Genomic DNA, 114,442 nt, shown 5'->3' with positions numbered 1-114,442 from the left:
ATTTGTTGTAATTTACTTTTCTCTAATCAAAAGTGATTTAGAGATTTCTATATGATTATATAATGCAAAGGTTTGCTTTCTTCTTCTGAAAAGTATATATTCATATCCTTTGACTTTTATCAATTGGGGAATGACTTGTATTCTCATAAATTTGACTCAGTTCTCTACATATTTGAGAAATGAGGCATTTATCAGAGCTACTTCTATTAAAATTTCCCTGCTTCTTTTAACGTAATTTTTTTCATTTAATGCAATAAAAATTATCTATTTTATATCCTGCAGTACTTGCTATCTCTTATTTGGTTCTGCATTCTTTTCTCACCTATATATCTGAAAGAAAAACTATTCCATGCTTCCCTAATCTGTTAATGATATCACCTTTATAGATATCTTCTCAGTTTCTAATTCTTTGCCACCAGAAACAGAACTGCCATAAATATTCTTTAAAATATAATATATTTATTTTTCAGTTCTAAACATTCACTTCCACAAGAATATGAATTCTAAATTTTCTCCCCATCTCTCCCTACCCCCCACCCCAGGACAGCATGTACCCTGTCCACCACTTCCTCCAGTCTGTCTTCCCTTCTATTACCCACCCTTCTTCCATTTCCCTTCCCCTCTATTTTTCTCTAAGGCAAAAGAGATTTCTGTACTCCATTGCTTGTATAGCTTGATTTCCTGTTGCATGCTAAAACAATTTTTAACATTCAATCTTAAAGCTTTGAGTTCCATGTTTTCTCCTTCCCTCCATACACACCTTCATTGAGAAAACAAGCAATTCAATATGTCATACATGTGTAACAATGCAAAACACTTCCATAAGAGTTAAATTGTAAAAGACTAACGACATTGCCCTCTGTCCTATCCTGCCTTTCATTTATTCCATTCCCTTCCTTGACCTGTTCTCCCACAATAGTGTTTGGTTCTGATTATCCCTTTTCCCAATTTGCTGTCCCTTCTATTTTCTCCCCTTTCCTATATCTTTCCTCCTTGCCTTCCTGCAGGGTAAAGTACATTTCCATATCCAGTTGAGTGTGTGTTATTACCTCGTTAATACAAATCCCATGAAAGTATGGTTCAATTATTTCCTTTCACCTCTCCCCTCTTCTGCTCCATTGTAAAACACCTTTCATTGCTTTTTTAGGTGATGATTTCCTACAGTCTACCTCTCCCTTTCTCTTACTCCTAGTGCATTCCATTCAACAGTACATTTTATTTTTTTTAGATATTGTCCCTTCATATTCAGTTCACCCTGTGGCCTCTCTCTCTCTCTCTCTCTCTCTCTGTCTCTCTCTCTCTCTCTCTGTCTGTCTGTCTGTCTGTCTCTCTCTCTCTCTCTCTCTCTCTCTCTATATATATATATATATATATGTACACACACATAAATACATATGCATACATCCATGTTCATATACATACCTACACATATAGCATACACATACATACATGCCCATGCACACCTTCATATATATACATACATATATATAGATGTGTATATATACATGTATGTATGTACGTACATATGCATGTGTATATATATATTTTTTTTTCCTCTAACTACCCTAACACTAAAAAGGTCTAATGAGTTACAAATAAAATCTTTCCATGTAGGAATGTAAACAATTCAACTTTAATGCTTTCCTTAAGACCTCTCTTTCCTGTATACTTTTTCATGCTTCTCTTGCTTCTTGTATTTGAAAGTCAAATTGTCTATTCAGCTCTGGTCTTCTCAACAAGAATACTTGGAAGTTCACTATTTCATTGAAATTCCATTTTTCACCTGAAGTATTATACTCAACTTTGCTGGGTAGGTGATTGCTGGTTTTAATCCCTGTTCCTTTGGCCTCTGGAATATCATATTCTAAACCCTTCAATTCCTTAGTGCAGAAGCTGCTAAATCCTGTATTATCTTGATTGTATTTCCACAATACTTGAAGTATTTCTTTCTGGCTGCTTCTAATATTTTCTCCTTGACCTGGGATCTCTGGCATTTGACTACAATATTCCTGGGAGTTTTCCTTTTGGGATCTCTTTCAGGAGGTTATTGGTGAATTATTTCCATTTCTCTTTTACCCTTTGAATCTAGAATATCAGGGCAGTTTTCCTTTATAATTTTTTGGAAGATGAAGTCTAGGCTCTTTTTTTGATGATAATTTTCAGGTAGACTAATAATTTTTAAATTATCACTCCTGAATCTATTTTCCTGCTCAGTTGTTTTTCCAATGAGATATTTCACATAATCTATTTTTTTTTAATTCTTTGATTTTCTTTTGTAATATCTTGGCTTCTCATAAAGTCATTAGCTTCCATCTGCTGCATTCTAATTTATAAAGAGCTATTTTCTTCAGTGAGTTTTGGAACCTCTTTTTCCATTTGGTTAATTCTGCTTTTTAAAGCATTCTTCTCCTCATTGGTTTTTTGGACCTCTGTTGCCAATTGAGTTAGCCTATTTTTAAAGGTGTTATTTTCTTCAGCATTTTTTAGGTCTCTCTTAGCAAACTGTTGACTCGTTTTTCATGATTTTCTTGCATCACTCTCATTTCTTTTTCCAATTTTTCCTCCACCTCTCTAACTTTATTTTCAAAATTCTTTTTGAGCTCTTCCATGATCTGAGGCCATTGCATAATTTTTGGAGGTTTTGGATGTAGAAGTCTTGACTTTGATATCTTTCTCTGATGGTGTGCTTTTTTCTTCCTCCTCCAAAAGGATGGAAGAAAATACCTCTTCACCAAGAAAGTAACCCCTAATAGTCCTATTTTTTCCCTTCTTTGGGCATTTTCCTAGCCAGTTACTTGACTTTGAGTCCTTTGTCAAATGGAGGGTATATTCTAGGGACCTGTAAGTTCTCAGTTCCTCCAAAGTGACACAATGAAGGGAGAGAAGTTTCTCCTCTCCTGGTCTGTGTTCTGTCCTGTGAGCAACCACAAACATTCTTATATGCCCAGGATCTGTGAGTAGGATTCCCTCTCCACTTCCACCACCAGTTCTACTATACCAGTGCTCTTCCTCACCCCAGGACTGCCACTTAGAACTGAGACCCAGATCAGCAGCTCGATTCTCCCAGGGTCTTTAGGTCAGGGCTCCAAAAGTTGATGCTGCTGCCACAGTGGTTGCCACTGCCCTGGAGTCGGGGCTGGGGTAAGACCATGCTCGCCTCTCACCCAGGTGAAAGAGCTTTCTTACTGACCTTTGAAGCTGTTTATGGCATTTGGAGGTTGAGAAATCTGGGAACTGCAGCTGCTATCTGTGATTCTGTGCTCTGAAGTCTGCTATAGTCCTGTGTGTGCCATGCAGCATGGCCAAACCTGGGTTGTGCTGCGCTCTGAGCCTGGTGTGATAGACCTTTCCCATTGGCCTTCCAGGCTGCCTTGGGTTGGAAATCTCTTTCACTCTGTCATTTTGTGGCTTCTACTGCTCTAGAATTTGTTTAGAGTCATCTTTTATAGATATTTTATGGTCTATGGGGGGAGATCTTCTAAGGGTCCATCCTTCTACTCCATCATCTTGGCTCCACTCCCTCCCCCAGGAGGAAATGCCATAAAATTTTTTGTACAAATAGTTATTTTCCTTTTTTTAATTCTTTGGAATACAGACCTAGTAATTTTATTATTGGATCAAAGGGCATGCACAGTCGGAATGCACTTTGGACAGAGTTGGATCAGTTCAGAACTCCACCAAGAGTAATTTGTGACCCTATTTTCCCATATCCCTTCCAATATTTATCATTTTCCTTTTTCTGTAATAATAGCCAATCTGATAGATGTGAGGTAGTACCTTAAGGATGTTCTAATTTATGTTTTTCTAATTAAGAATATGTTTTCATATGACTACAGAAAGCTTTGATATCTTCTTCTGTAAACTGTTCATATCCTTTGACCATTTATCAGTTGGCTAATGATTTGAATTCCTCTGAATTTGACTCAGTTCTCTATATATTTGAGAAATGAGACCTTCTTCAGAGACAGTTGTTGCCAAAATTGTTTCTTAGTGTTCTAATTTCCTTCTAATCTTGATTGCATTGCTTTTGTTTGTGCACAGCCTTTTAACGTAATCAAAACTATCCATTTAACATTTGATAAGAATCTCTGCCTCTTGTTTGTTCCTAAGTTCCTCCTTTCCAAATAGATGTGACAGGGAAACTATTCCTTGCTCTCCTGCTTTGCTCACCCTTTATGTCTAAATCATGTATCCATTTTGTCCTTTTCTTAGCATATCTTTAAGTTATTGTTCTATACTTAGTTTCTGCTATATTGCTTTCAGGTTTTCCCAGGAGTTTTGTCAAATATTGAGTTTTTGTCCCCAAAGTTGTTTTTGGAATTTTTCTTTCTACCTCTTGCTACTGGAAAATAGTTAATTTCTCAATGCCAAAAGTCTTCAAAATAATCTTGAAGACCAAAACTTGAAGATATTATAGGAGGAATTTCTGTTCATTTTTTGAGTATACTAGATGCTCCTTGAAGTCCATTCCAGTAGTGAAATCCTACCCATGTTTCATTCCACGGTTTCAAATCATTTGCCATCCAGGTCAATTACTCCTTTTTTATTATATTGGATTGGCTTACCCATAAGCAATTAGTATGTTTTCAATTATTTCGATCAGACTTTGTGTGAGAAGTGTTTTGCAACTGTGTTTATATGGTTCCTGGGTTTGTCTTGGTAGGCTGACTCTCAAGTATTTTATATTGTCTATATTTATTTGAAATGAAACCTCTCTATCTCTTGCTGATATACTTTGTTGGTGAAATATAGAAATACAATACAATACAATACAATAAGGGGGTGAAACAATTTTCCAGTACAAGACAACTTAGAAAGATGGCAGGAAGGATCAGTATCATTAGAGAGGTAGTGAAGTACAGTGTAGCCCAGGCTGCAGCAGCATAGGGCAAACCAACAAGAAAGTAGCAGGCCTTGTGTTTGAAAGTCAAATTTTCTTTTCAGCTCTGGTCTGTCTTCCCTCCCTTCTAATCACCCTCTCTATTGTCTTTTCCCTTACCCCTTCTACTGCCTGTAGTGACAGTTAGATTTCTGTACTTCACTGAATATATTATTCCCTCCTTGAACCAAATCTGATGAAAGTGAAGTTCAAACAATGCTCATCTCCCTCCCTTCTTTCCATCAACTATATGTTTTTGCCCCTCTTCCTGTGATGTAATTTACCGTTTTATGTCTCTTCCTTTCCTGTTTTCCCTTTACAGCACTTAATTAGCATTTTTATTGTCACATTAGTTAATTTATAGCATTCTTGATGAAAAGACCAGAGCTGAAAAGAAAATTTGACTTTCAAATACAAGAATGAAGAGAAGCATGAAAAGGTAAACAGCAAAGAGAAGTCATAAGGGACTTACTAAAGTTGAATTGTTTACATTCCTACATGCAAAGACAATATTTGTAACTCTTGAAACTTTTCAGTATCTGGGTAGTTGGTGGGATTACACACACACACACGCACACGCACACAGATAGAGGCAGAGTGCACAGAGTGAATTGAAGAGGATGGGACCACAGATTCTGGGATAAGAACTCACTGTTTGACAAAAATTGCTGGGAAAACTGAAAAACAACGTAGCAGAAACTGGCCATAAACCAATGTCTGACAAAGTACATGAGAATAAAATCCAAATGGGTACATGATCCAAGTATAAAGCTTGATACTATAACCAAAATAGAGGAGTAAGGAATAGTGCATATGTATGATTTATGGAGAATGGAGAAATTTTTGACTAAACAAGGGATATAAAACATTATGAAGTATAAAATGGATAATTTTGATTACATTAAATTGAAAAGTTTTTGCATAAACAAACCCAATGCAACTAAGATAAGAAGAGAAGCAGAAAACTGTGAAAGAATTTGTGTAACTAGTACATGTGATAAATTCCACATTTCTAACATATATACAGAATTGAATCAAATGTACAAAAATACAAGTAGTGCCCAAATTAATTAATGATAAAAAGATATGAACAGCCAGTTTTCAGAGGAAGAAATTAAAGCTATCTATAGTCACATGAAAAAATACTCTAAATCACTATTGATTAGAGAAATGCAAATTAAAGTAACTCTGAGGTACCACATCACACATATCAGTTTGGCTTACATGACAAAGCAGGAAGATAATAAATGTTGGAGAAGATGTGGCAGTTGGAAGACTAATTCATTGTTGACGGAGCTTTGAGTTGATCCAACCATTCAGGAGAGTAATTTGAAACTATATTCAAAGGGCTACAAAAAATGTGTATATCTCTTAACCCAGCAATATTGCTTGTAGGATTGTATTTCAAAGAGATCATAAAAGTGGAAAAGGGTCTCACATGTACAAAAATATTTATAGCAGCTCTCTTTGTGTTGGTCAAAAACTGGAAATCAAGGGGATGCCCATCATTAGGGGAATGGCTGAATAAGTTGTGGTATATGAATGTAATGGTATACTATTGTGCTATACGAAATGATTAACAGGAAGACTTCAGTTAGGCCTGGAAAGACTTACGTGAATTGAGGCTGAGTGAAAGGAATAGAACCAAGAGAACTCTGAATACAGTAACAACCAAAGAGTGTAATGAATTGTTCTGGTAGACTTAGTCCTTCATAGCAATGCAAGGACCTAAAAAATTCCCACTGGACTTTTAAGGCAAAACGCCTTCCACATCCAGAGAAAGAACTATGGAATTGGATCAAAGAATGAAGTAGATCATTTTCTTTTGTGTTATGTTTTGTTTTGTTTTATGGTTTCTCCCATTTATTTTAATTCTTCTATTCAACATGACTATGGTGAAATTGTATTTAATAGGAATGTATGTGTAGAACCAAAAAAAAATGAGTGCTAGAGGTCATTTTCACATACAGCTAGGACATAAGATATATAAACAATGGGGTATAGAAATCTATCTTAACCTACAGGAAAATGGAAGGGAAGATAATGGAGGGATAGAAGGGAGGGCAGATTTGGGAAAAGGGCAATTGGAATACATGCAGTTCTGGGGTAGGGGTAGGGAAGAGGAGAGAAAATTTGAAATTCAAAATTTTGTGGAAGTAAATATTAAAAATTGAAAATAAATTTATAAAATACAAAAATAATAAAAAATATATATGACTTGATCTTTGATTCAGACTCCATCTATTCTTTCCATAGAGATAGATAGTATTTTCATGTAGATAGTATCTTTCATCATAACTTCTTTAGTGTGGTCTTAGATCACTCTGTTGCTGGGAATAGCTAAGTCATTCACAGTTGATTGTCATACAATATTGCTATTACTATGCACAATGTTCTCCTGATTCTGCTCATTTCTCTTTGCATCAGCTGGTCTAAACCCAGGTTTTTCTGAAAGCATATTGCTCATCATTTCTTATAGCACAATAGTATTTCATCCTAATCATATACCACAACTTGTTCAGCCATTCCCCAGCTGATGGGCATCCTTTCAATTTCCAATTCTTTGCCACCATAAAAAGACCTACTACAAATATTTTTATACATATAAGTCCTTTTCCTTTTTGTTTTTTATCTCTTTGTGATATAGGCATAGTAGTGGTATTGCTAGGTCAAAGGGTCTGCATGGTTTTATACCCCTTTGGGCATAGATCCAAATTCCATGCCTGAATAATAAATATTACACACTGAATACATTGTTACTCCCTCCATTAGGGGATATCCTCAGCATGTGACAAAATGTAAGCTTTAAGTAATTTTTCTCATGGCATTGAAGTAGGGACTGAATGAACTGAAATATCTGAGAAAATGGAACCTAACTCTTGTCATTAGAGCCCAGTCTAGAATAGTTGGGTTGGTCCAGAAGAGTGGAGCCAATGTAATAAAGAGGAGGAGGGAGAGAATTGAGGAAGAAGATGAAGATTGCCTCAGTACCCTTAGACAAATCAAATGCTTTTATCATTAAAGAAGTATTGGCAAGATCATTGTCATGTCTTGTATGTATGTCCCCAGAAGACAGCAGATGACTGATTTATTTCAGATCAGTATATAAAACTTTTACTATTCCTCTTCAAGGAGTTCCCAACCACTGTTGCTGGTCTTTTTTCCCTCTTACCATTATGGGATGACCTCTCTCCTGATCATACCTGTGGATTGAAATCATCATTCCTTGGAATTTTAAATGAAGAAATTGCTCATTACAGAGGTATTTCAACTTGCCTCACTATTGAAATTGGTATGCCTATTAATTAGCTTTAAATATCATGTGGCCATTTTTTTCCTTCTTTATCACATTCTTTCTGACATAGAAGCTTGGGAAGTTCAGTATTTCTTTATTTCTTCTTGGTTTTATCTTTGAATAATATTCTTTTATTCTTTACAATTACTTTATTCTTCCTGATAATCTGAGAAGCAGAGATATGTGCCTTTAAAATTTTTGCTTTTCAATGATGAATACCTACTTGAGTTTTCTCCTTATATAGTTGATGATAGAAGAAACACATAATATAGAACACTTTCAGTAGATCACTGTACATTTCCCTTTGTCCTATATACTGGAATGAAAAAAAAAAACTGCTTTCTGTCCTTGTTGTTCATATTACTTTCTCTTATGCCTAAATATAGTAATTAAAAGTTCATGGATGGAATAGAATTAACATCAGGAGCTTTGCCATGAAGCTCTTTCTTTATGCAGATAATTTGCCCATTCTATCTCTTCCTTCCTCCTTCTCCCACTGGATCCCTTTTTCTCACCCCTTAATTTTATTTTTTTAGATATCATCTCATCATAATAAACTCACACTCGTGTCCTCTGTATGAACTGCTTTTAATTGCCTTAATAATGAGAAAGTTCTTAGGAAGTACAAGCATCATCTTCCCAGGTATGAATATGAAGAGTTTAACTTTATTTAGCCTCTATGATTTCTCTTTCCTTTTAACCTTTTGATGCTTCTCTTGAATATTGTATAGCAAAGTCAAATTATTGATTTAATTCTGATATTATCATCAGGGATGCTTGAAATTTTTCTGTTTCACTAAATATCCATTTATCCCCTAATACATTATATTCAGGTTTTCTGTGTAGGTGATTCTTGGTTGTAATTCTAACTCCTTTGCTTTCCAGAATATCATATCCCAAGTCCTCAAGTCCTTTACTGTAGAAGCTGTTAAATCTTGCTTAATTCTGACTGAGACAAAATATTTGAATTGCTTCTTTTTGGCTGCTCACAATATTTTCTACTTGATCTGAAAGTTCTAGACTTTGGCTATAATATTCCCAGGAGTTTTCATTTTGGGATCTCTATCAGGGGGTGTATGGTGAATATTTTCAATTTCTGTTTTACCCTCTGATTCTAGAAAATTGGGGCAATTTTACTTGATATTTTCTTGAAAAAAAAAATATGTCCGGGCTTTTTGGTTTTTTTTAAATCAAGTCTTTCAGGTAGTACAATAATTCTCAAATTATCTCCCCTGGCTCTATTTTCCAAGTCAGTTGTTTTGCCAAAGAAATATTTCACATTTTCTTCTATTTTTCTGTTTAAAAATTGTTTCATTGTTCCTTGATATTTCATGGAATCATTGGCTTCCACTTGCCCAACTGAAATTTTTAAAGAATTTTTTTTTCTTCACTGAGCTTTTGGACCTCCTTTTCCATTTGGTAAATTCTACTCTTTAAGAAGTTCTGTTTATCTTTTTTTTATATAAACTTAAATGTTAAAACTTAAAAACACAGTAAGAAAAGGGGGCAAGCATTGCCATGAGCACAACAGAATGTAAGAGAGGATTCAAAATATACAACAAAAGATTTCCATTTCAAGAAACCTTTACAATAAATATTACCCACTGTGGTAAGAGCTGTCCATCTTTTCTTTGCTTCTTTGTAAGGTTTTTTTTTTTTGCTCTCCATTGTGCACTTTCTTCACTTAATAATATTTTACTTTTTTTCCAATTACTTGTGAAGATAGTTTTCAGTATTCATTTTTTAACTCCCCCAAAGAAAGCTGCAGTTAAACACAGAAATATATGTATATACATACATACATACTTACATACGTATTTATATACACATATACAAAGGTGTATGAATATGCATACAGACATACATACACTTATATACATGTACATATATTTAGATATCTATAATCATACTCATTTATAAACATATATATTCATATGTATCTACGTAAGACCATATTATACTTACTTGTCCTGTTTCTCTGAGAGTGAATAACTTCTTCCTTCATATGTCTGTCTATGTTTTTCCAAGTTCACCAACTCTTCATTTCCTACACCACAACAATATTCCAATCATAGACTGTTTAGTTATTAAATAATCCAAAACAATATTGATGAATATGTCTGACGCACACTGTAGTTTCCTTTTTGCTCTTTTGATTAAATCTATTTTAGCCTTAACTTTGTCCAATATCATGAATACCACCCCTGTTCTATTTTCCCTAACAAATTCTACTCCTTATCTTTATTTTATGTTTGTGCATATCTCTTATTTTCTGTCCTTCATGACTCCTCTACTTTACTTCTACCCACTAGCTGGCTCTCCCATAACTTAACTTGCCTCTTTCAAGGATACCTCCTTTGACCTCCCATTCCCATTAATCTAAATACCATTCTTTAATACCCCTTACCCTATTCCCTGACTCTCCCCTCTAAAAATCTCTGCTTATCCTCTCACCCTTCCCTATCCTGTGAGCCTTTAATTTCTTTCTGAATTTAAAAGACCCTTATACCCTTCTAGATATAAATATATTGTTCCCTCTTAAACTCATTCCCAGTGAAAGTAGGGTTCCAGACTGATATTAAGAGGAGTTGTTGTTAAAGGCTTCCTATAGAAGATGGGATTTTAGCAGGGACTTGGAGAAAGCCAAGGAAACCAGGAGGCAGAGAGGAGGAGTGGGAGCACTCCCAGCATGAGAAACAGCCAGAAAAAAAATACATGGTACTGAGAACTCACAACTCAGAAATAATTTAAAGCTACTCTTGGGTAAAAGGAATCATTATTCAATAAAAGAAACAAAGATTCATCTTAATTTCCTGGGAATGGTGAAGTCTACTGTGCTGGAGATGAAAAGAACCTCAAAGGCCACTAAGTCCAACCCTCTAATTTTACAGAGGAGGAATCAAGGTTTAAGAACATTTCCTTTCTCAAGTCTGGAGGGAGGCAATCGTGACAAAAATCTGCCTTTGGGGGGCCAGGAGACTATGTGTGGATCTGCAACTACAAGAACTCATCCAGTCTCCAGCGCTCAGAATGGACCTCTCCAGATCCTGCTGAACAGTTACACTGCCGTCAAACTTGATGAGAAGATGACCTAGCTGCATCACTCCCGTGCAAAACCTGCCATGACTGACCTCTGCCTAGTAGTGGAAACAATCCTTGATTGACCCTGAGAAAGGACCCAAATACTAATCAGTGGTCTTTGGATGCTTGTTTATTTGACCTTGATAATTAGGAATAAATCCCTCACAAGTTATTTAAAAAAAAAAAAATAGGGTTCCAGAACTTCCAGCCCTTTTCCCCCATCTAATTCCTCTGTGTCAGTTCTTCCTCTTGCTTCTCATTTGTATAAGATAATTACTCTTTTTACCTGTTCCTAAACAGTTTTACTTTTTCAAATCATATCATATTTAGGTCTACACAAAGCTTTCTTATAGACTTCCCAATTACTAATGACAATCTTTGACATACATTTTACATTTCTTTATATAAAAGGTAAACAGTATGTCCTTATTGAGTCCCTTGTAATTAGTCTTTGGAATCTACCTTATATATCTCTTGGCTCTTGTGTGCTGAATCTTCTTTTAAGTTCAAGTTGTTTGTGTTTTTTTAACAAAATTCTGAAAGACTAACCATTCATTAAATGTCTATTTTCTTTCCATTCAGGATTATACCTAATTTTGCTAGGGATGATGTTTTCCCATATAACCCCAGTTCTTTTGCTCTTCAATAACTTGTGTTCCAAGACCTGTGGTTCTTTAGATTCTTTGTTGCTATGTTTTGTGTGATCCTACTTGTAGCACCATCATATTTAAAATGTTTTTATTCCTGTTGCTCACAATATTTTACCCTTGAGCTGGGTTTTCAGAATTTGGCTATGATATTCCTGTAGGTTTCCTCATTGGATATCTTTCAGGTGGTTCAGTGGATTTTTTTCTATTTCTACTTTTCTCTCTTGTTCCAATACTTCCATATAATTTTCTTTAATTATTTCTTGTATTGTTGTACTAAGATTCTTTTTTTATTATAGCTTTCATGTAGTCCAATTATTCTTATATTTTCTCTTCTTGATTCATTCTTCAGCTCAGTTTTTCTTCTTATGAGCTACTTCACATTCTCTTCTATTTGTTCATCCTTTATATCTTATTTTGTTATTTCTTGGTCTCTTATAATGTCACTGGTTTTGCCTTGCCCAAAATTTTCAAGGAGTCATTTTTTTTTTCTTAAGAGTCTGAATCTCCTTTTGTAATGGGCTGGCTTTCTTTCATAATCTCGTTTCTCTTGGATTATTCTTTTTAAAAAATTCCTCAGTCTCCTTCATTTGATTTCTAAAGTCTTTTATAAGTTCTATGAATTCTTTTGGGGCAGATGACCATTTGACATTACTCTTTGGGGGAGGAGAGGCTTTTTTTACATCAGTGTCCTCCTCTGAAGATCAACCCTGATTTTCTCTATTCCCATAGTACCTTTCTATGTTTGGATTCTTTCTCCTTTGACTTTCTAAAGGCATTCTTTCTACATTTGTAACAACTTATTTTTTGTTATCACCTCTAGTCCTGGGGTATGAGGGATGGCACATTTGGCCTCAGATCCTCCTTCAGTTCTCCCCTCTAGCCTGTAACTGAAAGCAAGCACTCCACCCTCTTGTAAGTGTCCACAACCAGCAATGTCCCTACCCCAGTTTCTGTACTCATGGGGTGTGTGCTAGTTCCTTCTTGTCCAGGGCTACATCTCACCAGCACAGCTTGGCCTGGTGTCCCTTATTAGCAGAGGTTCCCTCAATCTTCCGCTGCTCAAAAGCCTGACTCCCCACACTGGGAGGTGAAAGTTCCTGGGGCTGAGGCTAAGACTGCCTCCCAACCCAGCTAGCCCCCGGGCTTGCCGCTTTCTGTTTCAGCAGAACTAGTTGGAAGTATTTGCACTTCACAGAGACCAAATTTCAGTCTTGGAATATTTTTTCCATTCTCTTCTGATTGTCCTGGGAAGATGACTGTTTGCTTCCAATTCTTGTTTATTTTTACCACTTTTTGTTCACCCTGGGGTGTTATTTTTGTCTTTTTGTGGGGTAAATCTGGAGAGCTTGGAATTTTCCGACCTATTCCACTATTTTCCCAGAATTCTTCCCCAGGGATTCTGTTTTTCAGTGAAATTTCATACCACTTTTTCTATTTTGTCAATTCTGCTTTTTAATGTGTTCTCCTCGATGAATTTTGGTGTTTCTTTTATCATTTGGCCTAGTCTGTCTTTTCTGGTGTTTTTTTCAATATTTTTTGTATGTCTTCTTTACCAAGCTGTTAACTCTTTTTTCATGATGTTTTTGCATCACTCAATTTTTTTTTCAATTTTCACTCTACTTCTCTTATTTGATTTTTAAAATTCTTTTTGATCTCTTGCAAGATCTCTTGGTCTGAGACCAATGAACACTTTTCTTTGAGGCTTTGGCTATAGCAGTTTTGACTTTATTGTCTTCTTCTGAGTCTATGTTTTGATCTTCTTTACCACCATATTAACTTGCTATGGTCAGGGTTTTTGCTTGTTTGTTTGGTTTTTGTTTGTTTTGTTTTGTTTTACTCATTTTCCTGCCTATTTCATGACTTTTAACTTCATGTCAAAATTGTGCTCTGCTCACAGGGTGGAGGAGGCATTTTCCCAAGTTTCAGGTTTTTTATGCTGCTTTTTTTCAGAGCTAGTTCTGTGGGTCTGTAAGTTATCAGTTTTTCCAAGGTGATATGATCAAAGGAGAGGCTTAGTCACTGCTCTCCTGGCCTGTGCTCTGGTCTGTGGGCAACCGAAAATATTCTTCTCTCCAGAATCCTGGAACTATGACCAAGACTCTTGTACCACTGCAGCCACACACTAGAGCATACTAGTGTTTCTCCTCTTTGCTTTGGGAATGAAACCTCGAACTGCACATGGACAATGCAGAAGAGTCCTGTATCACATCCCAGCAAAGGGTTCCCTATAACCTTTTTTTCTGACCAGTTGTCTAATAGAGAGAGACAGAGACAGAGAGAGAAAGAGATAGCATCAAAGAGACAGAGAGAGACAGAGATGAGAGAGAGAGAGAGAGAGAGAGAGAGAGAGAGAGAGAGAGAGAGAGAGAGAGACAGAGAGAGAGTGTCTGTGGACAGAGAGCTCCAGAAATTATGGATGCTGATTTAGTCACCCCTCAGGCCCAGACCTTCCTCTGGCTTTCTGAGGTATGGCTTTCACTGGACTGCACTTTAATGTCACCCCAGTGAGACGGACCTTTCTTGCTGAAATTCCTAGTTGTCTTGATCTAGAAAAGTGTTTCATTCCATCTTTTTGTTGGTTCTGTTGCTCTCGAATTCATTTTGAGGTATTATTTTAAAGTTGTTTGAAGGGGAATTTAGGTGAACTCAGGTGAGTCCTTGACTGTACTCCATCATCTTGGCTCTACATCTCAGCTCAAGCAAATTGCCAAGCCATTCAGAGCCTCAGATTCTTATACATAAGAAGCTTATCATTGAGGTCCCTTATACACGAAATTTGTGATCTGTAAGCTCAATGAAACACACAGAAAACTCATGACTGGAAATGGTGTAAAGTAAGGCACTGTATCACCAAGGAAATATTCACAGCACTGGTGGTAACTGTGAATATAGTGTTGTAGTTCTCAATCGCAAAGTATAAAAGACTCTCCATATATACGACAGAAGAAAAACATTTATTTAGACACCAGAAAGTCAAATTCCAGAATGAGAAACTTTTCATGGTAGCCAAGAAATTAATAAACATGATCAAGGGACAAAAGTCATTCCCAAGCCTTCTCTCCTCTGCTGGGGACTTCTCACAAGAAAACACTCACAAGACTGTGGTTTATCATGTCTGCCTGTCAGCATCCTCTCTCCTCTGCCTTGATGGTGTTCACTCACTTCCTCCCACTTCTACTTCACCTTTCCTGTTCACATATTCATCAAGTTCCTCCCACTGGATGTGACTTAGGCTTCCAGGTGATTGAAGGGGGTCACATGGGCCTATTAATGAATGAAAAAGATCTTTCCATTTAAATTGCTATTACATTTGGCCTCAAGATCTTTCATATTCACTACATAGGTTGGTGGGACAATAGGTATCAACAGAATTGTAACAGGGATAACAGAAAATAAGCATAAAAAACAATATCTAAGGCAACTGGTGTCTATAGAGCTTTACAACAGTGTAATAGGAATCACACAAAATGAGCACATAGAACAATATCTTAAGGTGGGACTTGAACACAAACACTCCATCATTTCTCCCTTGGATGAATAAGGCCTAAAATCTTGGGGTAAGGGGTGAGGGTCTCTTCTTACATAGCTACTTCCTGATGAAATTAGATATAGAACTGTCCCTGCCCCAAGGGGTCCCATTTGAGAGATCAGTTCTTTAGCTGGCATACAGAGTTTGGCTGATTTCAGGTGCAAAGATGATACATCAAAGTCATGGATAGAGGGTGACATCTGGTTTAAGTGATCAGGCATCTGGACCAGGAGCCAAGATGGCAGAGTGATCAGTAATTGCTATCTCCCTCCCCTTGTTGACCTTGACAAGCCCAGAGAATATCTCCCTGGGAAAAACCCTGGAACAGGGGGAGCAGCAGAAGGGGTAAAGAGATTCTCAGTCTGTGAGGCTAGAAAGACCACTAAGGAGGGTTCCTCTTGTTGTGGCCAAAGGCAAACAGTGCAGGATCAGAGCTTTCCCAGACAGCCCCACCTCAACAAAGCAGGAGAAGATCCTGAACCTCAGGGGGGGTGAAGCCAGCAACTGCCAACACCAGCACCCCAGGTGTGCCTCAGCACCTCAGTGGAATCGGTAACTAGCGCAGACATCTGAGCTTGCTATGCTCTAGGTCAGCAGAGAAGTCTCTGGTATCTAGATAACCCCTCCTTCACACTTAAGGAGCTAGCTCCAGGGTAACTGAGGGGAAAACCCAAAAGCACCTCACCTGACCTTTGCTTTCAAACACCACTCAGCTCAGCATCAGGTAAGTTTCAGCATTTTAGTTTCTAGCTGAAAGAACCAGAGGCCACAACACACAAAGCCTCAAGTTTTAGGGACAAGAACTGTGGGACAGGGATCCCTGTGCCACAGATGCAGAGATCTACTTTAAAAGCCAGGAAAAGTGTTATTATCATGAGTAAGAAGCAAAGTAGACAAGAAAAGACCTAAAATCTTTCTATGGGGACAAGGAGCAAAACACAAATACCAAAGAGGTCAGCATTGCGACTGTACTCAAACCTGAAACTTCAGAACGGAATATGGACTGGTCTGAAGCACAAAGAGCCTTCTTGGAAGAGCTCTGGAAGGATTTTAAAATCCAAATTAGAGAAATAGAAGAAAAACTGGCCAATGATTTTAAAAATATGAAAAAAGAATTTGCTGCAGAGAATACCTCCTTAAAAAGGAAAATTGGACAAATAGAAGTACAAAACTCAACTGGTGAAAATTACTCTTTAAAAGGAACAATTAGACAGATGGAAAAAGAAATGTAAAAGTTAACTGAAGAAAACAATTTGATAAAAAAATAGAATCAGGCAAGTAGAAGTTAATGATGAGACATCAACAATCAGTCAAACAGAATCTAAAGAATGAAAATTATTTAATTGGAAAAAACAACTAACCTGGAAAATAAATCCAGGGGAGAAAAATTTAAGGATTATTGATCTACCAGGAATCCATGATGAGAAAAAGAGCCTGGAAAAGATCATTCAATAAATCATCAAGGAAAATTGCCCAGAAGTCCTAAAGCCAGAGGGCAAAATAGTCATAGAAAGAATCCACTGTTCACCTGCTGAAAGAGACCCCAAACTAAAAACACCAAGGAATATTTTGGCCAAATTCCAGAACTATCAAGTGAAGGAGAAAACACTGCAAGAAGCCAGAAAGAAACAATTCAAATATTGAGGAGCTACAGTCAGGATCACACAGGATCATGCAGCTTCTACATTGAAAGATCAAAGGAATTGGAATATAATATTCTGTAAGGCAAAGGAGCTGCAACTACAACCAAAGATTAATTACCCAGCAAAGTTGAGCATATTTCATGCAAAGAGATGGACCTTCAATGAAATAAGGGATTTCCAGACCTTCCTGATGAAAAGTCCAGAACTCAATATGAAATGTGATCATCAAATGCAGGTCTCAAGAGAGGCATAAGAAAGCAAACAGGAGGACAAAACATGTTACACAATATGGGCAAACTGTTTACATCTCTATAAGGGAAGATGATACTTGTTAATCTTGAGAACTGTATATTTGTTATGAAATGTAAAAGGAATATACATATATAGAGGAAGTTGGTATAAATTAAATGATGTGATGATAACAAATGTGATTTAAGGGTGAGAAAGGATTGTATGGAAGATGTGCAAAGGAGGAGGCAGAAAAAATAAATTCTATCACAGGAAGAGGCACAAAAATATATTACAGTAGAGGGAAAGAAGGGAGGGAGATGATCATTGTTTGAGAGGTACTCTCATCTGATTGAATTCAAGGAAGATACAACAAACTCAGTTATGTTTAGAAATACAATTATCTCTACAAGGCAGTAGGAGGGGAAGGGGGAAAGAAAAGGGAGGGGAGGCTAAAAGGGAGGGAAGAAGTAGTAAAGGAAAAGGTGATTAAAAGGGAGGTGGGCTGAAAGAAGGGAGGGAAGACGAAGGGAGGCTGTGGTCAAAAATTAAAACTCTTGTGGAGAGAAAAGGAGAAGGGAGAACTAAAAGCATAAACAAGGGGAAAAGAGATGGAAGGAAGGGAAAGAAACAGATAGTAAACATAACAGTGAATGTGAATTGGATGAACTCTCCCATAAAATGGAGAAAGATAGCAGAATGGATTAAAAAACATAATCCAAGAATATGTTGTTTATAAGAAATACATTTGAAATGGGGAAATACACATACAGTAAAGGTAAAAGGATGGACCAGAATATATTGTGCTTCAACTGATGTAAAAAAAAAAAAAAAAAAAACAGAGGCAGCAATTCTAATTTCAGACAAAGCAAAAGCTGAAATAGATCTAATCAAAAAACATAAGGAAGGAAACTATATCCTGCTAAAACACAACAGAAACAACGAAGCAATTTCATTACTAAAGTTATATTCTCCAAGTGGTATAGCATCCAAACTTTTAGAGAAGTTAAGGGATTACATGAAGAAACAGGAAGCAAAAATATACTAGTGGGAGACCTCAACCTCCTCCTCTTGGAACTTGACAAAACTAACCTCAAAATAAACAAGAAAGAAGTTAAGGAGGTGAATAGAACTCTGGATAAAGTACATATAATAGATCTCTGGAGAAAATTGAATGGGGATAGAAAGGAACGCACCTTTTTCTCAGTGATATATGGCACATATACCAAACTTGACCACATAGCAAGTTATAAAAACCTCACAATCCAGTGCAGAAAGACAGAGATAGTCTATGCATCCTTCTCATATAAAAATGCACTAAAACTCCTCTGTAATCAAAGACCATGGAAACATAAAGCAAAAACTAATTAAACAATCTAATCCTAAAAAATGAGTGGGTTAAACAACAAATTATAAAAACAATCCACAACGTCATTCAACGGAATAACAAAAATGAGACAACCTACCAAATTTTATGGGATACTGCAAAAGAAGTTCTTAGGGGAGGTTTTATATCTTTGAGTGACTATATGAATACAACAGAGAAAGGCTATCAATAAACTGGGTGTGCAGCTGAAAAAGATCGAAAAAGAACCAACTGAAAATCCTCAAGTAAATACCAAATTAGAAATACTGAAAACCAAAGGAGAGATTAATAAAATTGAAATTAAGAAAACTATTGAACTAATGAATAAAACTAGGACTTGATTTTATGAAAAAACAATAACATTGATAAACACTTGGTTAATATGATTTAAAAAAAGAAAGAAGAAAATCAAATTACCAACATCAAAAATGAAAAAGGTGAACTCACCTCCAATGAGGAGAAAATTAAAACAATAGTATGAAATTACTTTGCTCAACTGTATATCCATAAATTCAACAATCTAAATGAGATGGATGATTATTTTAAAAGATACAAATTGCCCAGACTAACAGAAGAGGAAGTTGAATACTTTAGTGACCCCTTCTCTGAAAAAGAAATTGAACAAGTCATCAATGACCTCCCTAGGAAAAAATCCCCAGGGCCAGATGGATTCACAAGTGAATTCTATCAGACATTTAAAGAACAGTTAGTTCCAATAATATATAGATTATTTGGGAAAATACAGGAAGAAGAAGTTCTCCCAAATTATTTTTATAACAGAAATATGGTTTTGCTACCTAAACCAGGAAGTGTCAAAACAGAGAAAGAAAATTATAGTCCAATTTCTCTACAGAATATAGATGCAGAAGTTTTAAATAAAATTTTAGCAAAAAAATACAACAACTAGTCACGAGAAAAATACATTATGATCGGGTAGGATTTATACCAGGAATTCAGGTCTAGTTGAATATTAGGAAAACTATGAACATTATTTATCATATCAACAACAAAACTAACAGAAACCAAGTGATAATCTCAATAGATGCAGAAAAAGCTTCTGACAAAATACAACACCCATTCCTATTGAAAACACTGGAGAACATGGGAATAAATGGAACTTTCCATAAAATAATAAGCAGCATCTACCTATAACCTTCAGCAAGCATTACATGCAATAGGGATAAGCTGGATGCATTTACAATAAGATCAGGGGTGATTCAAGGATGTCCTTTATCACCACTATTATTCAATATGGTACTAAAAATGTTAGCTGCAGGAATAAGAGAAGAAAAAGAAACTGAAGAAATTAGAATAGCAAAGAAGGAAGTAAGTTATCACTCTTTCCAGATGATATGATGATATACTTAGAGAATCAAGTAAAAAACTGCTTGAAATAATAAACAACTTTGACAAAGTTACAGGATACAAAATAAACCTACACGAACCTTCTGCATTTTTATATATTACTAACAAAGCCCAACAGCAAGAGATAGAAGGAGAAGTCCAATTTAAAGTTATAGTCAACACTATAAAATGTTTGGGAGTCTACCTGCCAAAACAAACCCAGGAACTATATGAACATATTTACAAAACACTTTTTGCCCAAAGTCAGATCTAAGTAAGTGGAAAAACATAGGTTGCTCACAGGTGGACTGAGCCAATATAATAAAAATGACAATTCTACTTTAATTAATTTACTTATTCAGTGACATACCAATCAAACTACAGGATAGTTATTTTGTAGAGCTAGAAAAAATAATATCAAAATTTATCTGAAAGAACAAAAGGTTCAGAATATCAAGGGAACTAATGAAAAGAAATGCTAGGGAAGGTGACCTAGGTCTACCAGATCTCAAATTGTACTGTAAAGCAGTAATTATCAAAACTACTTGGTACTGGCTAAGAAACAGAAGGGTAGACTCATGGAATATGTTAGGTACTCAAGACACCCATATTTTAGTTCACAATTTTATTGTTTCAGAAGGAATAACAATCACTTGAATTATTCTATCATTTTTACAAAACTGTTTGGGTTCATAACCTAAATTTTGGAATGTCACAATAATTTCTCCTTGAAAATCAGAATCTATTACTCCAGCCAATACATGTATTACTCAAGCTGCTAATCCTTATTTAGGTAACATCCATCCAAAATGATTCTTAGGGATTCTCAAAAGTCCTCTAAACAATGTAAATCATATCCTGCAGAACCAGGTTTCCCAAGATACAGTCCTGGGACATCTGACCTCACAGCCCAATACTCAGCATTTGGAATCTTACGTGTTAGTTGTTTTCTAATTTGCAGATGTGGAGTCGTCATTCTGGCTAGAGGTGTACTTATTCCCAATGGTTTGTTATTCAAATTACATAAAGCAGTGAACAAATTATCTTTCCAATGTGGATAAGAACTATTAGAACTTAACTTCCTTAATTGTTCTTTCAATTATTCATTCATTCTTTCAACTAGCCCAGAGGCTTGTAGGTAATATGGAATATGATATATCCATTCTATGTTTTTTAATACACAATATCTCTTTATTTCATTAGCTTTGAAATGTGACCCATTGTCACTCGGAATCTGCATTGTGGTTCCATAATATAGACTTATGATATCTAGAATTTTACAGATATTTTTCCAGGTTGCATTTATATATGGACAAACCACTAGTATGCCTGAATAGGTGCCAATGCAAGTTCATTAAAATGTGCATCCTCTGTCTTGGGATAGGGCTCTGATATAATCTATTTGCCAAATTTAGGCTGGTACTTTTCACTACCTGAGGAACAGTTTGTCCCTTTTCCAACAGACACATATAACATTCTTCTGACACTTGTTTTAAAAATCAATGAGAGAAACTAATACCTTGGTCTTGTGTCCACTTGTGTGTGCCCTGGACCCCTAAATGTCCAGCTATTTGAATGACCCATGTTGCTAGTATTGGATTACCAGTTGGTGTCAAAGTAGGGACAATATGTTGAGAAGCAATCTTTGCTATTCTATCAGCCTGTGAATTGATTTCACAATCTGGCATGGTGAGGGCCATGTGAGCATCTACACAAAAAACTGAAAAATTAGAAACCAAAGACATGTCCCATTCATCTGCCCATAATTCTTTGCCCCAGACTGGTTTGCCATGAATTTCCCAATTTTGATTTTTCCACATGGACATCCATATAGTTAACTCATTAGCTACCTCCCATGAATCAGCGAATACATGATACTGCCCTCCTTGTTCTGTTTTGAAAGCTTTGTGTACTGCCATAAGTTCAGCATATTGACTACTTCTACCTATCCCAGTACTTTCCAATATCTACCTAGTACATCGGTAACAGGCTATCTTTTTCCAATGTCTTTTGTGGACCAAATATTTTGCTGCCCCATCAGTAAACCATGCATGTCTCTTCTGTTCTTCAGTTAATCCATCTTATCCCTCATACCATTTTACCAAGAACTGCAACAACTGCTGCTTTGGATCAAAGAGTATATCATTTCCTTCAGTATCTATGTTTGCTGTAGATTCATGTAAAAGAGAAACTCCACTTTTGCCTGTTTTAGATCTATTTTGAATATTCCATTTAATTATGTTAGATTCCTACGCATGTCCAATTCTATGAGAAGCTGGGGTACTCTGTTCCCAGGTGAAAATTGGAATTCCAGGTCTTAAAATTACCTCACAGCCTAAAGTCAGTGGTTCAGTCTCTGTCAAAGCCCAACATGCAGCTAGCAACTGCTTTGCAAAAGGGGGTATATTGAGTTCCAGATGAAGGGAGTTTCCTAGGCAAAAATCCTAAGGGTACATTTCAACTTTGTTGTTTTTGCCATAAACTCCAGTTTGTATATTCATCTTGTACAGTCACTTGTAATTCCACTGGGCCACTTTGCATAGACCATAAATCTAGGGCCAACTGTATAGTGGTCTTTGCTTCTTCAAAAGCTTTATTCTGCTCAAGTCTACAATCAAATTCATATTTTTTCCTCTTTATTATTAGTGGGGATAGGGAAATCTTGAATCTTTTGTTGGGCTTGTGGAAGAATCTCTCATAGCCCCTGATTCCATTGTATACCCAAAAACTTTGCTGTTTGAGCTGGCCCTTGAATCTTTGCAGGGTTAATCTTCTACCCTTTGCTTTTCATACACTCAGTTAAAAGTGTCAAAGTCTTTTGCACTTCTTCTACATTTTTTCCCTGTATCATAATATCATCTATGTAGTGGGTAAGCTGTTCTGCACAATCCTATGACAAATAGTGGGGCCACACAGATATCCTTCTGGCAAGCATGTAAAAATAGGTTGTCCGCCCTGCCAGGTGAAAGCAAATTGGTCCCATTGTTTCAAATCTATTGGTATAGTAAAGAAAGCATTGGCCAAATCAATAACTGTGTCAGGTCCCATCATATTGCTTTTAAATTAATGTTATCTAGAAAAGCAGTATACAAGGGTGGAGTGTCCTAATTCAATTGTCTATGATTCACTGTCATCCTCCATGTCCCATCTGGCTTTCATACTGGCCAGACAGAATTATTCCATCGAGTGGTTTTAGGGACTAACAATCCTGCCTCAACATATTCCTTTATAGTATTGGTATGGGATGCACAGCCAAGATGGAGAACTACAAGCACAGACTCACCTAACCTCTACCACAAATTCTTTCAGATACCTCTAAAAAGGGAATCTGAACAAATTTTAGAGTGGCAGAATCCACTAGGAGACAGTAAATGGCAGATTGCAGCCCAGGACAGCCTGGAAGGTAAACAGGAAGGATCTGTTACATCGGGTTAGGGGAGTGTAGAGTACATAGGCTACACCAGCACGGACCCCAACACAGTACAGTGCTGGGGCAGACTGAAGCAAATGCAGCAGTGCAGATTCTCAAAGATATCAGCACAGGATGGGAGTCCAGCAGAACTGAGTGAGAGAGAAGCACAGGACCCCAGGTAACAGCAGCAGTTTCTGAGACTATCAGCCCACATATTAGATGTTTTAATTCACCTCCTTGAACTTCTGGGAGCCAAGATGGCAGAGTGATCATATTCTCCCGTTGCTGACCTTGAATAATCCAGAGAATATTTCTCCAGGAAAAATCTAGGAATAGTGCACTCAGTGGAAGGGGTAAACAATCTCTCAGCTCAAGAAGCTAAGAAAATCTCAAAGGGGGTCCCTCTTGCTGTGGCTGTAGAGGACCAGTGGAGGAACAGAGCTGTCCCAGACACACCAACTTCAGTAAATCAGGAGGAACTCCTGAGCCCCGGGGGTTGGGAGGGGGGGTTGTGGAGCCTGTAAGCACCAACACTAGGATCCCAGGCATGCCTTAGCATAGCCAGGGGAATTGGAAAGAGACTAGCCTAGATGGGGCTTAACCAACCATTGAGCCTGCCTGTACTGTAGCTCAGGAGAGGAAACCTCCCGCAGTCAGACCACTCCTCCCCCACACCTCACACAGCAAACTCTAGGGTAACTCCAGGGAAACTCAGTAAGACTTCACTTGATCTCTGAACCTGGAGCAAGCTCACCTTGCTCAGCACCAAGTAAACTGAAGCATTCTAGCTTCTAGCTGAAAGAACTAGAGGGCACAGTACACAAAGTCTCAAGTTCTCAGAGTAAGAATTGTGGAACAGAGCCCCCTGTGTCCCAGAAGCAGAGATTTCCTGACTTCAAAAGTCAGGAAAAAGGCAATCATCATAAGCAAGAAAAAAATCAGAAAAAAAGACCATAGAATCTTACTATGTGGACAAGAACCAAAATACGCACACATAAGAGGTCAGCTTTGAGAATGTACTCAAATATAAAAGATCAAAAGGGAATATGAACTGCTCTGAAGCCCAAAGAACATTCTTGGAAAAACATAAGAAGGATTTTAAAAGCAAAATTAGAAAAATAGAATAAAAAATTGGCCAGTGATTTTATACATATGAGAAAAGGATTCACAGAAGAATTTAAAAGGAAAATTGGGCAAATGGAAAAGGAGATAGAAAACCTATCTGAAACAACTGCACAAATGGAAAAGGAGATGTAAAAGTGAACTGAAGAAAACAATCTGTTAAAAATTAGAATTGGGCAAGTATAAGCTAATGATTCTATGAGACATCAAGAATTAATCAAACAGAATCTAAAGAATGAAAAAATAGAAGAAAATCTAAAATAGCTCATTGGAAAAACAACTGACCTGGAAAACATATCCATGAGACAAAACCTAAGAATTATTGGTTTACTGGAAAGTCATGATGAGAAAAGAGCCTGAACAATATCTTCCAAGAAGATATTGACAAGAAATCATCAAGGAAAATTGCCCTGAGGTCCTAGATGGAGAGGGCAAAATAGTCATGGAAAAAATCCATCCATCACCTCCTGGAAGAGATTGTTGCCAAATTCCAGAACTATCAAGTTAAGGAGAAATACTGCAAGCAGACAGAAAGAAACAATTCAAAAATCAAGAAACTACAGTTAGGATCTCTCCTATGAGATCCTTCTACATTAAAAGATCAGAGGTATTGGAATATGATATGCAATAAGGCAAAGGAGCTAGGACTACAACCAAGGATCAATCACCCAGCAAAATTGTGCATAATATTTCAGACAAGGAGATGGAAATTCAATGAAATAAGGAATTTCCAGACCTTCATGATGAAAAGACCAGAGCTCAAAACAAAAGTAGATCTTCAAATACAAGTCTCAAGAGAGGCATAAAAAAGTAAACAGGAAAAACAACTTTTTATTCAATATGAGTAAACTGCTTACATCCTTATAAAGGAAGATGATACTTATTAAACTTGATAATTGTGTATTTATTATCATATTTAAAAGGGATATGCATACATAGAAGGAGTGGGTATAAATTAACGGATGTGACAGTAAAAAAATGATAATTTAAGGGTACAAAAAGATAGTAACGAAGAGATTTTAAAAGGAGGAGGCAGACAAAGATAAATTACATCACAAAAAGAGACACAAAAACATATTTTAGTAGAAGGAAAGAGAGGAGAGAGATGAGCACAGTTTGAGATTTACTCTCATCTGATCTGGTTCAAGGAAGGAAGAACAAATTCAGTTAACTATAGAAATATAAATTGCCCTGTAGACAGTATGAGGGAAAAGGGGAAAGAAAAGGGAGGAGAAGTACTAAGGGAAAGGCTGATAGAAGGGAAAGAAGACTGAGCGGGGTGATGGCCAAAAATTAAAACTCTATTGTGGAGAGGAAGGCAAAAGGGACAACTAAAAGCATAAATGGGGGTGGGGGGAAGAGGATAGAAAGACACAGATAGTAATCATAACTGTGAATATTAATGGGATAAATTCTCCCATAAAAAAGAGGCAGATAGTAGAATGGATTAAAAAACATAATCCTACAATAGGTTGTTTACAAAAAACACATTTGAAACAGGGGGATAAACACAGAGTAAAGGTAATAGACTAGAGGAGAGTATATTATACTTCACCTGATGTAAAAAAGCAGGGGAAGCAATCTTATCTCAGACAAAGCAAAAGCTGAAATATATCTAATCAAAAGAGATAAGGAAGGAAACTATATCCTGCTAAAAGGCAACATGCACAATGAGGCAATATCATTACCAAACATATATGCACCAAGTGGTATAGCATCCAGATTCTTAGAGGAGAAGTTAAGAGAGTTACATGAAGAAATAGAAAGCAAAGTATAGTAGTGGGGAACCTCAACCTCCTCCACTTGGAACTTGATAAATCTAACCGCAAAATAAACAAAAAAGAAATTAAGGAGGTGAATAGAACTCTGGATAAGGCATATATGATAGATCTCTGGAGAAAACAGAATGGGGGTAGAAAGGAATATACCTTTTTCACAGTGGAACATGACACAAATACAAAAATTGACCACATACTAAGCAATCAAAACCTCACAGTCCAGTGCAGAAAGGCAGAGATAGTCTATGCATCCTTCTCAGATCATAATGGAATAAAAATTATATGTAATAAAAGGTCATGGGAAGATTGATGAAAAATTAATTGGAAATGTAATAATCTAAGCCTAAAGAATGAATGGATTAAACAACAAATCATAGAAATAATCAATAACTTCATTCAAGAAAGTGACAATGATGAGACAACCTACCAAAATATGGGATGCAGCAAAAGCAGTTCTTGGGGGAAGATTTATATCATTGAATGCCTACATGAGTAAAATAGAGAAAGAGGAGATCAATGAACTGGGTAACCAGCTGAAAAAGCTAGAAAAAAAACAAATTGAAAATTCCTAATTAAATACCAAATTATAAATACTGAAACCAACAGAGAGATTAATAAAATTGAAATTAAGAAAACTATTGAACTAATAAATAAAACTAAGAGTTGTTTTTATGAAAAATCAATAAAATTGATAAACTTTTGGTCAGTTTGATTTTAAAACAAGAAAAAAAGCAAATTACCAATATCAAAAATGAAAAGGGTGAACTCACCTCCAACGAGGAGGAAATGAAAACAATAATTAGAAATTACTTTACCCAACTGTATGCCCATACATTTGAGAATCTAAGTGAGATGAATGAATATTTTAAAAATATATAAATTGCCCAGATTAACAGAAGAGAAGTTTAAATACTTCAATAACCCCATTTTAGAAATAGAATTTGACTAAGTCATCAATGAACTCCTTAGGAAACAATCTACAGGGCCAGATGGATTTACAAGTGAATTCTATCAAACATTTAAAGAACACTAAATTCCAGAACTATATAGACTATTTGGGAAAACTGGCAAAAAAGGAGTTCTAACAAATGCTTCTGAAGATACAAATATGTTTCTGATAAATAAACCAGGAAGAGCCAAAACAGAGAAAGAAAATTATAGACCAATTTCTCTAATGAATATAGATGTAAAAAATATTAAAAAACAACATATTGGGCAAAAAGATTACAGCAACTTATCATAAAAATAAAACATTATTATCACATAGGATTTACACCAGGAATGCAGGACTGGTTGAATACTAGGACAACTTCAGCATTATTGATCATAACAACAAAACTAATACAAATCATATTATTATCTCAGTAGAGGCTGAAAGGGTTTTCAACAAAATACAACACCCATTGATACTGAAAACATGAGAGAACATAAGAATAAATGAAGAGCAGTATGCAGTAAGTAAGTATGTACCTTAAAATAGTAAGCAGTATGTACCTAAACCAATCAGCAAACATCATATGCAATGTGGATAAGCTAAATGAATTTCCAGTATGATCAGGGGTGAAACAAGAATGTCCATTATCACCACTGTTCCTCAATATGGTACTAAAAATGTTAGCTGTAGCAATAAGAGGAAAAAGAAATTGAAGGAATTAGAATAGGCAAAGAAGAAGCTAAGTGGTCACTTTGGCAGATGATATGACGATATATTTACAGAATCATAGAGAATCAAGTAACAAACTACTTGAAGTAACAAACAGCTTTCGCAAAGTTTCAGATTATAAAATAAATGCACATAAATCATCTGCATTTCTATATACTACCCACAAAGACCAACAGCAAGAGATAGAAATAGAAATCCCATTTAAAGTTATGGTAGAAACTATAAAATATCTAGGAGTCTACCTGCCAAAACAAATCCAGGGACTATATGAACATAATTTAAAAAACACTTATTGCACCAATAAATTCAGATCTAAATAATAAGAAAAACATCAGTTGCTCATGGGCATGCCGAGCTAATAGAATACAAATGACAATTCTACCTAAATTAATTTACTTATTCATTGCCATACCAATAAAACTACCAGAAAATTATTTTATAGACCTGGAAAACAAACAAACAAACAGTCCAGAATATCAAGGGAATTAATGAAAAGAAATACTAAGAAAGGTGACCTAACCCTACCAGTTCTCAAATAGCATTTATAAAGCAGTAATTATCAAAGCCACTTGGTACTAGCTAAGAAATAGAGGGGTAGATCAGTGGAATAAGTTAGGTACTCAAGACAAAGTAGTCAATGAACATAGCCATCTACTGAATGATGAACCCAAAGACTTCAGCTTCTGGGATAAGAACTCACTGTTTGACAAAAACTGCTGGGAAAACTGGATGATGGTGTGGCAGAAACCAGGCAAAGACCAATACCTAACACCATGCACAAGAATAAAGTCCAAATGGATATATGATCTAGCTATAAAGGCTGATACTATAAACAAAATGGGGAGCAAGGAATAGTGTATTTTTCATATTTATGGAGAATGGAGAAATTTATGACAAACAAGAGACAGAGAACATAATGAAGTACAAACTGGATAATTCTGATTACATTAAATTGAAAAGGTTTTACACAAAGTCCATGCAGTCAAGATTAGGAGGGAAGCAGAAAACTGGGAAAGAATTTTTGCAGCTAGTGTCTGGGATAAAGTCCTCATTTCTAAAATATATAGAAAATTGAGTCAAATGTATAATAATACAAGTCATTACCCAATTTGATAAATGATCAAACGATATCAACACACAGTTTTCAGAGGAAGAAATCAAAACTATCTATAATCATGTGAAAAAATGCTTTAAATCACTATTGATTACAGAGATGCAAATCAAAACAATTTTGAGATACCACATCACACCTATCATTGGCTAACATGACAAAACAAGATGACAAATGTTGGAGAAGATGTGGGAGAGTTGGAACACTAATTCATTGTTGATGGAGCTGTGAGGTGATCCAACCATTCTGGAGAGCGATTTGGAACTATGTTCAAAGGGCTACAAAATTGTGCATACCCCTTGACCCAGCAATATCTCTTCTAGTACTGTATTCCAAAGGGATCATAAAAATGGGGAAAGTCCCACATGTACAAAAATACTTATAGTGGCTCTTTTTGTGGTGTCCAAGAACTAGAAATAGAGAGTATGCCCATCAACTGGGGAATGGTTGAACAAGTTGTGGTATATGAATGTAATAGAATACTACTGTGTTATAAGAAATGAAGAACAGAAGGACTTCAGAGAGGCCTGGAAGGACTTATATGAACTGATGCTGAATGAAATGAGTAGAACCAGGAGAACACTGTACACAGTAGCAGCCACAGTGTGTGATGGCTGTTTCTGATAGACTTAGCCCTTCACAGCAATGCAAGGACATAAAACATTCCCAAAGGACACTTGAGGCAAAATGCCATTCACATCCAGAGAAAGAACTATGAAAGCAGAATGCAGGATGAAGCAGACTATTTTCTCTTGTGTTATGTTCTGTTTTGTTTTGGTTTTTCTCATGATTTCTCCCATTCATTTTAATTCTTCTATACAGAATGACTAATGTGAAAATGTGTTTAATAAGAATGTGTATGGAGAACCCATGTAAGATTGCATGCCATCTAAGGAAAAGAGGCTTGAGGAAGGGAAAGATAATTTAAGACTTATGGAAGTGGTTGTAGAAAACTGAAAACAAATTAATTAATTAAAAAATTTAAATAGTATTGGTAATTTCACCTTTCCCAGATGGCACATGAAATTGCTTTAAATTAATCATTCCAGAAGATTCAGGTATACTGAATTGGTCCATTTCTATTTTGCCCACTAAAACTATATTAATTCCAATCTTCCTTACTGCATATTGGCATCTCCCCTCAGGTAAATTTAAAGTCATACCTTCTCAATGTATCTATTCCAATGATGTATTCAGGAATGTGTAGAATTACCAAGATATATTCTTTCTTAGGCAATTGTCCAATTTCAATTATTAGGTTTACTTGTCTGGCTGATATTTTAGCCCCTCCCAGTACTGTGATGCTGATAGGAGTTCCATGTTTAAACTTATCAGGGTTTCCATATATAAGGGAGGCCTCCACCTGAGTATCTGTTAATGCCCTAGTTATAGAATTTTATCTATTTTTCCAATATATGACCAAATTGAGATGGAACCTCTAATCTCGTCTGTGTTTTTTAATCTGAGTTGGGGCTCAGCCAGCTTCCTATTCTCCCTGAAGGTGTGACAAACTTGGATACAAGAGTTCAGGAGGGGCAGTTTTTACTTCTCTATTTTTCTAATATCAAGTGCCTTTTCTCAGTACATTTTGAATAGCTCATTAGTTGGAATACCATCCATGCTTCCAAAATCTACCCCTACTCCCAATGCAGCAGTAAACAATTCTTTCCTTGTCAATATATTCTGATTTTGAATCTGCTGGATATTTACCCATCTCTGTTGAGGAATTTTGTCTTTTCCCCAGTCCCCTAAGTCACTTAACTATGAAATCCTGTCCAGCACCTCCAAAAGAGAGTACCCTATCTCCCCAATTATTGGAGTCAAAATTAAGTGCTTGTAAGTAGGAGGAGCTGTCTTCCCTATTATATTACTATGGGAAACGGCAAAGAGGTATCACAGTATACATCCGCACTTCGCATCATTATGGCAGTCTTCGTTACATTCTCCTTTAACTTTCTTGTTCAGTCCCTAAGTGAATATCAGGGTCTGTCTTCACTAGGCCACAGAGAGCCAGTAGGATACTGCCTAATGCATTCTTCTGCAGCCAAAGCTAACAGATTAGTTTTATTGTTACCACCTTGCATAATTTCCTCTCCAAAGGCTTGCTGCACAAAAGGATTCTAATAGTTATAAATTTCAAGCAATTCATGACATCTGCAGATGCTCCCGTGGCTCCTTCATCCCTGATTCTTACCATCCAAGATATTAACAATTCTCCCATCCTTTGGGTGAACCAACTCAAAATACCTGTGACTCCTGCTGAGTAAAATTCTCAATTATTTCCCTAAACATACTGTTATGTCCTTGGTTCACCTGTTTCTGCCTCACTAGTGGGCATGCTTCTGTCTGAGAAACTTTTCCATCTAACATTATTTCACTTAATTGCCCTGACTTATTTATGTTTTCCTCCCACGCCCTCTCCTAAAGTTGTCACTGAGACAACTAGGTAAAAAGGTCATATGCACATTTCTTTTGTCAGTCTTCAGCCTCTTCTGAGCTAAATGAACAGCCATTTCTTTCACCTGAGACCTCCCAGGCTGCTCTTTTAAAGGAGAACTGAAGGCTGAGATTTTCCATGCAAACTGACTAACTCTTTTTCCATCTGAATTTTTTCCTTAAGCAATTCATCTCTATTTTTACATATAATATGGTAACCTTTTAATAAAATCAAGCCTCTCCTACTTACCTCTGCCAGCTCCTTTCTTGGTCTAGTTGGAATTCCCTGCAAACATCTTTCCAAATCTCTAGGTTCCCCCTCCTGTAACCTCACTTCCTAGTTTTCACAGGGTCCAGAGTTTTGAGACAATTCCCTTGCTAGTGAAGAATACGTTAAATCACCCCAACCTCAGATATTAATTTCTTCCTCTAAATCCTTTCTGTCTCCAAATAGAGATTTAATGCCCTGTGATCCTGTTCTTGATGCCAACTGTATCACCAAAGCAATATTCACAGCACTGGTGGTGATTGCGAATATGCTGGCATAGTTCTCAATCATAAAGTATAAAAGACTCTCCATATGGTAGGCAGAAGAAAAACATTTATTTAGACACCAGAATGCCAAATTCCAGAACCCAGAAAGCTAAATCTGTCATGGTAGCCAAGAAGTTAATAAACATGATCACTGCCAGGGGCAAAGCCATTCCCAAGACTTCCTCCCTCTGCTGAGGCCTTCTCACAAGCAAACACTCATGAACCTGAGCCTTGCTGTGCCTACCTGCCTGCCTGTATCCTCTCTCTCTCTCTCTCTCTCTCTCTCTCTCTCTCTCTCTCTCTCTCTCTCTCTCTCTCTCTCTGTCTCTCTCTCTCTCTGACTTGTCCATGTTCACTCACTTCCTCCCAGCTTTACTCTACCCTTCCTGTTCCACCTATTCAGCAAGCTTCTTCCACCACATGTATCTTAGGCTTCCAGGTGATTTAAGCAGGTCATATGGGCCTATTAATGAATGAAAAAGATCTTCCTATTTAAATTGCTATTACAGGTATCAAGATAGAGATATCTAGAACCACAAGGAACCTAAGTGATACTTGTCTCTAAACTTCAGAAAAGTTAGAATTTATATTCCCTCAAGTTTTTGTCATAGCCAACCAAGACAGAGCAAGTATTCTTCCAATGTCCTCATTAAATACACAGTCAAGTCCTTGTGGCTGCCCTCAGAAGTGTGCCCTGAGGGTTGAGCTCTTATGAGGACTCATTGCTCTGGTTAGAGATAAGGGAAACCTTTTCTTCAGGGAGAGACAACCATAAGAAGCATCTACCAAGCCCTGGGCTAGTGGCCAGGAAGGCTGGGAGTTTGCTAAGATAAGACAATTAATCCCTTATGCCTGAGGGGAACAACAGGAAGAACATATAATGCCTCTTTGCTTCAGAAATTCAATTTACTCTGGATCACAAACACCTGACCTAGGTATAGCTCTCTAATCCTGAAAGGTACCTGGAATTTCTCCTTAAACCAGAAAATCAAGGACAACAGTTCCACCCTGTGAATCTTCCAGAAAGGTAGGATCATTCTTTCCATATCTTAATCCCATAATACTGCTTTGCAAAGGGATTATCACCACAGAGGATATGAATAAAAATTCTTCTCTCAAAAGATTTGAAGAATATTAACAATTACATGAGGGAATTTCTAAATTATAAATAAGAGAAATGCAAGTCAAAGCAACTCTGAGGTTTCACCTTACAAGTAAGTAAATTTGGAAACATGACAAAATGTCCAAATAGTCAACCCTAGAGGGGTGCTAGAAAGATGAGTATTCTGGTGGACTGTAGCTGAAATAATAGAGGCATTATTCTGTAAAGCAATTTGGAATTGTGTTAAGAAAATTATTAAAATGTCCATACTCTTTGATCTGAGATCCCACTGTTAGTCATATAACTGGTTCAAGGAGGTCAAAGGTATAATTGGGAAATGGCTAAATAAGTTGTGGCTCCTGAATATAAAATATAACTGCACTATAAGAAATAAATAATATAGAGGAACATAGGAAAATATACATGAACTGATGCCAAGTTAAATAAACAAAGATGCGCACATACATACACATACATATATATGCATGTATATGTGTGTATACATGCGCATATATATATACACATATTTACACACCTACATATACATGAGCAAATTTGCCTTAAACACTTAGTAAGAAAATATTCCTTCCTCCTTTGTAGAGATAAGGAACTATAAGTGTGAACCACTGAATATTATGGCAGATTTTTTTAATGTATTGGTTAGTTTTGTTGATCTGTTTTTTAAAATTTCTTTTTAAATAAGATTTCTCACCAAGTTGGGGAAAAGAAGAGATAACGTTTGGAAGTGATTAATATGAAAGCAAAATATAGTTTGAAATAATTTTTAAAGGGTAGGGAGGAAGTTATTAAAATTATGAAGAATGAAGCCACCAGGACCTAGACAAGTCTAGCATTGGCTATCAGAATAGTGAAAGGGGCTCAAATGTCAGAGACTGAATAAGAAAATCAACTAGACTCTGTGATTGGTTGGATACAGCAAGTGATGCGAAGAGAAAGTGATGCAAGTCCAGTAGAACTCAACATCAGTGAGCTTGGGGTTAGCTGATAAATGGTGGTATCTTTGAGAAAAAAAGAAAATACATTTATGTTTCCACATTTCATAATTCTGGACTTCTCTCTTCCTGTGCCCTCATCTCTCTGTCTGAACCCTTTCCCTCTTAGTCACTTCATCTCCTTTCTGAGTGCCTTTCCCACCACTACTTTCTTTCTAGTATTGTCCTCTACTGTAGACTTCTTTTTTCCCTAAATCTTCTATCCTCTCACTTTTCCTCACTCCTCTAAATCCCTCCACTTCTGATCCTCCTCACAATGGTATTATTATAGAATCAAAGATGGAGAACAAGAAAAGACAGAAAGGCCATTTACTCAAACCTCTTCCTTTCTCAGATGAGAAGCAAAGTCCAAAAGGGATAAGCTACTTGTCCAAGGTAGTGTGTGGGATGGCTCAGGTCCCTACATAAATCAATTACTCAGAGGCCTCTCAAAGTGATGACAGAAAAGAGATTTATTCGATTCTCGAGAAGCGGGGCTCACCTGTAGGAGTAGGAAAGCCGAAGACAAAGAAAAGGACAGTGATTTATATAGACCCTAACACAAGTCCCTCCTCCCCACACTGACCATTATCCTCATTAGCTGAGAATATGGTCTTACATTCTAGACACGAAATCTAACCAATCCCTTTTGAAATGAAGACATTGAGGAATTATGTAAGTTTTGTCTAATCATTGAGACCCTAATACGCTACACAGTTTTATATCCTTATATGAAACTATTCTGTTCTAAAAATATTGTAACCTTGAGCCTTTAGGCCTTACCTCACCCCTGGGAGAAAAATTACAATCTGAGGAGTCTTCACTAAGTCTATCCCACTCAGTAGTAACCACTAGAATAAGGATTTGAACACAGGCTACCTGCTTCCAAATCCAGTTCTCTTTGTTTCTTGAAACTTTGAAAAATCATGAGGCATTGTCCAAAGGCCCAGCCAGAGCCTTTGGCCCAGCATGAGTTATCTTAATGCCTCCTTACCTACCTGCCATCAGTCTAATCCACATCCTTGCCCATCCCACTTCAGTTAAAAGGGGAGGTTGTGACTGGGTGTGAGGATGCAGGAGTGACCACTCTCTGGGGTATGAGAGCTCTTTTACCTCTTCTTCCAATCCAGATGGGTCACTTTGGACCTGGGAATGGAGAGTGATGGGCTAGGCTCTCTCCTGCTCTAGGCTTTCCATAAAGCTAGCACTTCTAAATGTCTGTCATCAGAAAGGTAGGAGTAGGGTTTGGTTATTAGTACTAGGAAGATATGCCAGGATAGATCCTTATGGCAAACAGGATTTCAGGGGGAATGTGAAATTCTTAGATGGTGTAAAGTAAACAACAGAATCATCAACCTGACAACTTCTCAGCACATAAGTAAATAACGTATACTTTAGTGACCAGTGTCTGTTTAGTAAAGTCCAGCAGCAGTGTGGGACTTCTAAAATGAAGGAGCCTTAGGACAGTACACTAGAAAGAACTCTGGATTTGAAGTCAGAAGACTTGGGTTTGAATTCCAGCTCTGTTATTTATGTGAACTTGAGCAAGTCATATAATCAATCAAGACCTCAATTTGCTCATCTGTAATATGGGAGAATTTTGCCAGAGGATCTGTAAGGTCTTTTCCATTGGTCCCTTGGAGTCAAGGTGCTATCCTTCAATCAAAGCTTAGAGCTACAGACTTCTTCCTAGTCTGAGCCATGTTTCCACCAAGAATGAACTAAGATCCTTGTGTCTAGGCTGTGAAAGGTGAGGTTTAATCTCTGGAGGACATGGGTACCCATCTGCAAATTATGCTGCTTATTGCTGCACTTAGGATAAATTGACTAAGATCAGTTCCAAAGGTATCTAACATCAAGTTATAGGCCCAATGATCCCACTTGGTTTGGGCTTTTAGGGAGAAGCACATGCTTAGCTCATAAGCAAGACCCCTTCTTTCCTGAGAAAGGTGGGGGAGGGGCAATCTCCCAGATGGTGCTAGATGTTAAAGGATTAGGCCACTAACAACTCCTTTTGGTGGTCAAGAGGATGAAGATAAGTAGAAAGTTGTTGGAGAAACTAAGATACTAGTCCATTCATCCTTGACGAATCTGAATCTAACAAAAAAAATTACCAAAATGAAGTTTTCTATTTGTGAGTTTATGTTTGTTTTTCCTACAGAGAATCAGGAGCAGTTTGAAGAGATTAAATGGCATTTTTATCACCAACAACTAAGACTCTCTTGGGGCTCTTCATCTTCATTCTTTATGTATTCGCAGGTGAACAATGTTCTGGAGTCTCTGATCTAGGGTTTCAAAATAGAAATTTTTTAAAATATGGTGCCCTGAATTTATTATAAAATAGTAAATTATCTTACTGAGGTTCTGCATAGATTAGCAGCCATGAATTTTGTAGAAGGAAAGTGTTCTTTGTTCATAATGATGTGGAATGAGCCAGTGAAGGAGGAGTTTGTTTATAAGCAAGTTTCCTACATACACTAGATGGAAACTGCAGTGTTCTCTAAGTACCTTCTTTGAATTTGCATCCTTCTCAGTCCTTCCTAGGTTGCATTCTTCCCCTTCCCCCACTATCAGAAATACTCCTCCAGTTCCTACTAGGATCATAGACAATGAAAGGGCATTCTTTTATTCAGTCTTGGATAGTGTATCCTTGTGCTGTCCAGATCTCCCTTTCCAATTCAAAAATTTTAAGTAGTTCCCTATTGCTTCTAGGATAAAATATGAAGTCTTCAACCAGGCATTTAAAGACCTATACAGTCTGACTACAGCCTATCTTTCCAGATATTTCATGTTGCTCCCCTTTATACCACCAAAAATATGAAGTTCTCTTGTCCACAGTTCGAGAGAATTAAGTCTCTAGGATAACCTCCATAGGGAATGAGAATGATTGGAGTTTCAAGCAGAATTCCATACATGAGGTCCATTTGTGAACTAAACTCAACATGCTAGCTCCCCTGTTTATATGCTTTCGTAGAGTGTCCCTTATACTTGGAATGTACTTCTTCCTCCTTTTTACTGCTCAGAATCATGCCTTCAAAGTTCAACTTAGATGAAATCTAAATTTTGTGAAGCCTTTACTTTTTTATGTGAAGCTTTCTTTTGAAGACTTAGTTGCTAGTGTTCTCTCCCTTCTGAAATTACTATCTATGTACTTATCTGTGTACATGATAGATTCCCCCAAAAGAATATAAGCTCCTTGAGGCTAGAAAACATTTTTACACATCACAGGTGCTTGATAAATGTCTGTTGAATTGAAATGATGGATTAACTTATTAACTTTAGTTTTCTATATCTTGGTTGTAGGTGTTTTCAGTAAATTGAAAGAACACCCTACAAGCCCTACAGTAGATTTAAGGACTGAAAAGGTAAGATTACCTTTCTATAATGTAAATCTAATTTTAGCTCTAATTTTCATTCATGATCCAGAGGTTATATCCTCATGGTGATAGTTTCAAAGTAAAAGAAATTATACTGAAATGTTAGCAAGAAAAAAAATAGCTCTGGATCTAGGCATAAGCAAGAGGTTATGTGACTCAGTGGATAGAGAACTAGCATTGGAGTCAAGAAAACCTGGGATCAAGTCCCACATTTGACTCAGAGTGCCTGTGGGATCCTATGGGCAAGTCTTTTCAGATCTCAGGTTCCCAAGCAACTCTCTCAAATGATAAGTTATGGGGAAAAAATGTCAATCTTCATTCTCTGAGGAAGTTTCTCACCGGGAGCTTCCTACACCCAGGGGATAGCAGGTCTGGTCAATAAACAAAATATACATGTGTGCATATATACACAAGTTATGTGCATGTATGTTTCTTTCTGCTCCAATATAATAAGAAGTAAGATTTATGCATGAGTGAAGGATATAGAGAGATGCCTAACTAAGACTTTTTGTACCTTAGAAAAGCACTGCAAACCATGCCCTTAGCAAGTGGCACCAAAAACACCCTAAATTGTATGTTATGTGGAAGGGCAGGGTAGGTAGCACCCAGTGGGGAATACAAATACCCCAAAGATATCATGAAACTGATGGTGGAGAGATGATTATCACTCCTTCTTACCACCCGCACTCCACAGGGCCATTTGGTGGTTTCTTGTCTAACTTATTATTATTAATAACTGGGTAGTAAAGTTATTTGATTCCTCGCATTTGGCATCTTGACATTTACTAGAAGACAGAGAGAAAGGAGGAAGTTAGTAACCCTTAGAGCAAATGGTTCTTTAGGAGTGGTAGCTGAAAAATGACTTGAAGCAGGGGTGTGAGTGGAGCACTCCTGAAAGCCAGTTGTTAATTTTCCAGCATGAGCATTAATACCTCAGAAATCACAAATGCTATAAGCTAGGGCTTGTTTGTTTGTTTGTTTGTTTTTGCATTGTTGTTGTCAAGACTTAAGAAAATAATGGATAAAATGTCAATAGTACAAATTAAACTTAACAGTGTATCATACATACTTTTTTTTTTTTCTGGAGAGATGATAATTACCTGTATTCACACACACACACACACACACACACACACACACACACACACACACACACACTCCTCAAAGTATCAAGTGAGAGCTTAGAGTGAGCGGTATGAGTTTTAAAGAAGAAACTAAGGCCCCAGAAAATGTGAGTGAATTGCTCAAAGTGATAGAGGTAAGCCTATTTAGTAATTCCTGAAATGGAACCTGAATTTAGGTGGAATCAGATGAAGACCAAATTATTATCATTAAAGAGATAGCTCTCTGGGGAAGTCAGTGGGGAGAAACATATTTGGAAATTAAAGTGATTAAAAAAGCATCAATGATTACAATAAAAATGACTGAAAAGGCACATAGAGTAGACATGGACTTATTTCAAAGTTTTATTAGTCCAAATTTTCCCCAGTTAGAAGTTATGAAATACAAGCTTACAATTTACAGAACGGTGAAAATTATCACTTCTAAAAAGTGCAGGACTTCATTATAACAAAATAATATTCTACTCATCATTCATCTATCTCCCTCCATAAATGCTGGGGCACAGTGAAGAGAGCAGAATAAAAGCAGGGACTTAACTGAGTTCTCCCCCAAGTCCCTGCAAATACCTGTAGGAAATGACTCTAGACAAATTCTGGAGCAACAGAGGACACAAAATGACAGCGTGAAACAGATGTCCAGCCCAGGACAACCTGGAGGGTCAAGAAGAAAAGTCTGTTGAACTGTGCTTGAAGAGGAGTGCAGACCAACTCTGACTGCACCAGCACAGATATGGCCCTGTCAAACCTGGAGCAGACCTCTGAGAATGAATCACTGGCAGCTGTGGCAGTTTCCAGACTTCTCAACTCATGAATGCCAAGGACAACTTAGAAGCTCAGTAAGAAAGGTCTGTTGGACCTGGGTGAGAGAGAAGCATAGTCCAGCCCCAGTCCCAGGGTGGTGGCAGTGACAGCCTCTAGAGGTCTTGGCTCACAGACTGTGGAGGACTTGAGTAGCTAATCAGAGGGGAGTTGCATAGATCTCTGCTAGCACTGAGGCAGGATTCTCTTACTCTACCCATGATTGGATCTGGGTCACAGTCGTGAGTGGTGATCCTGGGACAAGGAAGAATGCTGGCATGGCAGAGTTTGTAGCAGCATGGAGAGGGAATCCTTGTCACAGTTTCAAGGCAGAAAAAAGTGCTTGTGCTCACTCACAGACCAGAGCACAAGCCATGAGAGGGGTAAACACCTCTTCTTTGACCATACCATCTTGGAAGACCTAAAAACATACAGGTCCCTAGAAGTATTTCTGAAAACAGCTGCAAAAAACCCGTGAAGCTTGAGACAGTACACCCTCCACACCAGAAGCAGAGTCCTATCTTAACAAAGAGTTAAAAGGTCAAGTAAATGGATAGGGAAATAAGCAAACAGTGGAAAAAATATCAGAGTATAGAATCTTACTTTGCTGACAAAGAAGATCAAAACATACACCCAGAAGACAACAAAGTCAAAGCTCCTATATCCAAAGCCTCCAAAAAAATATAAATATGTTGTAGGCCATGAAAAAGTTCAAAAAGGATTTTGAAAATGAAGTAATAGAAGTAGAGGAAAAAAATGGGAAGAGAAATGAGAGTGATGCAAAAAAATCATGAAGAGCATGTCAACAGCTTGCTAAAGGGGACTCCAAAAAAAAATAGTGAAGAAAATAACACCTTAAAAAATAGACTAACACAAATGGCAAAAGAGATCTAAAAAGTCAATAAGGTGAATGCCTTAAAAAGCAGAACTGAACATATGGAAAAGGAGGTACAAAAGCTCACTGATGAAAACAATCCCTTAAAAATTAGAATGGAGCAAATGAAAACTAATGACTTGATGAGAAACATATACATACATATGTGTGTGTGTGTGTATGTATATATATAACAAGACCAAAAGATAGAAAAAATAGAAGACTGTGAAATATTTCATCCAAGAAACAAGTGAATGGGAAAATAGACCCAGGAAAGAGAAGTTAAAAATTATTGGACTACCTGAAATACATTATCAAAAAAAGAGGTTAGACATTATCTTTTTTCTTTTCATGAAAACAGATGATCTTTATTTTACAAACAGCTAATAAATAACACTAACCATTACCTGAGGACCTAGAAGTTCAGGAATTATTAGAAAGAAATATGAAAAATCTTACAATTCTACCAACAGAGTACTATTCATGTGAATAGCAATTTTACATTTTTGTTTGATAATAAAAATAAACAATCAAATGCTAAAAAGTGCATATTGTCCCTGAGAAAATCCCCCTCAAATTTTTTGAATGCAACAAAAGCAATGAGATTTTTCCACTAAATATTCATCAAAAGGGTAGTTGAAATGATGTTGCGTACATCAATGAAAAGCTATGAGACAGATCTGTTTTTCAGAATTGGGGGACACTGAGGTTGTCACAATGCATAGTACTTCTATCAGACAAATACAGGTGCCTAGATTCAACAGAAATCAAATACTATTGACATCATTGGATAAAATGAGTTACGTTAAATTTCACAGGTAAAACAGTTACTTCTTACTTTGAATCTCATCATTCTCCCCCTGCTTAAATTCAATAGGTTTTCATCAAATTAAAATATTTCAAATGGAAGCTTTTAAATTTTTTATAAAGCTATAATCTGATATTTGCTAACATTTCTATTACCTCCCCAAAATACGTCTGTGTTCCATGAGTTACAAGGGCTAGTTTATTAAGAAGTCAATTTGCAATTAAACTCATTATAAAGAAATAAATTATCTATTTTTGTACACTATAGGATATTCTCTTACACAACCTGTTTCTTTTTAATAAGAAGTAAGATAGTAAATAAGATAGTAAACAGATACTCTATACTTTCACTAATAGGAAATAAAACCAAACTTTAGGAAAATGTAGGAAAAATTTCAGTTAAAAATATATTCCTTTGGTTAAAAGTCATTCTTTTATAGTCTATTATCACAGCATGCTTCACCAATCTAATTTAATCATCTAATTATATGCCAAACTTGTAGAATAAAAATGTTTGTTTAATATTTTATGGGTGGAAAGGGATGTGTCACTGGTTTTGTAGAAATAAAATATTTTGATTTTCTAAAAGAATAGCCTAGTGGCAATAAATTTATTTGCTTTTGTTCTAAAAATGATTCTTGTTATCATTACTTTAGAAACTGTAAGACATGTAATTTCCTTCAGACACGGTATATCCAGACTTTTTATGGAAACGAACTTTTTTGTGGAAGACATTCAGGGGTAATTTTGTAACAGTTCAGCTTTTTACTTAGCAGAGTAAGAGCTGACAGTAACAGTTTTCCCAGTTGTTTTCCTCTGCATTCATCACCCACAGCAACATCTTCTATTCTTCCTCTCTTTGCACATGAATGGATGAATTTATGTTCATTTATCAGAGTAGCTGTAGTAACAGTCTGCCCTATAGTGGCATCTTCTACAATTATAACATAATAATCCCCTGATCTCCTCTTTTGTTCAAATGATCTCATAAATTGCTCAGGATTGATCATTCCAGTTTCTGTCAGCTGACCAAGTACCTTAAAAAACCTGTTTAGATATGCGGTACAAAGAGGCCTCAAAACCAAACCATCTCCTGGGTATGTTGGGGAAATGACTGGAGAAAATGGTGCAGTATTCTGGCTCCAGTCCACCTCTTTCAATAGACTTGGGTCAAACATAGGTGTCTCATCAGGTTTCATGACTGCAGTGAGGACTGGTTGCAAGGCATCAAAACTCTAGACATCACCTTTCAAGAAATTATCAAGGAAAACTTTCCTGATAGTCTAGTACCAATGAGTAAGATAGGAATTGAAAGAATCCACCAAACACCTCCTGAAAGAGATCCAAAAGGAAAAGTCCTAGGAACACTGTAGACAAATTCTAGAGTTCCCTGATCAAGAAGAAAATAGTATAAGCAGCAAGAAAGAAACAATTCAAGTATTATGGAAACGCAATCAGAATAACATAAGATTTAGCAGCTTCTGAATTAAGGGATCAAAGGACTTGGATTAATGTTATTCTGGAGGTCAAAAAGGAGCAATAATTACAACCAAGAATCACCTACCCAGCAAAACTGAATATACTTCTTCAGGAGACAAAAATGGACATTCAAGAAAATAGAGAACTTTCAAGCACTCTTGATGAAAAGACCAGAGCTGACTAGAAAATATGACTTTCAAATACAAGATTCAAGAGAAGTGTGAAAAGGTAAACAAGAAAGAGAAATCATCAGGGACTTATTAAATTTGAACTGTTTACATTCCTACATGGAAAGATGATATTTGTAACTAATGAGATCTTTCTTAGTGTTAGGGTAGTTGGAGGGTGTATATGTACATACGTACATATAGAGAGAGAGAGACAGAGACAGAGACAGAGAGAGACAGAGAGAGAAACAGAAAGACAGAAAGACAGAGACAGAGGGCACAGGATGAATTGAATATGAAGGGATAACATCTAAAAGATAAAATTAAAGGGTGAGAGAGGAATGTATTGGAAGAAGGAGAAAGGGAGAAGTAGAATGGGGTAGATTATTTCACCTAAAAGAGACAAGAAAAGGCTTTTACAGTGGGGGGAAAGAAAGGGCAGGTAAGAGGGAATGAGCAAACCTTACTCTCATCAGATTTGGCTTAAGGAGGCAATAATACAAACTCAATTGAATATGAAAATCTATCTTACCCTACAGGAAATTAGGGAAGAAAGAGATAAGAGAGGTGGGTGAGGGGGTAATCAGAAGCAAATTCTTTTGGGGAGGGGCAGGATCAAAGGACAGAAAAGAATAAATGGCAGGGGGAGCATAGGATAGATGGAAATGGATTTAGTCTTTCACAACATGACTATTATGGAAAAATTTTGCGTGACTACACATGTATAACCTATACCGAATTGCTTGCTTTCTCAATGAGGGTAGGTGGGAAGGGAAGAGGGGAGAGAATTTGAAAATCAAAGTTTTAAAAATGAATTTTGAAACTTGTTTTTACATGCAACTGGGGAATAAGATATACAGGCAAGGGAGTATAGAAATCTATCTTGCTCTACAGTAAAATAAGAGGGAAGGTGATAAGAGAAGGGGGTGGGGTGATAGAAAGGAGGGCAAATTGCAGGAAGTGGTAATCAAAATGCATACTGTCTTCGTGTGAGGGAAGGGAGAGATGGGGAGAAAATTTTGAACTCAAAACCTTGTGGAAGTGAATGTTAAAAACTAAAAATAAATTAGTTCATAAAGCTCAAAAAAGTGCCATTGAAATAAGGGTCCCAGATGTCCTACCTTGGTTGTTTCTCACCTTTACTTTGTAATCATTGCCATAGACTGACATTATCCCTCACATGCCCAATCTTACCTCTATTGAGGAGATGCCTCTGGCATCCTAGCAATTATCAGGCTGCACTTGTGAGTCAGGGGTCATCAGGTTATCCTGTTAAGTCCTTGATAGTTGGCATTCTTGTGCAGGGATATCTTCCCACCCTTATCCACCCCCAGCTATTTTCTGATGTCTAGAAAAGTTTGTGTGGGTTTTGATTCCAAGGATTATTTCTTGTCAGCCTTTTCTTGAGGCTAGGGTTAGGGTAGGAGAAGGGTAATAATAAGTCTAGACAATACTAAAAATGAGCCACACTAACTAAAGTTAAGTGAAAAAATATGGGTTTGACTTCTGGTAGAGTATTGCTCAGCTACTCCCTACCCTCTCCTTCCTATCATTTGCCAGTTGTTATTTTTAACACTATTGGTTACTGTAACAGAGAGCTACAGATATTCAGAATCAGGGAAGATCAGTAATGGCTGAGTGGCTGGAGTGTTTTCTAAGAAGGCTTCACAGAATTAGTCTTTTATTGATGGGTAGAATGTGAAGCCAGAAACAGTAACTTCTCTTCTAGAAGTAATCTTAGGGTCTAGGACATAATAAACTAACTCATGTTTGGTAGATAGAGAGAATGGAGAGGGGGAAGGAATTGAAATTCTTCCCATTAAGGGAGACATATTGGCTTAGAAGCACAATTTTATATACAAAATATAGCTTTAGATTGGGTCCTCTCACAGGCCTGGCACAAATCAGGTCCTGCTATAAGTTGGTAGCCCAGGCACAGGATACTCTACAGATGCTGGTTTCGAGTTCCGTGTTAGCATGTCTTTGTTATTCTTACAGCAACTTTGTCTGAAGTATTCAAGAAAGACTGGACCTTGCCCAGAGGAATATAATCCAATTTGTGGTAAAGATGATGTGACCTATGTCAATCTCTGCTATTTTTGCTGGACATTTTGGTAAGTGCAGAAAGTTTCAAGATGGTTCTCCCTCTGTATTGCCAGGTGATAAGCAGGATCCTGGAATCATCCACAGACATTTGTTGCCCCATCACAAAATTCATTTGGAAACCTTAAAATACTATAGTAATGACAGTTATAATTATAATTAAGCTTCCTCCGAAATAACTAGAGGGCCTAGATGCTTTCTGTACACAGAACTCTCCCAGTCCTGGATCCAGTATGATATTTGGTGTTGTGTTATTAACTCCCTAGGGTGGTCTTCCCAGTTACAATAACTGTAGCTCCGTCTATATAGCTCTTTATGGTTTACCAAGTGTCTCTTGGTAAGCTGTTTTCTTAATAACCCTGCAAGGTATACAGTACACAAGTATACCTGCTTATTTAGCTGATGCAACTCTACATTCATCTCTATTTTCATATCCTTTACTACCTTGTTGTATCATTACTCAGCCCCAGCAAAACCTCAGACCGGGATAAATCCCATCATCTGCCTCTCTCCTTTCACTTCCTCCTCTGAGTGCCTCATCTCATACTTTATCAGGAAAATTTGAGACCATTGATCTTTTTCTACCCATCTCCTAATCTCGCAACTTTTTGATACTGTCCTCCACTATCACGTTTACTTCAGTGTCTGGCAAAGGAATGACCTTTGCTAATTAATTCCTAATCCTTCACATGTTCCCTTAATTCTACCCCTCTTTCATCTTCTCCATTTGAAGATGCCCTCACTATCAGCCTCTCTAACGCCTTTATTTTTCCTTGTCTTCTGGTTGCAGTTTTGCTACCTATAATACCACCAAATTTTCCCAAGATTAAAAAATCCCCACTATATACTACCAGTCCCACAATGTTTTTATTCTATATTTCTCTGATATTTCAGTCAAAATCCTTGGAAAGCTGTCTATACTCATTCACTCCACTTACTCTCCTCTCTTCTCCACATTACTCAACTGAAATTGCTCCTTCCAAGTTATCAATGATTTCTTAATGACCAACTCTAGTGGCCTTTTCTCAGTAATGATTCTTCTTAACATTTCTGTAACATTTCACACTCTGGGAGACTCTCTTATTGCCTTCTCACCTGCCCAACTTAATTGTTTTAGTCCCCTTTCCTCTATATAATGAGTCCTCTCTTTATGAGAACACTTTATGTCCTTTCACTTTGTGATCTCATCAACTCCCATGGTTTCAGTTATCATCTTTATGCAGATGATTCCCAGGTTTCTATGTCCAATCCTAATATTTCTCCCAATTGCCAGTCTCACATAGTTAACTACCTAGGAGATCTTTAAAGTTGGATTCCTATAGTCTTCTCAAAGTCAAAATGTCAAAAACAGAACTTATTTTTTCACCCAAACTCTATTTCTCTTCCAAGTTTTCCTATTATGAAATATCATCCTTTTAGTTACCAAGGTTCAATACCTCAGTGTCAATCATCCTCAATTTCCCACTCTCGCTCACATAGCTGATCATTTGAAAAATCTTGATCCCTCTCCCCCAACATCTCTCAAACCTGTCCACTTCTCTCCACTTACACAACCATTACTGTCATATAGGCCTTTATCACTTTTCATATGAATAATTGCAACAGCATATTATTTGGTCTTCCTGCCTCAACTAATTCCCCAAACATAGGCATGAATAAATCATGAGATAGATGTATCAATAAGTATGTTCCCCTAGGATTTGCCAGCATACCTGTGAATCCATGGTCTATGCTAGCCTATGTCATCTCTACAATCTATCCATTAAATGGTCTCTGAAGTAATTTTCCTAAATACAAGTCTGACTAAATCACTATCCACTTAATAAACTCTAATGGTCCCCAATTACTTCTTAGTATCATGTATAAAATTCTGTGTTTGGCATTTCAGAAACTGCATCCAAATCCCAGCTCTGCCACCCTGGACAAATCACTTAATCTCTTCTGAATACAGTCTATGGAGTAGATAATCTCTCAGTCCATCCAAGATCAAAATCTACTAATTCTATGACTGTCTTTTTTTTAAGCAGGGCAACTGGGGTTAAGTGACTTGCCCAAGGTCGCATGTCTAGTAAGTGTCTGAGGTCAGACTTGAAATCAGGAATTCCTGACTCCAGGGCCAGTACTCTATCCACTGAACCACCTAGCTGCCCCGCTATGACTGTTCAAGTAGAAAAGAAACCCTGTACAAGCAAGCAAGGAGAGCCTGCTATTACAGGTTCTTAGATCTGCATTTCTAAAAAGAAAGCAACTTTTGAGGGGTCAAAAATCACTTCAGTCAAACACAGGTATCATTCATTTAGTTCAGGGGGAAATGGTCAGCACTCTGAACTTCAGAGAAAATACAGAGAAATCAAAATCAACAGACATGGCTTCCAGCTCTCCGACATAAGCAATACATACATCATAGATCAATAGACAGATCCAACTGTCTGACCATTACATACATACATAGTTGCCAGAGAGAGAAGCACCAACATCTGGGTTTTCAAAGCCAGCGACGGGGGCCGCTTCACATCTTTCCAGAGCCTCATCTGGCACACAAAGCTTCTTCCAAAAACTAAGCCCGAAAGTAAAACCTCACTTCAGATTACTTATACATTTTGCAGAGCCAGAGGGAATCACAACCCTTGAGAAACAGTGCCTCATCAGAAAATTATAAAGGTGTGGGCCTTTCTGCAAATCTTACCTAATCAAACTCCCCTTAATGGAAAGACTCATTAATGGCTGGGGAGGATCTTCCCATTAAGAAACAAAATTATATTAATAATAAGCAAAAATGTATCATCAATACATACCTCAACTTAATTCCTAGAAATGTCATAACATTTACTCATGAATCACAGAGAAGTAGTATTCTCCCCCTTGAACACACATGTGTATTCCAAATTAAGGTTTTATTATCTACTCAATAATATTTCAAATGCAGACACTCAGCCTTCCTAGTCCTTCAGTAGGAGTGTACATAGTGGGGCCATGATTGAAGTACCCTTCAAGTAAAAGATCGGGCATCAAATGGGTCATAGCTACTTCTAGAGACCCTGCTAGCTGTAGTTCCTGATGTTCACTGGAAACTGGGAAAAACAAGATAATATGACCCTTGGACTAATCAATTGTGTCCAATCTTCCTGTAACTTACAAACATTTCCATGGTCCATGTTTCATCATATAGGGACATGATGTCCACATTGGACCAAGTGAACTTACTTCTTAAAATGTCTCTAATGTCCAAAATCGGTGTTCACTCTTCCTATATTGGTAAGTCTGTCTGAGAAGTTTCCCCCTGGCTCCCACAGGACAGTGCTGAAGTTTTGCTTCTACATGGACTTTTTTTTCTTTCTTCAGGCATACAAATCCCGGAAGAGCATGTGTGCGTAATTTTGGTCCCTGCCCTGAGAGTGATGAAGAGACATAGTTTTGAAATGATTCTTGAACTGACTGCAGACAAATATCTTCTCCTCAGCTGGTCTTGCCTGTTCATCAAGGATTGTATGCTGACCAAATTACTTTAGGTTTTATTCAGAAGAAATCTTTTTTCTGATTAATCCTGTTTTTGAAACTGTAAGATAACAAATTTATTTTCATTCCCCTTCCTACCCAGATATACTTCTTTAAAATGTATTTCTGCACTAAAGCATGACTTGATAGGAGTTCAAATTTTCTACCTGGGGATATGAAGACAAGCTTGTGCAAAAATGATAATGGAACATATGTGATTTTCCTGAGATTTAGGGGAGAATAGCAGTACTAGAGAGAAAGAGGGCTATCCTGTAAGTTAGAGTAACTAGGACCTAATTTTGTCTCAGTAATTAAGTCATCGTGTAACGTAGGATAAGTCATTTCCTAGAGGAAATGTCATCTTCTCTGTAAGCCTCAATTTCCTCTTCAGTAAAATAAGGGTGTTCCAGTTATGAAATTCTATGTTACATGTTCTAAAGTACCTTTCCTCTCTAAAAGTCTTTGGTTCGATGTTGACACCTCTTAGCAGTATAAACACGGTTTCATCATCTTGTTGAATGAAAAATACATCCTGAAAGATTAGATCCTCATTCTTATATATATTTCTAATGAAAGCAAATCTTAGAACCTGAAGTATTCACATAATGTTCTCAGTTCTCCAGTTTTCTATATATGTGTGTAGATATCATCTTACTTCCTATCACATTATATCTCAGTATCCCATTGTATAATCCTCTGCTAAATCCTGAGTAGATTATATATACTGACTTGGTGTAGCAAAAATAGCCAAGATCTTAGAGCCAGTAGAGCTGGGATCAAGATCTGACTTTTTCACTCCCTCATTGCATGACTCCAGGGGAATACCTTACCCTTCTAAGCCTATTTCATCATCTGTGGGACATTAAACTACCTAATCTTCCAGGACTATTCTAGCTCTGATGTTCTTTGATAATGATTCATGATGATTTGAAAGGAGTTCAATAGATACCCATTTTTTATTCTCTATAATGGGAATGTTGGACAATATTAGATGTGGAAAAGACCTCATCTAGTCCAATCCATACCTAGACAGGTATTCCTTCTCCAATATGCACGACAAGCTCATTCTAGCCTTCATTTTAAAGACTTGGAGAAATGGACAGAGTAAGAATACTGCCCCTGAGGTAGCCTACTCCTTGTAGGCCATCTTGAATTTTTAAGAACTTTTTCCTTTACATTAGTGATTGCTCCTAATTCTGACCATTTGGCATAAGCAAAGAATAGACTTGTCCCTCGTTAGCATGATAGCCTTTCATATACTTGAAGGCAGAAATCTTATTTCTCTTAGATCTTCTCTTTTCCAAGACAAATGTACCATAATGCACTATGCATGTTTAAAGCTGATTTATCATTACATAGACTTATTAGGGCTAAAGACATTCTAATAATTTGACATCAATCAATGCATGCAATCAAACTTCATTGGCTATTAAAAACATAGCAACAATCCTTCTAGAAATAGTTCCTAATTCTTAAAGGTCTAGGCAGTAAGGGTGGGAAACATGCAGCCTCAAAGTTACATGTACCCTTCTAGGCCCTCAAGTGCAGCCCTTTGACAGAATCCAAACTTCACAGAGCAATTCTGCTTAGTATTCCGTAAAACTTGGACTCAGTCAAAACAAGGACCTAGAATGCCACATGTGTCCTTAAGGCTCCAGGTTCTCCATCCCTGGTAGGGTAAGAGTGTCTCATATTAACTCTCACAATAAGATTTCTTATCTGCTCAGTTATGCCTCCCTCTGAGTTCTGATAGGCCTTCTTCATCAAATAGCACAGCCCTCAAATGAATACAGGATGCTTGAAACTTAAAGTGAAGGGAACACAGGAGTCTGTCTTTGTCATGAACTTGGAGTAGGCTGATAGCTAAGACTGCGGGTGGGCTTTTGGTTTCTTGCTAAGGCATTTACAAATTCTATATAATTTCTGATTGGTCGTAGATTATCTAAGCTTGTGGTAAAATGAAACTATCAGTTAAAATTAATATCATTAACAAGTATTTATCAGCTTTTTACCAAATCTGGGGAGCATGCACCCACATCATTAGTAGTTATTTGCCAAATCTGGTACACATAACACATTTAGTAATTTATTTACAGAATCTGGAGGAAACATGTATGTCATTATAGAAGTACTAGGATTCAGTAAGCACTTAATCAGTGCTTGACCTATTTACTCATCAAGAGGAAAGGGAGTTATACACAGGGCTTAAATAAGATAGAGAATTAGGGATAGCCACTCAACTGAACTCTTCTAAATATCCTCTCTAACAAACTTCAAAAGAATGCCTCAAATAAAAATTTAGAGCAGCAGAGTCAACATAAATTTGGAAGGAGATATTTTTCTGGCCTTAAAGGTCAGGAGGAGAAGTCTGTGGCAAGAGGATGGAGCCCAGTCAGGAGCCCACACATGTGGCAGCAACAATAGTGGGCAACTGGTGGGCCACAACAGCAGTAGTTTTGGGAGCTCTTATTCCAAAGAAGGTAAGGGTGTCAGACAATTGGTTGGAAAGAAATTTCAGGGGACCCTTTGCTGGCAATGGGTGCAGCTGGTGTCAATTGGCAGCTCTATTACCCAATGTAAATAACTTTGTGCAAAAGTTTCACTTGCAACTTGCTAGCTGTTATTATTACCATTATTTTTATTATAAGCAACTACCCTAACCCAAATTCCTCTTCAAAACAATTCAAGTACTGTGGTGTGAAACCACAGTCAAGATCACACAAAATTTACTAACTTCCACAATAAAGGAGTGATGGGCATGGAATACATTATCCAGTAGGCAAAGGAACTAGGACTACAACCAACAATCACCTATGCAACAAAACTGAGTATAATCCTTGAGGGGGAAAAATGGGTATTAAAGAAATAGAAGACATTTCAAACATTCCTGATGAAAAGACTAGAGCCAAATAGGAACTATGACTTTCAAATAAAGGAAACATTAAAAGGTAAATATGAAATAGAAATCATAAGGGATTCGATAAGGTTAAACTGCTTACATTCCTCGTGGGAAGAAGATACTTATAGCTACTAATGGGAAAAATAGAATGAAAGGAAATATACAGTTAGTAATCATAACTGTGAATGTGAATAGGATGAGCTCACTCATAAAATGGAAGAGGATAGTACAATGGATTAGAAACCAGAATCCAGCAATGTGCTGTTTACAAGAAACACACTTGAAGCAGAGAGTGACAGAGTAAAGGTAAAGAGCTGGAACAAAATCTGTTATTCTTCATCTAAAGTTTAAAAAAAAAGGGGGGAGGACTAGCAATCATGATTTCAGACAAAGAAAAAGCAAAAATAGTTCTAATTAAAAGAGATAAACAGGAAAACTACAATTTGATAAAAGGTTCTCCAGGCAATGAAGCAATGTCCATATTAACAAACATAGATGAAATGAAATAGCACCTAAATTCTTAAGGAAAAAGTTAAATGAGTTACAAGAGAAAATAGTAAATTTATACTAGTGGAGGACCTCAACTTTCCCCTCTCAGAACTAGGTAGATCTAACAAAAAACAAAACAAAAATTGAGGATATGAATAGGTTTTTAGAAAAGTTTAATCTGATAAACATCTAGAGAAAATTGAGTAAAAGGCAAAAAATATATATACTTCTATCTCAGTGGTAGGGAATCTACTTAAAAACTGACCATGTATTAGGTCATAAAAATCTCTCAACAAAATTCAGAAAACCAAAAATAGTAAATACATCTTTTTCAGATAATAATGCAATAAAAATTACATTCAGTAAAGAGTTGTGAAAACATAAATTAAAAATGAATTGGAAACTGAGTAATCTAATCCTAAAGAATGAGTGGCACAAAGAACATATTATAGAAGCAAACAATAATTTCATGGAGCAGAATGACAACAATGAGACCACATACTAAAATTCATGGGATGCAGCCAAAATAGTACTTAGGGGAAATATTCTATTTCTAAACACATCAATAAAATGGAGAAAAAAGCAGATCAATGAATTGTACAAACAAGTAAAAAAATTTCAAACAAATTAAAAATACTCAATTAAACATCAATTTGGAAATCCTGAAAATCAGAGGAGAGATTAAGAAAACTGAAGGTAAGAAAAACATTAAACTAATAAATAAAACTAGTAACTGGCTTAATGTAAACCCTTGATAGACTATTGGTTAATTTAATTTTAAAAAAGAGAGAGAAGAAAACCAAATTGCCAGCATTAAAAATGAAAAGGATAAATTCACCACCAATGAAAATGAAATTAAAGCAATTATTAGAAGCTATTTTGCTGTATTATATGCCAATAAATCTAACAATCTAAGTGAAATAGATGAATACTTACTAAAATATAAATTGCCAAATTAAGAGAAGAAATAGAATTTATAGATAACTTTATCTTAGAAAAAGAAATTGAGCAAGCCAAAAAATGAGCGCTCTAAGAAAAAATCCCCACAGATAGATTCATGAGTGAATTAATCAAACATTTAAAGCACAATTAATTCTAATACCATATAAACCATTTCAAAAAGCAGGCAAAGAAGGGATCCTACCAAATTTCTTTTACAACACAAATATGGTGCTGACACATATGAATGCAAAAAAAAAACAAACAGACCACAAAACACTCCTCAAATATAAAAGAATTCTGCTTGAGTCAGAACAAAATTATTTATTAAAAGGGAAAGTTAGGCATGCATATTGGAGCTTCAAATCAAAATTTACAGTGGAATCAACAAACTAGGAGGGGCAGGGACAATTTATGCTTAAAAACCACAAAGAGAAGGAGTTATGGTGGAGAATGGATAATATTCACAGCAACTGGTGAGGCACAGAAGCAGGATGTTTTACAGGAATTGTTGACCACAAAGCTGGTTTTAGCCAGTTTAAGGTACGCAGCTCAGAAAGGTCAGCCAGTAAGCACCAACAAAGGCGTCTGGAAGTGAGTAGGATCTTGGTTCAGGCTTTTCATTGGCTCCATTTAGCAAATAGGTTTATTCTGTGTCTCCTACATCTGTATAGTTAGATTATGGAAAATAAAAATGTTAATTTCAGGAGTATGTTCACGTAACTAAACCAAGAAGAGCAAAAACAAAGAAATACAACTATAGACCAATTTCCCTAATGAATGCTGATGCAAAACAAAAATATTAAATAAAATATTTCTAATGAGATTACAGCAATATCACAAATATCATACAATATTATCAGGTTTAATTTTTAATAGGAATGCAGGGCTGATTTGACATTAGTAAAACTATCAGCATAATTGACCATGTCACTAAGAAAGCTGACAAAAATCATATGATTATCTCAATAGATGCAGAATGTTTTTTTTTTTACAAAATACTACACTAATTTCTATTAAAAATACTAGAAAAAAGATATGGAATTTTACTTAAAATGACAAGTAATATCTATCTAAAACCATCAGTAAGCATTCTCTACAGCAAGGAAAAGCTAAAGTTTTCCCAATAAGATCAGGGGTGAAGCAAGGATGTCCCTTATCACCATTATTATTCATTATTGTACTAGAAATGTTAGCCATACTAATGAGAAGGAAAAAAAATTAAAGGAATTAGAATAGACATGGAGAAACAAAGTTATCACTCTTTGCAGAAGATATGATGGTATACTTAGAGAATCAACTAAAAAAAATTTGAAACTATTAACTTTAGCAAAGTTGCAGCATATAAAATAAACCCACATAAATCACCAATATTTTTGTATCTTACCAACAAAGTCCAGCAGCAAGACATAGAAAAAAGAAATCCATTAGAAAGAACTGTACAAAATATAAAATATTTGCAAGTGTACCTGCCCAGACAAAACCAGAAACTCTCTGAGCACAGTTTTAAAATACCTCACACAAATAAAATCAGATCTAAACAACTGGAAAAATATTAATTGTTCATAGGTAAGCCAAGTCAATATAATAAAAATTATAATTTTACCTAAATTAATGCAATTGTTCAGGTCCATACCAATCAAATTACCTAAAAAAATTATTTTATAGAGCTAGAAAAAATATTTACGAAAGTCATCTTGAAGAACCAAAAGTCAAGAGCATCTAGGTAATAAATGCAAACAAAATGTGAAGAAAGGTGACCTAGCCATATCAAATTTCCAACTGTATTATAAAATGGTAATCATCAAAACAATCTGGTACTGGCTCAGAAAAAGTGACAAATCATTGCAACAGATTAGGTACACAATACACAGTAATACATGACCACAGTAATCTAGGTTTGATAAACCCAAACACTCAAGCTTCTGAGATAAGAACTCATAATTTGACAAAAACTGCTGGGAAACAGTGTGATAAAACTAGATATAGACCATGTACCAAAATAAGGTCAAAATGGGTATGTGATTTAGACAGAAAGAGCATCACCATAAACAAATTTCTTTAAAAAAGTAAAACTAAGAGGATTCCTTAAGTGATAAATAGTCAAAGGATATAAACAAGCAGTTTCCAGAAGAAGAAATCAAAACTATCTATGATCATATGAAAAAAAAATGCTCGAAATCCCTATTGATTAGAGAAATGAAAATTAAAACAACTCTAAGATACCACCTTAGACCTCTCAGAAATGATAAATACTAGAGGGAATGAGTGAAAAACAAATATTATATACAAACAGTGTAGTACCCCTTCTGTACTATTTCCAGTTCCTATTTGAAGATTTGCAGGTTTGGTCCCAACTCTTAACATTATAACTCAAAGTCCCTCCACTGTGGGCTTCCCCTTAACCAGTAAATTGATTCAATTTAACTTCAACCACCTCAAGTTAATCAAGGTTTAGTTATAGGCCCAGTTATATTTATATAAAATATAAAAGTTAATTTATTTTGTCTTATTCACTCTGGTTTTCTTCTTGTCTCAAAAAAAAAAAGAGATTATGTCTCTATAATGGATCAGGACACAGAGTTTTATCATTAACATAACACTTCATCAACACTTTGTAATTATATTTTGGCTTTTCAATGCCAACATAAACTGAAGTATGTATGTGTGTATATATGTGATAGTGTGTTGTGGATAGAGGTGAAGAGAGTAGAAACAAATCTGTAACACTTGTGTGGAATACAAGTACAAACAGTAAGACCCCTCATCATCTTGTCGGTGTCCTTACTGAATTTTTACCTGAATCATTCACCCAGTTCTGAGTCCAGATAATTACTGAATTTGTACTGAAATATGGTGTCCAAAAGCAGGCAAAATATCTCAGGTATTCCCATGTGTTCCCGTGTGTTATAACACATGGGAAAAATATAACCCTGTATATATTAAAGAATTCTTTCTCCTCGTTTATTTTGCCATGGCACTTAACTTAATGTCTTTTATTTTGAATTGTCTTCTATATCTAACAGAGTAAAAAGCAACACATTAATGAGGGCTTATGAACTATCCTTCAAAATTGATATATCTTTCTATGGGTCTAAGTTTGAGGAAAGTCCTGTGCTTGCACCATGAATGGTTCACTTCATTTAAAAGGATTTCACACACATCATGTACTGCCTAAAGTATATGTGGAGTTTCGTTGAAAGTAAAACCCAAGCAACAAAAATATACATTCTATTACTGTCTCTGGAAACTCCTGATATTCAGAAAACATATGATCTTAGAGGCCGGCCTGAAACCATGACACTCCAATTGTGCCAAGTTAACTCTGAAATGAAGAAGGCAGTGAAAAAGTAATTTTGATTTTGAAGTCAAAACTTGGATTCAAACCTTACCTTTAATGCCTATTGTTCATATGACCTGCAGCAAATCACTAGCCCTCCCTTGACCATTTCCTCACCTACAAAATGAGAACTTTGGACTAGATGGTCTCCAACATTCCTTCTAGTTCTACCAATGACCTGAATTTCAACTCTACTTCTGGTACTTACTGCATGTATATTCTCCAGCAAGTCATTTATCCTCACTGGGTCTCAGTTTCCCCATTTCTAACATAAGGATATTGGATTGAATGCTTCTACATCCATATCTATGATCCTATGACTTGATTTCTCCAGTTACCACCATGGCCATAGATTTGCTCTTGGCCTTCATAGAGTTACTAAGCACATAGATGATGAAGATGCTGCTGCTAATATTGATGATGATGATGACAATAATAGCAAACATTTATAGAATAGTTTTAAATTATGCAAAACACTTTACACAGATTATGTCTTTTTGTTTTCACACCAATCCTCTGAGGTAGGTGTTACTATTATCCTATTTTAAAGATGAATAAACTCAGGCTGAGAAAGGATGAGTCATATAGTTTAAGTGTTTGAGGCAAAAATTGAACTCAAGTGTAAGAAAATTTGCCTTCATTCTAAAATCTTCCTGCATTTACCTTTAAATCTCTTTGCATGAATTGAAAACTGGTTTTCCCCAAAGGATGCCGATCCCTTTCTGTCTTCCCCAGGGACCACTGAGGCAGCTCTTTCTGGGTTGAGGACTGCCCTGTAAGGTACCCATTTGTAGAACTTCAAGATTCTTGACATCTACGTCTTCAGAAGTGAATTAGTGTTAGAAAGAAGGGGAAAGACTTTTTATGTGCTAGAAGAGTGCAGTCTGGATAGGATGGGAGACATGAAAAGGAACATATTTGCTAGTTGGTTAGACAGTAGAGAGTAGCGTGCACTGGAGAGAGAAGAGAAATAGATTAAACATAGAAAAATAAGGCAGATCTCTCAGGGAAGCTGGCAAAAGATCCATGACCAGGAATTATCTGAATTCAGACCTCTAAACTCTAAATATCTTTCTGAATTTGGGACATGTTGGGCATTGTCTCTCTCCAGCCTCCTATCATGGATAACCAAGGGACAGTTGATGTCCTTGAAACTTCTTATCTAAAAATGTGTAGCCATGCCCCTATGAATGCCCTCACAATCGTGGCCTCAGGGTATTGCTGTCCTGAGAACTCTTTGCTCTCACAAGCAATAAAGGGAAGTTTCTGTTGCTGAAGAAATAATGCCAAAGAACATCCAGGGGTCATTGGGAATGTGTGTGGGGGTAGGGGATTAAGGTATAAGTCAGGGAGCCTTACATACCATTAGGCTCTGGTTTCTATTCCTGAGTTGAGGTCTTAGCCTCTTACTCCCAGGGAGCTCCTATCTCTTATCCCTTAGGAGGAAGACAGAGCTTTGTCCCATGACACTAGGCGTTCCCCAAAGTTACGTTCTTGGTTCCTTTGTCTCATCTCTATATGCTTCCCCATGAAGTTGTATCTTCCTCATTTTCAGTAAGAATGACATTCAGGCTTTTATCCAAGTAGCAGATGACAATGTGAGGCTTCACAGGACCCAACACAAATCTCTGGACACTCAGCTGATGACCTCTTGCCCAGCTGACATTCATATTCATCTACTAATGATTCCTCTTCTAATTTGATCATTCACTTTGTTCCGAGTCCAGATAATTATTCTCACTACTCCACGTTGGCACCTTTTCTGAAGAGTAGCATGGGACACTGTGTCAAACACTTTGCTAAAAGTACAAGTAAAACTTATTCACAACATTCCTCTGATATACCCAGTTTGGTAACTCTATCAAAAAGGAAATTGGAATGACCTGCTCATGATGAAGTCATGTTGGCTGCTTGTAATCACTAATTCCTTTTCTAGAGGTTGATTTCACTTATCTTTAGTGATCCATTATAGAATTTCCCCAGGAATCGATGACATTGCTCATTGGTCTATAGTTTGCACATTCTATTCCAAGCTTGCAAAAAAATGTAGAGGATGTTAATATTTTTTGTGGGCCACCTAAAATCCTTTGGTGGGTCACAGGTTGTGCAGGCCTGCTCTATTCTCATTCCTTTTTAGAAAATTGTGAGGACATTTATCCCTACTACAATCTTGTAGTATCTCTATAATTCTCCAAATAGTATCCGTTTAAGTATTATTGGCAATGGTTCATAAGTACAATTGTCAATTGTTTTTTTCTGGTATCTAGTAATTTAATAACATGAATCAAATTGCTTGCCTTCTCAATGGGGGGGAGGAGTGGAAGGGAGAATGAGAGAGAATTTGGAGTTCAAAATTGTAAAAAACAAAAAACAAAGGTGGAAAATTTTGTTCACGTGTAATAGGAAAAAACTTAAAACAGAAAGAAATCTGAAGGCTTAGTTCACCTGAGCCAGGGGACTGAATTTATCAAGAATAGGTATTTGCCATCTCCTTACTTATCACGGATATCAAGTACCTGTTCTACCATTTAATTCTACCATTTCCAGGGCAAAGTTCATGCTCCTGGGAAGGAAAAAAAGGAACAAAACAAAAATTGAGCAACTCTGCCCTCTACCTGTTTTCAGTTATCAACATCATATCTACCTTATTCATTAGTTCTATCTCCTCTTTGAGCTTTCTCTTTCTCATAACATAGCTTTTAAAAGTCAACATCTTTGGAAGGTTTTGCTGTCCTTGGTTTCGATTGTGAGCTTCAGCTCATTCTTAACATTCCTTTTTACAAGGCCATATTGACCTCTTACAGTGATCTTTTGCTGCTTGGCTTTTCTGCATAATACAGACATATATACATATGTGTATATATAAGCATGTGTATGTATACACATATACATGCATGTGTGTATACATACATATGTGTGTATATATATTCGAAATCTTAATTGAATTCCCTTTGGAGCAGCATTAATTCTTCAGACAATTTCAATTAATACTACTGATCAGAATTGCTTTCCCTTCTGTCCTCAGAATTTCAGTCTTCAGAGTCTTCTACCTCTTAAGAGTGGCAGCTATATGAGTGAGAGACAACAGGAGATACATAGAAGTTCAATCAGTTTCAGTCATGTCTAACTCTTCATGACCCTGTTTTGGGGTTTTCTTTGGCAAAAATACTGGATTAATTTGCCATTTCAGTCTCAGCTCATTTTACAGATGAGGAAGCTGAGGCAAACAGGATTAAGTGATTTGCCCAGGGTCACACACCTAGTAAGTATGAACAGATTTGGCCAGATTTGAACCTAGGATTTTCCTGACCCCAAGCCCTGCACTTTATCTGATGTGCCTCCTGGCTGCCCATATAGATGTTATAAACACACACACACACACACACACACACACACACACACACACACACACACTCCATGTTTGTGCATGCATGTGTGTGTGTGTGTGTGTGTGTTAGAATTTTAAGTAGGCATTTGGTGATGTGGGATTAGAGCTTAGGAGAGACACTAGTGCTGGATATGTAGATGTGGGAGATATTTGTTTAAAGATCTGAAAGTTAAAGAGGTCAATATGAGAATGTGTAGAGAAGTCTGGCATAATGGAGAGGGTGTTAAACTTTAAGTTAGGAAGATCTGGCTTCAAATCCTACCTCTGACATTAACAAAGGGCAAACATTTAAAGTCTTTTATCTTCAGGTAGCTGGTCGATGATATAAGGCATAAAGTGGTGGAAGGAACTTTCACAACAGGTGGAGATTGTTGGGTGTTTTGTAAAACAAAAAACTACTTGTGGATCTTTACTTTTCAACTTTAAATCACTTCTTAACATTGTTACAGTCAATTACCAACACTTAATCTGACAACCCCCTTGAATTTGTTGTCCTTAGTCTCAATTGCAACTTCATAGTTGTACCCACCACCCCTCTTCAGTGTGGTATCCACTCCTATCTCTTTCAACATCTTGTGTCACTCATTCACCCACTCTTATCACTATATTCTTTGAATATATCACTTATCTCTCCTTTCTTATCTTGCCAGATTTTTTTTCTCCTTTTCTTTCAAATCTTCCTTTTCAGGTTCTAGGTCTACTCCTCCTTGATCCTTTTAGATCCTCCTTAATTATTTTTAGATCCTATCCTTCTTTAAAACCAGAAGCAGAATTTGGATATGTACCCTAGAAAGCTAAGTGGTGTTAATGAATAACTGGACCTACAATCAGGTGGATCTGAACTCAAATCCTGGCTTCAGACATGTGCCATATGAAGGCCTATCCTGCCTTCGGTTTCCTCCTATAACATGGGGGTGATAATAGCACCTACCTCCCAAGGAAAGTAAAACTGAAATATATGTAAAATTACTTCTAAATCTTAAAGTGCTATGTAAAGGCTAGTTATTATTATTCCAATTTTCCCCAATTTCCCTAAATATATCATCTGCCTAAATCTGACTGCTGACCTTCACATTCTCCAAGTCACCTGCATGATTTCCTTCTCCCCACTTGACTCAAGATCTTCTCACTTCTCCCCAAGGAAGTTGGAAGAAGAGAGTATCAGATAGGAAGAAAAAATATAAGCCTATTATTGACAATAATTTGAACATGAGAAGCCATAAACTATCTAAACGAGGACTTCTGTTTTGATATCCTAGGTGCCTGTTAAAATATCTGGCACAAATTGTAAGAGATACTTTAAAAATGCCTGTTAGAGGGGGAGGGGAGGATATAGAGATGTTGGTGTAGATGTCTTCCTGTGTCTAAAATCCTGTGACTTCCCTGCAAAGGAGAGATAAAGACTGAATGCTAGAGTCAAGTAAAGGACATATTTGTACATGAAATATTGAATACTCATAGCTGAGGAGAAGGAGGGCACATGTAGATGTTCTCTGGTGGTGAGAGGGGAATAAAACACAAATCTCACCTCAGTGATCTAGGAACACATCATCCTGGCACAGCAAGATCCCTGCTTTCCCTGCAAGCACCCTCAAACTTGGAGCTATGACTCATGGTTGTACCACTAGGAACAGAGCCTTCCTTTTCAACCCCCTCCCCCTGACACCCACCCCAGGAACAAGCAGTAATCATCAGGACAGGCATAACTTTTCAAGATATGCTTCTAAGGATAACCACATGAACCTTACTTGAAAGTTCAAGGAGTCCATTAGCTGGTGCACCAACTCTGTCTAGGTCCCACGTGTGACATGGACCTGGTAAAACATAAATCCCAAATTTTCATCTTGGTTAGGATGTAAGTAAAGTCTGCCTTGGCTCCAGATATCTCTGCCCAGATTTCTGAATCCAACTGATGATTAGGTTTCTATCTTCTACCTTCTGCCCTAAGAGATCTGTCTCCTCTAACTCCAATTGATTCCTATTCATCGTCCAAACTGAATAATCCTCTATGACCCATCCAATCTATGTCTCTTTCCTCGGGCTATACTACCTGCTCACTGTGAAGCAAGTCACCCCTGGAAGAAGTGGAGAGGCATTGCTTGCTTTACTAATATTATTTCAAATAAATAGTGTACAAGAATATAATACAAATGGAGTATAAAGTAGGAGTGAGGATTTCATCACATCATTTTATCTAAAGTTGATAAAGGAGTTGAATGTCAAAATATCTTGTGCCCTAATCTAAGTACTGACCTTCACATTCTCCAAGTCACCTACATGATTTCCTTCTCTCCAGTTGGCTCAAGCCCTTCTCACTTCTCCCCAAGGAAGCTGGAAGAAGAGGGTATCTGATAAGAAGAAAAAATATGAACCTATTATTGACAACAATTTGAACATGAGAAAGGATGCAAAACATACGAGCAAGGATTTGTGTTTTGGCATCCTTGGTGCCTAGCACAATGTCTGGTACATATTGTAAAAGATACTTTAAAAATGCTTGTTAAAGTGAGGGGGATGGTGAGGATGTAGATATGGTGATGTAGATGACTCTTTATGGGCGTTTTTTTCTGGAAAGGAGAGATAAAGATTGGTTGAAAAATCTCACACACACACACATGCACATAGATATAGATATATAAAACACAAAGAGTTTGATTTAGAGATGAGTTAAATTTTCTGGGCATGGTGGCATGTGCTTGTGATCTCTGCTACTAGAAAGGCAGAAGCAAGAATAAGCTTGAGGTTAAGAGCTGTAAACTGTAGAAGGGGAGAAAAAGAAAGGAAAGGCAAGGGAAGCATATACAAGATATGCTGAGGATGGAGGTGGGGGAGAGACACCAGTGATAAGGAAGATGTGTCAGAAATCAATTGAAGTATGAAATAATCAAGTTGATTTGGCATCATATTCAATTGATCTTATTTACGGTTCATTGATTTTGTCCTGTAACTGCCTAGGTCATATTTCTTTGTCTCTGAACTTAGCTCAGAATTCAGCTGGCTTATAATGGCTTTCAAAATCCAGTTCTTTAGTTAATCATTGCTCTATTTTTGTATCAAGGAAATCTATTACCCTTGAAGAAAGTAGTTGGACACCAGGGCGTCTGACCTCGTTACTATCAAGCTATTCTTCAAGGATGTCTGGTTTATTATTCCAAGAACTCTGGCTTGCAATCTCTTTCCCTGTAGATGCAGATGGACTCAGAAAATGAACATTTCTTAGTCACAGGAGGGAAAGAGAGGGTTGTTGCTAGCCTTCGTTCCTAATTTCTATCCAATTATATTTTCTTCTACCTATGATGCTAGCTTTGCTATTTTCTGTACTCCTCAAAACTATAAAAGAGAGATGACTCCCTCATTAAGTCTCTTAGCTTAACTGGGAAGCCTGAGACCTTTTTAGTGGTAAGTTGATGCTTTACTAATAAATTGTACTCAGAACTTTGTGTCTCAGTCTACCTTAATTTTAACTGTCACAAGTCATACACACAAAATATGATGAAATCTAAGGTGTGGACATAGAAAGGAGGAAATGGATGTAAAAGATACTGGGGAAGCAAAATCAGGAAATTTTATTAATAAATTCCATGGGGCATAGTAAAAACAATAACTCAAATTCTGCTTGATTAAGATAGGAGTACCATCAATATGTTATCCATGTCCCAGGCTCACAAATCTTTGTAGGTTCATGTGGACTGGAGTCAATTCTGGAGCCTGACCCTAGAAGGATCATTTTATCTGTGGTCCATTTTGTCTACTGAGAAATACCTGGGGCTTAAAACGCAGGTGGTGTAATGATGAGAAAACTGCCTTTGCCAATTTAGGTAAGTAACGTTATGGTGTGTACTGAGTGGCTAAATGACTCATCCAATACAAGTGATATCTTTTATGGGTCAGATAATGGAACTTGAGCCATGGTCTTCCTGACTCCTGGACAGGCTTTGACCATTAAACTGGGTGTTGTTATTTGTGAGATGGGCATTTTAATATCTATACTACTTGCATTGCAGAGGGGTTAATCATCTCATCAGTCAGCAAGTCAACAAGTGTTTTAAGTACCTATTACTTAATAAATAGGCACTGTACTGGACACTGAAGATACAAAGAAAGGCAAAAACCAGTCCCTGCTTTCAAGGAGAGACAAACAAAAGGGGAGAGACAACATGCACACAATTGTATACAAACAAGATAGGTACAGTATAGATTGGAGATAACAGATGAAAGGCACTAGCATTATGGGAGTTTGGGAAAGGCTTCTTGGAGAAGATGGGATTTTAGCTGGGATCTGAAGCAAGTCAGAGAAGTCAGGAGATGGAAATGAGAAGGGAGATCATTCTAGACATGGGGTACAACTAGAAAAAATACAGTCAAGAGACAGAGTGTCTTATTCCAGGAACAACAAGGAAGCTTTGTAGCCCTTTAAACTGTATGGGGATATCAGCTATCATTACATTATCATTGCATCAGCATATCATTATCATTACAGACCCTGTGAGGTACATAACAAGCTAATTACTATTTATGTAGCTCTTAGAAAACACTTCCCACACAATAACCCATTGATGTATTAGTGTAAACTTTTGTATCCTCATTTCACAGGTGATAAAACTGAGCTGCAAAGAAATGAAATGATCTAGTCCTCTACTCCCTTCTCCTGCATATTCAATTAGGTATCAAATATTGTGCCCACATGTCTGCATTTCTTGCATGCCTCCCTTTCTTTTTCTCCCATGACCACTCCCCTGGATGAGGCCCTAATCATCTTTTTCATCACCATTGTTATAGCCACATAATTGGTCTTCCTTTCTCAAGCCACTTCTTTCTTTAATCCATCATAAACACAACTATTAAAGTGATTTTGCTAACATAGGCATGACCATGGCCCTTCCCCACTAAATAAACTCCAATAACTCCCTATTGCCTCTTGGGTGGAATGTAGGTTCCATTCACATTTAAACTTTTCACAAATGGTCCCCAGCCTAGCTTTAAAACATTATTTATACATTATGTTCCTTCAGACATTCTGCATTCCATTCAAATTGAAATTCTTGCTTTTCTTCACCACTTGGCTCTCCAACTCTCTCCTCACCATGCCTGGAGGGCACTTCCTTCTCACTTTTTGTGTGAGAAATTTAGAATCCCTTGTTTCTTTCCACACTCTATGCAAGCTCCACCTTCTACAGGAAGTCTTTCCTGATTCCTGACCCATCCTGACTTACTAGTCTCCTCTCTACCTCCACCCCCAAAATTACCTGCAGCATTTGATAGGATCAATTGACTCCCGTTTCTGGTTTTTGTGACTCTTCTCTCTCCTGGTTCTCCCACCTGTCTGGCCATGCCACGCCACTCCTTTCTTCATTTTCACCAACGTTACCCCTAACAACCATATATTTCTCTCAAAAAATCTTGTCCTGGGCCCTATTCTCTTTTTGCTCTATAGTATTTCACTTGATGATATCATTACAAGCCATGGGTTACTTTATTATTGTTATGAAGATGATTCCAAGGTCTATTTATCCAGTTCAAGTCTCTCTCCCGAGCTCTAGTCCCACATCACCAACTGTCTTTGGATATCTCCATCTGGATGTCTTCTAGACATCTCAAATTCATGCTGTTCTGAAGAAAACAAAAACAAAACAAAATAACTCCTAATCTTTCTCACCAGATCTTTGCCTCTTCCAAATTTCCCTATTACTGTTGATAGCACTACAATTTTCCCAGTCATACAAGTTCACACTTCTGGTTTCATCCTCAACAATCCACTCTCACTTACTCCACATATCTAACTCTCTGTCATATCTTGTTTTTTTGACATTCACAACATAGCTCTTATGCTTCCCCTTCTCTCTATTCACACAACCAACAGTCTAATTCATTGCCTTATCTTGCCCCTGAGCTAATGCAAGAAACTTTTAACTGGTCTCCCTGCTCCATTTCTTCTTCTCCCTGCCCTACTCCAATCTTTCCTCCACTCAGTTACTGAGGTGTTTTTTTCCTAATGTGAGATCTAACCATGCCCCACACACACACATACACACACTCCACATACAAACACTTAATGAGTTCCAGTGGCTCCCCATCACTTTGAGAATGAAATATAAACTCTTCTATTTGACATTTAAAGCTGTCAATAACTCAGCCTTTATTAGGACTCCTTTCCACACCCTACATGATGTAATACACTGGTCTACGTGCAGTTCCTCACACAGGATTCTACATGTCCTATCTTTATTCCTTTTTATTACCTGCCTTTTGTTCCTAGAATGCTTTACTATGTCACCACCCTGCTTACCCTTCTTTCCAGGATTTTCCCTCTGAGATTACTATATATAACTAGAGACAGAAATGTACAATTTATGCATAATATACATATACATACATATGTACACATGCATGTGTGTACATGCATACATTATTGTGTATATATTTGTTTTGTACTATATGTAAATAGATATGTATTTATGCCTATATTTACTTATCTGTATAGTTGTTCAGCTATTTTTTGTCATGTCCAACTCTTCAAGATCTCATTTGGGATTTTCTTGGCAAAGATACTCAAATGGTCTGCCATTTCTTTCTCCAGCTCATGTTACAGATGGGGAAACTAAGGCAAACAGGGTTAAGGGAGTTGTCCAGGATCACACAGCTAGTAAGCGTCTCAGGCCACATCTTCCTAACTCCAGGTCTAATGGTCTATCCACTGTACCACCTAGCTCCTCTGGAGATATCTGGGAAAAGAGAAAATGCCCAGTGCTCTATCCACTTCCTTTAATTAATACTACAAAAATGCTACTCAACAAACTGGAAGCTTTGGTTTAAGTTTTCTAATATTTCATGCATAAGAGTGTAATATCTGCCACCCTTGTTCGGGCCCTTACCACTTCTCACTTTGATGATCACAGGGGAAACCCAATTGCATCCCCACCTCCAGTCTTTGCCCTTTCCTGTTCATCTTGAACTTAGCTGCCAAACTGTTACTCCTGAAACACAAATCTGACTGTAATATCCTTTTTAAGGAGGATCCATTGGTTCCATTTGCCTCCAGGATAAAATATAAACTCTCACTCTTGATACCAAAAGCCCTTTACCTTGGGCTTTTATTCTTTTCCCTAGAAGATCACACATTATTGTCCCTCATGTGCTCTATGTTCCATTCAAACTGATCTACTTCTTATTGTTTATGCAAGGCAGTACTTCTCCTACCTCCATACCTTTTTTCTCATGCATACAATAATCTTTCTCCACAACTCCCAGTCCTAGAATCCTCATGTACAGGGGAAGCCAGAGTATGACAATTTGACCTCTGACCACACAGTTAATGTAAGCTACCGTTAATGTAAACAGCAAAAAACCAAAAATCTCCAGCTATCCCACATAACCACAGACCATTCCTGGCACTATGCCTTCTGTGTTCTGTTTCTATAAAATACCTGGCCTGGCCTGAGGGTAGTATGAAGATCTATACTGTCCTGCCACCACCCAAGACAACTGGCTTCATGAGAAAGCTCCCCCCAATAAAATGTATTTACTTGCATGCTGATGTGGACTGCCCCTCTTTCTTCAGTATCTCAGAATTCTCTTGGAGACAGAACCATCCCTCAGGATACTCTGCCACCCTAGAAGTGGCATAATCAGGACAGAACAGATCTTCCACCTTCTACCTTGGACTCATTAAAAGTTTAGCTCCAGTACCACTCTTCTAAGAGGTCTTTCCTGATTCCTCCAGTTACCAGTGTCTACACCCAGGTTACTTTATAGCTTATGTTATATGCACCTGGTAAGTACTTAGCTGAAACATGATGAATTCACCAGTAGATTATAATCTCTTTGAAGGCAAGGATTCTCTCATTGCTGCCCTTTTATCCCCAGAACCTAGAATAGTGTCTGGCACATTAAGCACTTAATATTACAGATGTTTCTGAATGGAATTGAATCTAGTGTTGGCAACTTAAAGGTTTGTTCCATGATAGGTATTCAGTAAATGTTGAATAAGAGATTGAACAAATGATCACAGTTTTCTATGTGACATAATAACAATTAAGCATAGACATGCAGGGAAAATTACCTCATTATCTGTGAGGATACGGTAAGACATTACCTGCTTCCCATCTCCAGGCCACTCTGATCCTGTAGCAGGGCGACAAAGTCATGGTTCCATGAAAGTGCAAGGGTGTGTTATAAATATAGAGAAATATAACCTCAATACTCCCAAATATCTGTGGTTTCAACAAGGATTATATATGCGTCAGCTGTCTCACATCACAAATAATAACTAATGTTTATATAGCACTTACTATGTACCAGGCACTATACTATGTGTGCTTTACAATTATTTCATTGGAGTCTCACAACAGCCCTGCAAGGTAAGTGCTATTATTATCCTCATTTTACAGATGAGGAAAATGAGGCAAACAATGGTTAAGCGACTTGCCCAGGGTCACACAGCTAGCAACTGTCTGAGGTTGGATTTGAACTGAGGTCTTCCTAACCTCAGGCCTAGAGCTCTTGACACTATGCCACCTAGCTGCTGTTGTACTTTTATAAACCACACAAACCTTAAGAAATGGCTTCAGTCAAAACTTTCATTACCTGGTGAGTGGTGTTGATGAGGGATTATTAGCACTATTCTTAGTACTGGTGAGAGATCCAATTAAACCAGATCAGCCCAGGCATATCAACAAGTAAACTAGAAGGAGTAGAACCAACCAAAAATGGAAAATATCTACAATTTCCAAAGCAAACTATTTTCTCCACTGATAACAGTAGAATTACCATAATTGCATTCCAGTGTCACAGTTGAATATGTGATGGATGAGTAAACTCCCTATCACATATAGCATGAAGGTATCAAAATGAATAAGTTAATGAGTAAACACTATTGTGTTTAAGATAAGATCAATTATAAACCTTTGTGAATTATATGGAACAGATCCTTGGAGGATGGTTTCCTCATACAAAGATTTCTTTGTCTACCAAGTGTTCTAGTTTGGCATAAGATTTCTCAAGGTTAAATGACCTTCCAAGAGGCTTCCACAGAATTTTAAGCAATTATCTCAGACCACAAAATTTCCATTGAAGTATCATACTAAGAGAAGAGTGTTGTACTGAAAGAAGGGTTCTGATCTAACAGAAAGACAAAGATTTTGTGAAATAAGAGTAGATGAAATTAAATAACATATGGCCTAAAGGTCACCAGGATAAGATGAAGGTCTTACTAATATAAAAGAGCTGAATCTACCTTTGGAGCCATCTTAGGGAAAATGCACCCAGAATTCCTTAGGAAACCTCTGGGAACTCCAAGCATGTAGTTTTTTCATTGCTTAGCATTTCCAGGATCATCAATTATATGACTATTGCTTCTAGCCATGTGGTAGCCCAGATGCTTCAGTTGGGGTGACAAGTAGTATGACCTCTGCTTTGGTGGTCACATTTAGGGCTGGAGTGACACTCTTGTTCTTTCACACAAATGGCCACAATATGAGCATGGGCTCAACCAGGCAGCCTAATGCAGATGTCTCTGAATGCCTTTGTCTCTATCTATTTTTGTTTTTTCTTGATCTTAGGCAAGATCAGAGTTTCAAAGGTCATCTAGGGAAGCTGCTCTTACTGTACTGGTTTCCTTTTGTATCATGAGAATATTAGGGTCTCATATTTATACAGAGTTAAAAAATGTAAAAGCTAGGCCTTAAAGCTTGGCTGGATTGATTAGAGCTGTAGTTTGGGTTTCTCTCTATTTATTGAGATTAATTGACTTTATCTTCATTAAGCATAAGTTTGACCATGATATTCACTTCCCAAAGAAATCACAATGACTCCCCATTACTGTTAAGGTCAAATATGAAACCCTCTGTCTGGCATCTAAAACCCTCCATAATTTGGCCCCTTTCTGCCTCTTCAGTCTTCTGCCTTGCTTTCTTTCATGTATTCTGTAATCCAGCAGTACCAGTGCCCTTGCTGTTCCAGGGACAAAACTCCATCAGAGTGACTCAGAGCACTTTCATGTGCTATACCCTCACCCCATTTCTAGAATGCTGCCCCTTCATCTCCACATCTTGCTTCTCTGACTTCTTTCAAATCTTAGCTAAAGAGTCTGGTGTTACAGTCAAGAAAATAAGCTCTGGGCCTGGAGTGAGTTCAAACTGGCCTACCACTTACTCTGGAACACCAGGCAAGTCACTTAACCTTGTTTGTCCCAGTTTCTTCAACTGTAGAATGGGAACAGTACTTACCAAGTAGGGTTGTTGTAAGAATCAAATGAGATAATATTTATTTTTAAAAAATAAATGAAAGCTCTTAGCACAGTGCCAAACATATAGTGAGCACTTACCTTCTACAAAATGTCTTATCCTGTCCTTAATCTTATTTGGTTTGTATTTATTTATATGCTGTCTCCTCACATTAAAACTGTGAATCCCTTAGGAGCAGGAAACGTTTTTTGCCTATCACTCTATTACCAAAACTTGGCACAGTTCCTGGCATATAGTAAGACAATAAATGCTTCTTGACTTCACAGAGGGAGGTCTCCAGCAGGTTAAGGGAGAGGAGGACAGAATACCCTCCTGTAATACTTATAGAAGACATGCACAGGAACCTTATGGGATGGAAAAGTATGTCTGAATTGTGACCTGTGCAGCTAGTTGCTGTTTAGTTGTTTTTCACTTGTATCTGACTCTTCATGACCCCTTTCCAGTTCATCTTACAGATGAGGAAACTGAGGCAAACAGAGTTCAGTGACTTGCCCAGGGGTCATACAGCTAGTAAGGGTCTGAGGCCTGAGTTGAACTCAGGAAGATGAGTCCTCCTGACTCCAGGCCTGGCATTCTATCCACTGCACCACCTAGCTGCATATGATAAGAAGAAGAATAGCTGGCATTTATGATATTTAGATGAGGAAAGTGAGAGAGGTTAAGTAGCGTCAGAGGCAGGATTCAAATGCAGGTTTTCCTGACTCCAGGCCTGGCACTCCAATCACTGCTCCAGCTAGCTGCAGCTGTAGGAAGTACCAGCACTGGTGACTGAAGAGACGCACTGAAAATGCAGCGGGGCATTGTCGTGGGGAGGCGGGTGTGCCCGCTGCCGCGCCGTGGGTGACCCACATCAACAAAAGGTAAAGCAGCGCTTCGAGTAGGGGCCGGCGAGGGGCCAGGCCGGCCGCCCCCGGTCGGATCCGAGGAGCCGCAGAGGCTGCGCCGGGAGCGGCCTACCTGCTGGAAGCCTCTCCCGGGGAGCCGCCACCTCCACGCTGGGCTGGACCTTGGCCCGCGGGGCTTCCGCGCTGCTTCGAGGGACGGCGCTGGCGGCCTCCCCAGGCTTCCCGCGATCCTGGCTCACTCCGCCGCGCGTGCTGAGGGGCCTCCACCGCAAGGCTCGCTCGTCGCCTTACCCGCGGTCCGCGGTGGAGCGATGTTATGTGCCCGGACAAAGTGTCCTGGCTGGCGGAGTGCCCGAGTACGAGCCCGTGGAGGCCGCGGCGGCCGTCCTGGCGGGGCCTTCCCGGGCCCATCCCCAGGTAGGTGGCAGGGGTTTTCTCCCAAGTCCAATGAGAGGGAAGGACTTGTTGACCAGAAAAGCCACAATGACCCCTACGAGGTTGCAAATGGTGACCTAGAAATCCCGCAGGCCGCACGGGACTCGTTGGCCGGGGCCTTCTGGGGCGGTGGGGCCCAAACCACGCGGCAGACCCCATCATCGCTCGATGGAAAAGGGACAGCTGTGGAAAGAAGGTCTCCCACCCCGTCTGTGGCAAAGACATCCTGCAGTGTGTAGCCATCAAACGGAAAGACTGTGGAGAGTGGGCGATCCCGGGGGGCACGGTGGAACCAGGAGGGAAATCAGCGCCACCTTGAAACGAGAGTTTGGGGAAGAAGCCATGAATGCCTTAGAGAAGTCCAAGGCAGAGAAGAAGGAGCTGGAGGAAGAGTTACACAGACTCTTCAGCCAGGAGCATTTAGTGCTTTATAAGGGATATGTGGGTGACCCTCGAAACACTGATAGTGCCTGGATGGAGGCAGGAGCTGTGAACCACCATGATGAAACAGGTGAGACGACGGATGATCTGCCTCTGGAAGCAGGAGATGATGCTGGGAAGGTGAAATGGATGGAAATCATTACGCTAACCACTCCCAATGCATTGAACTTGTGGAGAAGCGAGGAGCTCATTGGAGTGAGGACTGAGAGGCCCTGGCTACCATGGATGATAGCCTAGGAAACTGCCAGTGTACTTAAGGTCTTCAAATAAAGAGCTGTGGGTCCAGAGAAAGAGATCAGAACATTCATTTTAAAAGGTCACAAGTTTGGTCCCAAAGAAGATATACTAGAAGACATCTTTCTGTTTCTTTGCAGAGGTGGGGGGAATCGATGTGTATCACTGCATATAATGTCAGAATTTTTTGTTATACTGGTTGGTTTTTCTGTACTTTTCTCCCTCTTTCAAAACAAACAAAAAACGTTTTGCTATAGGGAATGTCTGTGTGGGAGGAGAAGTGGGTCTTGAAGTATTGGGAATTTTTTTTAAAAAGTTACATCCTAAACTAATTGTATTTGCCCTAGAGTCAGAGATTGGTATTTTTAAAAATAGAGTGAAATGATAAAGAGAAGAAAATCTTTCTAGCCAGAAGATAATTATAAATAGCATTTTGTACATTATTCTTTTTTATTTGCATTAGCCCAAATTAAATAACTGTTACTCTTTTCATACATGGAGGCCAAAATAAATGCTTAGCCAACAAGTTTCTTTGCTTTTTTCCTAGTTAATTCTCTATTGACAATGTGTTCTGCTTAATTTTTCTGCACCTGAACTGTGTAATATTGCTAATTTCGTGTCACAACATACACACCAGAAGGAGCCATAACATTGGCGATGGTCTAAGGTAGCCTGATTTTTGTTTTACCCATTTCAAAATTAGTTTTGGATAGTCATGTTAAAACTGCTTTTAAAAACTGAAACTGAGTGTTTTTAACTTAATCAACTGTATGAAAAACAATCCAATCATTTTAGTTTTTGAAAAATCCTCAATAAAAACTTGTCCAGGAATGAAAAAAAAGAAAGAAAGAAAGAAAATACAGTGGGGAAAAGGCTGAACTTTGGAAATCCAAAATTTTAATTCAAATACCTGCTTTGTCACTTACTATTTATATGATTCTGGGCAAATAGTTTCACCTCAGCTTCCAAAACTGTAAAAGGAAAGGGTAGATTGGATGATCCATAAGATTCTTTCCAGATCTAAGATCTATGAGACTGTGATTCTTTGATCAGAATGAAAATATTATTCTCAATGTCAACCCATCTCTATGGAGTTATTGCTGAAAATCATGCTGGTGGTGGTGGTGGTTGTCCTTCATTCTCAAAGAGGACCAAAATTACATCATGGTGATAAAGTGAAGTTTCAGTGTGTACAACTGTGGCTGATCAGTGCTTGGAATGCTCTACCACAGATTGGGCACTGATAGTCCTTGTGAATATTTGGGGTGATTACTCCAAATTTGTGCATCCTACATTTCCTTTGTGCTGTTTTAATTCTGCTTTACTCATAGAGCACAGCACCTGTTCTGATGTGGGTACGCCATGCTGAGCGGTCCTGTGCCAGTGTCTCCCATGTCCCACAATCAAATCCAAAGTTTTTGAAAGAGACCCCTTGACAGTTTCCTTGTATTGCTTGTTCAGAACACCATGTGATAGCCTGCCCCATGCGAGTTCACCATAAAATAGTCTTTTTGGCAAGCATACATTTTGCATTCAAACAGCATGGCCAGCCCATCAAAGTTGCACTCTCTGAAGCATAGTATGAATGTCTGGTAGTTTAGTTTGAGCAAGGACCTCAGTGTCTGGTACTTTATCCTGTCAGATGATTTTCAGACTCTTCCTAAGACAGTTCAAAGGGAAGCGATTCAGTTTCCTGGCATGGCACTGGTAGACTGTCCATGTTTCACAGGCATACAACAATGAGGTCAGTACAATGGCTCTGTAGACCTTCAGTTTGGTAGTCAGTCTAATACCTGTTCTCTCCCAAACTTTTCTTCAGAATTTCCCAAACACTGAGCTAACTCTGGCAATGCATGTGTCAACCTTATTGTCAATGTGTACATCCCTGGAAAGTATACTACCAAGGTAAATGAACTTATCCACAGAATTCAAAACTTCTGCATTTGTTGTAATCAATGGTTCCATGTATGGATGGTGTGGTGGTGGCTGATAGAGCACCTGTGTTTTCTTGGTATTGATTATTAGGCCAAAATTAGCACAGGCAGCAGAGAATTGATCCATACTTTGTTGCATTTCAGCTTCAGAGACTGCATTGAGTGAACAATCATCTGCAAACAGAAAATCATGGACCAACACTCCCTCCACTTTGGTCTTGGCTTGTAACCTTTTCAAATTGAAGAATTTGCCATCAGCACGGTAGCTGACCTTGATGTCATATTCATCCTCATTGAAAGCATTTGACAATATGGTCGAAAACATCATGCTAAAAAGCATGGGAACAAGCATACAACCCTGTTTCACTCCATTGGTGACTGGGAAGGCACAAGAGCATTGTGCACTATCAAGAACCTGGGCAACATGCCATCATGAAATTGACATACAATGCTGATGAACTTCTCTGGGCAACCAAATTTTGACATATTTTACATAAGCCTTTATGATTAACAATATCAAAGGCCTTGGTCAGATCTACAAACATTGTGTATAGACCACTGTTCTGCTCCTGGAATTTCTTCTGGAGTTTTCAGGCAACTAACACCACATCGACTGTTGCTTGGTGCTTTCTGAAGCCACACTGACTCTCAGGTATATGACCATCTTCCAGGTGAAGATCAACCTATTAAGGAGAACTCTAGCAAGATTCTTGCCAGCAATGACTAAGAGAGAGAGTCCCCTGTGATTCTCACAGGACAATCTATTCCCTTTACCTTTATAGAGATGGACAATGGAGACATCCTTGAATCCTGTGAGATAACCTCCTCTTGACATATAATCTGGAAAATTTCAGTCAGCTTTTGTATGAGCAATGGTCCCCCTACCTTGTAAATCTTAGCTGGAATAGGATCAGCACCAGATGCTTTGCCACATGAAAGGAGCCTAATGGCACTCAAAATCTCTTCTTTAGCTGGAAGTTCAGCTAAGGAGGGATTGACTTCAACCTGAGATAAACAGCCAACAACCTCAGCATTGATTGATGATGGTCTGTTGAGAACACTATGGAGGTGTGCAGCCCATTTCTCTAGGATCATGTTCTTATCACTAGTCAATGTGGCTCCATGAGCACTGAGTAGCATCACAGGTTTTTGATCCATAAATAGCTTTCAGGGAATCATAAAATTGCTTTGGATTGCTACTACCAGCATAAAACTAAATTTCATCTGCTTTCTTACTGAGCCAGGAATACTGCATCTCTCTAAGTTTTGTTTGTACTTTACTTTTGATGAACTTAGATGCTGCCTTCTTAGAGATGGATGAACTATCCTGCGGGTAAATCCTGTGGAGTTCTCATTTTTCATTTAGCAGCTTCTGAATTTCCCCATTATTTTCATCAAACCAGTCTTGGTGTTTGCAAGTGTTCTGACCCAGATGTGCAAATGCAGTGCTGTACATCAAATCTCTGAAAATGCCCACTTCTTTTCTGCTCCACTATTGCCAATTGTGCATTGGCTCAACTTTCCCTCCAAGTTAGCAACAAACTGCTCATGCTCAGAGAAGAGCTCTAATTTGTTGACATTAATTCTTCTCATAATCATTTTGCCTTGTGGAAAGCACTTTTGATGAACAAGAATATGTAGCTTGCAAAGGATAAATCTATGATCAGTCCAGCACTCCGCACTACACATTGCCTTTGTCACTCTCACATCTTGTCGTCTCTTCTCCTTACAATCACATGGTCTATTAGATGCCAGTGTTTGCTTCAAAGGTGCATCCATGAAGCTTTATTGCATTTAGGTAAATGGAAAACAGTATCGGTGATAAGAAGATCATGTGATACACAAGTCTTCAGCAGTAAATGACCATTGCTGTTGCTGTTTATAACTCCATTCCTCCTTAGGGCTCCCTGCCAAGTCTGGTAGTCTGAGACTACTCTAGCATTAAAGTTACACAGAATTATAAGCTTGTCCTATTTTGACACATTGACGACAAGGATCTCTAGGTCTTCATAAAATTTTTCTTTGATCTCATCAGGATTCATCATGGTGGGAGCATAGTCACTGATGATGGTGGCATGGCATTTTCCTGCAAGTGGCAATCACATTGTCATGAGCCTGTCATTCATTCCTTTTGGCAGGCATACCAACCAGCTTGTTGACTAGATTAGTTTTGATTGCAAAACTTACTCCAGCTTCACAGTGCTCCTCTTCATTGTGGCCACTCCAGAAAATGGTGTGTCCAGCTCCAACTTCAGTAAGCTGACCTTCATTTGCCAGCCTTGTTTCATGCAGGTCTGCTATTTGTATGCGATATCTGTTGAGTTCTCTTGCAATAAGAGCAGTTCGTCTTTCAGGTCTACTGGTTTTTGTGTTGTCTATTACTGTATGCACGTTCTATGTGCCAATGATGAGTGGAATCATCTTTGCAGATGTTTTTGTATATTTTGTACATTTTTGTGTGTTTTGACCACAGAGTGGGATTCCCCACCTGCCCCAGTAATCAGGCCAGGGTTAGATAATCAGACAATTTTTAGGGTACCTTTTCAAGCCCTCTTCCTCACACCAAGAAGTGATCAGTGCAATCCTTAAAAGGCTGCTCAGACACCCAGGGGGCTGCCAAGTCCCACTGCTGCTTCCAGTGAGAAAGGACACTATGGCCTGGGCCACCTGTGTACAGGGTTGTGACTACAGTTCCCAGTATATTCATACCTGCTGCTTCATCACTTGCCTGGTGCCACAGGACTTTGAGGCATAATAGTAAAATGGTATGGGTAATGTATTTTGATTCATATGTAAATTGGATTTTAGTGAGATAGAGTTACATGAAGTCATCAGCCTCACTGTCTCCTCCAGAGTCATCATAGTCCAGTGGCAGGAAAGAGTCAAGATGGCTGGTGATGGCTCAGGCTGTAGTGGATGACCTTGGCATCTTTGGTTTCTAACCAAGCTCTAAGTATTCCACATCACCTGCTTCAGCTGCCTTCATGGCAGTTGGAACAAATTGTTCTCTTCCATCCATTCCACCAGAGTAAGTCTTCACATGCTTGGAGTAGACACCCCCCTAACTCACCAAAGGGTTTGAGACCCCTTGGCTACCCTCAATCTGGTTTGGCCTGTCTGCCAAGATAGTTTACTGGGGTGTGGTTGCTGTGCATGCAGCAGCTTCTGGAGCAACAGATGAGAATTGGGTGGAACAGGTGGACACCAAAGGTAGAAAGAGACCTGAAAAGGCCTCAGCAGCCATCACACCAAAGGTATTGGTCCTCCCTGAACACACCCTACACCCCAATCATAAATGAAAGTGAATATCTACTATGAATATAATGGTTATCAAGAGTAATATGTACAAATCTGTTTTAGAAAGGCCTTGTTTGTTCTTGCTCATACATGTTTTCCTAGTCATGGTCTATAAATAAAAATGTTAATACTTTTGTGCAAGTCATCCTCCCCCTTCTGGGCCTCTTTTTTTCTGTGATTAAGTATGATATTTGGAACGAAATGATTTCTAGGTCTTAGGTCTATCATTCTGTGATGATTGCTTGTAAGACAAGAAGAATTTACCAGTCACCTAAGGCTTCAATCATAGAAAATATGTATATCATATTGGCATTTCTAGGCAGACCCAGAGATCACACAAGTGCATAACTTCTTTACAGCTAATGTTGCCTCCCTATCTGTTCAAGAAAATTTTGAACAATATCCTGGAATCTGGGTACACTAATGAAAGAGAGGTGGCTTGGTGTGTTATAAAGGTGACTGAATTTGTAAAGTGACAGGTTACAAATCCTGACTCTAATACCTTACATCTATGTTAACTCCTAAAAATCATTTAATTTCTCTGACCCTCAGTTTCCTCTTTGTCCTTTACTGTGAGAACCCTTGGATTTAATAAGCACATATGGAAATGGATAGAAGCAGATTCTGAAAATTGGTCATCAGTACAGACATGTGAAATTAGGAATCTTCATGTCAAAGCCTCAGATAAGTAGCACCCTCAGGTAAAAAGAATATCAGAACACTTGCTCATGGGAGTAAAACAGAGCCTCTTGGATGGAGGGACTCTTATTTTAACTAATTATTCTTAGGGAGTAGGTAGATGCTAAGTTGTGTTGTTTCTACCTACAAAAGGACTTCAAGTCCTATCAGCACCTTCTATATTCAGTATCCTAGGAAAAAATCCTGTCGGTCCATCCCAATTATGTTCTAAATGTGGTAGTCATAGATTTGGGGAGCTCAAGAATATATGTATGAAAGCAAGAAAGACATCTATGTTTCATACAGGCTGGAACATGAAACCGGAGATATAGCGTCTGGATAAGACTATCAGCTGCAAAGAAAGTGGACCTCCTGTATATAGTTCCATATCTATGAGCCCATAAGTTAGCCTTGTCAGAGAGACAGAAGTCCAACTAGGGCCCATGTTTCTCTTAGTGATTAAATAACCAGAGTCATCAAGAGAAATAGATTTTATTATGGAAATTTTCCTATAACCAAAAGAACATGTCTCTGGGAAGTGTTTTGATGACTTTATAGGAGCAATATCTGAATATGATTTTTCAATAAACAAATCAAGCAACAATCACAAGGAGCTTCCTGGGCAAAAATGAAGAATAGTTCTCTTGAGGAGCATGCAACAGGGAAGGGTTGAGGACAGACATCATCTTATGGAAACCCCAAAATCAGCAGTCACCATAATGCATAAAGTAAATTGTTGCTTGTAAATATCTAAGGAAGAAAAGACAGAAATGAATATAAATCCAATGTTACAATTTGAAGTTTTAAACATCTCTGAACTTAACGTTAAGGTCATCATCAGACTTAGAGACTAAATTGAGGGAAGACATAGGATCATGAGACCATAAAATCATAGAGCTGGAGTTAGAAGCAATTTTAGAGATCATCTAATCCGTTTTCCTCAGAGTCACATTGTCGTCTCCCCTAGTCAAACCACATCTGAAGTATCATGATCAGCTCAAATCACCATTTCTATAAGTTAGAATACCCCATAAAGGAACTATAAGTCGTGTCATATGAATAATGACTGAAGACACTAATAACCTTAAAGCCTGAAGAAGACAAAACTGAAAGATACATAAGGGTTGTTTTCAGTTATTGGAAAAAGTGACACATAGAAAAATGATTAGATTTCTTTTTTGTGAGATCATAAGGCAGAATTAGGGTCAAAGGAAAAAGTTACAGGGAGGCAATTTTTAACCAAATACAGAATGTACCAAAAATCAAAACTGTCCTAAGATGAGAGTGAGGGAGGAGGGGGGGTAAAGGAAGGAAGGAAGGAAGGAAGGAAGGAAGGAAGGAAGGAAGGAAGGAAGGAAGGAAGGAAGGAAGGATTTTCTTAACTATTTGAAAGATTCAGCAGGACAAATGTATGCCTTATAAGATAGTGAATTCTCCAGCAATGGAAGGGGTCAAGCACAGTCTGGAGGACTACCTGTCAGGATTTGTTAGAGAAGATTCCTGCTGAAATAGGGTTGATCCCCTGAGGTTCCTTCTAGCTGTAAGATTTTGTGATTAAATTGCAATATTTCAAATATACTGGCATATGAAACCCTCTCTTGGAACTGGGATAAGAAGAGATATGTTTGTTCATGTGGTCTGTCTTCAAGGGGCTTAAAATTTAAGCACCTTTCTTGTGTCCAAGAAAAACAAAGCAAAAATAGGCAAGAAATACAAAGAGTCATGTACAAGAAAATGTTTGTGACACTTATCACTGATAGACAACCTGATATTTAATATTTATATTTGATATTTTCTATTGATAGGGAACCTGAGTTCAAATCTTTCCTCTGACATATTGCTACGTGACCTTGAGCGAATCATCTATAGCCTGTCTATGCCTCAGTTTCTTCATCTGTGAAAAAATGGTTGGACTAGATCACTTTCAAGATCTACATCTGTGACCTTTTAACATTTCAGAGTTTGGACAGGAGAGGGACATTTTAGGAAAATGATTGATACTAGGTTTAGGATTTTTTTCAAGTAGAAGATGTTTGTGTCAGATAAATCAGGAGATGAGTGCAATAATGCATGTGGTAGATCAAAAATGAATATAAAGGACTCACTGGAAGAGACTTATGAAGTATATCATCAGGGTGTAATTATTGTCTACCAGAGGAAGATTAATGAAAGGAAGAAATTCATGGCTTCAGAGATTATTTATATTACTGCTGAGGAAGCTGAGGTTTCAAAATTTACCTGTCATACTATAAATAACTGACATAGAAGGGCCTCTTCAAGGTCTAATAATTGACAATAAAGTGAAGACATGTTTTAGACCTGTTTAATATAGGAGGATCTTCTCCAATTTTTTATCAAGCACTCCACCAGTAAAAACAACTTTGGACATACATCCCCAATATATGTCTATTTATACTGACTGATTTGTAATTCATGTGCTACTACATGGTACTACAGCATCCTTTATGAAATGCGCTGACAATCGACATTTACAAAGGTAAGATGAAGATTAAATAATACTTATCTTCATAGGGGAGTCTGTGGAGTTTATTGTGGAGGGGTTTAATGGTTTCAGGCCTTTAGGAAAATCACTCAGGTAGGTGTGTGCATAATGTCATAGATATGGGAGAGAAGAAAGATCAGATGGAAGGCTACTCTATTGCATTACTTCACCTTTGTCAAGAAATCATGAAAAATCAAGGTTAATATCTCTCCCTTTTTATATTTCCTATTTTTCATTATCAACAGCTTAGCTTAATAGGTGAGATTATAGCAGTTTAACTGCATATGGCATCTTTTTAGCTTTATTCTTGAATCTAACCTGGTGTTGATTTTGATCTTTAAATAGAGGTTGAATAGCAGCTGACCCACTTAAATATTTCATCATCTTGATTCATCAAGATTCCTTATAAAGATTCAAAATATTTATGAAAATTATTTATATATGTATTGAGGCCATCCTTGATGGAAATAAAGGGATTAAACAGACATTTGCCAAGAAAAAAATGTCTGTAGCCAATCACATCTCCATAATCGTAAAATTAACTCAAAGACATACAGACCAATGTATTTGTCTTTTTGTCAAAAAAAAGCAATTGTTTCAATGAAGTAAAATATAAACATAAAGGCTTTCATTTACCAATGAGTGCCATATGCATATCATATGTTCAGATCATATAAGATCCTAGGAATATGAAACAATAGAGATAAATGGATTCAACAGTGATTATTATCAAGCAAAAAGATAACACAGTGAGATATGTGCTCATTGAAAGTTTTCATCTTGGAAGATGCCCTTCAAAGTATCCAAATGGATAAAGTGTATTCATATCTATGATGAGGTTTTCCAGTTTGCTCCTAATTCTTCTGATTGTGTCAAGTCCAAGATGATGACATATTTTTCTCAACATGATCCATAACCATTCAAAGATATTGACAAAATAAAAATATATTTTGTCCAGTCTGAGAAAAACAGATGAATTATTGACAACACACTGAATCTTTCCATCAGTACAGACATCTGACACAAGTCCTGTAGTTGGACAATGAATTGAGTGAATAATGAAATAGGAGGGAAGAATAAATAGGAAAGAATTTAGGAAATCACACCCATAATCAATAACCCCAACCTGCTACCTAAAGCCTAAAAGATAATTAAATTGTTCAACATTAATAGAGTAGTGCATAGCAGGCCATCCTCATAGGAGACTAAGATTCAAGTCTTAAACATGATATCTACTGGTGGTCAGCACACAGGAAATGTTTGATAAATGTTTCTTGAATTGAATTGTTTGTTAAGCAGTCAGAAATACGTTAACAGGGATGCCCATTTAGATATGAGTTTGATGAGATGCCTTCTGAGGTCCCTTCCATTTCTTAGACTCTGTAATCGTGTGATAAACTTTCCAGTGCCCGAGCACATCACATGCTTTTGCTGATACTAATTCTTAAAGGCCCAAATGTTCTTCCAGATACCTGAACTTATTAAAACTCTTGTCATTTCTCAAGGCCCAGATACAATGCCATCTCTATCTGTAATCTTCCCTCCAAATAGCATTGATTAGGAGGAGGAGAAGGGAATAAGCATTTATATAGCAACTACAATGGAACAAACAGAGTGCTAAGAACTTTACAAATATCTCATTTGATCCTTACAACAATCACATGAGGTAAATTCTATTATTATCTCCATTTTACATTTAAGAAAAGCCAGACAAAGATTAAGTGACTTGCCGTGGGTCACATAGCTATTAATAGACTGGATTTGAACACAGACCCAGTCCTATATCCACTGGTCCATTAGCTGCCTCTGGATTATTCCCTCTTGTGACCTTAGGCAGAATAATGAGTGGGGAAAGTTCTCCAAGTGGAATCAAGAAAACTAAGTCCTTTACCACAATGGAAAACTTACTACTGTAACTATGCAGCCCTGGGCAAGTCACTTAACTTGTCAGAACTTCAGTTCCCTTATCCATTAAAAGGGAAACTAACATTGCTTAGCTAATAGGCACATTATGAGTAAAGTGCTTGAAACCCTTAATATGCTACAAAATTGACTTAATAACTGATGTTGACTCATTTTGTTTATGCCCCTCTTATGTACTGACCACTGTATGATTTCTGGCACAGTTATAAATGTGCTCAGTCTTACCTCTCCTATGGACTACAAGTTCCTTAAAATTAAGGGGTTGTAATAGAGACTAAATTTGTGATTTTGTTGATACAGGGAACTCTCTCTACCAATGCAGGACATCAACCTCTCTACAACTTGCACTCTTACAAAGATGCCTAAAGTACTAAAAAGTTAAGTGACTTGCCCAGAGTCATAGAGCCAGTAGGTGTCAGAGGCAAGATCTAAATCTTCTTAGGTCTTGGGACAGATTTCTTTACTTTATGCTTTTTTCTGTCTTATTTATAATATCCATGAGATTTAGAAATAGAAGGAACTTTAGTGATGCTCTGAACATAACATTTTTCAAATGAGGAAGCTGATGCCCAAGGAGAACTGATTTGACCAAGACCCCAGTGGATTCTTGATTCTAGATTCAGAATTCTTTCTTTTACATCAAACTACCTCTCGACATCACAGGTATTTAGGGCATTTTATGTAGTAGGCATTTAAAAAATGCTGATTAAATGAATGTTGAAGTTAGATGTCCCCAATACAAACCTGATATTTTAGAGACATTTTTCCCCAGGATAGAATAGTCATGATTGAGTTCATTGGTCTTTTTTACAAAGTAGTTGCTATTTTACAAGTCAGCAAATCGGTAAAACTCCAAACCTCTGTCATGCCCATCAATGTTCCTTTGAGTCATTTCAAAAGATTAAGAAAGAAATAAGAAGTTTGTCTGTCCTTACTTGTATGCTAAGCAGAATTCACACGTGTTCCTATAAGTTTGACGGTTAGATGCACATATTGGGTCAACATTTGGTGAACATTTATTTTCTCCTTTACTTTGTTTTTCAAATTCTTTTAAGAATTGTTGACAGTTAGGCTGAAAAAAAATCATGAAACGTTAGAATATAAATCAGGGAGCAAGTCCTATAGCCACAGGTTGAAATTCATCAAATCAATAGTATTAATGATGATTAGTGAATGTCCTTGGCTTTAGTACAACCTACAAGTAAAGGAAGGCTAATCCTGTCTAGGCTTCAGGTCCTAATATATAAGAGTTCAGGTCTAAGGCAGGTGTTTATACACTACAAACTCTCTCTATTCCAAGATAAGAGGAGTCTAAGAGGGCATCTAGTTCAATCTATACTTGAGTCATCAATCATCCATCTGATTATCTACACAGCTCATCTCACTTTGAGAAAATCTCAATTATTAGGAAGTTTTTCCTTCTATAAAACCTAGATCTGCATTCTATACCTAGCTGCTCTAAGAGTAATCATAGAATAACAAAATCTCAGAGCTGAAAGGAAACTCAGACAGCATCTATCTAGTACAGCTCACACAACAGTAGGAAACCCTCCTTCAACATCCCTGAACAGTGGTGTTCTGGCTTCAAATTGAAGATTTCTGCTCCTTTGGCTCATATCCATTTCATATAATAACACTTAAAATACGTGAAGTCAAAAATTATCTTCACTCAACCCCCATAACCTGCACCCAAATCTTTCCTCTGCCTTTCCTCCTCCAGATCACCAGCTCCAACATTCCCCTTTTCATCAATAAATTAGACTATGGCAGATCAGACTATGACATGATGTCTAGTTCCCTTCAGAATCCTGTTCCTCAAGTTCTAAGTATGTTTTACATATCAATATCCTTCCCAAAATGTAGTGTCCATATCTGGATACAATATTTCAGATAGCTCACAAGGGCATTGGATGGTATAAAAGATCACCTCTCTCACTTCTTATGCCACAAAAATCACAATAGCTTTGGGGACTGCTCTATTCCAACATTAATTCACCTTAAACTTTAGATTCACTAAAACTTCTAGATAACTTGAATATAAAATACTGCCAACCCACATTTTCTACATACTTACAAGATTAATTTATTTTACTCATAATGTGGGACTATATGTATTACTACTTAATTTTATCATTTAAGTGAGACCACTATTCTGTCTTGTTGAGCTCTTTGGGGATGCCCAATTATCATCAATATTATTATTAATAACAATAATAGTAATAATGATGATCAGCAAACTTTGGCCACCTTACTCTTTTTCTATTACCTTAGTTCTGGTGCATTCAAAGCAGGTGCCAGGCCACATTGGCTGATGGACTATAGTTTGCCAATCTCTAATTAATACCAATAATATTTTACTTTACATAGCACCATAAGATTTATAAAGCCCTTTATGTGGACACTCCTACAAAATTGATAGCAGAGATATCATTAGCCCCATTTTATACATAAAAAAGGTGAAGCTTAGAGATGTCTGGATTTCCAAGGTCACAGAACTATTAAGTGTTAGTACAAGGACTCAAACTCAAACCTACTTATTGGACTCCAAGTCAAGTATTCTTTTCAGTGTACAATAGTGCAATCTAACATGTTAACTATTCCTACTTGCTTCATATCACCCATAAATATGATAGTCACACCATGTATGTATTCATCTATATCACTGATAAAAATATGGAACAGTTAGGGCTGGGGAAGTCCTGAAGTATTTCCCTAGAAACTTTATTCAAGATGAATATTGATCTGTCAGTCACTGCTTTTTGAATCCAATGATTCTATATTTTCTGAATTTTCCTAAAACTACTGTCAATTAGGAAGCATCTCCATTTTGTCCAGAAACATATTGGGAATCAAGGTATATTATGCTTATGATATCCTTCTGCAATTTCATTCTAGAAACTCTGTTGAAAAAAGAAATGAGGTTAGTATTATGTGACTTGTTCTTAATCCATGTTGACTTACAGTAATCATTATTTCTTCAGGTAAATGCTCACCATATATTCCTTTGATAATGTATAATTGTGTAATTTATAGTTTTGACACCTGATCTATGAAGCAACTATTACTCATTGATTCCACCATCTAACTTACCTATGCGCATGATGGAATGAATATAGGTAAGCATCTATTGTGATAGTCTTTTCTAAAACTTCATTTTTTCTGTGTCTTCTGATTAATGATAAAATATATCATTTAACAAGTGAAATGAAAGCTATTCAGTTACTGTTCCTTCATGTGTAAGCTTATTAAGTTTATAATCATTAAGAGCCTGCCTACTATATGAAGGCTCCTATACTAAACACTTATGGATATGACACAGATATATTGTTGCAGAACCACAAACCATTGGATTCTGGAAAAGAATTCTAGAATACAAAATGTTAGAACAGTAAGATAGCTTAAAAATATAACAAAGGATTTAGAGTTGAAGGGGACCTTAACGATTATCCAGTTCAATTTCCTCATTTTATAAATGGAAAAAATCAAGTCCCGGATTGGGGTATGGGGGTTTTCTAAGGCCATGTAAGGAATCAGGAGAGCCGGAACTAGAAAGGAGGTCTTCTGATTTCCAGAACAATGTTCTTTCCATTAAACCATATTGCTCTCATGAGCTCATGAAATAGTGAGTGAGCTGAGACACTCTGCTGAGAAAGTAGAATGTTATCCACACAAAAGAAGTACAAACAAACTAGTATTAGCTTCTCCCTTCAGATTTAGTCCATAGAAGGCTGCATGACACTGAAAGGGGGGGGGGGGGGGGTTATGGATGGAACACTTAAATTGGTCAGAAGACCAAGGTTCAGAATGCCTAGTTCTGCCACTTACCACTGCACGACCATAGACAAGTCACTTAACGGCTATGGGTCTCAATTTCTTCATCTGTAAAATGGGGAAGTTGAACTAAGTGACCCCTAAGCTCCCTTTCACCTCAACATCATATGATAGCAAGTGCAAATCTGGCCTGAGGTCCAATCTGTAGATTCCTTACCTTTTGGAATCCAGAATACTGTAGTCCACTGAAAACCTCTGCAACCAAAGGACAAGAGCAGTTAAAGAACTTAATTTTTCACAAGAAGTGATGCCAGGTGTTGGTAGAATAAGACAATGTCTTCTCATTGTTCAGGATTGTTTCTACCTATATGGGGCCTGAATATTTGAGGAGCCCATGGGTTTGTAACAAGGATTGTATGGTGTACTCAGAGCACAGGACCAGGGAATGGAGCAGTCACCAGTTACCATTCTGTAAGACTTTAATTAGATTGAAAGATTGGCTATTTAATAGTTTCCTCCTTCTTGGGCAAAGAACCCACCTACATTTTTCTGTCCACTAAGTAGTTTCACTTAGGAAGTTTCATAGATTAAGAGCAAGGATATTATGTTCCCCCTCCCCATCTACTACTGATGATTATACTTCTTATTTCACATTTTCCATCATTATTTCCATCTAATAGCATTAATATTCATTCAGTCTCCCTTGTTTATATACTCTTAGTATACTCTTTGATTTTCTTCTCCCTTACTGCTTATTGCCAAATCCTGTTGTTTCATTTCTGCAATGTCTTTTACAATTGTTCCCTCCTCCACTCTAATGCAGTTACCCATCTGAACTACTTCAGTAGGTGACTAACAGGTCTTCCTGACTCAGATGTCTCTCCTTCAAATCACTGCCAAGAATATTATTCTAGTTGGAGTCAGTCAACTCACTCCTCTGCTCAAAAATATGTGATGATGACCTCTTTCCTATTAAACAAAATAAAAATTCTTTGCCTTCAATTCAAAGTTTGCCACAATACAGCATCATTCAACTTTTTCCATCTTTGTCTCACAATTATCCCTCCACACACTCTACCCTCCAGTCAGATTGCTCTGCCCCCTGTGCCTCCAGGATATGCTACATTCTCACACTTCTGTGTCTTCCCTCATGGCATTTCATATGATTGGAAGGCCCTCTCTTACTCTCTTCACCTATTGTATTTTTACCTGTTCTTGAAAGTCCAACTTAAATTGCCAACTCTTCCATCATGCCTTCCCTAGTTCCCCCATGGTTCATGATAGTCCCTTGCTGACCTGATATAAAGCTTTGTTTGCATTTTTCTAATATACATTTTGTGTCTAGTGGACATTTAGGACCTATCTTGGAGTCAAGAAGACCTGGGTTTCTCCATGCCTTAGAATACTTCAAAACTCAGTTCAAGCATCACCTTCTATGCAAGGCCTTACCTTATGCTCTCCAAATGTTAGAACTTTCTTAGAAAAATGGTCTCATATTTATTAGATGACCTCACTTAAGCCAGGAAAATCATCAGTTGGTTTTTACAAGATTAACATCCATGCTCAGTCCCCTTGCCTTAGTGCAACACAAGAGTTCCTTGGGGCCAACAACTTTTCCATAGTTGTCATTGTATCCCTATGACCTAGCACAGCCTTGGCACACAGGGGCATTTGCTATATGCCTGTCTCTGAAACACATTTGTTGTGTGTCCAGAGGCAAGTCACTTAACTCTTCTCAGTGCCTCGGGCATCTCTCTAAGAGGATGGGACAAAAATGAATTACATATGTGTATCACTGGAAGGAGTTTATATACAGAAAGTCAATGAAAAAAATGATAGCTGACATTTATATAGAACTTAGAATATATCACACACTGTGCTAAGAGGTTTACAATTATTATTACATTTGATCCTCACAGCTCTGGGGGATTACATGTTATTATTATCATCCCCATTTTACAGATTAAGAAGCTAAAGTAGACAAAAGTTAAGTAGCTGGGCAAAAGTCATATAGCCAGGACATATCTGAGACCAGCTTTGAAGTCAGGTCTTTCTGACTCCAGATCTAGAACTCTATCCATTGCATTAACTAGTTAAGAAATCAAAGGACTAAAAAAATGCATTTATAGTGTATTATATTGAATTAATCTTTATCTAGTTCCCCACTAAATCATAAACTCCATGAGGGAAAGGATCATGGTTTATATAATCTTTTATACGATATCTCTTTCCCTCAATTCAAAGTACCAATTATTGCCTAGAGTAGATCCTTAATAAAGGTAGAATGCAATTGAATGACTGACAGTAGAGTGGAGTTTGATCAGGAAATACACATTATAATGAGCAACATAGCAAATCTTTTCTTAATGGATGCTCAGGGATCCCAACACTTACAGAAACAAGCCAGGCCAGGCAATGGGGTGCACTGTTTCCATCCCATAAATTCTAACAAACCAGTGACTAAAAACATTGCTCACCTGAGAAGCCAGACAATTCCAAGAGAAAGAGGCCCAAGAGAACCTTGGTTGACAGGAGGGAGAAGGCCATGTTTTCTCTCCAGAATGTTCTGCTTCTATGCAATCTACCTTCCTACTCCCACGCTGAGGCTCCTGTCACATGACCCTAAAGTGGAGAACATTATCTCTCAGATGGTAAAATGACTTATTTATTTGTTGACATGGCACATTAAATGCAGGCTACTAAAAACTATAACAATTTGTACAGAATAATTTGTCTTTGCACAAAGTCAGTGCAGGAAATTTAATGAAGCAACTTCTTAGGAAGAGTGAGTCCATTTTGAAGCTCCATTGAACAATGGAATAGTTGATTCAAAAGGGGCTACAAGTAGAGCTGAAAAAGGATAACTTCAGAATTCAGGAAAAGGAAAAATGTGTCATACATTGACAACTTATTGGTCAATAGCCAATGTGGCCCTGAGGGTAATTACTTAATTCCCATATGTTTTTTCAATGGTTTATTGGACACCATAAGGTACAAACTGATTTCAGGTCTCTGGGGTACTAAGAAACATCTTATTTGGTGAAGCTGTTCTAGGAAGATGGGTCAGTCCTCTTCTTAAGCTCCACTGATTTCTTCCCTCATAGGAGCCAGAGAAGCTTTAATCTTTTAGGGCTAAAATCCTAAAACAAATATGGGCTATGTGTCAACCATAATACTTTATCACCACTATGCTTAATATAAATCTAAAATTGAGAATGAAGAGTTAAAGCTTTTCCCTCATCAGACTATATTTGATGTGTTATGTTTATTTTTAGCAAAGTCTTTGCTAAGCAGAGGAACATCCAGAGGAGGGAAACTGGGATAGCAAAGGGCCTGGAGATAATGTCAAGGGAGAGTCAGGTGAAGTATCTAAGAGATGTTTGTCTTGGAAAATGGAATTTTGAAGGTCATGATCACCTCATCAAGTATTTGAAGGGCTATCATGAGATAGAGGAATTAGACTTGTTCTGTTGTCTCTGAAAGGCAGAATTGGGACCAATGGTTAGAAATTTCTAAGAGGCAGAATTTTGTACTTTCCTCAGGAATTTCCCCCCAAATATAGTCAATTTACAATAAAATAGGCTACCTTATGAAGCATTGAACTCCTTGTGAATGCAAATATTTATGAAAAGTCAGGAACACTACTTCTTGGCTGTGTAATACAAGGGACACTCACCTTGGTCGGAGGACAGAAATATATAATTGTTGAGGTCTCTTCCAAGCCTGTGTCCATGATTCATTTGCTTTCTGTCTCATTTTATCAATTAGAGGGATTTTCTTTTCCACTGATAAGGGAGGTTCTTGATATTTTAAAAATGGAAGAATGTCCTGACCAGGGTCATCAAATAAAATGTGAATACTTTACACTGTTTACTTCCATGACATTTTTGTTTCTCAAACTCAGGTGGCCACTCACTTCTTTGCAGTCCTTCTGAGAATAAATTATTTTTCCCTTTAAGAGAACATAACTCTAAAGTAATAAAATTAACTTGATCTTGGAAACTAGGTTGGCAGAATGGGGAAGATCTTAGAAAACATCTCATTAATCCTATTATTTCATAGCAAAGAAATAGGAGCAAAGTAATGGTGCAACTTTCTAAAGGTCAAAAATTCACAGAAGAACTAATGCTAGAAGAATATAGGCCTCCTAGAGGCAGTTTGGCAGAGGAATCAATGGATGACCTCATGAAGCCTTCTTAGCTTTAAATTTGTGATCCTATCATCCTCTGTGTTCTAAATACATATTATAAGGGAGAACTTTCTAAATATTAGAGAATTGCAACAATGAACTTCATGACAATAAAGAAAGCCCCAAGTCATTGGAGGTTTTCAAGTAGAGATTGGATAATCACTTGCCAGAGATGTGAAAGAGAGGATTTGTGCTTCAGGTAGGGGTTGAACTAGATAACAGTATAAGAATAATCAGAACAATCATAGAATCATATGCTTAGAACTGGATGGAACCTAATCTCATTTTACAGATGAGAAAACTGAGGCCCACTGTTATTAAATGATGTTCCCAGAGTGACACAACTACTAAATGTCTGAGGGCAGAATCTGAACGAGTCTTTTGAACTGAAGGTCATGCTCTCTACCCACTATAGCATGCTGCCACATTTAATGGGAGTTACATTTCACAACATATTTCCCTTACAACAACACTGTGAAGCAAGCTATGATTAATATATTGTTCCTCTGGTGAAAATAATGTAGTAAACAACTTCAGGGGAATAAAAGGGGTTTTCTCAAGGTCACTTGGCCTGTAAATGGAAGAGCTGGGACTTCAATACAGAAGAGCTAACATTTTCAGAAAGAAGTCATTCTGACAAGGCAAATTCTAACTTCCCTGAAGAAAGTATTGACTGAGATAAACAACTGCAGAATTAAGAGATACCTGTTAGAACATGCCCTATTGAATGGACATCAGGATTTTCATAGTCTACATTAGGCTGAAATTAGAAACCAGCTGGAAATACCAAATAATGTCTATTACAGAGCATAAAAGTTCAGGTCTTGCCACTCAGAACCCATATAGGCTAGTTTCTAGAAAGGCAGGACCAGAAAGTTCCACTAGCCTGAGAATTCAGAGACATGGAATATAACCCTCTCTCAACTACAAAGTTATGGCATAATCACTACAAATCATTTTCTCTCTCCAAGTATCAATTTCTTCCTCTGTAAAGACAAAGCTTTAGCCTACTTCCAAAATATTTTTAAGGGTGAGGTCCTGGGTGTGCAGTGTCAGACATGTTCATGCAGCATAGTGAAAGGTGATGTAATGTTGGCAGGAAAAGCAATTTGCAAATTCATAAACCTATCCTGAATAAATTTATATGACATTTCTCACTGAAATACCTTTATAGCATGCAGTTGCCTTGAGCTATTTATTTTCCTTATGAGTATTTCAGATATGTCAATAATAATGATGCTAAATTCCATATGTCAGGGCTCTATTATTGCATCAGCTTGAGTATGGTCTCTACCAAAAGTCTCATTGATTCTACCCAGACCCATTGACATCTTAGAAGACCACCCTTATCCAATCCAATATCCAATCCAATTCATTTTACTAAGTATTTATTAAGCATGCAATCTATGTCAGGCATTCTGTTAGGCACTGATGGTACAAATACAAAAACTATCCCAGATGGAAGGAATTTACATTCCCATTAGGGTATGACACTCAGAACTAAACACAGCATTCTAGATGTGGTCTGATGAAGACAGAGGATAGCAGGACTATCATGCCTCTGCCCCCTTTCTGTATCCTTTACGTCTATTAATGTAGGCTGAGAACCTGATAAGTTTTTTGGTTTCCATGCCACACTATTATCTCATAATGAACTTATAGTCCAATGAAATTACCATATTTTTCACATAAACAGCTTCATCATATTTCCCCTAACCTCTAGTTGAGCAGGTGATCTTTAGAAATTAAATGCAGGATTTGCATCAATGCCAATAAAGACTCACCCATTACTCTTATTTGGTGAGGTTGGAGAAGGAGATTTGACACTATTATTCATTTAATATCTATCTTCTTCTCCACCAGCATCTGTAGATTTAATATCATCATTTTTACCTGGATCCAAGGCATTAATTATAATGTTGAACATGATTAAAGATAATTCCATAGAGTTACCTTTTTTGAGACCTCTTTCTGGGTTTAAGATGATCTATTAATGACTGAATTCCTTTAGTCCAATCATTTAAGCCAGTATAATCCTCATATCTACAGTCCATCCATGAAGATAGCATGAGACATATTAACTTTGTTAATGCTCTGCTAAATTCCAAGTACTATGACTATGGCATCCTCTTTATCTTCCAATCTAATATTCCCATCAAAAAAAGAAGAAAAGGTACATGAAATTTTAAAATGCAAATTAAAATATTTCTAAGGTTTTACCTCATAACTATCAAATGGCTGAAGATAACCAAAAATAAAAGTCAATGCTGGAGAGATTGTTTGATGAAGCTGTGAATAGTCTAACTTTTCTTGATAACAGTTTGAAGTTATGCAAAAAAAGTGAGTAAACGACTTCAAACCCTTTGAGTCACCAATCCTATGACTAAGCACATCTTCCAAGGAACTGAAAGATAGAAACAAAAAAGCCAATGTATACCAAAATAATCTTAGTGGTATGTTTTATGATAGCAAAGCACTGTAGACAAAATAAGCGCCCATCAGGTGGAGAATGACTAAAAAAAATGTCATGTGAATGAATGTACAGCAACATCATTGTGCAGTAACAAATGACCAAGATAAGGAATGTAGATAAACATGGGAACATCTGTATGAACTGATCCAGAGGAAAAGGAGCAAAAACCAGAAGATCAATGTGTACATTGATAACAACAATGTAAATTTAAAGATCACTAAAAGGAAATCAAACTGAATAATTGGAAAAACCTGCAATGATCCCAGGGGGAAATAATGAAACTCTTTTCTGTCCACTTTTAGGAGAATGTAGGAACTAAAACCCAAACATTGTGGACATTTCCAAGGGTACAACTGTATCAGTTGTTCTTACTTAATTGTTTTTCTTTTGTTACAAAAAAAGGTTTAATTCTAGGCTGTCAGGTAGTAAAGAGGGTGATACTCAGATATGTTCCTGAAATGGAACTAATCTGGGACAATCTGTCTTGATTATGAGGGATCATCCTCTCTCTCTCAATTCACCACCCCCTTAATATGTCCTAGAGCTTTCCCAATCAACATCAAGCTCGTTGGACTATAATTTAAAGACTTCATTCATAAATACTGGGACAACATTTGTCCAGACTTAGTCTTGTAGCATCTTTCCCATTCTCCACAATTTTACAATCACCTCTGGAAGTTTAGCAATCAATTCTGTCAGCGCCTTCAGGATCTTAAGGATGTAGTTATTGTGAGGATAAAATGGCAATACACATTTAAGGTATTTTGTAAACCTTAAAGCACTATGCAAATAAATATTACTGCTATTTGTTGGTTTTTCTGAGACTGCTCTTTCTTGTAGTACGTTAAAGGGTTGGCTCTGTAGTCAGAAAGATCTGGGTTCAAATTTGGATTCAGGTGATTCCTAGCAGTGTGATCCTGAGCAAATCATTTAACTTCCATTTCCTCAGTTTCCTTATCTGTAAAATCAGGATAATAATAACATCTACTTCCCAGGGTTATTGTGAAGATCAAATGAAAGCTCAAAAGAGCTTAGTACAGTGCCTGCCACATAATATGCACTATATAAATATATTATTATTATCATCTTCTCCTCCCCATCCACCTGTTTCTCCTTGATATCTTTTGCTGGATCATCATTCATATTCCATCCCCTAATTAGAAGCAGCTAGGTGACACAGTGGATAGAGAGTAGCGGACCTAGAGTCCAGAAGACTTGGGTTGAAATCCAACCTCAGACACTTCTCAGCTGTCATTTAACCTCTCTCTGTCTTAGTTTCCTCACAGTAAAATGAAGATCGTACTTCCCAAGTACCTCCCAGGGTTGCTGTGAGGATCAAATGAGATGATATTTATAAAGCTCCTAGAATGGTGCCTAGCACAAGTAGATGTTTAATAAGTGCCTGCTCCCTTTCAGTTCCCTCTAAATCCAGACAGCTCCTTTTTGTCCTCCTTATTCATATTATTTCTCTTTAAATCTTCAGAACTCATTTTTAAGAGCTTCCCATGCCTCCTAATATGACCTTCTCTGTAAGTATACCCCAAAACTCTTTGGAATCAACTCTTTCGAAATTCAGGGCACATGTCAATCTTTACCTAGCTTTTCTCTCTTCTAGCACAAAATCGAAGACAGAAAGGTCATTTTCCCATAAGTTTCCCAACATCTCTACTTCTGTCTCTAGTTCTTCCTAGTTGGTAAGAATCAGATGCAGACTAGCAATTCCCTTAGTTATTTCCTCTACCTTTTGAAAGATGAACTTATTACTATAAAGCAAATCCTGGAAAAGGTAACTACTCTACTTCTTATATAAATATTGCTCTAGCAAATATCAAGATATTGAAATTTCCTGTCGCTAATATATCCTAACTCTGCACCAAGCTTATGATTACTTTCCCAAACTTTTCATATTTCCACTTTCTGATTAGTCCAGGAGGACTATATCCTGCTGGCAGTCTGGTGGAGCCTTTGCATGCTTTCTCAGAAAAATACTTTTAAATAAGCAAATGAAAGCTAGATTTTGGTTAGAATGTAAAGATGTCATTTTTCTGCATCCAAGTTCGCAGACAACCTGATACCTGCCCATAATCCAGAGAACCCAGGTTGCCATTGCTCTGGTAGTTCTTACAGCCAACCTTCCAGGACAAAAGCAAAGTGTTGGTGGGAATCCTGAACTATAGTAGTAGGTGCCTCTCTTCTTTACTTTATGAATACCTTTTCAGGTATATCTAATTTCCCTCCTCTTGTCTCAACTATGTCATTCTTCCATTCCAGTTTTTCTCCTTGATTGCTTCTTGTCTTTCTCCTTGAGTCCTTCTCCTCTTTCTGCTCAAGTCCTCATGCTGCACTTACTAAATCTTCTCCTGTAGAAGGGACAAGCAAGAGTACAATATTCCTATTCTAGGTGAACTTTGCACAAGTTTGCAGATGATAGGTCAAAATCATTTCGGAGCAAGCTAACTTCTCCTATGCTCACTGAAGCTGACCCTTGCCTATATAATATGTTCCCTAGAAAAGCAGTGTGATGTACTAGAAAGTGCCCTGGACAGAAGAGTTGAGTGGAATCCAGGTTCTGTCACTTCCTAGTTGTGAGACTATGGGGAGTCACTGAATATCTATGAACCTCTCCTCCTCTATTAAAAGGGGATAATGGTATTCTCTTCCTCCTTCCTAGATATAGTGAGGAACATTTATCATTAGCACTAGAAGGAACCAATGTTGTTTACACTTTTCATTTCATCGATGAAGAAATTGAAGCCATGGTCACACAATTAGTAATTCTGATAGCTGGCATCTCAGATCCAAGTCTCTATTCATATGTTCAGTGCTTTAATGCTAAAAGGCATTAAAAATGTCATTATTACTAATGTACCATAAATTAAAATTTGCTGTGGATATCAAGTCAATTTCAGAGTCAGGAAGACTTGGCTAGAAGTCTTCCCTCTAATACCTACTGACTGCGTGACTCTGAGTAAGTCACCTAATCTCTGAAGACTCCAGCCCATTCTCTGAATTTAAGCGCAAAGTAGTTATTGGTCTGCCTTGGTAGAGGGAGGAAGTTTCACTGGAGAACTATGAGAGAACTCATTGGAATTTCCTATTTCAACAAAATCAAAAGTTCCAAATGAAAAAAAGAACTGTGAAATCATAAGTATTACATGACATGATCTTCACTTCCAGAAGCATCAATGGATTATTTGTTACATCAAATAAAGTTAATAATCCAGTTGTCTGACTGGTTGAACTTAACAATTAGTTGGCAAGTGTTACTCCACCCAGGGTGTACCAACAGCTTGTGAATACTGTCTCTATAAGATTACAATATATAGGTGGGGGACACCTCTGCGGTCATATAAAAGTCATCCCACTCTTGGGGACTAATCCACTACTCTCTGTGGAAGAGTCCCTTGCCAGTGATTCCAACTCTCCCAATAAGACCATGAAGATCAATGGGGGCTTTCTACTGCTGTTTGCCCTGGCTCATCTCTGCCTAGCCTCTCGTAAGTAAAATAGAATTTCTTCTCAGAAAGTGTCCTAACCCTGGGATTTCCCCAACTTGTCTCAACAGGATGAGTTTTCCTGACAGGGACAAAATGGAGTACTGGTCTGAAAATTAGGAAATTTGATTTCAGGGCTTTGTAATTTCCTTTCAGTGACGTTGTCTCCCAGACAGTAAAATGAAGATAATAATACTTGTCCTGCTTCCCTCATGGTGCTATTTTGAGGATCAGATGAAGTAATATATGGGATGTGATAATAAAGGCTTACATAGAACCATGCATTACTGCTATTCCTAGAATTAACTGGCTATATTGATTTAGACATACAATATGACACTGTGGAGAAAATTCTTGCCTACAAGTCAACAGACCTGAGTTCTGAAAAGTTGGAACTCTGTCACTGATTTACTCAGTGACCTTGAACTTCTCTGGGTCCTAGTTTTTATATATGTAGAAAGAACATGTTCTAAGGTTCTCTCCAGCTCTAAAGTTCCAACTCATCTATTAAGTGAAGTTAGATTAATAAACTCTAAGATTCCCACTAGGTCAAATGACCTGGGTTTTTATTTCTAGCTAGGCAATTAGGTGGTACAGTGGATAGCTTGCTGGGCCTGGATTAAAGAAGACCTGAGTTCAAATCTGGCATCAGACTCACATAGTACTGTGTGACTCTGGGCAAGTCACCCAAACTATGCTTGCCTCAGTTTCTTCAACTACAAAATGAGGATAATAACAGTGGAGCATTTACATCACAGGGTTATTTTGAGGATCAAATGAGATAATATTTGTAAAACGCTTATTACAGTGCCTGACATATAGTTGGTGCTAAATAATTGCTTATCCCCTTCTCCTCTTCCCCTTAAAGTTTTCAAAGTGCTTTTCTAAATTATTTGTAAGGTAAATAGTGAATGTAGTTCCATTTTATAGATGAATAAAAGAGGTTTAGAGGTCAAATAATCAAGTGTCTTACCCATTTACCTAGAGGCAGATAGGTAATGCAATAGACAGAGCCCTGGAACAGGAGTCAGAAAGACATGAGTTTAAGTCCAGCCTCAGATACTTACTAACTGAATGTCTCTAGCCAAGTCATTTAACTTCAGTCTGCCTCAATTTCTTCAACTATAAAATGGAGAAAATAATAGCACCCAAACTCCAGGGTTGCTGCAAGGATTAAATGAGATAATATTTTCAAAGTACTTAATACAATGTCTAGTATATAATATATAGTTAATAAATGCTTGTTTCCTTCCATCCTTCCAATGCCACAGAACTAGTAAGTATGAAAACTCAGTGCCTAGCTCAGGTCTCTTTATTCCAAGTCAAGTGTTCTTCCCATGACATTTATGTGGATAGATAACAGAGAAAAGAAGAAGTTTGCTGACTGACTGAGATTGAACAAGAGTGGTCCAGGATACCAGCCTCACACTAAATTGTAGACCAACAATGATAGTTCAGAAGTAAAGAATTTTCACAGCCTAAACCCAGCCTTGGTCACTGAGTTGAGGGAGGAGTACAGTGATGAGTCACCTGAACTTCTATCTCTATTTCTATTTCAGGACTTCCTGTACAGAATTTAGGGAAGGTAAGCAGATTGTTTTCATTTCCTTCTTATTTTTATTGCCATCCATCCATTAGGAAAGAATTCAATGAGCGTAGAACCCTATGTTACATTATGGAGATCAAAAAGATCAAGAGTGGCCTCATTTTGGTAGACTTGGAGTCAGAGGATTTGGGTTTGAGTTCTAGGTCCATCATTAGCTGTGTGACTTGTCATTCTCAGAAACTTGGTTTTCTCATCTATAAAATGAGAACGACAGTCTCACAAAGCCATTTTATAGAAAGTTCTCTGTAAAATACGAGTTATTACATGCAGTGATTTCTCATTGAAAGAGCAACTACCCTTGAGACTAGGAGATCTATGCTCAAATTTTGGTTCTAATACCTATTAGCTATGTGACTGAGAGCAAGTAGCTTCTACTCCTTGGAAATTTAGTTTCCTCACTTGTAGAATGTCAAGATAGGATTTGATTGCAAGGGTCACTTCTAGGTGTATGGACAGGAGAGATGAAAAGTGGAGCTGGAAGTAGGGAAGTAACTTTCCTACCTCACCATCCCTATAGAAAATTCCTTGAAGAGTGAAACCCTCTCCTAATTACATAAATGACCTATGGAATACTAGGAAATCTGGTGAATAGATAGATGAGGATTTTCTAGAATACACTGTTCTTGAAAAAGCAAGAGCTAGAGGCTCAACTTCTGCCTTGTCTGTGGTCCACCTCTCCTCAGAAAGAGAAGGGTAAAATGGATTCATAAAATATCAAAGGACATAAAAAGTCCAACCTAGAAGGGACATTATAACATAAAACTTTAGACTTGTCATGAGCCTGAGAAACAAAACATGAAATATCTAACCTGGAACAGTCTTTATAACTAAGAGTGTTATTTATTCAAAGTGGAATGGATCTTGGGAGATTAGAAGTGAGAGGGTAGAAAGTAAGACAGAATAATAGAGTTGAAAAGGATCTCAGCAATTACCTAATCTAAACCATTCATTTTATATAGCTAAAAAAACCTGTTCCCTAAAAAAGGAAGTAATTAAACTGAGAGCTTCCAGTAAGTTGAGGATAGAGTCAAAATTTGAAAGCAGATTTCTAGACTTTAGGCCAGGATTCTTTTCCCTGAACCATAGTGACTTGCCTATCTTATAAGCTCATGAGGTCAAGAATTTTAAGTGCTCTCTCTGTCTCTCTCTCTCCCCTCCTCCTTCTCCTTCTCTTCATCCTCCTTGCTAGGAGGACTGTGGGATTTATAAGAAGTACCCAGTGTCAGCTATTCCCTGCCCTGTTACATATTTCCCCGTGTGTGGTTCTGACTACACAACTTACGGAAATGGATGCCATCTTTGCATAGAGAATTTGTAAGTATGGAAAGGGGATAAAGGAATGGCAGGGCGAGGGTTACTGCTTTATACATTCATAGCACTTCCTTTTCTGATTCAATTACCAGACTAACCTCTCATGAAAATGAGGCAGACATAAATACATTAGATAAATTCTTTCATGAAAGACTTGTAGATAAGCTGGAGATCTGTAGGTGGCATGAGAATACAATTTGATAGGTTCAGAACTACCTGAATTAAAGGCCTCCAGAGTGATGGATAGATATCCAAACAGAAGATCTCTAGGGAAGGGCCTTCTAGCTTTCTCCTTCATCTTGCAGTTTTCAACATATTTATCAGTGATTTAGCTAAGAGCAAAAATTACTACCTACAAAAATTTGCAAGTGACACACAGCTTAAAAGAATGGTTAACATATTCAACAAAGTTCAGATACAAAAGATCTCAAAAAGGGGTTAAATCTAATATGATGCCATTTTTAAAATATATACAGTCCTGCCCTCAGGTTCAAGAAATCACCTGTACAAATATAAGAAAGAGAAGGCATAAATGACTGTTAAGTAGTTTGTGTGGGAAAAACCTGGGAATCGTACTGGACTATAAGCTCAGCATGATTCAACAGTATGACACAAGGGGAAAGAAGACAGAAACAAAATAATTGTCCTTCTATGCAGAAGAGGAATTACTTTTTCTGCTTGATCCCAGAGGGCCACATAAGTATATGTATGAATGTATGTACATATATATGCATTTATATGTTGTATAAACAGACATATATATTACACACATATATACATATTCACACACACACACACACACACACACACACACACATATATATATATATATATATATATATATATATATATATATATATATATATATATATATATATATGTATACATACTCTTATACTCATTGTTTCTAGTTCTGCCCTCTAGGACCAAGCAGAAACAGTAATTCTTTTTCTGCACAGAGGACAACTATTTTATTTCTTCTTTTCTGCTGTACACATGTGTATATATATATATATATATATATATATATATATATATATATATATATATATATATATATATATATATGTGTGTGTGTGTGTGTGTGTGTGTGTGTGTGCGTGTGTGTGTCTATACGTATATAGACATATTATTATATATTACATATATATAATATATATAACTCTATAGACATTCATTATATATGTATATTATATATACATACACATACACACACTAACAATAAAGTTATTTTAAAATTGAATGGAATCTTGGGGGATAGCACTTTCCTCCTTAGTGGAAGTATTCAAGCAAAAAATTGATGACCAGTTCCCAAAGATTCTGATTCAGGTATAGGTTGCTCTGGATGACTTCTGAGACCCCTTCTGATTCTGATATCATGATTCTATGAGTAGTCCCTAATCTAGGAGTCGAAAGACTTGGTTTCTAGTTCTAGCCTTGCCACTTTGTAACTTTATACAGATCCCTTAGTATATATGGAACTGAGTTTCTCTCTAAGGTAGTTTGTACTAAGGGGCTACACTAAGTTGACCACTGCTCCCGATATTATGTGAATCTGTAACTCATAACGTTTATTACTCTTTCTCTGCCCTTAGGAAAACAAATGGAAAAGTGTCTTATCTTCATGATGGAAATTGCTAACTCTCCCCATGAACCAGAGTATAGGAAAATGGTCATTTCATTTTCATCACCATCTGAATCACTCTGGTCCCCTGTATGCCTTTGGATAGGCTGACATGTTCCAATCTAATTGCTATTTTCCTGGAGCACATATGGTATCCCTCCTGTCCTTCCATATCTGTCAAACATAACATTTAGTTTTCTTTCTCAATAAAAATAATAATGCTGAAAGTTGGGATTTAGTTGTGAAATCAGGGTTAACATAAAAATTCTCAGTCCAGCACCACCTGAGAAGCAGTGTTTCTCAGTGAACTTGTAATCAGAAAATATGGGTATGAGTCGTGGAACTTCTACTTACTAACAAGATGAGCCTCTTACCTCTGCTTATCTGGGTCTCAGTTTCTATATCTGTAGAATGGGAATGGGAATATGTATTCTACCCATCTTTTAGGGGTATTAGGAGGAAATCACTTTGTGATTTCTATAGTGTGAAACTGTAATGTGTTATAGAAAGGTCAGCAATCACTACATAAGCAAGAGAAATTAAATGAATAGAATCAGAATTCAAAGAGGACAGAAAGCATGCCATCATAATAATTTAGAAATAAGGGCTCAGATTGATTAAATCTCTGAGCAGAGACTTAACAATAAACTTTAAAGTAACAGGAGATGGTACTATATTGTCTATTTGTTCCTATTTAATAGCCTTTATCACATTGTGCTTTTTAGTGTAGCTATTTCTATAAATATCTAATCTGGTCTTCACAATGGACTGGAAATGATTCTGTATCCTCAGGGCTATATCAGTTGTATGCTAGTTCAGACAGGTGCTACCAAGTTGGAAAGTGACAAGTACTGATACAGTAATAGAGTGCGCAACTATCATCTGAGGATAAGTTTTGTTAAGTGTGGTGAGGCTCATCAATGGAAGGCTAAACACCAGGGGATGAATATTATTCAATTAGAATAGTTCGTACAGAAGCATTGAATAAGTCACTGAGGTTTTGTAACTTGATTCCATGAGGAAACACTCACATTGATGAAATCATGCATCCTTGAAGTATTGAAGGAAAGCTACTAGATACACTCCACAGCATGCCACACAAAATCTTGCCAATAATACCTTAATATTTCACTATATCTAGTTTCTCATGGGCATTAAGAACTCTCTCTGATGATACAGATGACAGTTCATTCAAGTCATAATCATGGTCACTGTCCTTATCATTACCATCAAAACTAAGATTTATGTTACATTTTCAAGGCTTGCAAAGCACTTTATATTTGAACTTCATAACAATTCTGAGACATCGGTGCTATTTTTACCATCTGTATTTACAGATGAGAAAACTGAGCCTAAGACATCAAGTGACTTGCAAGTCAATTCACACAGTTGCTAAGTGTCTGATTCAGGAATCAGACTCAGTTCTGATCTTATTTGTAAAAATAAAACAAAAAACCTTATGAAAGTATCTGCCTGTTTGGTGTCTTTGTTTTGTTTAGTTTTTAAAATGCTTGTTTAGTTTCAAAATGCTTTAAAATTCAAAGGCTAGTCAATGTTTTTCATAGGAATATTGTTATGCTTCCTTATAATAATTTGGAATCAACTCATGTGTCCTAAACTATTTCTATTATGAAAAATAGGACCATCCATTTGGGGCTTGATTTATAATCCATTCCAATATTTCAGTGAAGTGTAGCACCGGCCTTTTATTAACTGCTTCCCCTCTCTAAGTCGTTCTGATCTAGCAAGGTGACAAAGTCATGATTGCACTGGAGTCAAAGTTGTTTAAAAGTACAGTGTTTTATTATAAATACATAGGATTATGACTTCAACATTTCAAAAAATTTGTTATTTGATCAGTATAGATTATATACATCTGCTAACACAACATGAACCTTCCATATATTCAGGAATGGCTTTAAGATTGCTGTGGCCAAAATTTTCATTACTTGGAGCTGCTAAGGAAGGATTGTTAGTATTATGATTAGTAGTGATGAGAGACACATTAAAGCAGATTAACCCAGGAGCATTGTGGATGAAATTAGGAATAGACAGACAAAAAAAATGGAAAATATATGCAAACAATTTCTATTTTCTCCAATGACAATAGAGCTACAACAGTTGAATTCTAACATCACAATTAGGAACACACTACATAAGAACCTTCCTTTAATTCATGTTGCATAAAGTTATCAAAATGAATCAGTTGAATCACCCATTGTTATGTTTAGGGAGAAGATCAATTAGAAACATTTGATAGTTATATGGAACAACTCCTTGGATGATGGTCTCCTGATACAAAGATCTTTCTCTATTCACAAAGTATTCTAGTTTGGCATAAAATTTCTCAAGGCTAAATAACCTTCCAAGAGATTTCTAAGCAGTTACCTCAGACTCCAAGTTTTGCATGGTAGGGATATATAGAGGGCAGGTTGCTTATCTAACAGAAGGAATGAAAAGACAAAAGGAGATTTTGTGAAATAAGAGCATGAAATTCAATAACATCTAGCTTCAATGACATCAGGATAAGAAGAAAGTATTGCAAGTATAACCAAGGTGAATCTACCTACAAAGACCATCCCAGAGAAAATGCACCCAGCCCTCCCTGGGAAACGTCTGGGGACTCTAAGCATATGGCACTTCATTGCTTGGGCCTTTCCAGGATGATCAACTCTAAAGCTATTGCTTTTAGCTGTGTTATGGCCCCAAGGTTTCAGCCTGGATGACAGGAAGTTTGACCTCTGCTTTGACTCTCCCATGCATGGCTAATAGTGACACTCACATACTCTCCTACTACTGACCTCACAAGGAGCATAGACTCAATCAGGCAGCCTTATCCAGGCACAACTAGATCATTTTGTTCCTTTCTGTGTTTGTTCTTTCCTTATCTGAGGTAAGATGAGGGGGGTTGTGCTTTGGGAGTTTCAAAGGTCATCTAGAGCAGCTGCTCTCCCTGTATTGGTTTCCCTCTGCAGAAGTAGAACATTAGGGTTGCACATTATAGGTAACTGGAAATGTAAAAAATAGGACTTAATGCTTAGATGAATTGACTAGAAATGTAGTATGGGTTGCTCATTGTCTGTTGAGACTAATTTACTTCTACTTGATCTTCATAAAGCACAGGTCTTGATATCAACTCTTCTCCCCTCTTACTTGTCCCCTTCATCCCCTACCAAACACTGAAGTAATATCAATGACTCTTTCTAGGATCAAATAAAAAATCTTCTATTTCAATTCCAAAGCCCTCCATCACCCTGCCCCTTCCCATGTTTCCAATCTTATACTTTTCTCCTCACCCCCACCCATACTGTGGGTATACTGTGAAATTCTGTGCAATCATACTGTGCAATCCAGTGGCACTGGACCCTTGACATTCTTGGAACAAGTCACTCCATATCCCTTTCTGAGCACTTTCATTGACTATCACTCATGCCAGGGATGTTCTTCCTCTTCATCTCTATCACCTGGATTCCTTGGTTTCCTTGAAGTCTCAGTGAAAGAGTCTGGTGGTGCAGTGAAAAGATGACTCGACCTGGATTCAAGAAGACCTGAGTTCAAATCAGACCTCAGATACATATTACCTGTGTTACCCTGGGCAAGTCACTTAAGTTCTGTCTCTGTTTCCTCAGCTGTAAAATGAGAGTAATAATAGCAAATACTTGACAGAGTTGTTGTGAGAATATAATGAGAAATGTTTGGGTTTTTTTAATAGTGTTTAGAAGATAGCAGAGTAGAAGCAGGGACCTGCTAGAGCTCTCCCCCCCAAACCCATCAAAAATCTATAAAAAATTACTCTGAACAAATTCTGGAGCTGTAGAAGCCACACAATGATAGAACGAAGCAGATTTGAATCCAAGACAATCTGGAAGGTTGACAGGAAGGGTCTGTCACACTGAGCTGGGAACAGCCACAGAAAGAACTAGATCAGAACTTAAGGGATTGAATCACTGGTGGCTGCTAAAGTTTCCAGACTTCTCAACCTACAGAAGACAAAAAAGGAGCTTCAAAGGTCAATGGAAGTGGTCTTTTACCTGGCTGACAGGGGAGCGTGATCCAGTCATCATCCCCAGGGCAGTGGCAGCCACTGCTGCTTCCAGAGTCCTCCACTAAAAAAGGAGTTCAAAAGTCAAGTAACTGACTGGGAAAAATGAGCAAACAAGGGAAAAGAAACAGAATATAAATTCTTACTTTCTCAGTGAAGAGATATTTTCTTACCTCATTGGTGACAAGGGATATCAAAACAAACAACCAGAAGAAGACAACAAAATTAAAGCTCCTCCATCCAAAGCCTCCAAGAAAAATATGAATTGGTCCCAAGCCATGGAAGAGCTCAAAAAGGATTTTGAAAATCAAGCAAAAGAAGTAGGGGAAAATTTGGGAAGAGAAATGAGAGTGATCTAAGAAAACCATGAAAAATGATTGTTAAAAAAAAAAAACCCAAAAAATGCTGAAGAAAATAACACCTTTAAAATAAGACTAACCCAAGTGAAAAAAGAGATCCAAAAAGCCAATGAGGAGAAGAATACCTTAAAAAAACAGAATAAACCAAATGGAAAAGGAAGTCCAAAAGCTTTCAGAGGAAAATAATTCCTTAAAAATTAGAGTGGAGGAGAAGAAAGCTAATGACTTTATGAGAAAACAAGAAATTACAAAACAAAACCAAAAGAATGAAAAAATAGTAGACAATGTGAAACATCTCATTGGAAAAACAACTGACTCGGAAAATGAATTCAGGAGTGATAATTTAAAAATTATTGGACTGCCTGAAAGCCATGGTCAGAAAATGAGCCCAGGGAACCATGATGGTGGAGTAGAAGGTAGTATGCTCTAGCTCTACCCCCATAGCCCATAAAATACTTGCAAAAAATAACTCAACAAATTCGAGAGCAGCAGAAGGCACAAAACAACAGAGTGAAAGAGATTTCCAGCCCAAAACAGTCTGAAAGGCTGACAGGAAAGGTCTATCGCACCAGGCTCAGAGCAGAGCACAGCCCAACATTGACCATGTGGTGTGGCAGGGACAGGACTGGAGCAGGCTTCAGTGCACAGAATCATGGTTAGCAGCTCCAGGTTCCCAGATTTGTCAACTCACAAAAGCCAAAGAAAGCTTCAAAAGTCAGTAATAAAGCTTTTTCACCTGGTGAGAAAGGAAACCAATCAGGCCCCAGCCCTAGCCCAAGAGTGAGAGTAGCCACTGTGGCAGCAGCATTCATTTTGGAGCCCTCAGCCTAAATACCCTGAGAAAATTGAGCAGCCAATCTGGGTCTCAGTCCTGAGTGGTGGTCCTGGGGTGAGGAGGAGCACTGGTGTGGTGGAGCTGGTGGAGGTTCTGGAGAAGCAATCATGCTCAGATACCAGAGCACAGCCCAGGAGAGGAGTAAACACTTCTACCTTGATTGTGACACCTTGGAGGAGCTGAGAACTTACAGGTCCCTAAAGTATACCCTCCACTTGACAAAGGACTCAAAAGTCAAGTAACTGGCAGGAAAAATGCCCCAAAAAGGGGAAAAAATAAGACCATAGAAGGTTACTTTCTTGGTGAACAGGTATTTTCTTCCATCCTTTCAGGTGAGGAAGAATAAAGCATGCCATAAGAGGAAGACATAAATGTCAAGGCTTTGGCATTCAAAACCATCAAAATAAATATGCAATGGTCTCAGGTCATGTAAGAGCTCAAAAAGGATTTTGAAAATCAAGTGAGATGAAGGGAAAATTGGGAAAAGAAATGAGAGCAATGCAAGAAAATCATGAAAGGCAAGTATACCTGAAAACCATGATCAAAAGAAAGAGCCTAGACATCATCTTCCAAGAAATTATCAAGGAAAACTGCCCTGATATTCTAGAACCAGAGGGCAAAATAGAAATGAAAAGAATTCACCAATCACCTCCTGAAAGAGATCCCAAAAGGAAAACTTCTAGGAATATTGTAGTCAGTTTCCAGATCACAGAGAATATATTACAAGCAGACAGAAAGAAACAATTTAAGTATTGTGGAAATACAATCAGCATAACACAGGATTTAACAGCTTTTACACTAAGGGATTAAAGGGCTTGGAATATGATATTTCAGAGGTCAAAGGAGATAGAATTAAAACCAAGAATCACCTACCAAGAAAAATTGAGTGTAATACTTCAGGGGAAAAAATGGAACTTCAGTGAAATCAAGGACATCCCAGAATTCTTGTTGAAAAGACCAGAGCTGAATAAAAAATTTCACTTTCAAATATAAGAATCAAGAGAAGCATGAAAAGGTAAACAGGAAAGAGAAAACATAAGGGATTTATTAAAGTTGAACTGTTTACATTCCTACATGAAAAGTACTTGTAACTCATGACACCTTTCTCAACATTATGATAGTTGGAGGGAACATATTATATGTGTGTATGTGTATGTATATGCATGTAAATATATTTTGCATAGAGAGAGAGAACACAGGATGAGTTGAATATGAAGGGATGATATCTAAAAAAGAAAAGTGTTGGAAGGCATGCACTAGGAGAAAGAGAAAGGGAGAGAGGTACAATGCAGTAAATTATCTTACATAAAAGAGGCAAGAAAGAGTTTTACAGTGGAGAGAAAGAAGGGGAAGGTAAGAGGGGATACATGAGCCTTCCTTTCATTGGGTTTGGCTTCAGGAGGGAATAACGTACACACTCAGTTGGATACAGAAGTTTACTTTACCCTACATGAAAGCAGGGGGGATAATAGAAGGGATGGCAGATTGGGGGAAGGTATAATCATAAACAAACCCTTTGGCAGAGGGACAGGGTAAAGGAAAGAATAGAATAAATGGAGGTCTGGGCAGGATAGAAGGAAATGTAGTTAGTCTTTGACATGATTATTTTAGTTATTTGCATGACGACACATGTATAACCTATACTGAATTGCTTGCCTTCTCAGTGAGGGTGGATGGGGAGGGGGGAAGGGAGAGAATGTGGAACTCAAAGCTTTAAAAATGAATGTTAAAAATTGTTTTTTTTTTCATGCAACTAGGAAATAAGATGTATAGGCAATGAGGTATAGAAATCTATCTTTCCCTACAGGAAAATAGAAGGGAAGAGGATAAGGGGGAGGGAGGAAGTAGAAGGGATGGCAAATTGGAGGAAAGGGTTATCATAATATACACTGTCCTGGTGTAGGGGGAGAGGGGAAATGGGCAGAAAATTTGAAATTCAAAATTTTATGTAAGTGAATGTTGAAAACTGAAAATAAATACATTTTTCAATAATTTACTGGTTATAGAAATAATGTAGACTAAGAACAGACTTTATTTTGAAGGGAAGCTTCTTTGAGAAGCTAAGAAATCAAGAACTTTTTAAATAAAACATAAAAGAAATGCTTCAGTCTTCTAGATCAGCTGTAGTACTTCCAGTAAACTCCATCTCATTAAACTTTTAATGTAGTATAGCAAGATATTTTCAGTCATGTTGTCAAATGCTTTCTTTCAATAAGGATGAGCATGGCATCAAGGCCAGCTATCACACTGATGGCAAATTCTTCAAATTGGAAAGGTTACAAGCCAAGACCAAAGTGGAAGAAGTGTTGGTGCATGATTTTCTGTTTGCAGATGATTGTGCACTCAATACAGCCTCTGAAGCTGAGATGAAACAAAGTATGGATCAATTCTCTGCTGCCTGTGCAAATTTTGGCCTAATAATTAACACCAAGAAAACACAGGTGCTCCATCAGCCACCATCACACCATCCATATGTGGAACCATCACTTACAGCAAATGAAGAAGTTTTGAATGCTGTGGATACGTTCACTAACCTTGGTAGTGTACTTTCCAGGGATGTACACATTGATAATGAGGTTGATGCACCCATTGCCATAGCTAGCTCAGTGTTTGGGAGGCTCCAAAGTAAAGTGTGGGAGAGAAGATGTATTAGAGTACCTAGCAAAGTGAAGGTCTACGGAGCTGCTGTGCTGACCTCATTGTTGTATGACTATGAAACCTGGACAGTCTACCAGTGCTATGCCAGGAAACTGAATCACTTCCATTTGAATTGTCTTAGGAAGATTCTGAAGAACATCTGGCAGAATAACATAGCAGACACTGAAGTCCATACTCAAACTAAACTGCCAAGCACTCCAAAACTATGGTTCACAGAGCACAACTCTGATGGGCTGTCCATGTTGTTCAAATGCAAAACATATGCTTTCCAAAACAGACTATTTTATGGAGAATTCATACAGGGCAAGTGATTACATGGTGGCCAGAAGAAGTGATAAAAGGACATTCTCAAGTTCTCTCTCAAGAACTTTGAAATTGATTGTGTGACATGGGAGACATAGCATAGGACCGCTCAGCATGATGTGCCCACATCAGAGAAGGTGCTGTGCTCTGTGAGCAAAGCAGAACTGAAACAGTTCAAAGGAAAGGTAGGGTGTGAAAATTTAGAGTAGCCACAAAAAGTGTTCACATGGACTATTTGTGCCCAGTATGAAGTAGAGCATTCTGAGCTCATGTTGGTCTGATCAGCCACAGTCACACACACTGAAACTTGACTTTACCATAGTGATGTCATTTTGGTCCTCTTCAAGAATGAAAGACAACAACAAATACCAACCAAACTTTTAATGACACTGAAAAAAATAAAAAATAAAAAGTATTTAGAGGATCCAAAATGGTGAAGTAGAAAGATATAAATATGCTTAGATCTTACCCTACAGCCCATAAAATACTTGTAAAGAAGAACTCTCAACAAATTCTAGAGCAGCAGAAGCCACAGAACAATGGAGCGGAGGATATTTCTGTTCCAGAGAGACCTGAAAAAGCAATGGGAAAGGTCTGGTGTGCACCAGATATGGAGCAGAGCCCAGCCCTGCCTTGGCCACGCGACACTGACAGGAGTAGATCCAAGCCGGCTTCAGGGATGGAATCTCCAGCAGCAGTGCAAGTACCTCAACTCACAGGCACCAAAGGTCAGTGAGAGGGTCTTTTTGGCTGACCGAGAGGAGAGTGGGGTGACCCCATAACTCAGGCCCCCTCAGGAGACAGCAGCAGAAGCGGAGGTGGACAGGGGCTCCCAAAGCAGGCAGTAGCCCGCATCCATTGAAGGTCTCCTGGTAACCCTCCTGAGGGAACTAAGCCCTGTATGGTGTCCCTGCCCCCACCTGAGCAGCTGAACTTAATCTCACACTGAATAGCAGCTCCACCCCCAACAAAAAGCCCTAAGGCTTGGGAGCAGCATTTGAATCTCAGCCTCCAAGCACTAGCTGGACAGAACTGGATGCAAGGTGGGTGTGGAGAGGCAACTGAGAAGTCAAGTAACTGGCTGGGAGAATGCCCAAAAAAAGGGAATAAAACTAAGACCATAGAAGGTTACTTTCTTGGGGAACAGGTGTCTCACCCCCATCCCTTCAGATGAGGAAGAACAAGGCAAACTGTCAGAGGAACTCAAGGCCTCTGCCTCCAAAGGGAACTTAAAATGGGCTCAGGCAATAGAAGACCTTAAAAACAAGTTAGTAGCTTACTAAAGGAGAACCAAAAAGATGCGAGGAAAATAACAGCTTTAAAAAGAGGCTAATTCAATTCGAAAAAGTGGTCCAAAAAGCCAACGAGGAGAAGAAGGTTTTAAAAAGCAGAATTAGCCAAATGGAGGAGAAGGTTCAAAAGCTCACTGAACAAAATAATTCGTTGAAAGAGAGAATTGAGTTCAGGGAAATGAATGACTATGACTTAAACCAAGAAGTTAGTAAACAAAACCAAAAATTTGAAAAAATAGAAGATAAGGTGCAACAACTCATTGGAAAAACAACTGACTTGGAAAATAGATCCAGGAGAAATAATTTAAAAATTATTGGACTACCTGAAAGCCATGATCAAAAAGAGAGCCTAGACATTATCTTCCATGAAATTATCAAGGAAAACTGCCCTGATGTTATAGAATCAGACGGCAAAATGGATATTGAAAGAAATCATTGATCATCTCCTGAAAGAAACCTGAACAGAGAAACTCCTAGGAATATTGTGGCCAAATTTCAGAGTTCCCAGCTCAAGGAGAAAATACTGCAAGCAGCTAGAAAGAAACAATTTGAGTACTGTGGAAATACAATCAGGATAACACAGGATCTGGCAGCTTCAATATTAAGCGATCAAAGGGCTTGGAGTGAGATATTTCAGAAATCAGAGGAACTGGGATTGAAGCCAAGAATCACCTACCCAGCAAACCTGAATATAATACTTCAAGGGAAAAAATGGCCATTCAGTGATATAGTCGAATTTCAAGGTTTCATGTTGAGGAAAAGACCAGATCTGTATTTAAAAATTTGACTTCCCAAGAGAAGAATCAAGAGAAGCATGAAAAGGTAAACAGAAAAGAAAAATCGTAAAAGACTCTCTAAAGCTGAACTATTTACATTACTACATGGAAAGAAAATATTTTTAATTCTTGAATCTTTTCTCAGTATTTGGGTAGTAGGAGAGATTGCACATACACACACACACACACACACACACACACATACACATAGATAGATAGAGAGTACAGGGTATGTTATATCAGAAGAGATGATATCCACACACACAAAAAATAAATGAATAAAATAAAATAAAATAAAAATTAAGGGGTGAAGGAGGAAAATTCCGGGTCGAGAAAGGGAGTAATGGAATGGGGCAGGCTAAAACTCATAAAAGAGATAAGAAAAATCTTATTCAGTGGAGGAGATAAGGAAGAAGGGGAAAGGGAGAAAAATCAAGCTACTCTCCCCACATGTGACTGAAGGAGGGAATAACATGCTCACTAAATATGATATGAAAACTTATATACACCACAGGAAAGTAGGAGAGGAGGCGACAAGTGGAGCAAGGGGAATGTTAGAAGGGAGGGCAAATGAGAGAAGGGAGTCACCAGAAATAAACACTTTCAAGAAGGGAGAAGGTTAATTGTAGGGAGTGGAAATAAGGGTGGATAGGGTAGGTCAGAAGGCAATATAATTAGTATTACACAACATGATTGCTATGGAAGTCTTTTGCAAAACAACACATATTTAGTCTGTATTGAATTGCTTGCCTTCTCAGTGGGGCTGGGGAGGGAAGTGGGTGGGAGAGAAGTTGGGATTCAAAGTATTAGAAATGAATGTTGAGAATTTTTATTGCATATAGTTGGGAAATAAGAACTACAGGGATAGGGGTATGGAAATTTATCTTGCCCTGCAAGAAAAGAGAGAAGATAGGGACAAGGGAAGGATGGGGTGTGATGGAGGGGAGCGTACATTGAGGGAAGGAGTAATCAGAAGGCAAGGTATTAGGAAGCAGGGGGAGGGGAGTGATGGGGAGAAAAATTGGACATGTTACAAAGTGAGGTAAAAGCAATTAGTATTAAAACAATTGACTGAATTAATTACTGAGAATAAATCAATGACATCTTTAGTTTGGAGAAAAGAATTTCAGTTTAAATTTCCTAGAGGAAAGTAACCTTGGGTAAAATTTGGCATTGATGGAAAAGTCAAGGTTTTAATGGTAAATTTGACTTTATGATTGCTATTTAATCAGAAACTAGAACATGTATAGAAGGGCATGTAAGCCACTTAAGACCTGCCTCAGAAGATGTTCCTTAGCCAAAGTAAAATTATAAACATATGTGAAACCTGGTTATTGGAACTTGCCATTTTTAGATGCTGTGGGACTATTAAGTGACTGTCCTTCTGAGTCTAACTCCAGGTATGGGTAGCAAGAAAGGCGATCTGAGCCTCCAATACATGATGCCAGTAAGCTGATGAGATGCTGGTATGAACTGCATAAGGGGATCTCAAGGGAAGGGTGGGAGAGTGGCTGTTCAGCATGGGCTGAGGTAGGATTCTCCTGACTCAATTTCCCCACTGACACCTGGAAGACTTTAAGCCTGACTGAATGCAAGTGGATAATCTAATTCTTCCTGGGGTTGACATGAAGTTGGGGAGATATTGTATCCCTGCAATGTCCTTACTATTGGTGGTAATTTCCTATAGTCAAAAGGTTTATAAGCTTAATACCAGATCTATTCAATTATAGATTATGGGTAGGGGAACATCCGAGGTTGTCTAAAATTAAGCTATTAGGCATAGGACTTTAGACCAACAACAATAAGTTAGGGTCCTTTAATTCTTAGTAATACTGTGGAGACAATTAGGTCAAGAGCTTGTGAAGTTAGCAACGTAAATATTATTTGTGTCTCAGTTGGTTAACATTTAAAAAAAAAATTTCTTTTGTGGTCCATATTGTAAATGCTTTAAATAGAATTATCACCTGTCCAAAAGTTGGAATTGCTTTATCTGTTATAAACTGTGTTAAAAATAAATATTTCAAAAAAAAAGAAATCCCCAATGGGGTCAAGAAGAGTCAGATACCACTGAACAACACCCTAGGGGAAGTGAGTAATCCTGGAGCAATGGAATACCAATTTGGTGGCTCAATTCTGTAATGTTTAATCTAGGCTGTATTGTAAGATATCTTTCCTTATTCAAGATTCCTACAAATGTTACCTGAAATAATCCTCATGCAGGCAAAGAGTTGTGTGGGAAGTCATGGAGGGGAGGGACCAGACAGGGCAGATGTGCTAGTTTGGACATTTTTCTCTCCAAGCTAGAAATGTTTGAATATGGACTAATGTTTTATTAAATAAAACTGTTGCCTAAAAAAAAAGTATTTAGCACAGTACCTTGTACATAGTAGGTGCCATGTAAAAGCTTATTTTCTACCTGTCCACATTCTGCAAGAAGTCTTTCCTAGCCTTCTTTTAACTTAATACCTTCTTTCCAAGACTATCACCAAATTAGCCTGTACATATCATGTTTGTGAATAGTTAACAGCATGTTATCTCCCCACATCTGGACTCTAAGCTCCTTGAGACCAGGATGGTTTGTGCTTTTTTTTAATCCCCCTAGCTCTTAGCATAGTACTTGGCACAGAGTAGTTGTTTAATAAATGCTTGTTGACTTGACTATATGCCAACTAGAATAGAATTGAATAGGAGAATATTCCTATCAGTCAAGTGGGTGCCAGGATGTTACTAGATGGAAGGAAGAAAGAGACCAATGTTTGGAGGGTCTTCTCCATCCAAGAGGAAGGGGAAGGAAGAAGCTAGGATGGAATGGGAAGGAGTTCACTCTAGCTTTCTATCTGGTTGGCTCTTGTTTTTAACTAGTTATTTTTACGTTAGGTGCTAAGCTAAGTTGTTCTTACATACAAAGGAATTTCAACACCCTCTTTATTCAGTACCCTAGGGCAAAAATCCCATCATGAGATGCATGTTATAGTTCTGGTAGCTATAGACTTGAGGAGCTCAAAAGTATGTGTGAGTGTGTGTGTGTGTGTGTGTGTGTGTGTGTGTGTGTGAAAAAAATACTATGTATCATACAGGTCAGAACATATAACCTGGGGTATAGAATCTTGATAAACATGGCAGGTGGGAAGAAAATGGACCTCCTGTCCATAGTTCAATATCTATGAGCCCTTAAGTTAGCTTTGACAGAGTGATAGAAGTTTAGTTAAGATTCATGTTTTTCTGAGTGATTAAATAACCAGGGTCATCAAGACAAATAGCTTTTATTACAGAAATTTTCCTATAGGCAATAGAGAATGATTTTGGAAAATGCTTGGCTGGACATTCTCCTAGAAACAGTATCTGTATACAGTTTTTCATTGAATATGTCAAGCTACAATAACAACACACTTTTCAGGCAAAAGTGGAAAAAGCATATCTTTAGGAACATGAAACAAGGAAGAATTGAGGAAAAACATCATCATACAGGAAGTCTAAAAAGTCAGCACTGACCACCAACACAAATCCAATGCTATACTCTTCAATTTTAAGCATCTCTAAACCCAAAAAAGGCTAATGTCAATCTCAAAAATTGTCCAAATTGAGGGAATTCATAGGATCATGGAATCACAAAACCATAGAATTAGAGCTGGAAGCAATTTTAGAGATCATCTAATCCATTCATTTTAAAGTCCCACTAACCTCTACCTTAGAACCCATCTGAAATACCATGATCAGCTCAGGGAATCATTTTTACA

General features: G+C 37.6%; 3 protein-coding genes, 1 long non-coding RNA gene and 2 pseudogenes across 4 annotated transcripts; 3 read left to right on the top strand and 3 right to left on the bottom strand.

Moving 5' to 3' along the window:
* The first annotated feature begins 33,044 nt into the window (after positions 1 to 33,044).
* Positions 33,045 to 48,797, top strand: LOC140526269 (ovomucoid-like). The gene is made up of 5 exons (XM_072642350.1): positions 33,045 to 33,098; positions 36,327 to 36,424; positions 37,469 to 37,530; positions 44,787 to 44,902; positions 48,234 to 48,797. The coding sequence occupies exons 2-5, from the start codon at positions 36,355 to 36,357 to the stop codon at positions 48,301 to 48,303; spliced, it is 318 nt and encodes a 105-aa protein (XP_072498451.1). The 5' UTR covers positions 33,045 to 33,098; positions 36,327 to 36,354; the 3' UTR covers positions 48,304 to 48,797.
* LOC140526261 (glucosamine 6-phosphate N-acetyltransferase pseudogene) lies at positions 41,847 to 42,341 on the bottom strand (annotated as a pseudogene).
* Positions 48,798 to 53,017: 4,220 nt separating the features above from the next.
* LOC140518696 (uncharacterized) lies at positions 53,018 to 67,101 on the bottom strand. Its single transcript, XR_011971991.1, has 4 exons — positions 66,965 to 67,101; positions 61,719 to 61,789; positions 61,190 to 61,255; positions 53,018 to 53,379 (listed from the first exon to the last, which is right to left on the bottom strand). It is a non-coding gene; the product is annotated as an uncharacterized lncRNA (long non-coding RNA).
* Positions 67,102 to 67,203: 102 nt separating this feature from the next.
* On the top strand, positions 67,204 to 72,163 carry LOC140518020 (ADP-ribose pyrophosphatase, mitochondrial pseudogene; annotated as a pseudogene).
* A 5,859-nt stretch (positions 72,164 to 78,022) lies between these two features.
* On the bottom strand, positions 78,023 to 88,365 carry LOC140526258 (serine protease inhibitor Kazal-type 13-like). The gene is made up of 4 exons (XM_072642328.1): positions 88,221 to 88,365; positions 85,961 to 85,998; positions 82,908 to 83,044; positions 78,023 to 78,296 (listed from the first exon to the last, which is right to left on the bottom strand). The coding sequence occupies exons 1-4, from the start codon at positions 88,288 to 88,290 to the stop codon at positions 78,251 to 78,253; spliced, it is 291 nt and encodes a 96-aa protein (XP_072498429.1). The 5' UTR covers positions 88,291 to 88,365; the 3' UTR covers positions 78,023 to 78,250.
* A 7,402-nt stretch (positions 88,366 to 95,767) lies between these two features.
* LOC140518695 (serine protease inhibitor Kazal-type 7-like) lies at positions 95,768 to 101,908 on the top strand. The gene is made up of 4 exons (XM_072631039.1): positions 95,768 to 95,902; positions 97,459 to 97,484; positions 98,695 to 98,819; positions 100,412 to 101,908. Exons 1-4 carry the CDS (start codon positions 95,842 to 95,844, stop codon positions 100,455 to 100,457), a joined length of 258 nt encoding a protein of 85 aa, XP_072487140.1. The 5' UTR covers positions 95,768 to 95,841; the 3' UTR covers positions 100,458 to 101,908.
* The last annotated feature ends 12,534 nt before the right edge of the window (positions 101,909 to 114,442 follow it).

This window comes from Notamacropus eugenii, chromosome 1 (genome assembly GCF_028372415.1).
Source record: "Notamacropus eugenii isolate mMacEug1 chromosome 1, mMacEug1.pri_v2, whole genome shotgun sequence".
Classification (NCBI taxonomy): Eukaryota; Metazoa; Chordata; class Mammalia; order Diprotodontia; family Macropodidae; genus Notamacropus; species Notamacropus eugenii.
Note: the sequence above shows the minus strand (reverse complement) of the source record. Positions and strands in the feature narration are given on the sequence as shown.

Coding starts and splice junctions, on each gene's coding strand:
- LOC140526269 (XM_072642350.1), top strand. CDS start 36,355: ATGGCATTTTTATCACCAACAACTAAGACTCTCTTGGGGCTCTTCATC. Junction 37,531..44,786: donor TAGATTTAAGGACTGAAAAG/GTAAGATTACCT, acceptor TTATTCTTACAG/CAACTTTGTCTGAAGTATTC. Junction 44,903..48,233: donor TATTTTTGCTGGACATTTTG/GTAAGTGCAGAA, acceptor TTCTTTCTTCAG/GCATACAAATCCCGGAAGAG.
- LOC140526258 (XM_072642328.1), bottom strand. CDS start 88,290: ATGGCCTTCTCCCTCCTGTCAACCAAGGTTCTCTTGGGCCTCTTTCTC. Junction 85,999..88,220: donor GGAATTGTCTGGCTTCTCAG/GTGAGCAATGTT, acceptor CTTTGGTTGCAG/AGGTTTTCAGTGGACTACAG. Junction 78,297..82,907: donor GAATTCTGCTTAGCATACAA/GTAAGGACAGAC, acceptor TTTCTTCCTTAG/ATATTTACAAGCAACAATTT.
- LOC140518695 (XM_072631039.1), top strand. CDS start 95,842: ATGAAGATCAATGGGGGCTTTCTACTGCTGTTTGCCCTGGCTCATCTC. Junction 95,903..97,458: donor TCATCTCTGCCTAGCCTCTC/GTAAGTAAAATA, acceptor TTTCTATTTCAG/GACTTCCTGTACAGAATTTA. Junction 97,485..98,694: donor CTGTACAGAATTTAGGGAAG/GTAAGCAGATTG, acceptor CCTCCTTGCTAG/GAGGACTGTGGGATTTATAA.